Source organism: Pristiophorus japonicus, unplaced genomic scaffold (assembly GCF_044704955.1).
Source record: "Pristiophorus japonicus isolate sPriJap1 unplaced genomic scaffold, sPriJap1.hap1 HAP1_SCAFFOLD_1086, whole genome shotgun sequence".
In the NCBI taxonomy this organism is placed as follows: domain Eukaryota; kingdom Metazoa; phylum Chordata; class Chondrichthyes; family Pristiophoridae; genus Pristiophorus; species Pristiophorus japonicus.
Window position 1 is genome coordinate 1 of NW_027250741.1, and position 112,939 is coordinate 112,939.

Sequence of the window (112,939 nt, forward strand, 5' to 3'; positions counted from 1 at the left end):
GGAGGGAGGGAGAGGAGAGGGGAAGGAGGGAGAGGAGGGGGAGGAAGAGGAGGGGGAGGGAGGGAGGGAGGGGAGGGGGGAGGAGAGAGAGAGGAGGAGGAGGAGGGAGAGGAGGAGGAGGGAGAGGAGGAGGAAGGGAGGGAGTAAGAGGAGGGGGGAAGGAGGGAGAAAGGGAGGGAGGGAGAGGAGAGAGGGAGGGAGAGGAGAGAGGGAGGTAGAAGAGAGAGGGAGGGAGAAGAGAGAGGGAGGGAGAAGAGAGAGGGAGGGAGAAGAGGGGAGAGAGGGCGGAGGGAGGGAGGAAGGAGGAGGGGGAGGGAGAGGAGGGCGGGGGGAGGGAGAGGAGGGCGGAGGGAGGGAGGGGGGGGGAGGGAGAGGCTGAACGGGCTGGGCTGGGCCGCCGCCGACACTTTGGGCGGGGCCCACCACTAGCGAGATGCCGGGCGGGCCCCGCCAACAACGGGGGGGGAGGGTGAAGGCTGAACGGGAGGGAGGGAAGGAGCTGAATGGGAGGGAGGTCCAAATCCTGATCTTCGCCCAGGGAGCCCATTCAGGCAGTGCTAGGGTCGGGCCCCTCCCACGCAGCATCGGGAGCCTGGAGCTACTGCACATGCGCGCACACTCTAGCAGGATGTGCAGAGGTCCCGGCACTGTTTTCAGCGCCGGGACCTGGCTCCGCCCCCGACCTCTTGTGCTGCGCCACGCCGAGCACAAAGACGTCCTGAGGAGACGGGAGAATCACAAGGAAAGTTTCCGGCACCCTTTTTATTCCAGAAAATAGTCATACCTTATGCAGTTGCGCCGTTTTTCCAGAGGGCAGAAACCTGGGCCCTAAATGTCTTCTGGAAATCCAAATACACCACATCCACTGGTTCCCCCATATCCATCCTGCTCGTTACATCCTCAAAGATCTCCAGCAAATTTGTCAAACATGATTTCCTTTTCACAAAACCATGTTGACTCTGCTTGATTGAATCATGCTTTTCCAAATGTCCTGCTACTGCTTCCTTAATAATGAACTCCAGCATTTTCCAACAACAGATGTTAGGCTAACTGGTCTATAGTTTCCTCCTTTCTGTCTGCCTCCTTTTTTTAAATAGGGGCATTACATTTGCAATTTTCCAATCCGCTGGGACCTCCCCAAAATCCAGGGAATTTTGGTAGATTACAACCAATGGATCCACTATCTCTGCAGCCACTTTTTTTAAGACCCTGGGATGCAAGCCATCAGGTCCAGTGGATTTGTCTGCCTTTAGTTCCATTATTTTACCAAGTACTACTTCTTTAGTGATAGTGATTGTTCCTCCCTTCCTATAAGCCCCTTGATTATCCACTATTGGGACGTTTTTAGTGTCTGCTACCGTGAAAACTAATACAAAATATTTATTCAAAGTCTCTGCCATTTCCCTGTTCCCCATTATTAATTCCCCAGTCTCATCCTTTAAGGGACCAACATTTACTTTAGCCACTCTTTTCCTTTTTATGTACATGCAGAAATTCTTACTATCTGTTTTTATATTTTGTGCTAGTTTGCTTTCATAATTTATCTTCCCTATTATTTTTATAGTCGTTCTTTGGTGGCTTTTAAAAGTTTCCCAATCCTCTGGCCTCTCACTAATGTTGGCCACATTGTATGCCTTTGTTTTCAATTTGATACCATCCCTTATTTGCTTAGTTAGCCACGGATGGTTATCCCTTCGCTTGCAGTCTTTCCTTCTCATTGGGATATATTTTTGTTGAGAGTTATGAAATAACTCCTTAAATGTCTGCACTGCTCATCAACCGTCCCGCACTTCAATCTATTTTTCCAATCCACTTTAGCCAACTCTGTTTTCATACCTTTGTAGTCTCCTTTATTTAAGCTTAGGATACTGGTTTGAGATCCAACTTTCTCACCCTCCAACTGAATTTGAAATTCAACCATGTATGATCACTCATTCCTGGAGGAACCTTTACTTGGAGATTATTTATTACACAGCACCAGATTTAAGATAGCTTGCTCCCTGGTTGGTTCTGCAACGTACTGTTCAAGGAAACTATTCCGGATACACTCTATGAACTCTTCCTCAAGGCCACCTTGGCCAATTTGCTTTGTCCAATCGATATGAAAGTTAAAATCACCCATGATTATTGCCGTTCCTTTTTTTACAAGCCTCCATTATTTCTTGATTTATACTCCGTTCAACAGTGTAGCTACTGTTAGGGGACCTATAGGCTATGCCCACCAGCGACTTTTTCCCACCAGGACTTTTAAAGCCCTTAAAGGGCTTTAAAAATAAATTTTTACCATTTATTCCTACTTTGACCCCACTTTCTGATATACTTCTATGTTTATACATTCTGTCCCTTCCTGTCACGCTCTGGTTTTCATTTCCCCCTGCTTGACAGCCTTCTCCTTATTCTTTGACTTTTAAAATTTCTGCTCACCTGAACCCCCCTGCCCCACTATTTAGTTTAAAACCCTCTCTACAGCCCTAGTTATTCGATTTGCCAGGACCCTAATCCCAGAACGGTCTAAGTGAAGCCTGTCCCAATGGAACAGCTCCCTCTTACCCCAGTACTGGTGCCAGTGTCCCAACCCATTTCTCCCACACCAGTCTTTGAGCCACGTGTTTAACTCTCTGATCTTATTTACCCTATGCAAATTTGCTCGTGGCTCAGGAAGTAATCCAGAGATTATTACCTTTGTGGTTCTGCTTTTTAATTTGGCCCCTAGCTGCTCATAATCCCTCAACAGAACCTTTTTGTTTGTCCTACTTATGAGGAAAGGTTTAGTAGGTTGGGCTTATACTCATTGGAGTTAAGAAGAATAAAAGGTGATTTGATTGAAACGTATAAGATTCTGAGGGGACTGGACAGGGTAGATGCAGAGAGGATGTTTCCCCTCCTGGGGGAATCTAGAACTAGGGGGCATAGTTTCAGACTAAGGGGTCGTCCATTTAAGACGGAGATGGGGAGGAGTTTCTTCTCTCAGAGGGTCATGAATCTGTGGAATTCTCTACCCCAGAGAGCTGTGGAAGCTGAGTCATTTGAATATACTCAAGGTGGAGATAGACAGATTTTTGAACTACAGGGGAGTCAAGGGTTATGGGGAACAGGCAGGAAAATGGAGTTGAGGCCAAGATCAGATCAGCCATGATCTTATTGAATGGTGGAACAGGCTCGAGGGGCCGAATGGCCTACTCCTGCTTCTATTTCTTGTGTTCTTATGTAAAGTCTACTTCTCTTGCTGTTGAATGTGAAGGCTCTACAATATAATGAATTTGGTTAGTTTAATCCCCATTCCGTAAAACTTCTGAGTGTGTGGCACAAAATAATAACTTCCATCAGATAGCTTACAAGAACAGCTGGTGAGCAAAATGGAAGCAAGAAACCAGTCATTGGTTCAGTTGGGGGAAGTCCCCTGAAATTGGAGTTAAAACACGTGAACGGGGGGGGGGATGAGCAATAGGATCTTTGCTCTGTATCTAGCCTATTTTACAACTGAACTGAGAATGCTTGCTGCTCAAAACTGGAGGCAAAACTGAGGGGGAAAATAATCCTAAACGGACATCCTTGCTGCAGCGAGCATAGACATTAAATTGAGTTTACCTGGACAGAAAATGTGCTTGATTAATTTTGTCACCCAATTAGTCATTGTTGAGGCCACTGATTTATTGTTTTAAAAAGTGGATTGAATTGTGCATTGCGATCTGAAGTTTTAATTTTGTGCCGTAATTTTGCAGACGTCTGGAGATAGCCGAGCTCAGCTGCGGGCATTCTGCCTACTGCCCCAGTTCATGCTAAGGATATCCTGGTTATTCCATTTGGTCACTGTAATGTATGCACCTATGAGTATGCGCACAGGTTTGTAGAGCTGTTGAACTGCCTGCCTCTCTTCCGCGGTTACATCCGAGCCAGGGTGTCCCTGGAGATGGAGCATCCGGTACGCTCGTGGCCTTCCGCGAGAGGTGGGCGCCGGAGGGACTGAAGTGCATCATCACCCCCGGCAACCAAATTTTAATTTGAACCACAATGTTAAAAGTATATTTGTTTAATTTGTCGGTTTTAATGCCCCTTTAATAAGGGGGCACTTGATTTAACTTTAAAGTTGATTTACAGCTACAACAAAATAGTTGTTGAGTTGGGAGTGGCTTAGCCAGTCACGTGATGTTGACAAGACTCAATAAATCCCAGCCAATTGGGTTCGGGGGATCCACAATGAGGCAGGTGGTTGAGAGCTTGGTGGATGAACTGGTAATGTGTAGTGTGATTGTTAAACCTTTGTGATACACTCATAGTAAATGGTCAGACAGAGTACTACTGTGTGTAATGAGCAAGTGTGACCTTAGCTCCTTTATTGTAGTTCCAGAGTGCAGTTACCTCGTGGGTGCCTGCTTATATACTGTACTCCCAAGGGATGCTGGGATCCCTTGGGACTCCAACAGGTCAGTCCTCTGGTGGTGATGTGATGTAGGTTACAAGGGGTTAAATACATAACACTTTGCTAATAAACCAACTGGTTCTTAATAGCAATGTGTTGCTATGAATTCTTAAGCAAAGAACCCATGAAGCAAATACATTACAGCCACCCTTTTATAGAAAAATATTAAGTCTTTATTGTCCCACCCCCATTTTAGAACAAGTGCTGAGTGAATTAATTTTCTGTTTGTTAGATGGTACTTAATTCATGTTATGAGATTGGTGATGGTATGAGGGGCTGGAATTTAATCTCTTTAAACCAAGGCTAATCCTTCGTCTTAACTGTTCTCAGCCATAAGGAAATACTTTAACTTGGGGCCTTTAGCCTTAAAAGGAGGTTTCTGAGAGGTAATCTTCTGAAGGGCTCCAAGATACTGCATGGTATGGAAAAAGAAAATCCCTTCAAATTAAGTTGTAATAACAGGTCAGGGGGCAACAGGTTGAAGGTAAATGGAGGATTGATATCAGCACGTTCCTTACAAAGGAGTGATCCTACACATGCAGTGGTCTGATAAGAATAGTGGAGGTGAAAACCCTGGATTCACTTAAGTATCAATTGGATGCCGAAATAGACACTTCAGTGTCGCTCTGGATAGGTGAACTAAGATGTGCTGAATGGCCGTCCTCATCCGTAATTATCTTGTGAATCCCAGTCACGGACACTCTGACCCCTTTGTTCTGAACACTGACTTGAGCAATTTCACTCCAATTTCAGAACCGTTTCTCCTTCTGTGCTGTACTATTCTGTGATTCTATCTACTTTTCAATTTTATTCCTTCCGATTTTGGAGCTTTAAAAATATCCTCTGCCTTTTCACCGTCTTACTGAGCTATTGGTTTGCTCCTTTTTGGTCTTTTGATACTTTTCCAATGCCTCACGGAGATCATCTTTGCACATCATCCAACTGTTTTTTATTTCTTCCCAGTTTCAAAATAAATAATGGGTGAAAAATTGCGGCCTCACTGGGTGTGTACAACGTGCCAGTTCTCTGTGAGCAATGCGCATGCGCCGAGAACCGGCTTTTGCGATCTGTCAAAATTTCTTTTGACTAATCGCGCACATCCCCGGGGGATATTTGCCCAACTCTTGCCCAGCAAATATCCTTCAAACTCTTACGCCTGGTAAAAGCAAGCGTATAGCTTAGTTTTATCAGCTTAAGAGTTTTAAAACATGGAAAAATTAAATGTAATCACTCTTTTTTAATATGATAAACCTTGTCCATTAAGGTAAGTTTATTTTTAACCCTAAAGCACAGCAAAATAAAAATCCCCCCCAAAAATATTTTTTTCGAAAACATTTCATTTCAATTAATTTTAAATAGATGAGGTGTTTTTTTTTAAATTAATTGTGCTGGGTTTCTTGTTTTGGGAGTATTCTCATTGAAAGTAATGGGAACTCGTACAAATGGAGCTCCCATTATTATCAATGGGAATACTAGTGATTGGTGGTCCAGGCCCACGTGGTTCCAGAATGCGCATACGTACCTGGGATGCGTGAGCCCGTACGATGGCATGCAAAACTAGGCCTCCGACCGTAATCCTATGTTCCTCTGGGACCACCAGGTATTTTCGTTAAAAATTTTCCAGTCGGAGGCGTTCGCCCCAAGGAAGCCTCTGACCCAATTTGCTCATCATTTGAAGCAGCTAATGGCAGCCGACATAAGGAACTGAACAGCATCCAGGCTTGGGCTGACAAGTGGCAGATAACATTCCTGCCCCACAAGTGTCAGGTAATGACCTTCTCGAACAAGAAATAGCCCAACCCACCTTCCTCTGACCTTCAATGGTGCCGCAATCACCCGACACCCCATCCCATCAATATCCTCGCGGATCACCATTAACTAAAAGCTCAACTGGACCAGCTACTACATCGACATTTTGGCTACAAGAGTAGGGCGGAGGCCGAGCACATTACAATGAGTGGCTCACATCTGCAACCCACACTTCGCGACCATCTACAATGGTAAACTCAGGACTGTGATGGAATACTCTCCATTCACTTTGGTTGGTGCAATTGCAACAACAGTCAAGACATTCAACACAATGCAAGACAAAGCACTTTGCTTGATCGGTGCTCCTTCCACAGGACTCAATATTCACCCCCTCAGCCATGTCTGCACTGTGACTGCAGGCTTTTCTGTCCACTGGATTCTCTGCAGCAACCCACCAGGCTTATTTCAACAGCACCTTCCAGCTCTGTCACCTCCACCAAGATTGGCAAGAGCAACGAGATCATGGGAACACCATTAGATCCAAGTGCCTCTGCATGTCACACACCATCCTGAGTTGAACACATACTATGTTCCTTCATTGTCACTCGGCCATAAACCTGACATTCTCCACCTACCACCAGCTTGGAAGCAATTTCAGCACAAGATCTACAACAGTTCACGAAAGCCCACCATTACCTCTTGGCCATTCCCAGCATCGAAGCACTGACCACACTTGACCAGCTCCGTTGGGCGGGCCACATTGTTCGCATGCCCGACACAAGACTCCAAAAGCAAGCGCTCTACTCGGAACTCCTACACGGCAAGCGAGCCCCAGGTGGGCAGAGGAAACATTTCAAGGACACCCTCAAAGTCTCCTTGATAAAATGCAACATCGCCATCGACACTTGGGAGTCCCTGGCCAAAGATAGCCCTAAGTGGAGGAAGAACATCTCGAAGGGCGCTGAGCAGCTCGAGTCTCTCACCGAGAGCGTGCAGAAATCAAGTGCAGGCAGTCCCGGAAGGAGTGTGCGACAAACCAGACTCCCCACACACCCTTTCCTCCAACAACTTGCAAAATTTGGTCAGGCAGGGTCAGTATGGATTTTTGAAGGGGAATGCATGTTTGACAAATTTGTTGGAATTCTTTGAGGATGTAATGAACAGGGTGAATAAAGGGGAACCAGTGGATGTAGTGTATTTGGACTTCCAGAAGGCATTAGACAAGGTGCCACATAAAAGGTTACTGCACAAGATAAAAGTTCACGGGGTTGGGGGTAATATATTAGCATGGATAGAGGATTGGCTAACGAACAGAAAACAGAGAGTAGGGATAAATAATTCATTCTCGGGTTGGCAATTGGTAACCAGTGGGGTGCCGCAGGGATCAGTGCTGGGACACTGACTATTTACAATCTATATTAATGACTTGGAGGAAGGGACTGAGTGTAACGTAGCCAAGTTTGCCGACGATATAAAGATGGGAGGAAAAGCAATGTGTGAGGCGAATACACAAAATCTGCAAAAGGACATAGACAAGCTAAAATTTGGCAGATGGAATATAATGTTGGAAAGTGTAAGGTCATGCACTTAGGCAGAAAAAAAAATCAAAGAGCAAGTTATTATTTAAATGGAGAAAGATTGCAAAGTGCTGCAGTACAGCGGGACCTGGGGTACTTGTGCACGAAACACAAAAGGTTAGTATGCAGGTACAGCAAGTGATCAGGAAGACCAATGGAATCTTGGCCTTTATTGCAAAGGGGATATGGAGTATAAATGCAGGGAAGTCTTGCTACAGTTGTAAAGGGTATTGGTGAGGCCACACCTGGAACACTGCGTGCAGTTTTGGTTTCCATATTTACAAAAGGATATACTTGCTTTGGAGGCAGTTCAGAGAAGGTTCACAAGGTTAATTCCGGAGACGAGAGGATTGACTTATGAGGAAAGGTTGAGTAGGTTGGGCCTCTACTCATTGGAATTCAGAAGAATGAGAGGTGATCTTATCGAAACATATAAGATTATGAGGGGGCTTGACAAGGTGGATGCAGAAAGGGTGTTTCCACTGATAGGGGAGACTAGAACTAGAGGGCATAATCTTATAATAAGGGGCCGCCCATTTAAAACTGAGATGAGGAGAAATTTCTTCTCTGAGGGTTGTGGATCTGTGGAATTCGCTGCCCCAGAGAGCTGTGGAAGCTGGGACATTGAATAAATTTAAGACAGAAATAGACAGTTTCTTAAACGATAAGGGAATAAGGGGTTATGGGGAGCGGGCAGGGAAATGGACCCGAGTCCATGATCGGATCAGTCATGATCGTATTAAATGGCGGAGCAGGCTCGAGGGGCCGTATGGCCTACTCCTGCACCTATTTCTTATGTTCTTATGACTGTCTGTCCCACCTGTGACAGAGACTGTAATTCCCTTATTGGACTGTTCAGTCACCTGAGAACTCACTTAGAGTGGAAGCAAGTCTTCCTTGATTTCGAGGATGATGATGATTACCTCTTCAGGGCAACTAGGGGTGGGCATTAAATGTGGCCTTGCCAACATTACCCACATCCCAAGAACAAATATTTAAAAAAAATCATGAACAGAACTTTGATCGAAGACCATATGATGCTAAGTTTTCTAGAAGTGCGTATGGAAATATAATCAAAAATTCCTATGAGTTACAAAAATACAATTAGGAAGTTTGTTGACCAATCACCATCCGATGACATTTCAGATAAAAACATTTTAAAGAAAAAAGCTTCCTTTACCTCTTCTAGGAGATGCGGGTCCAAGCAATCTCCATCATCATTAAAAAGGGCATCCCAAGAATCATCCTCGGGATCTTCGGGAATAGGTCTTTCGACGCATTCAGGTTCTTCTGCGCCAGTGGTTAGTTGGGCCGAATCCAGTGAGATTTGGTCGACACTTTGCAAAACGGCACCAATTTCAGCATCTGCCTCCGTGTCGACTGGTTCACTGCCCGTCAAGTCCATGGTAATGTTGCTGTTGTCTTTTAAGGGCCTGACCTCTTCTGTTCCTTGCTGCAGTCCTTGCATGACCGAAAGGGCAACGAAGTTGGAACTCAGGGAATCCAAGCAAACTGCACTTCCAGATGAAGTGGTGGGCAGAGTAACATTGTTCTCTTTTAGAGACGCACTCTCGGTTCTGTGTGAAAGGGAGTCATTATCTATCCTAGTTTCATGCTCTGTCGCATCATTCACTTCAGTGAAGGTCTTGTAAGAACTATTTACTTCAGATGCTTCAGTGTGTGCATCTTGTCCACTGCTTCCTTCCATCTGTTGTGCCTCATTTACACCTTCTGAGCAGTCGGATACAGTATGTCTCACAGCATCTGAGCGTTCACAGCTGGCTAATTTAAAGGATACCAGTTCATTTAGCTTAGGAAAATTTTCAGAACCACAACTTCTGTTCAACAGAGAGGTAGCATCTGGAGGAAGAGACTTGTTTACATCAATCTCATGTTCTCTTGCTATTGAATCTACATTATTGAGTCTGCCATTATTTCTGTGTTCTGACTGTTCATTAGATGTATCTGGTAAAATCTGTTGTGCGTGAGCTTGGATTTCTGTGTAACTGGATTTCGTAGCTTCTCCATTACTCTCAGCTATCGAACTGGTAAATTCAAGTAAACAGTTTTTTGCTACATCAATATTATTAAATTTTTCTGACATTGCCTCTTTATGCACTGGTTCCTTCTCTCTACTGTGCAATTTGCTACTATTCAATCCTGCCCTACATTTTTGCTGGCTCGTCTTCCTTTCTTTTAAGTGCTTCGATTCCAATCGGTTTCCTTCACCTGACCTCCTCTCTCGTACAGAGGTCACGGCTTGCTTCCGTTTATCCAAATTCAACCTTCTTTCCGAATCTTGGTTGCCGGGCTCTTCTTTACTTTCTTCTGGTTGAGGCACATTGGCTTCTGCGTGCATCTGCTCATGCGGCACTCCCAAGTCATTGCAAGAAAAGACCTTGAGAGCAGCGCTCGCCTCGTTCTTCTCTGCTGCACCCGCTGTGTTGGCGAGGGCCTTTCGGTCCACAGGGGTGTTTCCTCCCTCTTGTCTGGGGCCACTATCAGTCTGCTGCTCCACTCTCGCATGTCGACGAGCTCTGGGAATGTAGAGAGCTTTGTCTGGCCTCTTTGACCGCAGCTTGCTCTTGTCATGTTCCTGCTCCATAGAGGTTTTCTTCTCTTATCTGAAACATAATCAGATAAGAGTCAAAAGCTCAATCCACTTTGCTGCTGTCCATTAACAACAATATACTGCAATCGTTATCAAAAATAAGAGTGTTGCCAGTGCAAATTAATTATCTGTTCTGTCAAGTTGAATAAATCATCATTACTCTTGAAGTGGTTAATATGGCAACCTTCGCCTTAATCGAAGAAGTGCTTTTCAGCAGTGCTGCCCATTTTCTTCCTATGTTTTCATGCTGATCTCCCTCAAGGACCATCTGAACATCTTCCATTTGAAAGGCAGGTGTTGTTAAAATTAAATTAAATTCACGGACAGAGTTGGAAAAAAAAATGATTAAAAGAATGAGAGAAAATAGCCATGTCTACCTTTCTCACTGAAAGTCAGACAATCTACCACAAAGACATATCTTAGTGCAGCCATTGGGAGGTTCAGTAAGGTGCAATGACAAGAAATTTTCTGTATGCACCTGTGAGCATGCTCACAGGTTTGTAGAGCTATTAATTTGAAGAGGATGCTCTTCAAATTTTGGTTGCACTTCAGCCCCATGCTCCTGATCTTTGGGCACCCTGTGTGGAGGGGAGCGGGCAGGTTGGAGGGCCTCCTTGTAGTACAAGGGGGCACTTGTTTGAAAGTTTTGGTTTTAGTGCCACCTCCCCCTTTAATCAGAGGGCACTTGATTAAAGTATTACAACAAAATAGTTGTAGAGGTGTTGATTTGAAGGGGCTGCTCCTCAATTTTTGGCTGCAATTCAGTCCCACGCTCCTGATCTTTGGGAACCTGGTGCGGAGGGGAGCGGGCAGGTCGGAGGGGCTCCTCATAGGACTGATCCTGGCCTGGCCAAAATGGCCATTAACCGGTCCAGGCAACAGGAGGTCAAGGGGGACGTTCAGCCCGACTGCCTGCCTCTCTTCCGCGGTTACGTTCGCGTCAGGGTGTTCCTGGAGATGGAGCAAGCGGTGTCCACCGGTACGCTCGCGGCCTTCCGCAAGAGGTGGACACCGGAGGGACTGGAGTGCTCCCCCGGGAACAAAATTTTTATTTAATTTGGCAAAGTTCCCAGTTAATTTGCAATTTTGAGGGTTCTAGTGCCCTTACCAAAAGGGGGCACTTGATTTAAAGTTATTTTAAAATAGTTGTAGAGCTGTTGAGTTGCGAGTGGCTTAGCCAGTCATGTGATTTTCACAAGACTCAATAAAACCCCAGCCAGTTGGGTTCTGGGGATCCACAATGAGGCAGGTGGTTGTGAGCCTGGTGGATCAACTGTAATGTGAAGTGTGATTGCTAATCCTTTTGCTAATAAACCAACTAGTTCTTAATAGCAATGTGTTGCTATGAAATCTTAAGCAAAAAACCCAAGAAACAAATACATGAGAGCGCGCAACGCCATTTGAACTGTTTAAAAAAAAACAGTAGAACAATGACAATGGCCAAACTCTGGAGGGAGAATTTTCAGGGTGAAGGAATAGTGGGTGCAGGTCTGTCACTGGTAATTGCTGTGCTTCAGGGAGCAGCGCGAGCTGGTGCAGGAGGGCGACGGCAGCGAAGAGTAACATCATCAAAGTCCAGGTCGGTGATTGGAGCGTGGGTAGATACAGTAGGAGCAGCGAGGTCGGGGCGAAGGAGCGGCAAGAGATTGTAGAGGGATGTGATCGGGACCCGGAAGAGGTGTGAGTTCGGGGCCAGAAGAGGCGTGGGCCCAGGGGCAACACGGGCCAGCCCACACTGCAATATGTGTGCGCACTAGGCCCGTGCAGCAAAGCAGGTCTCCATTCGTCCTGGTTAACCCTTGTCACTGGACCAAGACCTAGCTCTGTCAAGCCCATGCAACGGCCACCACACGTTTAAAAAATCCAAGCACAGGCATCTTCCACCCTTCAAGATGTAGTTCGGGATCTGGAATATTAGGTCCTTCATTGAAACACCTGTGAACTCATCCTGTTTGGCGTGGAAGCAAGTCAGCCTCGTTTCGAGGGACTGCCTATGATGGTGAGGTGGTAAGAATTGAGATGGTGAATTAAGAGCATCACAGAAAATTAAAAAGTGTGTTTCAATACAGGTCACATAGGAATTGAGACTGTGAGGCTCGAGTAGTGGAGAAGGCTCTTCTGAGGTAAATTGTTGGGCAGCATGGAGTCGACTTCATCCTGCATCAAATGCTGAATGATTACCAGAACAAGATGTTTCTACAATCTTGTGGGGAGTCCAAATCTATATGGCATCAATGTAAGATAGTCGCTATCCAATTGAGAATTCAGGAGAAACTTCTTTACCCAGAGAGAGGCTAGAATGTGGAACTCGCTACCACAGGGAGTGATTGAGGCGAATAGTATAGATGCCTTTAAGGGGAAATTAGACAAATACATGAGGGAGAAGGGAATAGAAGGAAATGCTGATAGGGTGAGATGAAGTAGGGTGGGAGGAGGCTCGTGTGGAAGGTAAATGCTGGCATAGACCAGTTGGGCTGAATGGCCTCTTTCTGTGCTGTAAACTCTATGTAAGATGTAAATATGTGCTTGTACTCCAGTATTATTGAAAACCAGACTTCACAATCCTTTTCACCATCCTTAAGTCCCTCCAGGGCCTCGCTCCTCCCTTCCTTTGCAATCTCCTTGAGCCACAAGTCCCTGTCCGCATCCTATGCTCTTCCCTCCATTCATCGCATTTTGGAACTCCCTCCCCAAGGCCTGTTGACACTGTATCTTTCCAAACTTTCAAAACCCTCCTTAAATCCTACCTTTTTAACAGTGCCTTCAGCGCCCTCTATTGCTCAAGTCCAACCCCGATCTATAAAGTGCCATAGGACATTTTGCTACATTAACAACTTGCATTTATATAGCGCCTGTAACGTAGTGAAACATTCCAAGGCGCTTCATAGGAGTATTATGAGATAAAATCAATTTGACACCGAGCCGCATAAGTAGAAATTAGTGCAGGTGACCAAAAGCTTGGTCAAAGAGATGGGTTTTCAGGAGCGTCTTGAAGGAGGAAAGAGAGGTAGAGAGGCGGAGAGGTTAGGTAAGGAGTTCCGGAGCTTTGACCTTGGTAATAGAAGGCACGGCCACCAATGGTTGAGCGATTATAATCAAGGATGCTCAAGAGGGCAGAACTGGAGGAGCGCATATATCTCGGGCGGGGTTATGGGGCTGAAGGGGATTACAGAGATAGGGAGGGGCGAGGGCCATGGAGGGATTTGAAAATAAGGATGAGAATTTTGAAACTGAGGTGTTGCTTAACTGGAAGCCAATGTAGGTCACAAGCACAGGGGTGATGGATGAGCAGGACTTGGTGCGAATTAGGATACGGGCAGCTGAGTTTTGGATCACTTCTAGTTTACGTTGGGTAGAATATAGGAGGTCAGCCACAAGTGCATTGGAATAGTCACGTCTAGAGGTAACAAAGGCATGGATGTGGGCTTCAGCAGCGGATGAGCTGAGGCAAGGGCGGAGACGGGCGAGGTTACGGAGGTGGAAATAGGCGGTCTTAGTTATGCTGCGGATATGTGGTCGGAAGCTCATTTCGGGGTCAAATATGACAAAAACGCTGTATAAATAAATGCAAGGTAGCGTTGCTGAAGCTACCCAACCCCGGTTTCAAATCGAGACCCTTAAAAACCCATTATGGGGAACGAAGCAGAGAAGAGTGAGGAAGGTTGCAACATAGCACTCCTGTTCCCCAGTTTATCTCCAGATCGCCACTGGCTACAATTGCTTCACGGGGATTTACAAACACCTGTTGCACTCTTCAATGCATCTTTCCACTGTGCAGAACTCGCAATCTGCTCTGAAATATGTGGCAACTTCCTTGCAGGAAAGCATGGTGTTTCTAGACCCCTCTTTATGTACACTCCAAAAAGATTTAAGCACATTCCTCAGGACCTCAACATCAGCTCATATTTCATACTGTATCACACTTGTTGGAGAAATAAGTAAATACCATACAAATTTTTAAATTATTGATAGAATCAAATACTTGAACACTGTTTTCAATTCTGGGGAAAGTTCATCTAGCACCTCTCTCGCACTCCTGCACTGGATATTAAAATGTCTGTTGTCTCTTACTTCAAAGTCCTCTCTCTCTCACAATGGCCAGAATTTTCCCTACCTTGGCAGGTCCTGATCCCGTTGCCCAAAATGAACTTAAGCCCAACCAGCATGCTACCCAGCCCTTTTAGATGTAGTGGATCTGGTGATGTTACTCATGACACGTTTTAAGCCGGGATCCTGAAAGGGACCCAAGCCACATTACATTTTACGTTTAATCTAACATAGTGGGTCTTGAATCTTTACTGTACAATAATATAAAAGTTATATATGAGTGACAAATAAATATTTAAGCAATATCATAGAATCGTATAGCACAGGCAGCCATTCGGCCCATCGACTCTGCGCCAGCTCTTTCGAAGAGTAATCCAGTCAGTCCCACTCCCCTACTCTTTCCCCAAATCCCTGCAATTTTTTCTCTTTCAAGTATTTATCCAATTTCCTTTTGAAGGCTACTATAGAATCTGTTTCCACCACGCTATCAGGCAGTGCATTCCAAATCCTAACCACTCGTTGCGTAAAAAAAGATTTTCCCTCATGTCGCCTCTGGTTCTTTTTTCAATCACCTTGAATCTGTGCCCTCTGGTTATTGACCCTTCAGCCATTGGAAACAGTTTCTCTTTATTTACTCTCTCTAAACCCTTCATGACTTTGAACACCTCTACCAAATCGCCTCTTCGCCTTCTCTACTCCAAGGAAAACAACCCCGGCTTCACTAGTCTCTCCACGTGACTGTATTCCATCATCCCTGGAACATTTCTGGTAAATACACACACGGCATGCTCATCCCTGTCTGATCCATGTCAACGTGTTTGTGCCCAGGCGCTCCAATACACAGGACCAGTAAAATGTACCCCATGCTATCTAATCCTGTTAATACAAAGTTGTTTTTTTTTTGTGTTCCGACTATTTCAGTTATGCAGTAGTTTGAACGAGACAATTTAATAAACCAGCAGAGAAGGCGTTCTATTTATACAATTCCAATTCAAATTAACAGATAATTCGAGTTAAACAAGTTAAACAACTTTCAAACAAGATGAGCAGACTGTATTTGTAGAGCACTTGTAAAAATAATGACTTGTTGCCCTTAACGCAAAGGAAAAAGCCAAATACCAAGCTGGAAAGGGAATAAATACGAGAGGCACGGTCCCATTAAGTAATATGACTCCATCTACAAAGATGATCAAGAACATAATTTAAAAAGTACATTAATTGTGAATTTATCAGTGCTTTAGTCACAAATCTGTAGACTTTTGTATCAGTAACTGGTACAAATAAAAGGTGTGTGTGCATAGGTAATACATAAAATTAAGCAGACTTTAGATGTAATTTTAAAGGGGTGGATTTACAATCTTATGCAAGTTCAGCGGAAGAGCTGCGGAATCCCTGACAAACAGTGTAAGTGGTGCTCACAGTGTGTTTCTGAGATTTCTGTAGTTCTTCCGTTGAAGGTAACAATGGGCAAGTGAGAAATTCACCCTAAGGTCTCAGGCTGAAAAGATAAATTAGTCATATTCAGGGAATGAAAACAAACTGAACCAATGGAATGAGTGATGAGAATTAAATTGGTATAGTTGATGTCTTGATTTAATATGTAACTGGACAATCACATTATACGGAGAAAAACCTGACCAGAAACAATATAAACATTTATTTAAATAGTACGTGTCATTTTTTTATAGTGCAGATCAATTCACTGCAATTACTGTTCAGTTGGAAGGCAACAGCAGAGAATGGTCTTGAAAAATTAACATTTACCAGTAGCTTTTCAAGTAGAACAGAATCTCCATCAGTCTGTTAGCTGATGTAATTAACATGTTTTCATTTTGGTTTGTTTTTCATGCTGTCAAGTAATCAGCTGGAGCAATGGCCACTGAACTCACGCCTCAAGTTGACAAGACGTAGTTCCGGAGCTGTGTGAATCCTGTGGCCTCGCAGGGAAATTTTAAAAGCAGGGAGGGAAAAAGGCTATTGAGTGCCTGTAAAGTCGCTCAAATCAGGTCCCCCGCCGTTGCAGGTTGGGTCGGCTCCACGCTGACAGATGCGCCTGTGGGAAAGGTGCGTGGGAGCGAGTTGACAGCGGGTTCCCGACCCGCTGTCAAAAAAGACGACTTTCTCGCCCGACCCATCACCAATCGCACCCGCTACCACCACGGAAAATTCAGCCCAATCTTTATAGTCATTCTCTACTTTTTCACGACCACCCGACGTCACAAAGCGCTTTGCAGCCAATGAAGTACTTTTGGAGTGTAGTCACTGTTGCAATGTGGGAAACGTGGCAGCCAATTTGTGCACACGCAAGCTCCCAGTAATAGCAATGTGATAATGACCAGATAATGTGTTTCATTGATTGAGGGATAGATATTGGTCAGGACACCGGGGATAACTCCTCTGCTCTTTGAAATAGTGCAGTGGGATCTTTTATGTCCACCTGAGAGCACAGGGAGGGCCTCGGTTTAACGTCTCATCCGAAAGACGGCACCTCCGACAGTGCAGCACTCCCTCAGCACTGCACTGGAGCATCAGCCTAGATTTTTGTGCTCAAGTCCCTGAAGTGGGACTTGAACCCACAACCTTCTGACTCAGAGGCAAGTGTGCTACCTACTGAGCCACAGTTGATACCATGGGTAGTGCCCCCCGCCCCCTTTGCTCCCCTCAAACTTCAAATGCATTGCTGTTCATATTTTTCCCCCTCTAATTCCTCACGTTATGCTGAAATTAAGATTTAAAGCAACATGCTGCTCAGTATACATGCCTGCCAGGATTTCAGTGTGAGCTGGGGTGAAATTTTCCTCAATATGCTCACTTGAGCAGTGAGTATGATTTGACTAGCACATTAAGGAGTGTCACCCCATAAGTAGAACTCCCCACAAAAGCGAAGTATACTGGCACTATGACTTAGCCCTGGCTGGCCTGTAGCAGTTAGTTTCCAGCTTGGTATTCGTCACAGATGGGAGGTAATAATCAGATCAACGCACGGGTTGACTGCAGTATGGTCCTCCTTTGGCCCACTGGAGTCATGGTTTAAGTTCAATTGCGTTTGTTTTGCTATTACATTTTTTTTCCCCCTAAACAAAGTAAAATTCAATTAAATTGCATCTGTTTCATGTGTTTTTTTATTTAGAATTTCACATCGATGGGAAAAGTTATTGATTTCTCAAAAACAGAAAACAGTACTGTGGAGCCAAATACTGGTTTAGAATGCTATTTTGAAAGTGCTCTGTTTAACTTGTGCACAGGTTTAGCTTAGTGAAGGATGTAATGGAGTGATGCGAATTCAATTCCTTAACTGGTTTCCACACACTGGCTTCTTAATTAATTTACCATTTATCTAAGTCACAGCCCTGATGGATCGCTTAATTTAGGCTTTGCATGACTTTCCTTCCTCAAAACGCCAGTTAATGTACTATCAAGGGTCGCCTCCCTGCACCAGCACTTGCTTCGTATATATTTGTGTCATATTTGACCCAGAAATTAGCTTTCTACCACATATCCGTAGCATAACTAAGACCGCCTATTTCCACCTCTGTAACATCGCCCGTTCTTGCCTCAGCTCATCCGCTGCTGAAGCCCTCATCCATGCCTTTGTTACCTCCAGACTTGACTATTCCAACGCACTCCTAGCTGACGTCCCACATTCTACCCTACATAAACTAGAGCTGATCCAAACCTCGACTACCCATGTCCTAACTCGCACCAAGTCCTGCCCACCCATCATCCCCTATGCTCGCTGACCTACATTGGCTTCTTGTTAAGCAATGCCTCAATTTCAAAATTCTCATCCTTATTTTCAAATCACTCCATGGCCTCGCCCCTCCCTCTCTCTGTAATCTCCTCCAGCCCCACAATCCCCTTCGAGATGTCTACATTCCTCTAATTCTGCCCTCTTGAGCATCCCTGATTATATTCGCTCAACCATCGGTGGCCGTGCCTTCAGCTGCCTAGGCCCCAAGCTCTGGAACTCCTTACCTAACCCTCTCCACCTCGCTACCTCCTTCAAGACGCTCCTCAAAACCTACCTCTTTGACCACGCTTTTGGTCACCTGTGCTAATTTCTACTTATGCGGCTCGGTGTCAAATTTTTAAATCTCATATTACTCCTGTGAAGCGCCTTGGGACGTTTCACTAAGTTAAAGGCGCTATATAAATACAAGATGTAGTTGTACATTTTTCTCTGATTTTAAAAGATTTTTGAAGTGTCAGCTTGGTTCAGTGTAACACTCGTCTCTCGAGTCAGAGGGTTATGGGTTCAAAACCCATTCCAGGAGAGGAAATATATTAAATCAGACATTTCAGTGCAGTACTGAGGGAGTGCTACATTGCCAGAGGTGCATTCTTTCTGATGAGACCTTAAACCGAGGACCTGTCCGCCTGTTCAAGAGCAAGTCAAATATTCCATGTTACTTTTTCAACAAGCCGGGGCCACTTCCGGGATCATGGACAAAAATCCGTCCTTCAGTTAATACCACCAAAACAGACCAACAGGTCATGAATCACATTTGCTGTTGATGGGTCTTTGCTATGTGAAAAACGGTTGCCGCCTTTACCTTACAGAAACAGTAGCTTTAACTCGAAAAGTAATTCACTGGCTATGAATTGTTTTGGGACTTGCGGAGAACACAAAAGCTCTTGCATTTATAAAGCGCTTTACACAAGCTCAGGACATCCAAAAGCGCTATACATCCAATCATGGAGCAATGTGATCGGGGGCCCAGGAGAGGCGTGAGTTCGGGGCCCAGAAGAGCCGAGGGCCCAGGGGCAGCACAGACCAGCCCACACTGCGATATCGTGCGCGCTAGGTCCATGTAGCAGAGCTGGTCTCCACTCGTCTTGGTTAATCCTTGCCACTGGACCAAGACCTAGCTGTCAAGTGTGGTGGCTGGTGTGCAACGGTCACCACATGTTAAAAAAATCCACGCACAGGCATCTTCCACCCTTCAAGATACAGTTCAGGACCTGGGATATTAGGTCCTTCATTGAAACACCTGTGAACTCATCCCTTTGTGGCGTGGAAGCAATTCATCCTCGATACGAGGGACTGCCTATGATGATGACGACATCCAATCAAGTACTTCTGCATTTTAGTCACTGTTGTAATATAGGAAACGCGACAGGCAATTTGAGCATAGCATGTTCCACAAACAGAAATATGCTAACGACCAGATAATCTGTTTTTTTGTTACATTGATTGAGGGATAAATATTGGCCAGGACAGCGGGGATAACTCCATTGGTCTTTTTCGAAATGGTGCCATGGGATCTTTTAGGTCCACTGGAAAGGGCAGACGGAGCCTCGGTTTAACGTCTCATCCAAAAGACGGCACCTCCAATAGTGCAGCGAAGGCTCCCTCAGTACTGGCACTAGTGTGTCAGCCTGGATTTTGTGCTCAAGTCCCTGGAGTGGGACTTGAACCCACGACTTTCTAACTGAGTTCTGCCACTGACCCAAATTTGGCACCTGATCACTTAAGATAAGAACATAAGAATTTGGAGCAGAAGGAGGCCATTTGATCCCTCGAGCCTGCTTAGTCATTCAATAAAATCATGGCTGATCAACCTCAACTCTACTTTACTGCACTATCCTCATATCGCATAATTCCCTTAATATCCACATAAAGCTGAAAGGTATATATATCCCTCCAATAAATCCACTTGCATTTATCATTCTCTATAAGATATCACACTCTGCAAGTGACAGCTAGGTGCACAAGAATAATCCTGATGGAAATAGCCCACCCAAAACTCCTGTGTCACAGAGTATGGGGATGGGGAGTGGCAGAGAAAATAAGAGAAGCAGGAGCATCTTATTTTAATTCCCCCCTGTCTTCTGAAGGGCCTCAGTTATTCTTCACGTGCAAGGTTCACCATCATCATAGGCAGTCCCTCGAAGTCGAGGATGTCTTGCTTCCACTCTAAAAGTGAGTTCTTAGGGGACTGTACAGTCCAATATGGGAATTACAGTCTCTGTCACAAGTGGGGCAAGACAGTGGTTGAAGGAAAGGGTGGGTGGGGAGTCTGGGTTGACACATGCTCTTTCCGCTGTCTACGCTTGGTTTCTGCTTGTTCTTGGCGATGGGACTCGAGGTGCTCAGTGCCCTCCTGGATGCTCTTCCTCCACTTTGGGATCTTTGGGCCCTGGGATTTCCAGGAGTCGGTGGGGACGTTGCACTTTATCAAGGAGGTTTTTAGGGTGTCCTTGAAGCGTTTTCTCTGCCCACCTCAGGCTCGCTTGCCATGTCGAAGCTCCGTGTAGAGCACTTGCTTTGGGAGTCTCGTGTTGAGCAGGCAGACGATGGGCCCGCCCAACGGAGCTGGTCGAGTGTGGTCAGTGCTTCGATGCTGGGGATGTTGGCCTGAGTGAGAACACTGACGGTGCATCTGTCCTCCCAGGGGATTTGCAGGATTTTGCGGAGGCAGTGTTGGTGGTACTTCTCCAGCGCTTTGAAATGTCTACTGTATATAGTCCAAGTCTCTGAGCCATATAGGAGGGTGGGTATCACTACAGTCCTGTAGCTTGGTGTCAGATTTGAGGTCCTGGTCTTCAAACACTCTCTTTCTCAGCCAACCAAAGGCTGCACTGGTGCACTGAAGGCAGTGTTGGACCACGTCGTCAATGTCTGCTCTTGCTGACAGTAGGCTCCCGAGGTGTGGAAAATGGTCCACGTTGTCCAAAGCCTCGTCATTGATTTTGCTAATCGGGGGGCTGTGCTGTGTGGCGGGGGCAGGTTCGTAGAGGAGCTTTGTCTTACGGATGTTTAGTGTAAAGCCCATACTCTCGTACGTCTTGGTGAAGGTGTTGACAAGGGCTTGGAGTTCGGCCTCCGAGTACGCGCAGACGCAAGCGTCATCTGCGTACTGTAGTTCAATGACAGAGGATGGGACGACTTTGGATCTGGCCTGGAGGCAGCGGAGATTCCTGGCCTAGACAGCAAACGGCAGGCTAACCAACTACAAGAAGCAGTGCCACAGGCGACCCGGAGCCCAACCCCGACTTTGCCTGAAATACACAAACACGATAGTGGTCAGGGCAGGCACCGTGGCTGAAATTTACCCCCCCCCCCACCAACACAGCATGGACAGGGAATCAAATCTGTGCGTTTCAGTGACACAGCAGATTGGGCAATTGGTGCCAGCGTGTCTGAAGCTCAATTTCTCTCTCACCTGCTCCAAGCTCACTATAAACTTGTCACACGTATCAACATGACAGTGAAGCCAGTCTCTCACCATTCGTGCTGCAGTGTTTGGGACTGTTAATTTAATGAACCAGGAACCACGCAACCTTTGAACATCTATGTCAACTGGAAGATTTACGTTCCCAATCGCAGACTGCGTGTTTTAACGAGGAGTCCCAAAGAGTCAGCGCCACAGTGGCTGCTGAGGTACCGTGCTCACAAAACAGTTAAATCACACCACCTCAGATCAAGCTAAGTTAGTTGAGCAAAGTTTGGCTTTTAAACTTTGCCTCTGCAATTTAGAACAGTTGCAATTTAGTACTGACATATGGTCCTGCCTCCTCATTCTGCTGAACAGAGCAATACGTTTCCTTTTGTAAATGACTTAGCTGCTGTTCATCTTCCTAGCCGCCTGCTGTATGGATTCACTTGTTTCATTACAGACGCTACAGATTGCTTCCTTTCGCCACTCCTGAATTTAGTTTGTTTTAAGTGCTTCTCTTGTCATCACCAGTTCTTTGCCATTTTGTTGACACAAGTAAAATACACACCCATCTCTGCTATAATGTTTTCACCCATTTTTTGCTGTTCGCTGTAATAAATAAAAAAGCAAGAAAGACTTGCATTTATGTAGCTCCTTTCACGACCACCAGACGTCTCAAAAGCACTTTACAGCCAATGAAGTACTTTTGGCGTGTGGTTCACTGTTGTAATGGATAGAGTTCGCTTGGTGGTCAACAGGGCATCACCAATAATCCATCTGGTGGCTGGTTTTGTGCTCATCGAAGTAATTAAAGATAGTAAACCCAGCTCCTACAACATTAAATGCAGTGTCGACTGAAGCATTAACAACTTGTATTTATATAGCGCCTTTAACACAGTGAAACATCCCAAAGCGCTTCACAGGAGTGATCATCAACAGAATTTGCCACCGAGCCATGTAAGGAGATATTAGGACAGGTGATCAAAAGCTTGGCCAGAGAGGTAGGTCTTCAGGAGCGTCTTATATGAGAAGGTAGAGATGCGGAGAGGTTTAGGGAGGGAACTCCAGAGCTTGGGGTCTTGGTAGCTGAAGGCACTGCCACCGATGGTTGAGTGATGAAAATCGGGACGCGCAAAAGGTCAGAATTAAAGCCATAACAAGTTAACAGGTGTGCCAGAATAACAGTTGGAGAACTAAAATTGGTCTCAGCATCCAAAGGGATATAGACAGGTTAAGTGAGTGGGCAAAAATTTGGCAGATGGAGTTTTATGTGAGAAAATCTGAGATTATCCATGCTGGCAGATAAAGTAGAAGAGCAAATTATAATTTAAATGGAGAAAATTTGCAAAGTGCTGCAGTACAGAGGGACCTGGGGGTCCTTGTGCATGAAACACAAAGTTAGTATGCAGGTTCTGCAAGTAATCAGGAAGGCAAGTTGAATGTTGGCCTTCATTGCAAGGGGGATAGAGTATAAAAGCAGAGAAGTCCTGCTACAACTGTACAGGGTATTGGTGAGGCCACACCTAGAGTACTGCGTACAGTTTTGGTCTCCGTATTTAAGGAAGGATATACTTGCATTGGAGGCTGTTCAGAAAAGGTTCACTCGGTTGATTCCAGAGATGAGGGGGTTGAGTTATGAAGAAGACAGGTTGAGTAGGTTGGGCCTATACACATTGGAGTTCAGAAGAATGAGAGGTGATCTTATTGAAACTTATAAGATAATGAGGGGGCTTGACAAGGTGGATGCAGAGAGGATATTTCTACTCATAGGGGAAACTAAAACTAGGGGATATTGTCTCAGAATAAGGGGCCGCCCATTTAAAACTGAGATGAGGAGGAATTTCTTCTTTCAGAGGGTTGTAAATCGATGGAATTCTCTGCCCCAGAGAGCTGTGGAGGCTGGGTCATTGAATATATTTAAGATTTTTGAGCGATAAGGGAATAAAGGGTTATGGGGAGCGTGCAGGGAAGTGGAGCTGAGTCCATGATCAGATCAGCCATGATCTTATTAAATGGTGGTGCAGGCTCGAGAGGCCAAATGGCCTACTCCTGCTCCCATTATGTTCTTATCCCTGGGCTGGGAAGAGAAAGGAAACCAAACTAAACCAACCAGTCTCTTTCCCCGCTGATCTGCTTGCCGCTGTGCCCACCACAATCTTATGCTCCTTTTGCAGTTTTCTGTCTGAAGATGGCATTTCCTCTGCTGGCCTGTCCGCTGTCCTGGCTGATCCATTAACTCTGCTGTGTGGACAGTAGATCAGACCAGACCAGGACAGTATGGGCAGTAAATCAGACCAGACCAGGACAGTGTGAGCAGTGACCACACAGACTAGACCAAACCAGGGGACTGGGGACAGTGACCACACGGACTAGACCAGACCAGACCAGGACAGTGACCACACGGACTAGACCAGACCAGGACAGTGACCACACGGACTAGACCAGACCAGGACAGTGACCACACGGACTAGACCAAACCAGGGGACTGGGGACAGTGACCACACGGACTAGACCAGATCAGGACAGTGACCACACGGACTAGACCAGACCAGGACCGTGACCACACAGACTAGACCAGACCAGGGGACTGTGGGTGTGACCACACGGACTAGACCAGACCCTTCTTTTTCTCCTTTGTAGGCAACCCCCGGAGTCGAGGATGACTTGCTTCCACACTAATATGAGTTCTAAGGTGACTGATAAGTCCTTTGTGAGTCTACAGGCTCTGTCACAGATGGAGGGTCGTGTGCATGGGACGCTTAGTTTGTCGAATGCTCCTACTACTGTTTGCGCTTGGCTTCCGCGTGCGCCCGGCGAAGTGATTCGAAGTGTTCGGTGCCTTATCGGATGCTTCCCTTCCACTTTGAGCAGTCTTGGGCCAGGCATTCCCAAGAGTCGGTGGGGATGTTACATTTTTTACAAGGAGTCTTTGAGGAGTGTCCTTGAACTGTTTTCTCTGCCTGCCTGGGACTCGCTTGCCATGACGGAGCTCGGAGTGGAGTGCCTGTTTCGGGAGTCTTGTATCAGGCATACAGACAATGTGGCTGTCCATCGGAGCTGATTGAATGTGATCAATGCCTCGATGCTGACTTGTTGGCTTGAGAGAGAACACCGACGTTGGTACGCCTCATCCTGCCAATGGATTTGCAGGATTTTGCGGAGGCAGCGTTGGTGGTACAGGTGCATCCCGAATCCGGAACTCCGAAAACCGGAATAGTCCAAAAACCGGACATTTTGCGCATAGCTGATGGAGTCGTCCAGAATCTGGAATTATTGTATGAAAACCGGACATTTGTGAGGCAAAATCCAAAATTTGGTACAGATTCGGTCAACGATTCCAGACTTCAGGCAAGAAAATCAAGTCTGAAATCCGGAATCCTTGACCTAATCTGTGCCGGATTTCGGACCTTGCCGCTCAAAACCCGGCATGGATTCATTCGAGGATTCCGGATTTCAGACTATTGATTTTCTTGTCTGAAATCCGGAAAAACCCAAAAACTAGAACGGATTCCGTCCCAAGGATTCCGGATTTCGGATGTTGTACCTGTACTTCTCCAGTGCTGTGAGATGCCGACTGTACGTTGTCCAGGTCTCTGAAGCATATAGGAGGGCGGATATCAGTGCTGCTCTGTAGACCAGGAGCTTGGTACCGGGTTTGAGATCTTGGTCTTCAAACACTCTTTTCCTCAAGCGGTTCAGGAAGTAGAGAGCAGCAGCTAAAGTGTGGGGGACACCAACAAACTGGAGGTCCCAGGCGAAAAGAGACAGATTTTTGAGCGATAAGGGAATAAAGGGTTATGGGGAACGGGTGGGGAAGTGGAGCTGAGTCCATGATCAGATGAGCCATGATCAAATGGCGGAGCAATCTGGAGGGGCCAGGTGGCCGACTCCTGCTCCTATTTCTTATGTTCTTATGTTCTAAGCGAGGAGACAGCCAGCCAATTTTTGCATATGGTTGCTGGAATTTTTTTTAAAAAAACAGATGGGTGTTGAATATATTTTTTTTTTACATGAGTGTCAATGGGAAACAGTGCATAAGGTGTTGCCAACACTCAATCCTGTGATACTATTGTGAGCATTTTGTTTAAATGCTAGGTGAGTCATATGGAAAATGTAAATTGTAGTGAGAGTGTGAGTGCGCGAGAGTGCGCAAATGTGTGAGTGTATGTGCTCGGTGGGGGACATGAATCTGCTTCCCTGGCCTAAAACATTGACCAACCCTTCACCTTGTAAAATCTCACTATGCACCTCGCTAGAACAGGAATAAATCAGCAGTCACAGGTTTACTAAGGCAGTATCAAGCATTTAAAAAAACCATGTTATTTAAGAAAATCAGTAATTTATTGGTTACAAGGGCATTTGGCAGCTTTGGGGAACTGGTAATTAAGGCTTTTCCTATATATTCAAGTAATCTAATTCAACAGCAAGTTGTATTTATATAGCGCCTTTAACGTAGTAAAACATCCCAAGGTGCTTCACAGGAGTGTTATAAGAGAAAAAGATAAATTTGACACCGAGCTAAATAAAAAGAAATTACAGATGACCAAAAGCTTTGTCACAGAGGTAGGTTTTAAGGAGTGTCTTGAAGGAGGAAAGAGAGGTAGAGAGGCGGAGAGGTTTAGGGAGGCAGTTCCAGAGCTCAGAGCCTCGGCAGCTGAAGGCACGGCCACCAATGGTTGAGCGATTATAATCAGGGATGCTCAAGAGGGCAGAATTAGAGGAGCGCAGACATCTTGGGGGGTGGGAGCTGTGGGGCTGGAGGAGATTACAGAGATAGGGAGGGATTTGCAAACAAGAATGAGAATTTTGAATATCGAGGTGTTGCTTAACCAGGAGCTAATGTAGGTCAGTGAGCACAGGGGCGATGTGTGAGCGGGACTTGGTGCGAGTTAGGACTCTGTTGATAATCTGCTCCTGCGAAGTAGAAGTGGGAATAGAAAGTACGATGTCACAAATCTACATCTTTATTACACCTTCACCAATAACAACAGCAGTTCCATCATACCTGCTGTTTAAAACAGTTAAATTTGTGACTGAAAGGTAACTGTATATTATAGGCAACAAGCATTTGGCAGAAAACTTGAGGCCATTAAAGCTTCACTATTAGTTATGACTCCACTAAGATCGGACTGAATTACTACCGTATATCTCCATGCCGGCTATCAGTTATCCTCAATTGCCCTATATTTACTAATGACTGCTGTGAAGGACAGGTTGAAATTCAGTCTTATTCTCTCGACTTCTTCTGGGTGATTTTAACAAATCTATTCCAACAACTATCTCTGATCCCCACCCCCTACATGCACACATCAAAAATAAGAGTTAGCAACAACTGCTTTTAAAAATTCAGTATTTCATTACTTAATTGCATGAAATTTGGCTTGTATTATTTTGAGTATATGATCTGACTGAAGTGTTTAAACCGTTAAAAGGATTCGTAAGGGTAGATTATAGAGAAACTATTTCCTCTGATGCTACGTAAACTAGAGGTGATCCAAAACTTGGCTGCCCGTGTCCTAACTCGCACCAAGTCCCGCTCCCCCTGTGCTCGCTGACCTACACTGGTTCCCGGTTAAGCAATGCCTCGATTTCAAAATTCTCATCCTTGTTTTCAAATCCCTCCATGGCGTCGCCTACCCCACCCCCCCGCCCCAATCTGTGTAATCTCCTCCAGCCCCCCACCCCCGAGATGTCTGCGCTCCTCTAATTCTGCCCTCTTGAGCATCCCTGATTATAATCGCTCAACCATTGGTGACCGTGCCGTCTGTTGCCTGGGCCCCAAGCTCTGGAACTCCCTCCCTAAACCTCTCCACTTCCCTTTCCTTCTTCATGATGCTCCTTAAAATATACCTCTTTGACTAAGCTTTTGGAGACCTGCGCTAATTTCTACTTATGCCACTCGGCGTCAAATTTTAAAATCTCATAATACTCCTGTGAAGCGTCTTGGGACGTTTCACTGTGTTAATGATGCTATTTTAACACAAGTTGCTGTTGCTGATGGGGGAATCCAGAACGAGGAGAGATAATCTTAACATTAGAGCTACCACACAAAAGGGTAGAGAAAATCTAGAATTCTCTGCCCCAAAAGGCTGTGGATGCTGTGACAGTTGGAGCTTTCCAGGCTGAGTTGAGTAGATTTTTATTAAGGCATATGGTGCTAAGAAGTTGAGGCATGGATCAGCCAGGATCTAATTAATGGCGGAGCAGGCTCAAGGGGCTGAATGACCTACTCCTGTTCCTAATATTCAATATTTAATATTTGCAGCAAATGATACAGCATTGAACTAATCCCTGGTTAATATACATATCTGGTACCTGCACACTACCAAACTTCAGAACTCTGATGAAAGGACTTGCCTAAAGCATTAACCTGTCTTTTTTTCTTTCGGACACTGATGCAGTTTTCCAATTTCAGATTTCCAGCTTTGCGTTTGTTCTTGTTCATTCTCTCTCTCATCAATACTTTGTTATTTGTAGGAATATGACAGCACAGCGCAGGAGAGGCCGAGCTGTGATTCAGGGCGTCGAGGCTGGGGGCTTGAGAGGCAGGGCGCCGAATTTTGAAATCAAGGCATTGCTTAATCGGTAGCCAATGTAGGTCAGTGAGCACAGGAGGTGATGGGGGAGCGGGACTTGGTGCGAGTTAGGACACGGAGGCAGCCGAGTTTTGAATCACCTCTAGTTTATGTAGGGTATAATGTTGGAGGCCTGCCAGGAGTGCGTTGGAATAGTCAAGTCTAGAGGTGACAAAGGCACGGATGAGGGCTTCAGCAGTGGAAGAGCTGAGGCAAGGGCGGAGATATTACGAAGGTTGAAATAGGCAGTCTTAGTTATGTTGCAGATACATGGTCGAAAGCTCATTTCAGGGTCAAATATGAGACCAAGGATGCAAACAATCTGGTTCAGCCTCAGACAGGAGATGGAGTGAGGGATGGTATCAGTGGCTAGGGAACACAGTTTGTGGCGGGGACCGAAAACAACGGCTTTGGTCTTCCCAATATTCAAATAGAGAACATTTCTGCTCATCCAGAACTGGATGTCGGGCAAGCAGTCTTACAATTTAGAGACCGTGGAGGGGGTCAGAGAAGTGGTAGTAAGGTAGAACTGGGTGACGGGGAAAAGCATGGGCTGGTGCAGTGATGGCAAACCAAACGGCAGCGATTAAGCACAGAGAGATTTTCAACAGGATGGAGGCGCGAGGGATGAAATTGCACTTATCTCCGCGGTACATCACCAGAAGGAGACTGCACTGTTTCGTAGTTTTCTTAAATTGGGAAAAGGAAAACTACAACACAGTATTTATCTTCACCGTACTTTAAAAAAAATAGAATCGTGATCAGTGTTGTCACTAGATGTTCAACAAAGCCAAACACTGGGCTTGTGAAATTTTCATACCGTGCGCACTTGAAAAGCACCCAGGAGTACAACTATACTTCAGCTGTGTCGGGAGACAGTGTTCCGAGCTAAGACTGGGGAGAAGTACTGGCACTGGTAGGTCTGGCACATGCGGTGGCAGCAATTGAAGCAATTAGAGACAATGAACTAAAAGCATCACAACAGAAATGCATTGCACTTTAGTGTGTACTGGCTTAGGATTTTCTATATAGGATATTGGTAGTAATATCGGTAGCTAGGCACAAGTCAGGAGTGTGATGGAATACTCTCCACTTGCCTAGATGAGTGCAGCTCCAACAACACTCAAGAAGCTCGACACCATCCAGGACAAAGCAGCCCGATTGATCGGCACCCCATCCACCACCTTAAAGATTCACTCCCTCCACCATCGACGCACCATGGCTGCAGTGTGTACCATCTACAAGATGCACTGCAGCAACTCGCCAAGGCTTCTTTGGCAGCACCTCCCAAACCTGCAATCTCTACCACTGAGAAGGACAAGGGCAGCGGGTGCATGGGAACACCATCACCTCCACATCACAGGTTCGATGCAGGAAGAATGTTCCCGATGTTGGGGAAGTCCAGAACCAGGGGTCACAGTCTAAGGATAAGGGGTATGCCATTTAGGACTGAGATGAGGAGAAACTTCTTCACTCAGAGAATTGTGAACCTGTGGAATTCTCTACCACAGAGAGTTGTTGATGCCAGTTCGTTAGATATATTGAAGAGGGAGTTAGATATGGCACTTAAGGGTCAAGGGATCAAAGGGTATGGAGAGAAAGCAGGAAAGTGGTACTGAGGTGAATGATCAACCATGATCTTATTGAATGGTGGTGCAGGCTCGAAGGGCCAAATCGCTTACTCATGCACCTATTTTCTATGTTTCTATGTAAGTCACACACCATCCTGAATTGGAAATATATCGGCCGTTCCTTCAACGTCGCTGGGTTAAAATCCGGGAACTCCTTCCCTAACAGCACTGTGGGAGCACCTTCACCACACGGACTGCAGCGGTTCAAGAAGGCAGCTCACCACCACCTTCCCAAGGGTAATTAGGGATGGGCAATAAATGCCGGCCTTGCCAGCGACGCCCACTACCCAGAACAAAAAAAATACACTGATCAAAGCTAGTGACAGCACTGATGACGACACTTGCCCTCTATCTAAATGAGCCTTTCATATTTCACACTGCTACATTTGCACACATTTTCCTGCTGCTATTCTGCCTGTCCTCACCTACATTTCTCCAATATAGAAACTATAACAGAGGTATTCTTGTTCTTCAAACCCCCTCTGCATCCCCTTTCCTTTTGGGCAACCGAGGGCAACAAAATCTGCTACCAGGGCACTGGTGAGGCCACACCTGGAGTACTGCGTACCGCTTTGGTCTCCGTATTTAAGGAAGGATATACATGCATTGGAGGCTGTACAGAGAAGGTACACTAGGTTGATTCCAGAGATGAGGGGGTTGACTTATGAGGATCGATTGAGTAGGTTGAGCCCATACACATTGGAGTTTAGAAGAATAAGAGATGATCTTATTGAAATTTATAAGATAATGAGAGGCTCGACAAGATGGATGGAGAGAGGATATTTTCACTCATTGGGTTGTAAATCTATGTAATTCTCTGCCCCAGAGCACTGTGGAGACTGGGTCATTGAATATATTTAAGATGACGATGGACAGATTTTTGGGCGATAAGGGAATAAAGGGTTAGGGGAGTGGGCAGGGAAGTGGAGCTGAGTCCATGATCAGATCAGCCATGATATTAAATGGCGGAGCAGACTCGAGGGGCCAGGTTGCCTACTCCTGCTCCTATTTCTTATGTAAAAGGGCAATAGCAGAGAAAATGGTGGATAGGTGTGGTGGCGACGGCAAGATCTTTTTCAGCTATGCTGAGGTCCAGAGAGGTTATTAAGGAACATATTGGGCCGTTGAACCAGGTTTGGGCAGAGTGCTCAGATATGACTGACATTTTCAACAGCTACTTTTCATTAGCCTTCACAACTGAAGTCTAATGAAAACGATTATTGTGTGTTATTGGGAACAGCATCATGTTCATACTGAAACTAAACATGTGAAAGTGGGTGTGTAAATAGTCCTTGATAGAGTTAGAGCTCCAAGCAGATCATGCTACTAGCCCTGTGAAGTTATTCAACCTTAAGGGCTAATATATTTAATCGCTCAGTGATGGCCTGGGATTGTTCCACTGGATTGGAGAGAGCCCCATGTGGTGCCTATATATTCAGCTGTGGCTCAATGCATAGCACTCTCGCCTCTGAGTCACAAGGTTGTGGGTTCAAGGCCCACTCCAGGAACTTGAGCACTTAAAAAAAAAAATCTAGGCTGACACTCCAGTGCTGTACTGGGGGTGCACTGTACTTTCGGATGCAATGTTAAACCGAGGCCCTGACTGCTCTCTCAAGTGGACATAAAAGATCGCATGGCACTATTGCGAGGAGGAGCAGGGGAGTTATCTCCGGTGTCCTGGCCAATATTTATCCCTCAAACAACATAAGAAAAGAAAACTGATTATTGCTGTTTGTGGGAGCTTGCTGTGCGCAAATTGGCTGCCGCATTTCCTCCATGACAACACTCCAAAAGTACTTCATTGGCTGTAAAGCGCTTTGAAACATCCAGTGGTCGTGAAAGGCGCTATATAAATGCAAGTTTTTCCAAGGGCAATAACTCAGAATTAGAAAACGGTAGGCCAGTTACCTTAGCAGTTATAGGTAGGTTGCGAGAAGGGATTCGTGGAGATAAGTTGTATGATCATCTTGCAAGAGCAGGGGCTATTCGGGACTCACGGCATGGCTTCTGGGAAAGACGGTCCGCTCGCACAAACTTGGCCGGATCTTGTGAGGAAGCTCCAAAGTTGGTGGATGATGGAAGCACAGTTGATTCATGTATCTCGACTTTCAAAAAACTTTTCACAAAGTGCTGCACAGAAGCCTCAGTCTTGTGGGACTGGTTACATTGGGGTAGACAGAAGGTAATTACTATTGGTAGCAGCTCTCCCGAGCGCATGGTCACAACTGGAGTCCCGCAGGGATCGGTGGCATGCTCTTTGCTGCTCTTCACCACCTTTATTAACAGCGTGGATGAAGGCGTTGGAGGAATGATCTGCAGGTTTGCAGCTGACACAAATATGTACGGATATAAAGGCCTCGATAAACAGGAGTAGGCCATTCAGCTCCTCGGGTCTGCTCAGCCACTCAATTAGATCACGGCGGATTTCCACCTTATGATGTTTGCAACACCTTGTAACCAGCATTCTACCACCACCAGAGGGTGCATCTGTTGGAGTCCCAAGGGATCCCAGCATCCCTTGGGAGCACTGCATATAAGCAGGCCTCCCATGCTGTGCCAGCACTCTGGAGTCAGAATAAAGAGACTGAGGTCACACTTACTCAAGTCTACAGTACTCAGTCACATTGCTTTATTTGAGACATAACAACTGGCGACGAGTAATACATAACGAACCATCACGCAAAAATGCAGAGAACTGTTTGTATCCTGAGGAAATTCTCAGATGACAACGATTGGGAAGCCTTCGTGGAATGACTCGACCAATACTTCGTGGCCAACGAGCTGGAAGGGAATGAGAACGCTGCCAAATGAAGGGCGATCCTCCTCACTGTCTGTGGGGCAACAACCTATGGCCTCATGAAGAATCTTCTTGCTCTGGTGAAACCAACAACCAAATCGCAAGAAGAACTGTGTACGCTGTCCGGGAACAGCTAAATCCGAATGAGAGCGTTCTGATGGCAATGTTTTGATTTTATACATGTCAACAGTCTGAAGGCCAGGAAGTGGCGAACTAAGGCGCCTTGCAGTACATTGCAAATTCAGTGGATTCCTGGAGCAAATGCTAAGAGATATTTTTGTGCTTGGCATTGGCCATGAGGTTATCCTTCGCAAACTATTTTTCAAAGGAACATGGAGGGTCTGCTAAAGTTGGTTCCGCGCACCGTGGTTTTCCAGGATGACATATTGATCACAGGTCGGGACACCATCGAACACTTGCAGAACCTGGAAGAGGTTCTAAGTCGGCTAGATCATGTGGGACTCAGGTTGAAGCGCTCGAAGTGTGTTTTCCTGGCGCAAGCGGTCGAGTTGTTAGAAAGAAGAATCGCGGCAGATGGCATGAGACCCACCGACGCCAAGATGGAGGCCATCAAGAATGCGCCGAGATCACAGAACATGACGGAGCTGCGGTCGTTCCTGCGACTGCTCAATTATTTTGGTAATTTCCTGCCCGGGTTAAGCACCTTGCTAGAACCCCTACATATGTTGCTACGCAAGGAGAGATGACTGAGTATGGGGGAAATCACAAGAGACTGCTTTTGAGAAAGCCAGAAATCTGTTATGTTGCAACAAACTGCTTGTTCTGTATGACCCATGCAAATGTTTAGTGCTAGCTCGCGATGCGTCTTCGTACAGAATCGGGTGTGTGTTACAACAAGCAAACGAATCGGGAACATTGCAACCGGTCGCTTATGCGTCCAGGAGCTTGTTCAAGGCCGAGAAGGCCGACAGCATGATTGAAAAAGCAGCTCTGGCATGCGTTTACGGGGTGAAAAAAATGCACCAGTATCTGTTTGGGCTTAAGTCGAGTTAGAAACTGACCATAAGCCGTTCATATCGCTATTCTCAGAGAGCAAAGGCATTAACAACAATACCTCTGCTCGCATCCAAAGATGGGCGCTCACGCTGTCTGTATACAACGATATAATTTGCCACAGGCCAGCACAGAGAATTGCGCTGATGCTCTCAGTCAGCTACCATTGCCCACCAATGGAAATGGCACAGCCTGCAGACTTGCTCTTGGTGATGGATGTATTTGAAAACGAAAAGTCACCCGTTACGGCCTGCCAGATCAGGACCTGGGCCAGCCAGGATCCTTTACTGTCCCTTGTAAAAAAAACTGTGTCCTCCATGGGAGCTGGTCCAGCATTCCAGCGGCGATGCATGAAGAGATCAAGCCGTTCCAGCGGCGCAAAGACGAAATGTCCATACAGGCAGACTATCTTTTGTGGTGTAATCGCGTGGTTTTGCATAAGAAAGGCAGGGAAACGTTCATACGCGACCTACACAGTACCCACCCAGGCATAGTAATGATGAAAGCTATAGCCAAATCCCATGTGTGGTGGCCCGGCATCGATGCAGATTTGGAGTCTTGCGTGCGCCAATGCAACACTTGCTCTCAACTGAGCAATGCACCCAGGAAGGCACCGCAAAGTTTGTGGTCATGGAACACCAAACCGTGGTCTCGGATCCATGTTGACTTCGCTGGCCCGTTTCTAGACAAAATGTTTTTGGTTGTTGTTTGTTCAAAATCGATTGAGTGTGTAATAATGTCTGTAAGCACGTCCACTGTCACCATCGAAAGCCTACGAGCCATGTTTGCCATGCACGGCCTGCCTGATGTCCTTGTCAGCGACAATGGGCCGTGCTTCACCAGCGCTGAATTCAAGGAATTTATGACCCGCAATGGAATCAAGCACGTCACATCTGCCCTGTTCAAGCCTGCATCTAATGGCCAGGCAGAACGGGCAGTCCAGACCATCAAGCAAAGCTTGAAACATGTGTCGGAAGGCTCCCTGCAGACCCGCCTGTCCTGAATCCTGCTCAGCTACCGCACAAAACCCCACTCGCTCACCGGGGTTCCCCCTGCCGAACTGCTCATGAAAACGGCACTCAAAACAAGGCTCTCTCTAGTCCACCCTGATCTCCATGATCATGTCGAAGGCAGGTGGCATCAACAAAGCATGTACCATGATCGCGCAAATTTGTCACACGATATTGAAGTCAATGACCTGTATTTGTACTCAACTATGGAATGGTCCCAAGTGGCTTGCTGGCACTGTCGTAGCCAAAGAAGGGAGAAGGGTGTTTGAGGTCAAACTTGCAAATGGACTAACTTTCAGAAAGCATTTGGACCAAGCCAAACTGCGATTCACAGACAGCCACGAGCAACCTGAAGAGGACACCACCAACTTCGATCCTCCGATACGCACATAAGTGACGACCGACATCACGGTTGACCACGAAGCTGAACTCATCATCCCCAGCAGCCCAGCGAAGGCCCAACCAACTCACCTGCACCTGCACCTGTGTTTGTACCGAGACAATCAACTAGGGAGCGGAAAGCCCCAGATCATCTCACCCTGTAAATAAGTGTACTATTGACTTTGGGGGGGGGGCGGGGGGGAGTGATGTTATGTATGTAACCAGCACTCTACCGCCACCAGAGGGCGCATCTGTTACTGCATATAAGCAGGTCTCCCATGCTGTGCCAGCACTCTGGAGTCAGAATAAAGAGACTAAGTTCACACTTACTCAAGTCTACAGTACTCAGTTACATTGCCTTATTTGAGACATAACACACCTCAACTCCATTTTCTGGCCTTGACTCCATATGCCTTGATGCCCTTATTGAAGAAAAAATATTTAAAAAGGGGCTTGACAAGTTCCCGTGAGTGGATGATATCTCAAGTTATAACAACAATTTGTATTTATATAACATCTTTAATATAGTAAAGCGTCCCAAGGCGCTTCACAGCAGTGTTATAAGACACAACAAATAAATCGGACACCGAGCCGCACAAAAATAAATTACGGCAGATGACCAAAAGCTTGAGGTAGGTTTTAAGTAGCATCTTCAAGCAGGAAAGAGATGTAGATAGGTTTAGGGAGGGAGTTCCAGAGCTTGGGGCCTCGGCAGCTGAAGGCACAGCCACCGATGGTTGAGCGATTATAATTAGAGATGCTTAAGAGGGCAGAATTTGAGGAGCACAGACATCTCGAGGGGGCGGTGGGGGATTGTGAGACTGGAGGAGATTACAGAGATGGGAAGGGGCGAGGCCATGGAGGGTTGAGAGATGTAAACATGGATGCGAATTTTGAAATTGAGGAGTATATCATGGCAGGTGGGTGGGTTAATGGGGACTGAGGTACAGTCACCGTGATCTCCTGATACTTGCTTGATTGCCTGGTTGGGAGGAAGGTTGTCGAGATTAACTTTGTAGAATTTTTTTTCTAAATTGGCCAAGGATTTTGTTTTTCTCTTTGATTGCCACTCACTCCGAAGAGATTGCATGACTGTGGGATGCAATGGGCTTCGTGGTGTGTGTGTGTGTGTGTGCGCAGGCTACATCATGTTGGGACAGCACAGCCTTGATTGTCGAGATGGTCTTTTCCTGTCCTTTTTGCAAATGTATCCCATTTTAATTCTGTCCTTCTCTCTGCAATTAACGTTCCAAGTTTGAGGGCTCGAAAACTCGTAAAATAATTTCCCCAGTTTTGTATCATGAACTGGAGTGCCTCAGTACATGAAGATTTTTTTTAAAATATATATATTTTTTTTTAAAAATCGCATAACTTTTTGAAACAGATCACAGTCGTAATAGGGCTAATCAACCTGGGCAGTGATAGCTTCTGCTAAAAATCTATTGCAACGGCTGAGATATATACACTTTGAGAGGTAGCAGGTTTTTTTTAAGATTTAATTAAATGTGACAGGAAGGACCTGGGGACTTGAAAATATGAAGCAGTTACGGGACCTTTAATCAGATAATCGCTATTACTACCCTCCAGAGCTGCTGATATGGGCAATGTTGTGGTGCCCCAACATACTACCTCAGAGTGGTCGGAAATGAGTTTGTGCTTTTAATTTAGAAAGAGAGAAAGGTTTACCATATTAAGGGAAGGACGACCGGATGTCAGAAAAGCACACAGAATCGCCGAATGCAATTCCCAAATCAAACATTACAACAAGCTGGAATCCTACACAATGAAAACCTCACTTGCTCACCAAAAATCAGTGGCCCTGGTTACGCGGATAAGCAGCCCGCTGCACAGCACTGACGCCGGTTGTGCTGTGGGAAAGGGAATAAAAGATGGATAGATCGATAAGCTAGCCAGATGGATTAAAGAAAAAGTGATCAATGGAGTACGAGCTGTCCCAGCAGCTCTCACACACGTCCAACAGTATAATCAATGGAAGCCTGCAGACATGTTGCCTGGCCTCAGCCAAGAAACGGGAGAAGGAAGATTGGGAGATGGTGGCATAGATTTAAAGTGATTGGGTGGGGGGTGGAGGTTTAGAGGAGGAGATATATGTGGAAATTTCTTCACCCAGAGGGTGGTGGGGGTCTGGAACTCACTGCCGGAAAGGGTGGTAGAGGCAGAAACCTTCACCACATTAAAAAAAATACTTGGATGTGCACTTGAAGTACCGTAACTTATAGGGCTACGGACCTACAGCTGGAAAGTGGGATTAGGCTGGATGGCTCTTTGTCGGCTGGCGCAGACACGATGGGCTGAAATGGCCTCCTTCCGTGCTGTAATTTTCTATGATTCTATGAACTATGAGGAGTAACAATATAACACAGGTTTGGGCCCGGAATTCCCGACATTACAACAGTGACTGCACTTCAAAAAGTACTTAATTGGCTGTAAAGCGTTTGGGATGTCCGGTGGTCGTGAAAGGCGCTGTTATAAATGCAGGTCTTTCTTTCTTTTTACAATCAAGTTTCCAATGGAGCTATTTCGGGATGGCATGCTTCGAGCAGCGACCATGACTCCCCTGCATGAAAGAATGGAAAGGTGGCCACTTTCTATGCTGTAAATTCGATATCATTCTCAAGAGTGACCTTCACTGCTCCCATTCAACGTCCAAGAGCAGATATTGCGAGCAGTCATGGAATTGACAACGCCTGAAAAGTGCCTTATCACATCAAAACTTCTCAATTCCTTCATGGGGGCTGGGGAGGGGGGGTGGGGGGTGGTGAAGAGGGGATGGAGAGACAATTTTAGAATCACAGAATGGTTACACAGCACAGTAGGAGGCCATTCGGCACGTCCAGCCCGTGCCAGCTCTCTGCAAGAACACTTCAGCTAGTCCCACTCTCCCACTCTTTCCTCATAGCTCCTGCAATTTTTTTTCCTTCAGGTACTTATCCAATTCCCCGATTGAGTCTGCCTCCACCATACTTCCAGGCAGTGCATTCCAGATTCTAACCACTTGCTGCGCAAGAAAAGTTTTTCCTATGTTGCCTTTGGTTCTTCTGCCAATCAACTTACTCTCGCTGCAGGCTCATGTCCAATACTTTCATTATTTTAAAGACCTGTACCATGACTCCTCTGTCCTTTCTCCAGCGAAAGTACATTTAATCACTTGAATCTTTCTTCATAACTAGTCTTCAAGGCCTAGAAGCATCCCGATCACTCTTAAAAAGAACTCTTGACTTTTAGGAGGAGGCCATTTAGCCCATCGCACATGATTATTCTCCAAAGGGCTCTTCGTAACCTTTTACGTTTTTCTTATCCAACTGCCTTTTAAAAGCTATTATGGATTCTTTTGGTGATTATCTTTAACTTATGCCTTCTAATTACTGAGTCACTGTCCAGCGAAAATAGTTTTTTTCCTATTTCCCACAGATCTCCTCTTAACTGTCTCTATTCTCGTGAGCAGAGCCCAGTTTCCCTCGTTTATCCCCATAACCGAATCCTTTCATCATTCGTATCACAGTATTAAATCTCTCTGTATCCTCTCAATAGCCTTGACATTATTCTTAAAATAGGGCGTTCAAAGCTGGCATATTACTCTCACTGTGGCCTGATCAATGATTTGCATAGGTTTAGCATTACCACTTTGCTTTTGCATTCAATATCTGTAAAACTTATTTTTGGTCCTCGGCGTCAAATTTTATCCCGTGAGGCGCTTTGGGACATTTTACTACGTTAAATGTGCGATATGAATGCAAGTTGTTATGATTCCGTACGCGTTCTCTCTAAAACCCACGGTGTTCCAACATGCCCCCCTCCCCACTTTAAAGATTTGTACAACTCTGCTGTTTTATCTTTTAATGTTTTATTGTTAGCATAAAATATACTTACTAACACCTAGGTGTCCTTGTACACGAATCACTGAAAGTTAACATGCAGGTACAGCAAGCAATTAAGAAAACAAATGGTATAGAAACATAGAAATCTACAGTGCAGAAAGAAGCCATTTTGGCCCATCGTGTCCGCGCCGACCGACAAAGAGCAGCACGAACCTCGGTCAGCAGCCCTAAAGGTTACATATAAACCTATGAACAATGGCGGAAAGGTATCCTGCCCAACCAGTCGGCCCCACACAACTGTGATACCCCTTACACTGAAACATTCTACACTCTACCCTTTACTACACTCCATACTTTAAGAGTATGTTGGCCTTTATCATCATCATAGGCAGTCCCTCGGAATCGAGGAAGATTTGCTTCCACTCTTAAAATGAGTCCTTAGGTGGCTGAACAGTCTAATACAAGAACACGGTCCCTTTCACAGGTGGGACAGATAGTCATTGAGGGAAAGGGTGGGTGGGACAGGTTTGCCGCACGCTCTTTCCGCTGCCTGCGCTTGATTTCTGCATGCTCTCGGCGATGAGACTCGAGGTGCTCAGTGCCCTCCCGGAGCACTTCCTCCACTTAGGGCGGTCTTTGGCCAGGGACTCCCAGGTGTCGGTGGGGCTGTTGCATTTTATCAAGGCCCATGCTTTCGTACGCCTCAGCAAATACGTTAATTATGTCCTGGAGTTCAGCCCCTGTCTGTGCGCAGACGCAGGCGTCGTCCGTGTACTGTAGCTCGACGACAGAAGTTGGGATGGTCTTGGGCTTGGCCTGGAGATGGCGAAGGTTGAACAGGTTCCCACTGGTTCTGTAGTTTAGTTCCACTCCAGCGGGGAGCTTGTTGACTGTGAGATGGAGCATAGCGGTGAGAAAGATTGAGAAGAGGGTTGGGGCGATGACACAGCCCCGTTTGACCCCGGTCTGGACATGAATTGGGTCTGTGATGAATCCGTTGGTAAGGATCACGGCCTGCATGTCGTCATGAAGCAGGCGGAGGATGGTGACGAACTTTTGGGGGCATCCGAAACGGAGGACACTCCATAGACCCTCGCGGTTGACAGTGGCAAAGGCCTTTGTAAGGTCGAAGAAGGCCGTGTATAAGGGCTGGCGCTGTTTCCTGCATTTTTCCTGCAGCTGTCGCGCTGCAAAAATCATGTCCGTTGTGCCCCGTGGGGACGAAATCCGCACTGTGACTCCGGGAGGAACTCCTCAGCCACGGGAAGAAGATGGTTGAGGAGGACTCTAACGACGACTTTCCCAGTAGCTGATAGCAGGGAGATTCCTCTGTAGTTGCCGCAGTTGGACTTTTAAAGATGGTCACGATCACTGCATCTCTGAGATCTCCGGGCATGCTCTCCTCCCTCCAGATGAGAGAGATGAGGTTGTGTATTCGAGCCAGCAGTGCCTCTCCGCCATACTTCAAATGCCTCAGCAGGGATTCCGTCCTCACCCGTAGCCTTGTTGTTTTTAAGCTGCCTTATGGCTTTTTCTACCTCGTGCAATGTTGGTGTCTCACTGAGGTGGTGGCGGGTAGCATGCTGCGGGATGGAGTCAAGAACACTCGAGTCAAAGGCAGAGTCTCGATTGAGGAGATCTTCGAAGTGCTCCTTCAAGCAGGCCCTGACTGCCTCGGTGTCCTTAATGAGTGTTTCCCTGTTCTTGGCCAGCACTGGGGTGGGGCCTTGGGTGTTTGGCCCGTAGGTGGCCTTGACTGCGATGAAGAATCCTCGCACATCATGGTCATCAGCCAGCTGCTGTATCTCCTGTTCTTTCTCCATCCACCACCTATTCTTTAGGTCTTGGGTTTTTTGTTGGACCTCAGCGGTGGTCTGTAATGCTGCTCCGGAGTTGGATTGTTGCTTCAGGCTCAGAAATGCCCTGTGTTTGCAATCTATTCGCTCTTGGATCTTCTGATCATTCTCATCAAACAATCCTGGTGTTTCCTGGTCGAGTGACCGAGCGTCTCTTTGCAGGCACTGGTTATGGAGGCCTGGAGGGCAGACCAAACGCTGTGGGCATTCTGCATCTCAGAGTTATCAAGGCATGCCAGGTTAGCTGTGAGGCACTGGCTGTATCGGGCTCTCTTAGCTGGGTCCTTAAGTGCCCAGGCATTGACTTTTTTGTGGCGCTGCTTCTACTGCCCCCTCCATTTTGGGGCTATGTTGATGTCAATGATGGATCGGATTAGGCGGTGGTCCGTCCAGCAGTCGTCGGCTCCTGTCATGGATTATATCGGGCCCTAGTGAGACCGCACCTGGAGTATTGTGTGCAGTTTTGGTCTCCTTACCTAAGGAAGGATATACTTGCCATAGAGGGAGTGCAACGAAGGTGCACCAGACTGATTCCTGGGATGGAGGGATTATCCTCCGAGGAGAGATTCTCTATATTCTCTAGAGTTTAGAAGACTGAGAGGTGATCTCATTGAAACATACAACATTCTTACAGGGCTTGACAGGGTAGATGCAGGGAGTATGTTTCCTCTGGCTGGGGAGTCTAGAACAAAGGGTCACAGTCTCAGGATAAGGGGTCGGCCATTTAGGACTGAGATGAGGAGAAGTTTCTTCACTCAGAGGGTGGTAAGTCTTTGGGATTCTCTGCCCCAGAGGGCCGTGAATGCTGAGTCGTTGAGCATATTCAAAACAGAGATCGATAGATTGTTGAATATTAAGGGAATCAATGGATATGGGGATAGTATGGGAAAGTGGAGTTGAGGTAGATCAGCCATGATCTCATTGATTGGCGGAGCAGGCTCGAGGGGCCGAATGGCCTACTCCTGCTCCTAATTCTTATGTTCTTATGTATACATTTCCTCTCCTTAGTCTTTTTCCCCAAATCTATCACCTCACAATTTTTCCACAATCAAAAATTGTGGTCAGAGCTTCAGCCATCATCTTTTTGAATCCCTTTGGCATTCTAGGATGCGAGCCATCAGAGCCTGGTGACATTTCTGCTGCGTCCAGCATTTTATTTTCAGTACTATCTCCTTGGCGATAGTTAACTCGCCTAACCACTTCAGCTCCGCCTTTTACACCTTTTCATTCCCACTATCGCACTCCTGCGAAACCTGACGGAAACTACTCCTTTAATATGCTCCATGATAAGATTTCCTTTTCAATCCCGAATCAGTCTTATCCTTTCCTTGACGATTAACATCTCTGGATTCAACCGAGCAATGATTTACTGCTGCGATTGTGAGCGCTTGTGGGACTGCACTGCCCGTTTCATTTTATTTTTCTTTACCTATGATAACCACTCAGTTTCTCTCTCCCCACTCTTACTCTCACTAACGAGGAGTCGATGGTTGGGGGTAATTCTACTGACAGCTATGTTTTCTTACATTTAGAGAGCTAGGTGAAGGGCCATGGCCCATAAAGAAAAGAAAGACTTGCATTTATAAGAACATAAGAAATAGGAACATGAGTAGGCCATATGGTCCCTCGAGCCTGCTCCGTCATTTAATATGATCATGGCTGATCTGATCATGGATTCAGGTCCACTTCTCTGCCTGCTCCCCATAACCCCTTATTCCCTTATCGTTTTAAAAAACTGTCTATTTCTGTCTTAAATTTATTCAATGTCCCAGCTTCCACACTCTCTGAGGCAGCGAATTCCACAGATTTACAACCCTCAGTGAAGAAATTTCTCCTCATCTCAGTTTTAAATGGGCGGCCGTTTATTCTAAGATTATGCCCTTTAGCGCCTTTCACAACCACCAGACGTCTCAAAGCGCTTTACAGCCAATGAAGTACTTTTGAAGTGTAGTCACTGTTGTAATGTGGGAAACGCGACAACCAATTTGCGCACAGCAAGCTCCTACAAACAGCAATGTGATAATGACCAGATAATTAGTTTTTTTATGTTAATTGAGGGATAAATATTGGCCCAGGACACCGGGGATAATTCCCCCTGCTCTTCTTCGAAATAGTGCACGGCATCTTTTATGTCCACCTGAGAGAGCAGGCATCTTAGGTTTAACATCGTATCTGAAAGACGGCACCTCCGACAGTGCAGTGCTCCCTCAGCACTACGGTGGGAGTGTCAGCCTAGATTACTTGAACCCACAACCTGCTGACTCAGAGGCGAGTGTGCCACCCACTAAGCCATGGCTGACACTAGTGTAAGACACAATCAAGGCTGAAACGAGCAAGAGAGAAGAGGAGGGGAATCCCAAGGTGGTAATTAGCTTTTGCAAACCGTGGGTTTCTAATAGCTGTAGAAGGTAGCAGGACAGAAAGGAGGGAAGCAGAACAAAATGAAAGTTTTCCATATTACAACAGGGACTACACTCCAAAAGTACTTCATTGGCTGTAAGGTGCTTTGAGACATCCGGTGATCGTGAAAGGCGCTATATAAATCCAAGTCTTTCTTTAGAAAGGAGGGAAACACAATAGTTTTGAGGTTCTGGGAAAGAATGAGTTATGAGTAGAAGTCAGTGAGATTTTAAAATGGAAATTAAAACAAATTTGCACAATCTTTCACAACGCTATCAAAACTAAGATCATACCAATTAAAACATGAATAAATTCCATTCCGCGCTTATCTATTTGGGCATTGTTTTTGGACTGCATATTGCATTTTCTGACAATTGGCACCAATTAATTGTTGCCAGACGATACATTCTACAAACAAATGAATGCACTGAAGGGCTAAAATAACTTTCTTTCTTTCATTGCGTCTCTTCTAGTTTATGCTATTTTGACTTGCTGATTTCAACACGCAGGAGATGCAGGGAGGAGCATCATCATCATCATAGGCAATCCTTCAGAATCGAAGACGACTTGTTTCCACTCTTAAAATGAGTCCAAAGGTGGCTGAACAGTCCAATATGAGAACAACAGCCCCTGTCATAGGTGGGACAGATAGTCGTTGAGGGAAGGGGTGAGTGGGACTGGTTTGCCGCACGCTCTTCCCGCTGCCTGCGCTTGATTTCTGCATGCTCTCGGCGATGAGATTCAAGGTGTTCAGTGCCCTCCCGGATGCACTTCCTCCACTTAGGGCGGTCTTTGGCCAGGGACTCCCAGGTGTCAGTGGGGATGTTGCACTTTATCAGGGAGGCTTTGAGGGTGTCCTTGTAACGTTTCCTCTGCCCATCTTTGGCTCGTTTGCTGTGAAGGAATTCTGAGTAGAGTGCTTGCTTTGGGAGTCTCGTGTCTGGCATGCGGACAATGTGGCCCGCCCAGCGGAGCTGATCAAGTGTGGTCAGTGCTTGAATGCTGGGGATGTTGGCCTGGTCGCGGACACTAATGTTGGTGCGCCTGTCCTCCCAGGGGATTTGTAGGATCCTGCGGAGACATCGTTGGTGATATTTCTCCAGCAACTTGAGGTGTCTACTGTACATGGTCCATGTCTTTGAGCCATACAGGAGGGCGGGTATTACTACAGCCCTGTAGACTATGAGTTTGGTGGCAGATTTGAGAGCAACTGCATAATGTCCTTACAGCTTACCCGCATCAGCTGCTTCCCAATATCAACGCAGTGCAAAAGGAAACTGTTTAATTTTGTTTTTGAATTATATGAAACTTGAATCCATCCTGCCCCATCAGGGAGGACATATTGAAAGTAATTGAACAGAAATGAATGACCCGGCCTGCAATCAGTCACCGATTCCATCACTCGGCAACTTTGGGTGTGGAAGTTGAGCGGAGTGAAATGGTTTTCGATCAATAGGACTGGATTAAAAGAAAAAAATACATATAAAATGGAAGAAAAAAGTAAAGCGTTTTGTCCTTGCAGATAATAAATCATCAATAATGTTGCCTTTGCTTTCTGAGGAGATTAATTACTTACAACTGCAAGAACAAACAAGTCCAGGGCAAGTCAATTATTCTGCCTCAGAGATGCGGGTCCTGTGTGCCGAGGAATTCACAGCAACATACCACAACCAATGTCATCTTGTACAAACTCAGATAAATCGACATCAGAACCATCAACATCATGGAAACGTTAAAAGCAAGATTTATCATAAATAGCGAGTCCGATAGTAAACCTATTTGAGCAGACGGAGTTCTATGTAGAGAGTGAAATACACCAAGACTCATTTGAACCAAAATAGTGTGAGTTTGATAGGCAGAACATTTTATGACAGAGAGAGAAGACCTTGCATTTATATAGCACCATACACGACCACCAGATGTCTCAAAGCGCTTTCCAGCCAATGAAATAATTTTTGAAGTGTAGTCACTGTTGTCTGCGGCAACCAATTTGCACACAGCAAGCTCCCACAATCAGCTTGTGATAATGACCAGATAATCTGTTTTAGTGATACTGACTGACAGCACAATTTAGAGTTCCAGCCAAGAGGGGGAATCTATCAAAAAGGGATGTTCTTATTGGATGGAACAACCTTTTTTCCATTCCTAAAAATTCTTATCTTCCTTTCATGATAGGGGAGGGGGACCTGATTTCTCCTGATCCCTTTTGCCCAGTTCACTATGATGCAGAAAAATCAAGGTTATACAACAGTCAACACCCCGGCATGCTCAATAATCTTCAGACTGCTGTGTGAATTTATCGTTATCCTGTGCTGCGATTTTTCTCTGCCCAATTTTATTACTGTCAGGTGAAGATAAAAAGTGCTCTTATTTACTCCTAACCCTTTCTATCCCTGGCTTGCTTTTATGCTATCCACCCTTATTAGCTACTCGGTTTACCCTCCCGATCTGTACAGCACTCGATGGTTATCAGTGTGCTTTGGCATGCTGTAGCTTGCTAGCAAAACTCGAAAATTCAAAAGGAGGACACAAAGTGAAATACTAAAGAATAAAATTAATTTGATCAGCTTTCCGCATTTATAAAAGGCCCATGTTGCCATGTCGACCAGTTTATGATTGCAGTAGAATTCAGTTGTACTTATTAATTGGCCCAGTATATCAAAAGGTGCTCGGGGACACAGGTAGTGTGTCAGCCATAGACCCTTTAAGCCATCTTTACACTGGTCCCATTTGAGTTCAGACTCTGGGAGATTGGCAAGGTGAACCAGCTTCCAGTGCTCACACTGCTAAATCTGGCTTCCTTATCCCGATAGCAGATTAGCTTGGCGTATGAACCCACTAAGGGAGCCAGGCTCAGTAGAGTCACATCTGAGGATGAGAGCAAACTTAAATTGATTTATAAAATCTCTAAAACTCCCAAGATATGAAATTGAGAGAGGAAGCAAAATCAATGGAGAGATTTCTAGCATGTCAATATGCAAAATACACAAGAGTACACATCAGCAGAGAGCAGCTTCGAAGTGTTAGCACCAAGGTGTTCAGAGGACATTAGACCATTGGGGCTCCAACAGTGTGTCACACACTGAATATTCTCTATACCTGTAGCTTAGTTATGAGTCAGCTGTGGCTCAGTGGACAGCACCCTCACCTCTGAGTCAGAAGGTTGTGGATTCAAGTTCCACTCTCGAGACTTGAGCACAAAAATCTAGGCTGACACTCTCAATGCAGTGCTGAGGGGGTGCTGTACTGTCGGAGGTGCCGTCTTTCAGATGAGACGTAAAACCGAGGCCCCGTCTGCCCTCTCAGGTGGATATAAAAGATTCCACGGCACGATTTCGATGAAGAGCAGGGGAGTTTTCACCAACCCACCCTCTGGCATGGATCTCAGGCTAATCTCAGTTTGAAGTGTCTGTGGCTCAGTGGGTAACACATTTATCTCTGAGTCAAAAGGTTATGGGTTCAAGTCCCACTCCAAGAACTTGAGCACATAAATCCAGGCTGACACTTCCTCAGTGCTGCACTGTCGGGGGTGTCATCTATCAGATGAGACGTTAGACCGAGGCCCTATCTGCTCTCAGGTGGACGTAAAAGATCCCATGGCACTATTTGTAAGAAGAGCAGGGAGTTATCCCCGGTGTACTGGCCAATATTTATCCCTCAATCAGCATTAGAAAAAAAACAACCCACATTGCTGTTTGTGGGAGCTTGCTGTGCACAAATTGGCTGCTGCGTTTCCCACATTACAACAGTGACTACACTTCAAAAAGTGCTTAATTGGCTGTAAAGCGTTTGAGACGTCCAGTGGTCGTGAAAGGTGCTATAGAAATGTAAGTCTTTCTTCCTTTCTTATTTTCATTTAAATCTTTTGATGCATAGTGGGAACTGCACAAGTATTGTTACCAGATATATTTCCAGTCACAGAATTTTGCAGTTGATAATTTGCCAGTGGAATTTATGCATTCCATCAGCAAAGACAGTTTTATTTCCCTACCACCACTAATCACCAGTTATTTAGCTGTTCACCTTCATATGCAAAAGGAAGAGAGGGTTTATTTGTGTAGGTTTACGGCACCAGAGAAAGGCAAGTCAAGTCAACACGTGAAGAATTTTACTGGAAGCTTAATTTTTTTAAACTAATCAATATAATTGCTACACCATTTTATGAGCCTCGAGGCCAATTTCCAATTGATTTCCTGTGGCATTTTAGATATTAGAGTAAAACAAGGTTACAATGTATTTACAGTTTACTCTGAAAACATCGACTAAAACATCCTGAGACTCGATAAATCCTTCCCGGTCTAAAATCTTCCAGCCTGGTCTAGACTGAACTGAGCCAAGTCAAACTCAAACTGCATCTAGTGAAGTAAGGGGTTAATAAAAAGGTGTGGAACATTGTTCCAGTCCTACTAGGGTCCACTTCCTCACGTCTTTTTCCAGTACATTGATGACTATCGGTGCCTTTTCCTGCTCTCGCCCTGAACTTGAAAATTTCATTCACTTTGCATCCAATTTCCACCCTTCACTCACCTTCACATGGTCCATCTCCAACTCTTCCCTTCCCTTCCTCGACTTCTCCGTCTCCATTTCTGGGGATAGGCTTTCGACCAGTATCCACTCTAAGTCCACTGACTCCCACAGATACCTGGACTACACCTCCACCCACCCACCCCGCATCCTGTAAGGACTCTATTTCATTCTCCCAGTTTCTCCATCTATGTCGCATCTGCTCTGACGGCGCCACCTTTCATACTAGTGCTTCCGACATGTCTTCCTTTTTCCTCAACTGAGGAATCCCCTTCGCCGTGGTTAACATGGCCCTTTAACCATGTCCATTCTATTTCCCGCACCTCTACTTTCAACCATTCCCCTCCCTCTCAGAACTACAACAGGGTTCCCCTTGTTCTCACCTTTCACCCCACCAGCCTCCATGTTCAACGGATCATCCTCCGCCATTTCTGCCACCTCCAGTGTGATCCCACCACCAATCACATCTTCCCCTCCCCTCTCAGCATTCCAAAGGGACCGCTCCCTCTGCGACACCCTGGTCCATTCCAGTCACCCCCAGCACTCCCTCCCCTTCCCATGCAAGCGTAGGAGATGCAATACCTGCCTTTTTACCTCCACCCTTCCCACTATCCAGGGCCCCAAATACTTCTTCCAGGTGAAACAGCAATTTACTTGTACTTCTTTCAATTTAGTATACTGTATTCGCTGCTCACGATGTGGTTTCCTCTACATTGATGAGACCAAGCGCAGATTGGGTGACCGCTTTGCGGAACACCTCCGTTCTGTCTGTAAGTGTGACCCTGAGCTTCCGGTCGAATTCTCTGCTCCATTCCCACTCTGCTGTCCCCGTCCTCGGCCTCCTGCACTATTCCAATGAAGCTCAATGCAAACTTGAGGAACAGCACCTCATCTTTTGTATAGGCACTTTACAGTCTTCTGGACTCCCAACATTGAGTTCAACAATTTCAGAGCATAACCTCTGGCCACCTTTGCCTCCCTTTTCCTCTCCCCCATCCCCGCCACCCGCCATCTTATGTTTATTTTCTTCTCTCTCCTTTTTGCCTATAATGGCAGCTGGTCATTAATACGCTAGTCACACCCGATCCAGATTAACCTTTTTCTAACTTCTGCCATTACCATTTCGATTCAGCCCATCATCCCTTTTGTCTCTCTAATCTCTCCTCCTTCCACCCTATCACAGACCTTCCCTTTTGTTCTTTCTTCCCCTCCCCCTTTCAGTGCTTAAGAATATGCTCTTTTCGAATATTCGCCAGTTCTGACGAAGGGTCATCGACCCAAAACGTTAACTCTGTTTTTCTCTCCACAGATGCTGCCTGGCCCACTGAGATTTCCAGCATTCTCTGTTTTTATTATAGTTAATAAAAGATGGTCTTAATGTCCACCTTTTCTGCGTGAGGATAGAATAGAACAGAAGGAGGCCGTTCGGCCCATTGAGACAGCGCCGGCTCTTTCGAAGAGCAATGCAGTTAGTCCCACTCTCTACATCTTTAGTCAGCCAGGGGACACTAGCTTTAGATGCCCTTCCTTTCCCACTCGTGCTTCACCTGTACACAAACTATCTCCACTTTGAAGCCATCCGATCTTTGATTCCAATCCACCTGGGCCAGATCCCCTTTTCAACTCACTGAAATTAGCCCTCCTGCAGTTGAATAGTTGCACAGTTGATTACTCCTTGTCCTTTTCCATAACTACTCTAAGCCTAATGATAAGACCCCTTGCAAATATTGATGCTTACAATGCAGAGAGGAGCAAAGCCCTACAGAGTCTTATCAATGTCTCATCAATATCAATACTTTGATCGCAGCTTTTCCCACTGGATTACAAGAGATTCCTGGGATGTTCACAAGGTCACCAGAGTTTCATTCATCTGCGGTTGGGTGCACCACGCGCTCAAGTGTTCTGCATTGCATAGTTTTCCTGTTTTATTCATGTTTATTAACTTACTAACAGTTACTTCTGTTGCTGAATTCTAATAATAAAGCCTTATTGTTGCAATACCACCACTATTTTCCTTGGAGTAGCTGACAATTAGGTCCTTGGGAACGTGTAGGCATTTTCAAGGGTCTCAGAAGCATCAATATTTGCAGTGGGTCCCTGGGCCTGTGTCAATATCTGGAGAGGGTCCCTGGGAGTATGTCACTATCTGGAGAAGATCCCTGGGCCTGTGTCAATATCTGGAGAAGGTCCCTGGGAGTGTATCACTATCTGGAGAGGGTCCCTGGGCCTGTGTCAATATCTGGAGACGGTCCCTTGGGCGTGTGTCAATATCAGGAGAGGGACCCTGGGAGTATGTCACTATCTGGAGAGGGTTCCTGGGAATGTGTCAATATCTGGAGAGGGTCCCTGGGAGTGTGTCACTATCTGGAGAGGGTCCCTGGGAATGCGTCAATATCTGGAGAGTATCCCTGGGAGTGTGTCACTATCTGGAGAGGGTCCCTGGGAGTGTGTCACTATCTGGAGGGGGTCCCTGGGAATGCGTCAATATCTGGAGAGGGTCCCTGGGAATGCGTCAATATCTGGAGAGTGTCCCTGGGAGTGTGTCACTATCTGGAGAAGGTCCCTGGGCGATGTGTATCAAAATTTGCAGGACTTTCCTCAGAATGTGCCAATATTTGCAGTGAGTTCCCCCTCACAGGCAAGTTTGATACCACTTTAATATATCACTGACTGAAACAGCAGATGTACATTACGAGTGACTCCTGCATACCATTTCAACTGAAAATGCAAGAGTGTGCAAAATAAAAGAAAAAAAATGAACAAAAAGAGTTAAAGTAAATTAAAGTGAATGTGCATACTTAGGAATTGTTTCAATTAATAATCAGATACATACATTAAAGTGTAGTCGACTGCACAAGGAAGTGAAATGGATTAGAAAGGAGGTGAGGCATGGAATCAGTCAGAATCCTGCTCCTAATCACCATCTCGTGTTGCTTGCTGGAAAGTGTACGCTAGTTTAGATGTCGAGTGGACATGGGATGGATTTGGCTACAATGTCCGTCTTCTCCCTCCCCCCGCCCCCACAATGACCACCACCCCATGGTCGAATATCTGCCAACAGTTTCACATGAAGAACGGTCACTGGGATGAAGTACTGTAGGACCTCATCCAATGTGGAATCCTATCCCTTTCAGGAAAGAATAAAAAAAAAATCTAACAATATTTACCTCAAATTTGCTGTGGCAGGATGCAGTACAATTGGTACTTTTGATTTATTTAAAAGCACAAGAAATGAAACTAGTATCACAGTTAACCACAGACATAGCCTGACAGCCATATTTATATACCACAAAACAATAATGATTATTGATTAAATGAGCAATGGATTCACTTTATGTCGCTCACAACAAAACCTCATTTCATTTTTTTTCTGAAGCATTGTTTCTTGTCAGAGTACCGGAATTACATGGCTATAATTGGGCAACAGTCAGACTGTGTAACACAAGGAGCGATGATCAGACTTGATGCATTGGCTGCCATAACCTTGCTCAAACCAGCTATTGATCCAAGTTTCATTACCGTGCTCAATAAAGGGGGGAAAATATTAAAGAAGAAGAAAATCTTCCCAATGCATACAGTCTCAGATACCCGAATCCACAAAAAACTATTTCTCACTGACATGCTGCTGACAAAATATATTTCAGCTCTCCTCTAAGTAATACGTCACTTCAGCAGTATGAAAAGAGCTTTGATCAAGTTCTTTTTTGTGTGTATTAGTGAAGGGAACTGCAAACTAGGGATGGATTACTGAGGAAAGTTGATTCAATCACACAATTAAAAACAAATTTTAAAAATCACTTGGAGGAAGAGTTCATCATCTTCGCTATCATCATGTATTAAAAAATTCTTCAGTTAATTTTCTTCACTTGTTCAATTCAGTTATTCAAGTTTTTAAAATTCATTCGCAGGGTGTGGGCATCGTTGGCAAGGCCAGCATTTATTGCCCATCCTTAATTGCCCTTGAGAAGGTGGTGGTGAGCCACCTTCTTGAACCGCTGCAGTTCGTGTGGTTAAGGTGCTCCCACAGTGCTGTTAGGGAGGGAGTTCCGGGATTTTGACCCAGCGACGATGAAGGAACAGCCAATATATTTCCAAGTCAGGCTGACCTTTCCAGTGCATTGGTTTGCAATGCATACAGCAGCATTTGAGCTGACAGGTTTTAATGTTGTGCTGTGTAGTTAGTGTTCTTAATTCATCAGCTGAAGTTTCTTCTGCCAAGAGTGAGCAACCTGTAACTTCAACCAAGTGCTTTGCAGCTCAAAATGCTCTCCAGACTCCACCCAAGTTTGGAAAGGAGGGGTGGGGGGGTGGGGGAGGGATGTATGACTGCACTGCTGGGTGCTTATGATACAAGGATACGTTACAAGGACACCCTCAAAGCCTCCCTGATAAAATACAACATCCCCACTGACACCTGGGAGTCCCTGGCCAAAAACCACCCTAAGTGAAGGAAGTGCATCCGGGAGAGCGCTGAGCACCTCGAGTCTCATCGCCGAGAGCATGCAGAAATCAAGCGCAGGCAGTGGAAAGAGCATGCGGCAAACCAGTCTCACCCTCCCTTACCCTCAACGACTATCTGTCCCACCTGTGACAGGGACTGTGGCTCTCATATTGGACTGTTCAGCCACCTAAGGACTCATTTTAAAAGTGGAAGCAAGTCTTCCTTGATTCTGAGGGACTGCCTATGATGATGATTATGATAGTTTAAAATGACATGGTAGGAACATTTTACATATAACCTATTGCGCTTTACTGAAACCGCAAGACAATATTGTGATGAATGAAGAGAGCAAATGTTAGATAAATACAAGATAGTCGCTAATAAATCCAATGGGAAATTCAGGAGAAACTTCTTTACTCAGAGAGTGATGAGAATGTGGAACTCGCTGCCACAGGGAGTGGTTGAGGCTAATAGCATAGATGCATTTAAGGAAAAGCTAGATGTGCAGAAGAACCAGAGGCGACTTGAGGAAAAATGTTTTTATGCAACCAGCGATTAGGATTTGGAATGCACTGCCTGAAACGGCAGTGGCAACAGATTCATTATTGGCCTTCAAAAAGGAATTGGATAAATGCTTGAAGGAGAAATAATTACAGGGATATGGGGAAAGAGAGGGGGGCAGGCGGGGGAAGAGAGTGGGACAAACTGGATGGCTCTTCAAAAGAGCCGGCGCAGACTTGATGGGCCGAATGGCCTCCTTCTGTGCTGTATTATTCTATGATTCTATACGTAAGGGAGAAAGGAGTGGAAGGTTACGTTGATAGGGTGAAATGAAGTAGGGTGGGAGGAGGCGCGTGTGCACCATAAATACCGGCACGGACCCGTTGGGCCCAACGGCCTGTTTCTGTGTTGTAAAATTCTACGTAAGGCAGCTCTTCCATATTTTGCTGCTGTGTCGAGGCATAGGGTGAAACGATCGAACGCAGCAGTGATTCAAAGCAGTGACTGTCGTATGAGGAGAGATTGGTTCGACTAGGCCTCTGTTCACTAGAGTTTAGAAGAATGAGAGGGGATCTCATTGAAACATATAAAATTCTGACTGGGTTGGATAGACTGGATGCGGGGAGGATGTTTCCCCTGGCTGGGAAGTCCAGAACAAGGGGTCACAGTCTCAGAATGCAGGGTAGGAAATTTAGGACCGAGATGAGGAGAAATATTTTCACTCAGAGGGTGGTGAACCTGTGGAATTCTCTACACAGAAGGCTGGAGGCCAAGTCACTGAATATATTTAAGCGGGAGATAGATAGATTTCTAGACACAAAAGACATCAAGGGGTATGGGGAAAAAGCGGGAATATGGGGCCCAAGTTTCGGCCTCAGTTGCTCCTGATTTTTTGGAGCAACTGGTATGGAACAGAGTATCTTAGAAATTCAAATTCTCGGCATTTAGTTTGTTCCAGTCAGTTGGAACAGTTTCACTTTGGAACAGAATTTTTTTTTCAAAAGGGGGTGGGTCCGGCCACTTACGCCTGTTTTCAAAGTTTCGGCAGTGAAAGCTTACTCCAAACTAACTTAGAATGGAGTAAGTGAAGATTTTTGTACGTTCGAAAAAACCTTGTCTACACTTCAGAAAATCAGGCGTAGTTTACAAATTAGGCGTAGGGAAAGGGGGGGCAAACATTAAACACTTCAGTTTTACAAATAAAGAGCCATCATCAATAATAAATGATAAATACATCAATAAATCAACCAATAAATCAATCAAAAAAAATTAATAAAAAATAAAAACATTTTTTTAAAAATCAATAAATAAAACATTTTCTACTTACCAACTGCAGCACCGGGAGTCCTCCAACAGCGTGCTGGGACGGCCCCCCCAGTGTGTCTCTGTCAGTGTCTCTATCTCTCTGTCTGTGTGTGTGTCTCTCTCTCTCTCTGTCAGTGTCTGTGTTTCTGACAGCGAGGGGAGGGGGAGAAGGGGGAGGGGGGAGGGGGAGAAGGGGAAGAAGGAAGGTGGGGGGGGAGAAGAAGGGAGGTGGGGGGGGAGAAGAAGGGAGGTGGGGGGGAGAAGAAGGGAGGTGGGGGGGAGAAGAAGGGAGGTGGGGGGGGGGAAGAAGGGAGGTGGGGGGGGGAGAAGGGAGGTGGGGGGGGGGAGAAGGGAGGTGGGGGGGGAGAAGGGAGGTGGGGGGGAAAGAAGGGAGGTGGGGGGGGAAAGAAGGGAGGTGGGGGAGAAGGGGGGAGAAGGGAGGGGAGGGGAGGGGGGGAGGGGGAGAAGGAGAGAGGATGTAGGGAGGGAGGGAGGGAGGAAAGGAGAGAGGATGTAGGGAGGGAGGGAAGGAGAGAGGATGTAGGGAGGGAGGGAAGGAGAGAGGAGAGAGGGAGGGAGGGAGAGAAGGAGAGAGGAGAGAGGAGGGAGGGAGGGAAGGAGAGAGGAGAGAGGAGAGAGGAGAGAGGAGGGAGGGAGGGGAGGAGAGAGGAGGGAGGGAGGGAAGGAGAGGGAGGGAGGGAGGGAAGGAGAGGGGGGAGGGAGGGAAGGAGAGGGGGGGAGGGAGGGAAGGAGAGGGGAGGGAGGGGAGAGGGGGGGGGAGGGAGGGAAGGAGAGGGGGGGGTGAGGGAGAGAAGGAGGCTGAACGGCCGGGCCCAAAATTTCGGACTAGATTTACAGGTAGGTGGCGTTGGGTCTCGGGGTGGGGGGGGGGGGGCGGTGTCGTGAAGGTCTGGGGGCGGGAAAAGAGAGTTGCGGAGGTCCGTGGGGGGGGGGGGGAGCTAGAGAGTCGCGGAGGTCGGGTCACCGGGGGGAGGGGGGGGGGGCGGGGCGGGGCGGGAGGAAGCAGGAACTGGCCGTGGGAGGCAGCCTTATGCACGCAACCCCAGTGAGGCCATTCGGCCAGGGCTAGGGGCTGCGTGCTTCGGGCCCCTCCCACACAGTTTTGGGCGCCTGCAGCTACTGCACATGCGCGCCCACTGTAGCGCGCATGTGCAGAGGTCCCGGCACTGTTTTCAGCGCAGGGACCTGGCTCCGCCCCCTACAGCTCATGCTGCGCTGCGCCCGGCTGCAGAAGACCTGCAGGAGCCGGAGAATAGGGAAGTTTTTTTTAGGCGCACTTTCTGGCGCGAAAAACGGGCGTCCAGGTCCGGGCTGCGCCAATTTAGGCGCGTCTCAAAACTTGGGCCCATGGTGTTGAGATAGAAGATCAGCCATGATCATATTGAATGGCAGTGCTGACTCGAAGGGCAGAATGGCCTACTACTGCTCCTATTTTCTATGTTTCTAAACCTCAACCTGCTGTACCATCAGGAGCTTCTCAGGCCAAATGGTTAATTCATTCAGATTTTACAGGTGCAGATTACACAGGATTCAAACAATAATCCTCAATGCATACATCACGCACCCTCGACGGTGTAATCAAGCGCTTAGCTGCGAGAGTCCGTGGGGCTTGAAATCACAGCTGCAGAGGCACCAAACAGCGGGGCCAACAGCTGGAAAAACCTACTAATCTCCAATAAAAAAAACCCTGGACCACCAGCATCAGAGCAGCTTAAAATACAGCTACTATACCTAATATGCACGTAGAATTGCTGAAGATAGTTTGTAAAAAAAAAAATCTTCTAAGGGAAATTCCTGTGTGTAGGGGGAAATGAGCGCGCGTTGTGATGAGATAATTCACTGGGTCACAGATAAATCTTCTGGTCCACAAAGGTGAATGGTGAGGTCATGCAGTACTACAGCAAATAATTTGCCCAGGGTAATGTCGACACAAGAGCATCAAATCTTGGAAGACTGTGGTGGTCGGGATGAATTCTAATTACTGAACAACATCATAGGCAGTCCCTTGAACGCGGATGACTTGCTTCCACAAGAGTTCACAGATGTTTCAATGAAGGACCCGATGTTCCAGGGCCCGGCGCTCCAGCTCTATTTATAGCCCCGATCTGCGGTGGTGTTCTCACACAGGTCGGGGCGGCCATCGATGTTGCCCTACTGAGCAACATTGAGCAGTGGTCAGAGGAATGGGCCATTTAGCCCCTTGAGCCTGTTCCATCATTCAATGAGATTGTGGCTGATCTGCGACCTAACTTCACATACCTGAGTATTTGAGATGAGTTCTGTACATATCTGTCCAGGTCCTATCCTCGAGGTGTTAACTCACGCTGAGGTATAACTCCACAAGGTGAGTCTTTGGAGTTCTCTACCCCAAAAGGCTGTGGACGCTCAGTCGTTGAGTATATTCAAAGCAAAGATTGATAGATTTCTGGACTCTAAGGGAATGCCGGAATGAGCTCGAGGGGCCATATGGTCATTCTACATGTGTGAGCCCGGAGAGTGAATGGCAGTCAGCTTATTCCCCATAAGAGACACCTGATTGGGAGAGGTGAAGGGGGGGGGGGGGGGGGTGAGAGCGTGCATCGCAGCTAAGCTCGACTCTTGACCTTATCCTATATCTACAAATGCTTACTTTCCAGCAGAATCACTGAAAAGTGATCAGAACTGGGACCCTGGCTAATTTTTTTCTGATCTTTCGTCCAGGAATATTGAGGGCAATTCAGGACCTTCTTCGGGTCAGTGTGACAATGTGTGAAAACATATAGCAATGGAGACAGTGAAGTGAACAAAGGAATCATGGAAGGATAACCAAAAGAATGTCAGACTGCAAATGTTACAACATTGGCACAAATAGCAGACTTGCTCAAGGTCTTGGTTACTAGTCACGCCAGTAAAATTGTAACAATAACAAGGGTGAAAAGCTCTTTGTGTAAAAACAATTGCTGTTACACATAACCACTTGCCCGTACCTAATTGGGCAAGGAAGGCCAGGTGTCGGCTCATGAGTGGACAGAGGGAAGGAGGGATCACAAAAGGATAGGGTGAACTGAATGTCACTCAATTGTATTACGTACCGAAAGTGTATAACCGTTGCGCCCCTACATTGTAACGGGGCTTGTCCAAGGGAAGTGAGCGCACTCTGAGGGAGGGCGTTCCTTTGTTCTGTTAAGTCCCGGCCGGTGAAACAATTAATAAAGTCTGCTTTGTTATAAGCTGCTTCGGTGTTCGAGTCAGTGTATTCGCTGAACCAGATTGAGGGAAAAAGAATCCGTATTAACAAGTGTATTTACCAGCTGAGCCCTTGGAAAAGCTCCACTGCACAATTTTCTGAGATCACTGCGCTCCTTCATTAAGAACATAAGAATTAGCAGTAGGCCATATGGCCCCTTGAGCCTGCTCCACCGTTCAATAAGATCATGGCTGATCTTCGATCTCAACTCCACTTTCCTGCCCGATCTCCATATCCCTGGATTCCCTTAGACTCCAAAAATCTACCTATCTCAGCCTTGAATATATTCAACAACTGAGTAGCCACAGCCTTCTGGGCCAGAGAATTCCAAAGATTCTCAATGCTCAAAGTGAAGAAATTCCTCCTCATCTTGGTCTTAAATGGCCAAGCCCTTATCCTGAGACTACCCCCCCCTAGTTCTAAACTCTCCAGCCAGGGGAAACAACCTGTCAGCATCTACCGTGTCGATCCACCTCGGAATCCTTTATGAGATCACCTAATCTGGCCTCTTGCACATCCCCAATTTTCATTGCTACACCATTGGCGGCCGTGCCTTCAGCTGCTGAACCCCAAGTTCTGGAATTCCCTCCCTAAACCTCTCTGCCTCTCTACATCTTTCTCTCCTCATTTAAGAAGTCCTTTAAAACCTACCCCTCTGACCAAGCTTTTGATCACCTGTACTAATATCTCATGTGGCTTGGTGTTTCAATTTTGTTTGATATTACACTTTGGGACGTTTTACTACGTTAAAGGCGCTATACAAGTTAATGTTGGTCAAGCTACACTATCAACACTGGGACAGGCTTTTGCTTTTTGTATTAAGCCTCCCCAGTGAGCGTAATGCAAGGCAGACACAGGGAAATGTGCCAACTAAACTGTCCCAACAATGCGCCATAACTATAGTCTCGTCACAAGCGTCAGTTGTTGCTCTTGCATGACATTTCCATTTCCTACACCCGTCATCTTAATGACTGCCTCGGAGTGAGATTGTCAATTTAATGTCAATTAACTCTGAGTTATGAGCAGTGTTGTGCTGTGGACACGTGCTTAGTAGGAAGTGGGCTGAGACTGCCCAGACTCATTTCACTTAGCATCTTTACAGCTATCAAAGAGAGGAGACAGTCATCTCATCAGTCTGGGTTGGATTCAAACCAAAATCCCCAAGGTGAAAGGACAGCAAGCTGTACACTCCTACAAATCGATTGAGATAAGAGATGAACAACATTACTGGGAAACTGGATGTTTTTTGCACTTTGCATCCACCACATGTAGCAACAGCATTAGGAAGAGAGAGGGGATCAGAATGTCCCAAGCAATAGCCTAACTGCAAGAAACTAGTGCACATATCGATAAAGACATAGCATTCGGACCACATGATAATGCATTCACACAGAGTATGTATTACTGGACGCTCCTCCCCCCCACCCACTCAGTGAGACCATCAATTTATAGGACAACGGTCATCAATTACTTTCAGCCTCATTTATTGGGTAGGGGTGGTATTTGCTTCATGGGTTCTTTGCTTAAGAATTCATAGCAACACATTGCTATTAAGAACCAGTTGGTTATTAGCAAAAGGTTTAATAATCACACTACACATTACCAGTTCATCCACCAGGCTCACAACCACCTGCCTCATCGTGGATCCCCCGAACCCAACGGGCTGGGGTTTTCTTGAGACTTGTGAACATCACGTGACTGGAGCCGCTCCCAACTCAACAGCTCTACCAACCTGTGAGCATCCTCATAGGTGCATACATTACAGGAGGGGGGCACAATGAATTCTTCAAAATAAACCTCCCCTGAATCTTCTATTACTCCCATTAATCTGTACCCAATTATGTTTCTTGAACTACTTCATTATCTCACCTATTGTTTTCCATGTTGCTCGTGCCCTGCACTGTGGGCCTTGTCCCTTTCACCTGGGTTTCTATACATGGCCGCAGTTGCCTCGTGCCAGTTTCCTCATTGCAGTTGCTGCCTTGTTGCAGATGTGTGCACATGTGTGCAGGCCATCTCATCAGGCAACGAATGCATTTGTCACGCGGGATTTGCACTATCGGGTATCGTTCAATTAGTCTCAGTCTGAATTCCGTTGGTGTGTCTGGGTCAGTCTGGGTAGGTCCTGCTTAAGTGTTTGTTGTAGAATCATAGAATGACACAGCACAAGAGGAGGCATCGTGTCTGCCGGCTCTTTGAAAGAACTGTCCAAATAATGCCACTCCTTTCGCTCTTTCCCCATTGCCCTGCACATTTTTCAACTTCAAGTTTTTATCCAATTCCCTTTTGAAAGTCACTACTGAATCTACTTCCACCGCCCTTTCAGGCAGCATGTTCCAGATCGCAACAACTCACGGCTTAAATAATGTTTCTTTGTGTCGCTTCTGGTTCTTTTGCCAATGACTTTAAGTTTGTGTTCTCCGGTTACTGACCCTTCAGCCACTAGAAACAACTCTATCAAATCTCCCCTTAAATCTCTGCTCTAAGGAAAATAACCACTGCTTCTCCATGGAACTGAAGTCCCTCATCACTAGTACCATTCTAGTAAATCTCCCCTGCACCCTCCCTAACATATGGTGCCCACAATTGGATACAGTGCTGGGGCTTAACCACGATTCTATAAAAGTTTAGCATAACTTCTTTGCTCTTCTACTCTGTCTATTTATAAAGCTAAGCATGCCTTTTTAACAAGCTTTTCCACTTGATAAAAATGGGATTGGGAGCCATTGGGAGCATTAAAAGTGGTGTTCATTATAATCAAGGTTTGTTACAGTGACGTTGTACTTTTTTGGATTTTTAAAAAAAAGTTAAATAAATGCACTAATAGCAGATTTGCACTATGATAGATTCCACATACATTGCAACACATACTTACATAGTAATAACTTGCATTTATAGCGGCTTTACATATTGAAGCATCTCAAGCACTTTATACAATGAATTACTTTTTTTACAGTAGAGAGACTGTTACGTAGACAATGGCCTTGGTCACCCACCCACGTGGCAACTGGACAGCAGTGTTTACAATTCAAACTATTCCAGGAAGTAAGCCTGGGACGAGGAAAAGAAATTCCTCTAAAGGCGATCATACACTTTTTCTTTGAAACAAAAGGATTTGAATTTTGGGTTTAATCAAGGGGAGGAATGTTATTGCTAGAGAACACTTTGATACTCAGGCTCCCAGCATCAGCATCAAACACTCCCAAGTCAGGTATAACATAATAGGTGGAATGGAGAGCTCCCGCCACTCTGCCCCTGAATCTTACACCTCAGCCCTAAATTAGCAGCCAATGAAGTACTCTTGAAGTGCAGTCACTGTTGTAATGTAGGAAATGATGCCCACAGCAACCTCCCACAAACAGCATTGCGACAATGACCAGATCATCTGTTTTTGTTATGATGATTGAGAGATAAATATTGGGTCCAGGACACCAGAGATAACTCGTCTGCTCTTCTTCGAAATAGTGCCACAGGATCTTTTACGTCCACCTGAGGGAGCAGAGGGGCCTCAGTTTAACGTCTCATCTGAATGACAGCATCTCCGACAGTGCGGCACTCCACTGGAGTGTCAGCCTGTATTTTTGTGCTCAAGTCCCTGGAGTGGGACCTGAACCCACAACTTTCTGACTCAGAGGCGAGAGTGCTGCCCACTGAGCCCTACTGCACCGTCTATTTTGCCATTTCCTACACCGGCCATCCCGTGACTTCCTCGGATTGAGATTGTCAATTTAGCACCTGTTTTGTGCAAAGGACCGATGCTCACCAGGAACTGGATATCATCGTCCTACTGAAAAGTAGATAAATTGCTCCAATAGAGAAATTCAGATTTCTACTTTCCTGTACTTGCAAATCAGTCCATTTTTTTTGTCTGCCACATTTAACACTACATTCTACAGCTATTGGTCCAGGAAGAATTGTGACTGTGCTTTATTATATCGTGGCTTCAAATGCAGAGCCTTATTGTTGCTGTCAAGCCTGTTATCCTACACTTTGCTTACCTCTACAGATTCAAGTTAGTCTTGGCACAGTATGTCACAATATACTGCTGTGTTTGCAGATTAATTTTTGTGGTGTGAAGAGTAAATTGTATCCTTGGACAAACACCACAGAGAACTTTTTGTGAACGTATTGTACTGGTTGACAATTAAATGGAGTGTACGTTATTTTTAGACAGGAAAACATATTTGTAAACGATAATTGGCATGTATCCGACATGGTTACTGCTTGTACTATTACAAGATGTGCCACCAGGGGGCACCTCAGTGGGAGACTTGTAGGTTACCTGTACAGGTGTGCCAGGCCTAGTATAAAAGGCAGGTCACCAGGTGTGATCCTCACTCTGGAGTTATCAATAAAGGACTAAGGTCACTACAGTTCAAGTACAACACATTGCCTCGTGGAGTCATTATCAGAGCATCCAAAGTCATAACAATTGTCAACAAGATTACAAACCTTCACGCGAAAACGGCTACCCTTGGTACGTTGCAGCAGTCCGCCGACGGTGATGACTGGGATGCCTTTGTGCAGAGACTCGACCATTTCTTCACAGCAAACGATCTGGCAAGCGACAATCCGGCCACACTGGCTGATAAGTGCAGAGCTATCCCGCTCACCAGTTGTGGACCCACCGTCTATGGCCTTGTCAGGGACTTGCTGGCACCAACGAAGACAATGACCAAGACATACGAGGAGCTTGTAACGCTGATCCAAGAGCAACTCAAGCCCAAAGAGAGCATCCTCACAGCCAGACACCGTTTTACATCCACTGACGGCCCGAAGGCCAGGAAATCGCGAAATATGCTGCAAACCTCAGGAGGCTGGCGGCACCGTGTGATTTCGGCGACCACCTCACCGAAGCTCCGCGGGATATCTTTGTCATTGGAATCAGCCATGAGGGCCTTCTTCATAAGCTACTGTCTGCGATACCACAGTCACACTGCAAAAGGCCATCTCCAGGCATTCATGACCTCGACTTGTGGCTCTAGGCAGATGACTCATCCTCAGGACTCAAACCCGACAAGTACTGTGCACAGAGTGGCACCTTTTAGAGGCTGGACTGTAGAACGTGAACCTTCTCAGGAAAGAGTGAAAAGGCCCCCCGAGTCCCTTAACTCAGAGTCCGCCGAGGGGGGCTAACTGAGTAGCTCCATGCTGGCGTTGTGGAGGGAATCACAGGGCTCACCAGTGCCGCTTTAAAGACAATGTGTGTAAAGGCTGCAGCAGAAAGGGTCACCTCCAGCGAATGTGTAAAAGAAATATGACTCAGTGTGTTGATGAAGAGTCTGCAGATGGCCATGAATCCAGCGAGGATTATGAAGCAATAGTCAGAGAGGCAGCTCAAGCCCACGATGAGGTATATGGCATGTTTACCTGCACCACCAAGCATTCCCCGTTGAGGATAGAAGTCGAGATAAATGGCGTTCCAGTCTTCATGGAAGTGGACACGGGGGCGAGCCATTCAGTGATGAATCAAGAAGCTTTTGAGAGGCTATGGGACAATCAAGCTGAACGACCCAAGTTGGTCCCGGTTCAGGCAAAGCTGCGCACCTACACCGATAAACTTATCTCACTCGTTGGTAGTGCGGATGTAAAGGTACTCCATGATGGCGCACAGGTTACCTCTGTGGATTGTTGCAGGTGATGGACCAACGCTACTCGGAAAAAGGTGGATGGAGAAGATCCATTGGAGTTGGGAAGATTTCATCCCTCCAGCGATCGACGTCCTCCGCGCTCAGAGGCAAAGCAAGCCCTCACCTGAGGTTGGATCCGGCACCAGAGAGCAGACCAGCACAGCACCCAAGGCACAGACCGCTCAGCACGACTGCGTGGAGATGATCCAGCTGAGACGACCCGAACGCATCTTCCAGGCTCCAGTGGCAGAACTCAGGAGGAAGAAAATCGGATCCAAAGACGACTTCCCAGCTTCGGTGGCATAACCCGGGGAGAGGAGGATCACAGCAGTCGACATCGTGGATGGAGGAAAGATGGCGCCCAAACCACGAGGTGATGCGCTGAAGAAAAAGATGGCGGCAGCCAGACCACGAGGTGCAGCGCTGATGGAGCAACACATGGCACCAAACAAAGAAGAGGATTGGGGTAAAGATTGAAAGACTCTTTTAAAGACGGCCTGCAACCCACCACACTTAAAGGGACAGTTCCACATTCTCAATCAATGTAATAGCAACTGTGAGTTAGATGTAAAATGCGCAATTGATGATCAGAATTGTGTACATGCAATAAGCAAAGAAAAGTGCCGTGATCGCGATCGGACTTACAGGTTATTTACCATGATTAATGAGTTATTTAATATGAGTAATGAAATATTGTGCGATGTAGGATTTCAACTGCATACAGTCACAGTGCAGCGGGCAGACACCCACCGGGAGCACACAGGTCCAGCGAGCTACCCAATGTAGTAGCCTGCGTCCCTGACCAGAGTTATGCACCATGGAGTGTGGCCACAAGCAGCCAATACATACAAGCCGCAGAGCAAGCGATCTCAGCAGGGCAACGGCACCGGTATCGATACCCTGCCCCCGATCAGCTCCATCTCTCAGGCACCTGATGGCACCAACCGCCACGAGCCTGAAAGAGCAAACTGCGCTAAGGCACGGCCCCCAGATCCTATTGCCACCAACGCTACACCCGGGAACGAAGGGTCACCCGCAACGGTTCTCCCAAATGGGACCGGGACCAGCCAGGATCCCAAACCAAATAACGCCCAGGCAAGCGAGTCAGCAGTTCCCTGTGCACTGGTAGGTGACTGCTCCTCAGGGAGCAGCAGTGACCCGGGGCACAAGGAAAGGACAGGGAGGTCACAGGCATCTGTGAACCTGCCCGACACTAGGAGCAATGGCAAAGGCCCAGAGAGCAGGCAACTTGAGCCAACTGGGTTCCCACTGCCAGCACTGGGCACTGCGCCGCCACCAGACTACCTGGGCACCATCCAGCAGTTCTGGAACTAGTCTTCACACACCAGTACTGATTCCAAGTATATACCCCACCAGTCAAATGTACTTGCCTCACAACTGTACCACAAATGTAATGAGGTAAATGCAAATTTTATTTTCTGGACTTGAATGTATATGAATGTAATGAGCCACCGGCATAATCTATAGGTGGGGCGGGGGGGGGTGGAGAATGGAGTGGTCATGGACGCACAAACAGAAACCACCAGCACCTCCACTGCCAACGAAACACCATCGACTCACCCAAGATGGAAACGACCCTCAAAGGGTCAACCAGATAGAGCTAAGCCCAGAGCACAGTCAATGCATGAAGGCGATTTGCACTAAAGGCTTGGGGGAGAGTGATGTCATGTATCCTACATGGTTACTGCTTGGATTATTATAAGGTGTGCCACTAGGGGGCACCTCAGTGGGAAACTTGTAGGTTACCTGTACAGGTGTGCCAGGCCTAGTATAAAAGGCAGGCCACCAGGTGTGATCCTCACTCTGGAGTTATCAATAAAGGACTATGGTCACTATAGTTCAAGTACAACACATTGCCTCGTGGAGTCATTATCAGAGCATCCAAAGATATAACAATAATAATCACCTGTTGAGAAATTAATGTTTGCTCTTCCCCTACGCCATTCCCTAACTCAATAATGACAGCAGACCCAATTCCAGATGTTCCAGAACTGGTCACAAAGAGCTGTGAGAAAACGCTCTGAATTGAAAGAATTAAGAAAAGAAAGAATTGCATTTCTATAGCACCTTTCACAACATCAGGATGTCCCAAAGTGCTTGACAGGCAATACTTCTGAAGTGTAGTCACCGTCATGATGTAGGTCCCACAAACAGCAATATGACAATGACCAGATAATCTGCTTTGGTGATGTTGGTTGAAGGATAAATATTGGCCAGGACACCGGGAGAACTCCCCCACTGCTCCTCTTCGAAATAGTGCCAGGGAATCTTTTACATCCACCTGAGGGGGCAGCCAGGGTCTCGGTTTAACGTCTCATCCGAAAGACGCGTGCCCTCGGTGCTACACTAGAGCGTCAGCGCGGATTTTGTGCTCAGGTCTCTGGAGTGGGACTTGAACCCACAGCTTTGTGGGTCAGAGGCAAGAGTGCGACCAACTAAGCCATGGTTGACAAGCCGATCATTTTAACCTAACACACTGGGCAGGAAACAGGAGGGGTTGGGTTGGCTGATGGTTTTATACCCTGCCCCATTTATTCTGAGCTGATATCATAGAATGGTTACAACACAAAGGGAGGCTATTTGGCCCGTCTAGCTCATGCCAGCTCTCTGCAACAGAAGTTCAGCTAGTACCACTCACCCGTCCTTTCCCCGTAGCCCTGCATTTTTTTTTCTGCAGGTACTTATCCAACTCCCTTTTGAAAGCCAAGATTGAATCCACCTCCACCACCCTATCAGGCAGTGCATTCAGTGGAGAATAAAATCAGGCATGGTAGAAATGCTGAAATGTGTTAATGCACAGGTTGGAATGTGTTATAGGGCCAGAGGTCAGAAGACATGAAAGTACAAGAGTGCCCCATTAGTCTGTTATCTGTGTTTTCTAAATGTGGAGATGTTCTCTAGCCACTGACTCCATCCCTCTCCCCAACTTCTGTCCGAGGCTGAACCAGCAGTTCGCAACCTTGTTGTCGTATTTGATCCTGAAATGAGCTTCTACCCACATAACATCGCCTGTCTCCGCCCTGCCTCAGCTCATCCACTGCTGAAACCCTCAGCCGTGCCTTTGCTACCTCTATACTTGACTATTCCAACGCACTCCTGACTGGCCTCCCACTCTCTACCCTATGTAAACTTGTTATCCCAAACTCTGCTGCCTGTGTCCTAACTCGCACCAAGTCCCACTCACCCATCACCCCCTGTGCTCGCTGACCTACACTGGCTTCCGGTTAAGCAGCGCCTCGATTTCAAATTTCTTATCCATGTTTTCAAATCCTCCGTGGCTTCACCCCTCCTTATCTCTGTAATCTCCTCCAGCGTCACAAACCCTTGAGATCTCCGAGCTCCTCTAATTCTGCATTCTTGAGCATCCCTGATTATAATCATTCAACCATTGGTGGTCGTGCCTTCAGCTGCCTGAGCCCTAAGCTCTGGAACTCCCTCCCTAAACCTCTCCACCTCTCTTTCCTCCTTTAAGACGCTCCTTAAAACCTACCTCTCATCTGCCCTAATTTCTTCTTATGCGGCTCGGTGTCAAATTTTTGTGTTATTACGTTCCCGTGAAGCGTCTTGGCATGTTTTACTTTGTTAAGGGTGCTGTATAAATACATGTTGTTGTTGTTGCGGCACAATTGTCTTCAGCAATCTAGGCCCTAAGCTCTGGAACTCCCTCCCTAAACCTCTTGGCCTCTTTCCTCCTTTCAGACGCTCCTTAAAACCCACCTCTTTGACAAAGCTTCTAGTTACCTCTCCAAATATCTCCTCCTTTGGCTCGGCATCAACTTTTGCCTGATTACTGTCTGTGAAGCGCCTTCGACCTGTTATCTATGTCAAAATTGCTATATAAATGCAAGTTCCTCAGATTTCCCCACGAGCAGCGCCACGGGAGATCCGCGAATATTTTATTTACATGCATTCTCGGCGGTGGGGCAAGCTATTCGAATTCAAATGGACGGTCGGCTGCCCTGATTCAAACTGCAGCGGCCAGACCAAAGGATTTGCACTTCAAATATGAGAGTTTTATTTACAGTCGATTAGAGATATTGCTCGCACAAAACCGATTGCATATTAGAGATCCAAATCAGTGATACTGTAAAAGAGATGTATTACACAGAAAATACCAAATGGGCAATGTTCCCTCTTAGCCACGCAGTAATGGAAAGGTCCCTCACAGGTCGCTAACCGACTTTGCCAGTGTAAGGACTGCGCATGTGCAGAAATTTCAAGGGACCACACAGTAAAAGAAACAGATGCAGCTCGCAGGGAACATTGCAGATGGGTAGGTGGAATAAAAGGGGTATGTCGGGAAGTTAAATTCAACTACTAAAGAAAGAAAGGAAGACTTGGATTTCTACAGCGTCATTCACGATCAATGGACATCTCAAACCGCTTTACAGCAATCTTCCAGGAAATCACATGGTTTCGGGTGGGGCATAGTGTATATGTTGTGATACACAAGGTATCGCAATTGTGTGGGACAGGATTGATGGACCAGTTGGTCTTTACCTGTCCATCATTTTTTGTATGAAGTACTCTTGGACTGTAGTCACTGTTGTAACGTGAGAAATGCGGCAGCGGCTATTTGCGCACAAGAAAGCTCCCACAAACAGCAATGTGATAATGACCAGATCATCTGGGGTTTTTTTTAATGTTGATTGAGGGATAAATATTGGCCAGGACACCGGGGATAACTTCCCTGCTCTTCTTCGAAATGGTACCATGGGATCTTTTACGTCCACCCGAGAGTGTAGACGGGGCCTCGGTTTAACGCCTCATCCAAAAGACGGCACCTCCGACAGTGCAGCGCTCCCTCAGTACTGCACTGGGAGTGTCAGCCTAGATATTTTTGTTCTTAAGTCTCTGGAGTGGGACTTGAACCCACGACCTTCTGACTCAGAGGCAAGAGTGCTACCCCACTGAGCCACGGCTGACAATAAGACTGAGAATGATATACAGAAATCAAAATGAGTTGGATAACATAATGAGCACTGCTGCGTTCAGTTAGTGGTCATCATCCATCATAGGCAGTCCCTCGAAATCGAGGAAGACTTGCTTCCACTCTAAAAGTGAGTTCTCAGGTGACTAAACAGTCCAATACGAGAATTACAGTCTCTGTCCCAGGTGGGACAGACAGTGGTTGAAGGAAAGAGTAGGTGGGGAGTCTGGTTTGCCACATAGTCCTTCCGCTGCCTGCGCTTGGTTTCTGCATGCTCTCGGCGATGAAACGCAAGGTGCTCAGCTTAGGGCGGTCTTGGGCCAGGGATTCTCAGGTGTCGGTGGGGATGTTGCATTTTATCAGGGAGGCTTTGAGGGTGACCTTGAAACGTTTCCTCTGCCCACCTTGGGCTCGCTTGCCGTGTAGGAGTTCCGAGTAGATCGCTTGCTTTGGAAGTCTTGTGTCAGGCCTGTGAACAATATGGCCCTCCCAACGGAGCTGGTTGAGTGTGGTCAGTGCTTCAATGCTGGCGACGTTGGCCTGATCGAGGACGCTAACGTTGGTGCGTCTGTCCTCCCAGGGGATTTGGAGGATCTTGCGGAGACATCGTTGGCGGTATTTCTGCAGCGATTTGAGGTGTCTACTTAACCGAGACTCTGCCTTTAAACTCGAGTGTCCTCGACTCCATCCCGCAGCATGCTACCCGCCACCATCTCAGCAAAGGTAGAAAAGGCCATCCGCCAGCTCAAGAACAACAAGGCAACGGGAACGGACGGAATCCCCACTGAGGCACTAAAGTATGGCGGAGAGGCATGATTGGCACGGATGGATGACCTCATCTCTCCCATCTGGAAGGAGGAGAGCATGCCTGGAGATCTCAGAGATGCAGTAATCATGAGTTAGCAGTACTGGGAGGACAACAATTAGCTTCCAGCAGCATGTTCAGGAGTGGAAAATTGAACCAGTGTGCTGCCTCCCCACTCTTACCCAGTGATGGGAGTGTGTGCGGGCACTGACAAGGTATGGGGAGAACCCAGCCTGGCTGCGATGAATGGCTCCATTGATCAACACCCTACAGACAATCCCTGCCTATGCTCACACGTAGAAGAATGGCCACTTGGCTAAGGTACCAGAAGGTGGCCAATGCCTGCAGAAGCATACCCACAGCATGGGAGAGAAGAGAGGAGAAAACTGATTGGGGGCAGGGGGGGGGGGGAAAATGTTCTTTTTAATCGTCTTCCAGAAATCCAAATTGATGACTTGTGCACAAGCGTAAGATTAACAAGGTACCCATATATGCAATAATTCGAGATGGCTTGGCATTTGTTTGTGGAAATAAAAGATGGCTGTGGTCACATCAGCAACAGCAACCTGCACAGGTGAGCATCTGAAACATCACAAGGGAGAAGTGTACAGTTACAGCAACACAATCTGCAGGCTCTGATATTAGAATGTGCAGCTTTAAAAAGGATAGAATTTGCAGAATGTATTAACGAGAGGCAAAACTACCTTGCATACAATATGAAAAATCCATACATTTTATTGGATTTCTTATGATGATGATGATAATGCATAATTCAAGGATAATTATCACAAACATGATACTGCCAGAGCAAACTGATTAACAATGATGTCTGTATTTACAATTAGGAAGGTGGGTACATTTTTACGGGAGCAATAATGTTCTGTGATATTTTGCATTATTTCAGCTTAAATAACAAACCTCTGGAGTTATAGACACTCCAGTGTAACAAAAACCATCTTGTATAAGGAGGGCCATGGCTTTTAAACTTTTCATAGGCTCTCACAGTAGTGCACAGTACTGTATGTGTGTACTTGGTGCAGTGTACAGCACTTCGATAAATGTAGTCATTTACTGTACCTAAAAGTATTTTTCTGACAGATAAAATTGTCTTCGACATGCACACCGACACTTCCCTAGTTATGGACAATGTTTTCCCACCAATCCTGTAATGTATGCTCACAGGTTTGTTGAGCTGTTGAGTTGGGAGTGGCTTAGCCAGTCACGTGATGTTCACAAGACTCAATAAAACCCCAGCCAGTTGGGTTCGGGGGGGGATCCACGATGAGGCAGGTGGTTGTGAGCCTGGTGGATGAACGGGTAATGTGTAGTGTGATTGTTAAACCTTTTGCTAATAAACTAACTAATTCTTAATGGCAATGTGTTGCTATGAATTCTTAAGCAAAGAACCTATGAAGCAAATATGTTACAACTCCCAACTCATTCCTTCTTCAATAGTAGATACGGCAAGAGAGACATTGCTAAATGTTTACTGGGACATACATCACAAATTGGACTTTAGGTAGTATTGGCAAAAAACACCTGACTAAAAGCATTATTATCCATGCTCCTGTAGAAATCGCCAGAATATTGGGGTGGGTGGGGGTGGGGAGAAAGTAACAGAGAGGAGAGCTCAAAAATTCAACCACATTTGAGCACACCCAACCATCCTTTGCACGAGATGTTAAACTAAGGTCCGTCCGCCTGATCCCATGGCACGATTTGAAGGGCAAGGAGTTCTTCGAGTGTCCTGCTCAACATTTCCTCCCTCAGCCAACAGTACAAAAACACATATCAACTGAAAAGTAAAGCATTTATATAGCACCTTTCACGACCACTGGACGTCTCAAAGTGCTTTACAGCCAATGAAGTACTTTTGAAGTGTAGTCACTGTTGTATTGTGGGAAACACGGCAGCCAACGTATGCATAGCGAGCTCCCACAAACAACAAGGTGATAACGAGCAGATAATGTGTTTCTGTTATGTTGATTGAAGGATAAATATTGGCCAGGACACCAGGGAGAACTCCCCTGCTCTTCTTTGAAATAGTGCCATGAGATCTTTTACATCCAGCTGAGAGAGCAGACGGGGGCCTCGATTTAACATCTCATCTGAAAGACAGCACCTCCAACAGTCCGGAGCTCCCTCGGCACTGCCCTGGAGTGTCAGCCTAGATTTATGTGCTCAAGTCCCTGGAGTGGGACATGAACCCATGACCTTCTGACTCAGAGGTGAGAGTGCTATCCACTGAGTCATGGCATCCACTGAGTCATGGCTGCCACTGGTCACACATCACCTTGTTCTTTGTGGGATGTTGTTGCCACAGAATGGCCGTGTGCTTGCCTGCGCAATAGTTACTGCACTCCCAACAAATAATTCATCGTGAAGCATTCAGATATTTCAAATGATGTGATAAGGTGCTATATAAATACTAGAATGTATTTAAAAAATAAAAATTATAATAATAACCCTACAACAACTAGTATTCCCTCAAGAAACAAAGAAGTTCTCAACACAAACACTAAGCATAAGCCAGCTAGGTGGACATGGAAGGAAATTGAATAGCATAGAAGGCAAGGATTGAAGAGGCGCTCTGTAGAAAGGACAGGGGTCTTTTACAACAATAGTTCCGACTCAATACCTATTACAAGTATCAGGTTTTTGCAAATTGAAAATTGTTAAACTGCTCAATAGTCTTGCTCCACAAAACCTCTGCTCGTCAGCTGTGGCTCAGTGGGTAGCACTCTCGCCTCGGAGTTCACAAGGCTGTGGGTTCAAGTCCCACTCTAGGAACTTGAGCACATAAATCTAGGTTGACATCCCAGAGCAGTGTTGAGGGAGCGCCGCACTGTTGGAGGTGCCATCTTTCGGATGAGACGTTAAACTGAGGCCCCGTCTGCTCTCTCAGGTGGGCGTAAAAGATCCCGCGGCACTATTTCAAAGAAGAGCAGGGGAGTTCTCCCAGGTGTCCTGGGGCCAATATTTATCCCTGAATCAATAATAACAAAAAATCAGATTAGCTGCTTATCACATTGCTGTTTGTGGGAGCTTGTTGTGCACAAGTTGGTTGCCGAGTTTCCCACATTACAACAGTTACTTCACTGGCTGTAAAGCACTTTGAAACATCTGATGGTCATAAAAGGCGCTATATAAATGCAAGTCTTTCTTTTTTTCCCCTCCCACCTTTCACTCATTTAGTGGAAGAACCTTCAATCTACATCTCGGAAACTCTCTTCTTAACCCCCCTCCGCTATACCCACTCTCTCCACAGCTTCAAAAGTTTCTTCAAATCTTACCCCTTCAAACCTTGCTGCAGTCACCCCCCCTTAACTTCGCTGCCACTTGAGCAGCTGTCGACCTTGGGATGTTTGTCACATGAAAGATACTCTACAAGTGCAAATCATTAAACCGAGCCTTCCGTTAACTATAAGTGACCCTGATCACCCGGGGGTGGTCCCAGGCTGAGGCTAGCCCATTGCACTTGGGATGTGCTGACTCCTGCGATGTCCCCAAATGTGGGATACGCAACTGCAGAATTTGTGGTAGTGGGGGACTGCGTTCGCGCTTTCCCCGGGAAAAAAAATAGGAAGGGCTGCAGGACGCCTATTGTGCAGTGCAAATTGGTTCACACTGGTGAATAAAGGCAATCACTAAACTGCCGTAGATGTGACAGATATTTTGTCCCAAATGTGTTTGGAGAATAAGCTGCAGTTCTGACTGTTCAGCACTTTTCCAATGCACTAAAACTTTCATGAACAATCTGACTCTCTAATGCCCTGATAAATATAATCTACCGAGACAGGATGAACAGAAGCTCAGTAAAGGCCTGCGTTCAGAATTGTACAGAGCAACAGAGAGCCAAAGGAAGATGGTAGAAGAACAAAGAAGAAACAGCCTGTGACAAAGCACTACAAGTACATGGCCAATACTGCTTGCATAGGCATACTGGAGTTTATTAATATCTTCTCTTCTTAGGCAGTCCGACGGAGTGGAGGATGACTTGCTTCCACACTAAAATTAGTTCTCAGGTGACTGATGAGACCAATGCGGGATCTACAGTCTCTGTCACAGGTGGAACAGATGGGTGGGGTGCTTGGTTTGTCGTGCGCTCCTTCCGCGGTTTGCGCTTGGCTTCCGCGTGCTTCCGGCAAAGAGATTCGAAGTGTTCGGCACCTTCGCGGATGCTCCTCTTCCACTTTGAGCGGTCTTGGGCCAGGGATTCCCAAGAGTTGGTGGGGATGTTGCATTTTTTTCAAGGAGGCTTTGAGGGTGTCCTTGAAGAATTTTCTCTGCCCTCCTGGGGCTCACCTGCCGTGACGTAGCTCGGAGTAGAGTGCTTGTTTCGGGAGTCTAGCATCGGGCACGCGGATTCCGAACTCCAAACAATCGTTGACACCTTCACTGAAGTGTGCGAGAGTCTGGACCTCACATTAAACATCAGTAAGACAAAGGTTCTCCACCAACCTGCCCCTGCCACACAGTATCCCTGGTTATCAAGATCTACAATGGGACCTTGGACAATGTGGATCACTTCCCTTACAAATATAGCTAGTCGCCATATATCCATTTGAAAATGAGAAGTGTTGGCCCTCTAACGTCTTGAATACATATAGGCTTGGAGTTATTTTATTTTACAAAGTTTGCTGTGGTTAACCTGATTGGATCAGTGTTACCCACTAACTTTTTGTTGTGACCAAAATCCCAAGCAACAACTTCCAGATTGCCACTATCAGGAACACTCCAACTTGCCGCACCACAGGAGGATGGAATGAGGGTGCACACAAATTATGCCACTTGTATGAATTCTCAATTAAAATCTGTGCCGCAGCGGAAGTTGTTAAATGGTCATTTCATTTTTCATTCATGCTAGGAGATAGCCCCAATCTCTCACAAATGTTCCCTTGCTCAGTCTCTCAGCGAGTTAGCATCGGAATTAAGTCCTAGCTTCAGCAATATCCCACTATAAAGTGGGTTGTAAATTGAACCCCAGAGACACAGCGGAGAAAAGTTTGCTTTGAGTCGCAGGTAATAGAGGAATGAAGTGCAAGTAGTTGTCAGGTCCTACACGAATACCACCATCGTAGATTAAACTGATGGGAGGCTAGTCAAACACCACCAAGGTAGCCCCACGTGAGGAAGGGGAGAAAGTAGTAAAATCAGTGCTTCTTATTTTTTGGGGGTTCATTCAACAACATCATCATCATAGGCAGCCACTCAGAATCAAGGAAAACTTGCTTCCAGTCTTCTTAGGTGGCTGAACATTCCAATACAAGAACCACAGTCCCTGTCACAGGTGGGACAGATAGTCGTTGAGGGAAGGGGTGGGTGGGACAGGTTTGCCGCACGCTCTTTCCGCTGTCTGCGCTTGCTTTCTGCATGCTCTCGGCGATGAGACTCGAGGTGCTCAGCGCCCTCCCGGATGCACTTCCTCCACCTAGGGCGGTCTTTGGCCAGGGACTCCCAGGTGTCAGTGGGGATGTTGCACTTTATCAGAGAGGCTTTGAGGGTGTCCTTGAAATGTTTTCGCTGCCCACCTTTGGCTCGTTTGCCGTGAAGGAGTTCCGAGTGGAGAGCTTGCTTTGGGAGTCTCGTGTCTGGCATGCGAACTACAACAACAACAACTTGTATTTGTATAGCGCATTTAACGTAGTGAAACGTCACAAGGCGCTTCACAGGAGTATTATGCGATGAAAATTCGGAGGAAGGCAATGAATTATAGTCTGTTCCATGCAATCCTCGACCCCCAACTGATATCGAACATGTCAGAATTAACTGTTTCTGTAGAACGACATTAACAGTAGATCACATTTATTGTCAGGAGCACTCGGGGTGCGGGGGGCGTATGAAATAGGTGAACGTTCATGCAGTAGTCAGAGAGAACGAGAAAAGTAATTACACTCCTGTTTAAATTCGTCATCCACAGTTTCAATTCTCCATCAGCATTCATCCCTTAAATGAAGACTAAACTGTTCAGTAATAATCAATATAATAATCAGTTGTGGCATTGATTAGACTAATAATCATTGCACACCACTCTGCTTTTTAAAGTCACTTGTAGTGCTGCCGTCAGGCTAATTTATGAGCAGAATGCCTAACTTTTTTTTCTGCTCCTTACTCCACTTTCAGGCAGCAGTGAAAGAAGCAGAGATCCGCTCTTCTGCCCTTCTGTAAACTTACATGCGTGCCAGTGATCGAGGGGCCCGGGAAGGTGGTGCAGGTCTCCTTCTGCTTCCGACACTCGTGCAAAGTCACGTTCCGGACGCCTTTGGAGATGCAGAGTTCAGCTTTATATTGTTGGGCGCAGTCAATGGAGAGAATACTTGCACGTGTCAGTAAGATTAAAGCGCCTTTAAATGAATGGAAGGAACAAATGGAATACACCGCTTGCAGAGTCGATGGAAATGGGGATGGCTATGCTGTGGTGCAGTACAAAGCAGTAACAGATGAAACATTCCATCCTGGTCACCATCTGCAGATTTTGCCCTCAACTGTGGTTTACCCAGATGAGTCAGTATCTGGTGCGATTCTAAACCGTATAGACCAGGATGATTTGGTCCCTTGGCTTGTCCAGTGTTGCACAGCATGATACATGAAGAACGGTCATCCGAGGGAGGCATCAAAAGCCACCTGTCTGTAAGCATGCCCAGCTTACAGAAGAAAGGAGAAAACTGAGGAGGGGAGGAAAACAAGTAGGGGGCTGAATGGCCTACACCTATTCATCGGAGGCCTTTACACTCGTACATTGTTGTGTCAGCTGCAAACCTGCAGATCATTCCTCCAACGCCTTCATCCACGCTGTTAATAAAGGTGGTGAAGAGTAGCAACGAGCCTGCCACCGATCCCTGTGGCACTCCAGTTGTGACCATGCGCTTGGGAGAGCTGCTACCAATAGTAATTACCTTCTGTCTACACCAATGTAACCAGTCCCACAAGACTGAGGCTTCTGTGCAGCACTTTGTGAAAAGTTTTTTGAAAGTCGAGATACATGAATCAACTGTGCTTCCATCATCCACCAACTTTGGAGCTTCCTCACAAGATCCGGCCAAGTTTGTGCGAGCGGACCGTCTTTCCCAGAAGCCATGCCGTGAGTCCCGAATAGCCCCTGCTCTTGCAAGATGATCATACAACTTATCTCCACAAATCCCTTCTCGCAACCTGCCTATAACTGCTAAGGTAACTGGCCTACCGTTTTCTAATTCTGAGTTATTGCCCTTAGAAAGACTTGCATTTATATAGCGCCTTTCACGACCACCGGACGTCTCAACTTGCGCACAGCAAGCTCCCACAAACAGCAATGCGATAATGACCAGATAGTGTGTTTTTGTTATGTTGATTGAGGGATAAATATTGGCCCCAGGACACCGGGGATAACTCCCCTGCTCTTCTTCGAAATAGTGCCATGGGATCGTTTACACCCACCTGAGAGAGCAGACGGGGCCTCGGTTTAACGTCTTATCCAAAAGACAGCACCTCCGACAGTGCAGCACTCCCTCAGCACTGCACTGGGAGTGTCAGCCTAGATTTATAATTAGGCCTAAAGGTTTATGGTGATTGAATAAATCAAATTCTGTTTTTATTACATGGGATGACTGGACTTTTACCAGTATTTTGGGGATTGTTTTCCACTCTTCCATTTTCATGTGAAAATTGTAAATCAGTGAATTTGATTATGTTGGATTAACAATCTTAGATTTTAATTCAATTCCATTTGGAGGCGGAGAGAAAATTCTACCGCAGATAAAAGAACAAGAATCCGTGTAGTGTACCAGTAAACTACCTGTGGCGTTGCCCACAGCCAATTGAAGTAAACAGGTTTTTTTGTTTTACAACATAGTCATGCAAGTTAGGAGATTTCAGAAATTCAGAACCACAGATCTACAGCGTGACAGTTAACATAGCAATGTACAATGGTAAAAGTGGGACCAAAAATGATGACAGCAAGAAATAAGGTTTGCAGACAGAAGTTCATGCCCTACAGAAGATGTTGAATAAACAATGGTCATCTTCTTCTTAGGCAGTCCCTTGGAGTCGAGGATGACTCGCTTTCCAGATTAAAAAGGAGTTCTCAGGTGACTGATGAGGCCAATGCGGGACCTACAGTCTCTGTCACAGGTGGGGCAGGTGGTGGTTGAAGGAATGGGTGGGTGGGGAGCCTGGTTTGCCACACGCTCCTTCCGCATGCTCCCGGCGAAGAGACTGGAGGTGCTCAAAGCCCTCTGGGATGCTTTTCCTCTACTTTGAGCAGTCTTGGGCCAGGGATTCCCAGGTGTCGGTTAGGATGTTGCACTTGCACTTTATCAAGGAGGCTTTGAGGATGTCCTTGAAGCGTTTCCTCTGCCCACCTGGGGCTTGCTTGCCGTGTCGGAGCTCCGAGTAGAGCGCTTGTTTTGGGAGTCTCGTCTCAGGCATGCGAACGATGCGGCCCGTCCAACGGAACTGATCGAGCATGGTCAATGTTTCGATGCTGGGGATGGTGGTGCGCCTATCCTGCCAATGGATTTGCACGACCTTGTGGGGGCAGTGTTGGTGGTACTTCTCCAGTGTTTTGAGATGCCTACTGTACATAGTCCATGTCTCTGAGCCATATAGGAGGGCGGGTATCACTACTGCTCTGTAGACCATGGGTTTGGTGCTGGGTTTGAGGTTCTGGTCTTCAAACACTCTCTTCCTCAGGTGACCGAAGGCTGCACTGGCAAACTGAAGGCCGCACTGGCAAACTGAAGGCCGTGTTGGACCTTGTCGTCGATGTCTGCCTTTGTTGACAATAGGATCCCGAGGTAGGGAAAATGGTCCATGTTGTCCAAGGCCTCGTCGTGGATTTTGATAACTGGAGGGCAGTGCTGTGTGGCAGGGGCAGGTTCGTCGAGGACCTTTGTCTTACAGATGTTAGTGTAAGGCCCATGCTCTCGTACGCTTCGGTGAAGGTATTGACAATGGCTTGGAGTTCAGCCTCTGAGTGTACACAGACGCGAGCGTCATCTGCGTACTGTAGTTCAATGACGGAGAATGGGACAGCCTTGGATCTAGCCTGGAGGTGCTGGAGGTTGAACAGATTCCCGTTTGTTCTGTAATTTAGCTCCACTCCAGCGGGGAGCTTGCCAAGGGCGAGATGGAGCATTGCAGCAAGGAAGATCGAGAAGAGCGTTGGTGCCTTGCTTGACCCTGTACATACATGAATTGGTCCTGTGGTGGATCTGATGGTCAGGATCACGATTTGCATGTCGTTGTGCAGCAGGCGGAGGATGGTGCCAAATTTTTGGGGGGTAGCCGAAACGGAGGAGGACGCTCCATAATCCCTCATGGTTGACAGTGTCGAAGGCCTTTGTGAGATCAAAGGCGGCTATGTACAAGGGTTGGTTCTGTTCCCTGCATTTCTCTTGTATTTGCCGCGTGGTGAAGACCATATCCATTGTGCCCCTTAGTGGGCGGAATCCACATTGCGACTCTGGGAGGAGCTCTTCAGCAACAGGGAGAAGGCGACTGAGGAGGATTCTTGTGATGACTTTTCCCTGTGGCCGACAGCAGGGAGATTCCTCGGTCGTTACCGCAGTTGGACTCATCACCTTTCTTGAAGATGGTCACGATTATGGCATCTCCGAGATCTCCTGTCATGCTCTCCTCCTTGCAGATAAGAGAAATTAGGTCATGAATTCGCGGCAATTGTGCTTCTCCACCATGTTTCAGTGCTTCGGCGAGAATTCCATCTGATCCAGTTGCCTTTTTCTTCAGTTGTCTGATGGGCTTTTCTACCTCATACTGGGCTGGGGTTATGCTGAGATGGTGGTGGGTAGCATGCCGCGGGATGGTGTTGAGGACACTCATGTCGAAGACAGAGTCTCAGTTATGGAGATCTTCGAAGAGCTCCTTCCTGCAGGCACTGACTACTAACAGAAGCAGACTTTATGGGTCAAATGAAACTTCTGACGACCTATGCTCACTTCTACCTCAACCACCAATGGCAAAGAACTCATACAGATTTTTTTTTAAATATGCAGTCTTGGGGAATAAAAGACAATCAGAGTTGCCACTATTGATGACAATTCAGTTACTGCTGGCAAACATGCCAACATGAAGGGGGGTTTGTTGAGGACAGCATCAAGTTGCATGATCAAAAAGCCTGCCAACACCTATTGTCATACAAAGAATGACTACTTGGCAAAGTATGGTGGCCGAGAAGCCATCCTCAGCATCTGTCAGTTCCTTCAGGAGAGGAAGGCACATATGGGGACACAAGAACATAAGAATTAGGAGCAGGAGTAGGCCATTCGGCCCCTCGAGCTCCGCCATTCAATGAGATCATGGCTGATCTTCGACCTCAACTCCACTTTCCTGCTCTATTCCCATATCCCTTGATTGCCTTAATATCCAAAAATCTATTGATTTCTGTCTTGAAATATACTCAAAGACTGAGCATCCACAGCCCTCTGGGGTAGAGAATTCCAAAGATTCACCACCCTCTGAGTGAAGAAATTTCTCCTCATCTCAGTCCTAAATGGCCGATCACTTATCCTGAGACTGTGACCCCCTGGTTCTCGACTCCCCAGCCAGAGGAAACATCCTCCCTGTCTCTACCCTGTCAAGCCCTGTAAGAATTTTGTATGTTTCAATGAAATTACCTCTCATTCATCTAAACTCTAGAGAATATAGGCGTAGTCTGCTCAATTTCTCCTCGTAGGACAATCCCAGGAATCAGTCTGGTGAACCTTCGTTGCACTCCCTCAATGGCAAGTATATCCTTCCTTTGGTAAGGAGACGCAAGGTAACAGTAGTGTAGTGGTTACGTTACTGGATCAGTATTCCTGAAGCCTGGACTAATACACAAGAACATAAGAATTAGGAACAGGAGTAGGCCATCTAGCCCCTCGAGCCTGCTCCGCCATTCAATAAGATCATTGCTGATCTGGCCGTGGACTCAGCTCCACTTACCCGCCCTCTCCCCGTAACCCTCAATTCCCTTATTGGTTAAAAATCTATCTAGCTGTGACTTGAATACATTCAATGAGCTAGCCTCAACTGCTTCCTTGGGCAGAGAATTCCACAGATTCACAACCCTCTGGGAGAAGAAATTCCTTCTCAACTCGGTTTTAAATTGGCTCCCCCGTATTTTGAGGCTGTGCCCCCTAGTTCTAGTCTCCCCGACCAGTGGAAACAACCTCTCTGCCTCTATCTTGTCTATCCCTTTCATGATTTTAAATGTTTCTATAAGATCACCCCTCATCCTTCGGAACTCCAACGAGTAAAGACCCAGTCTACTCAATCTATCATCATAAGGTAACCCCCTCATCTCTGGAATCAGCCTAGTGAATCGTCTCTGTACCCCCTCCAAAGCCAGTATATCCTTCCTTAAGTAAGGTGACCAAAACTGCACGCAGTACTCCAGGTGCGGCCTTATCAATACCCTATACAGTTGCAGCAGGACCTCCCTGCTTTTGTACTCCATCCCTCTCGCAATGAAGGCCAACATTTCATTCGCCTTCCTGATTATCTGCTGCACCTGCAAACTAACTTTTTGGGATTCATGCACAAGGACCCCCAGGTCCCTCTGCATCCTCAGCATGTTGCAATTTCTCCCCATTCAAATAATATTCCCTTTTACTATTTTTTTTTCCCCCAAGGTGGATGACCTCACACTTTCCGACATTGTATTCCATCTGCCAAACCTTAGCCCATTCGCTTAACCTATTCAAATCTCTTTGCAGCCTCTCTGTGTCCTCTACACAACCCGCTTTCCCACTAATCTTAGTGCCATCTGCAAATTTTGTTACACTACACTCTGTCCCCTCTTCCAGGTCATCTATGTACATTGTAAACAGTTGTGGTCCCAGCACCGATCCCTGTGGCACACCACTAACCACCGATTTCCAACCCGAAAAGGACCCATTTATCCCGACTCTCTGCTTTCTGTTCGCCAGCCAATTCTCTATCCATACTAATACATTTCCTCTGACTCTGCGTACCTCTATCTTCTGCAGTAATCTTTTGTGTGGCACCTTATTGAATGCCTTTTGGAAATCTAAATACACCACATCCATCGGTACACCTCTATCCACCATGCTCGTTATATCCTCAAAGAATTCTGGTAAATTAGTTAAACATGATTTCCCCTTCATGAATCCATGCTGCGTCTGCTTGATTGCACTATTCCGATCTAGATGTCCCGCTATTTCTTCCTTAATGATAGCTTCAAGCATTTCCCCCACTACAGATGTTAAACTGCCTTTTGTCTGCCCCCTTTTTTAAACAGAGGCGTTACATTAGCTGCTTTCCAATCCGCTGGTACCTCCCCAGAGTCCAGAGAATTTTGGTAGATTATAACAAATCCAGAGAATGAGTTCAAGTCCCTACCTTGGCAGCTGGAGAACTTGAATTCATTATAAAATCTGGAAATAAAAAGCTGCCCTCAGTAAAAGTGAGCATGAAGTTGTCAAATTGCAAAAACTCAACTGGTTCATTTTTTTAAGGAAGGAAAGCTGCCGTCATTTCCTGGTCTGGCCTATGTGTGACTTCAGTCCCATACCAATTATAGTTGACTCTTAATTGCCCTCCGAAATGGCCTAGCAAGCCACTCAGTTGTATCCAGGGCAACAAATGCCTGACTTGCGAGTAGTGTCCAATGAATTAAAAAATCTTTGTTGACATATTAAATCAGCTAGTATCTTATTATCTGATATCTGAACCCCTCGATAAGATTAGCAGTTTGTAATCAATCCCATCTATTTTTTTTTAACTTAAGGAAGCAGATTAATTCCACTGAATTTTACAGTAAGCACAACATTTAACAGAGGATTTTGTGGCTTCCAGAGATTACACTACTTCTTTAACAACATTACGAATATGTGCTGAGGTTAACATGGCTTACGGCTCTTTACAGCTCTCCAATAGCCTGTCTTCAATTGGCAAGAGAACACTGTCATAAAAGGCTCCCTCTCTGGAATTGATGGGACTCTTACCGATTGTAACTTGATAAATCGTAGGAAAGCAATGTAAGCAAATGCGGACAATCTTAAAAGCTATTCTGATCACAAAGTCAGAATTCTTTGAAACTTGAACATTTTATCTGTATTTATCTAAAAAGTCACAGAATTTTATCCACGTAAGGGAGACATTACGACTGGTATTGGTCTCAGTTACCGCTACAGACATACATTAGATGCTCTCTGGGGAGCCATACACAAAGCACGTTGGTTATACAGCTTCTCTGTTCGACAGGGATCCATAACCAGAGGTGCAGTTCGGAGCCTGTGAAAGGGTTGGGTACACTGTGAACATTGGAGCCCATGCTTTACATTAAACCTCCAGCTCAAAGCTTCACTCGAATGGTGAAAGTGGTCATTTTTGAAGAGGTTCACATTTCAATTGTCTTTGATTTATAATTTTGTTCAAATAGTTATGCAGTGATACATAGAATCATAGAATAGTACAGCACAGAAGGAGGCTATTCGGCCCATCGAATCTGTGCTAGCTCCTTCGAGGAACAATCCAGTCAGTCCCACACCCCTGCTTTTCCCATTTACCCCTGCAATTTTTTCTCCTTCAACTGTTTATCCAATTCCCTTTTGAAGGCTATTGAATCTGTTTCCACCGCCCTATCAGGCAGTGCATTCCAAATCCTGACCACTCCTTGCGTAAAAAAGTTTTTCCTCATGTCGCCTCTGGTTCTTTTGTCAATCACCTTAAATCTGTGCTCTCTGGTTATCGACCCTTCCGACAACGGGAACAGTTTCTCTTTATTTACTCTGTCTAAATCCTTCATGATATCAAATCTCCTCTTAGCCTTCTCTGCTCTAAGGAGAACAACCCCAGCAGCTCTCATCTCTCCACGTGACTGTATTCCCTCATCCCTGGAACCATTCTAGTAAATACACAGAAGGAATGCTATCCTTGTCTGATCTATCGTGGAATCATAGAAAAATAACGACACAGGAGGAGGCCATTAGGCCCATCGTGTCCATGCCGGTTGAACTAATCCCATCTTCCAGCTCTCGGTCCGTAGCCCTGTAAGTCAGGGCACTTCAAGTGCACATCCAAATACTTTTTTTAATGTGGTGAGGGTTTCTGCTTCTACCACCCTTTCAGGCAGTGAGTTCCAGACCCCCGCCCACCCTCTGGGTGAAATTGTTATTCCTCATTTCCCCTCTATTCCTTCTACCAACTATTTTAAATCTATGCCACCTCTCTGCTAAGGGAAATAGGTCCTTCCTGTTATATGTGTAAAACTGTAAATACCTTTGTTTAACCACCAAAGCCTCATCCCCTGGAATCCCAAGGGATCCCGCAATCCCTTGGGAGCACCTGTACATAAGGAAGCTTCACAGGCTGGAGAGGAACTCTGGAGACCTGTAATAAAGGACTATGGTCACACTTTACTTTGAGCTCACAGTATCTGGCCAGAATCTTTATCCAATACTTAATTGGCGATGAGATATACATGACGAACGTCACCGCAACGATGCGGAGAACAGTGGGCATCCTGGAGAAATTTTCGGAGGGAGATGATTGGCAAACCTTCGTGGAGCGACTCGACCAATACTTCGTAGCCAACGAGCTAGATGGAAGAGAGCGCTGCCAAACGAAGGGTGATCCTCCTCACCGTTTGCGGCGCACCAACATATGGCCTCATGAAAAATCTGCTTGCTCCAGCGAAACCCACAGAGATGATTTGTGCACACTGGTCGGGAGCATCTAAATCTGAAGGAAAGCATTCTGATGGCGAGGTACCGGTTCTACACGTACAAGAGGTCTGAAAGCCAGGAAGTAGCGAGCTACGTTGCCAAGCTAAGATGCCTTGCAGGACATTGCGAATTTGAAGGACACTTGGAGCACATGCTCAGAGACTTTTTTGTACTTGGCATTGGCCATGAAGTAATACTTCGCAAACTTTTGACTGTAGAGACCCCAACCTTGAGTAAAGCCATAGCGATAGCCCAGGCGTTCATCGCCACCAGTGACAATACCAAACAAATCTCTCAGCACATGAGTGCTGCTACAAGTACTGTGAACAAAGTAATGTTGTTTTCGAATCGTAACGTATAGGGCAGGCCTCACATGCCTGCAGCTGCACGTCCGCAGATGTCTCAGAGTCCAGCATCAAGGGTGATGAATGCAAGGCAATTAACACCTTGTTGGCGCTGCGATGATCATCGTTTCCATTCATGCCGCTTCAAAGGATACATTTGCAAGGGCTGTGGAACAATAGGACATCTCCAACGAATGTGCAGGCGAGCTGCAAACCCTACTAATCCTGCAAACCACCATGTTGCCGAGGAGGACAGATCCACGGTGGATCACGATGAACCAGAGCCTCAGACCGAGGAGGCAGAGGTATATGGGGTGCACACATTTACCACAAAGTGTCCCCGATAATGCTGAAGGTTGAATTAAATGGACTCCCGGTGTCAATGGAGCTGGACACGGGCACGAGCCGTCCATTATGAGCAAAAAGACTTTTGATAAATTGTGGTGCAGCAAGACTTCAAAGGCCAGTCCTGACACCCATTCGCACTAAACTAAAACATACACAAAGGAACTGATTCCTGTAATCGGCAGTGCTATCGTAAAGGTCTCCTACGATGGAGCGGTGCACAAGTTACCACTCTGGGTGTTGAGGGCGATGGCCCCACGCTGCTCGGCAGGAGCTGGCTGGGGAAGATATGCTGGAACTGGGACGACATCCGAGCGTTCTCATCCGTCGACGACACTTCATGTGCCCAGGTCCTAAACAAGTTCCCCGCGCTGTTCGAACCAGGCATCGGGAAGTTCCAAGGAGCAAACGTGCAGATCCACCTGATTCCGGGGGCGCGACCCATCCATCACAAGGCGAGAGCAGTACCGTACATGATGAGAGGGTGGAGATCGAGCTGGACCGGCTGCAACGAGAGGGCATCATTTCGCCGATCGAATTCAACGAGTGGGCCAGTCCATTTGTTCCAGTCCTCAAGGGAGACGCCACCGTCAGAATCTGTGATGATTACAAAGTAACTATCAATCGTTTCTTGCTGCAGGATCAATACCCGCTACCAAAGGCAGACGACCTTTTTGCAATGCTAGCGGGAGGAAAGATGTTCACGAAGCTGGATTTGACCTCGGTCTACATGTCGCAGGAGCTGGAGGAATCATCGAAGGGCCTCAACTGCATCAACACGCACAAAGGTCTCTTCATTTACAACAGCTGAACATTTGGGATTCGATCAGCTGCGGCGATATTCCAGAGAAACATGGAAAACTTGCTGAAGTCAGTTCCGCGCACCGTGGTTTTCCAGGACGACATCTTGGTCACAGGTCGGGATACAATCGAGCATCTGCAGAACCTGGAGGAGGTTCTTAGTCGGCTCAATCGCATGGGGCTCAGGTTAAAATGCTCGAAGTGCGTTTTCTTGGCGCCTGAAGTGGAGTTCCTGGGGAGAAGAATCTCGTCGGATGGCATCAGGCCCATCGATTCGAAGACGGAGGCAATCAAGAATGCACCGAGACCACAGAACGTGACGGAGCTGCAGTCGTTTCTGAGACTCCTGAACTACTTTGGTAACTTTTTACCGAGTCTTAGCACACTGTTAGAACCACTACATGCTTTACTGCGTAAGGGAGACGAATGGGTATGGGGTTAAAAACCAAGAATATGCCTTTGTAAAAGCTAGAAAACTGTTATGCTCAAACAAATTGCTTGTGCTGTATGATCCATGTAAGCGTTGGGACTAGCATGTGATGCGTCGTCATACGGTGTCGGGTGTGTATTGCAACAAGCTCATGAATCTGGGAAATTGCAACCGGTTGCTTATGCATCCAGAAGTCTGTCTAAGGCCGAGAGGGGTCTACAGCATGATCGAAAAAGAAGCGTTAGCATGTGTTTATGGGGTAAAGAAAATGCACCAATATCTGTTCGGGCTCAAATTTGAATTGGAAACCGACCATAAGCCACTGATATCCCTTTTTTCTGAAAGGGGATAAATACGAATGCATCAGTCTGCATCCAGAGATGGGCGCTCACATTGTTCGCATACAATTACGCCATCCGCCACAGGCTAGGCACAGAAAACTGTGCCAATGCTCTCAGTAGGCTGCCATTGCCCACCACGGGGGGTGGAGATGGCACAGCCCACAGATTTAGTCATGGTAATGGAAGCATTCGAGAGTGAGCAATCACCTGTTACCGCCCAACAGATTAGAACCTGGACGAACCAGGACCCCTTACTGTCCTTCGTAAAAAAACTGTGTGCTCGACGGGAGTTGGTCCAGTGTCCCGTTAGAAATGCAGGAAGAAATAAAGCCGTACCAGCGGCGCAAAGATGAAATGTCTATACAGGCAGACTGCCTTCTGTGGAGTAATTGGATAGTCGTACCCAAAAAGGGCAGGGAAACTTTTATTTGTGATCTCCACAATACCCACCCAGGCATTGTAATGATGAAAGCGATAGCCAGATCCATGTGTGGTGACCCGGTACTGATGCAGACTTAGAGTCCTGCGTGCACAAATGTAATACATGTTCACAGTTAAGCAATGCACCCAGGGAGGCATCACTAAGTTTATGGTCTTAGCCCTCCAAACCGTGGTCTAGGGTCCATGTCGACTATGCAGGCCCGTTCTTGGGAGAAATGTTCCTAGTGGTTGTGGATGCGTACTCCAAATGGATTGAATGTGAGATAATGTCAGCAAGCACGTCCGCTGCCACCACTGAAAGCCTGCGGGCCATGTTTGCCATGCACGGCTACCCGATGTCCTGGTGAGCGACAACGGGCCATGTTTTACCAGTGCCGAGTTCAAAGAGTTCATGACCCGTAATGGGATCAAACATGTCACATCTGCCCCGTTTAAACCAGCATCCAATGGTCAGGCAGAGAGAGCAGTGCAAACAGTCAAGCAGAGCTTGAAGAGGGTAACTGAAGGCTCACTGCAGACTCGCCTATCCCGAGTCCTGCTCAGTTACCGCACAAGACCCCACTCGCTCACTGGGATCCCACCTGCTGAACTGCTCATGAAAAGGGCACTTAAGACAAGGCTCTTGTTAGTCCACCCTGATCTACACGAACAGGTAGAGAGCAGGCAGCTTCAACAAACTACGTATCATGATCACGCAAATGTGTCACGTGAAATTGAGATTAATGATCCTGTATTTGTGTTGAACTATGGACAAGGTCCCAAGTGGCTCCCCGGCACTGTCGTGGTCAAAGAGGGGAGTAGCGTGTTTGTGGTCAAACTTTCAAACGTACTCACCTACAGGAAACATTTGGACCAAACCAAACTCAGATTTACGGACTATCCAGAACAACCCACAATAGACTCTACCTTTTTTGACCCTCCAATGCACACACCAGTGGCAACCGACCCAGCGGTTAACCACGAAGCAGAACCCATCATCCACAGCAGCCCAGCAGGACTCACCATGCCAAGCAGCCCAGCATGGCTAGCTGCACAGCAGCCCATTGAGGGCCCAACAAATGACTCACCAAAACCAGCATTTGCACCGAGACGATCAACCAGGGAAAGCCCCAGATCGACTCACATTGTAAATAGTTACACTACTGACTTTGGGCGGGCGAGGGGGGCGCGGAGTGTTGTTATATATGTAAATCTGTAAATACCTTGTTTAACCACCAGAGGGCTCATCCCCTGGAGTCTCAAGGGATCCCACAATCCCTTGGGAGCACCTGTACATGAGGAAGCCTCACAGGCTGGAGAGGGACTCTGAAGACCTGTAATAAAAGACTACGATCACACTTTACTTTGAGCTCACAGTATCTGGCCAGACTCTTTATTCAATACTTAACACTTCCTATCCACTCTATCTAGGCCTCTCATCCATGTCTATGTGCTGTGCCCAGGCGCTCCAATACACAGGACCAGTAAAATCTACCCGAGGCTATCTGCTCCTGTTAACACAAAGTTGTTTTTTTTTTGTGCTCCGAATAATTCTAGTTATGCAGTAGTTTGAACTAGACAATTTAATGAACCAACAGAGAAGGTGTTCTATTTGCACAATTCCAATTTGAATTAATAGATAATTCAAGTTAAACAACTTTCAAACAAGATGAGTAGACTGTATTTGTAGAGCATTCGTAAAAATAATGACTTGTTGCGCTTAACACAAAGGAATAAGCCAAACACCAAGTAGGAAAAGGAAGGAATCCAAGAGGCACAGTCCAAGAGGAGAGATTCTAAGGATAAACAGTATACACTCTAGTAGACATGCTTTGATCTTGTCCTCAGTTCCAGTCATGCCAGTCAGAGAGCACTTGCTTTGGGAGTCTTGTGTCAGGCGTGCAACGGAGCTGGTCGAGTGTGGTCAGTGCTTCGATGCTCCTACATGGCAAGCGGAGCACCAGGTGGGCAGAGGAAACGTTTCAAGGACACCCTCAAAGCCTGCTTGATAAAAATGCAACATCCCCACTGACACCTGGGAACCCCTGGCCAAAGATCGCCCTAAGTGGAGGAAGTGCATCCGGGAGGGCGCTGAGCACCTCGAATCTCGTCACCGAAAGCATGCAGAAAGCAAGCGCAGGCAGCGGAAGAAGGATGCGGCAAACCAGACTCTCACCCACCCTTTCCTTCAACCACTGTCTGTCCCACCTATGACAGAGACTGTAATTCCCATATTGGACTGTACCTGAGAACTCACTTTTAGAGTGGAAGCAAGTCTTCCTCGATTTCAAGGGACTGCCTATGATGATGATAGTCAGAGAGCCAGTGGGTAGAAGGCAGATGTGTTGAGAGTCAGGTCGGGCACAACAACTAATACAAAGGCAAAATACTGCGAAGGTTGGAAATCTGAACCACAAACAGAAAATGCTGGAAACGTTAACTCTGTTTCTCTCTCTGCAGTTGCTGCCTGGCCTGCTGAGTGTTTCCATGATTTTGTGTGTTGTATTATAGGCAGCAAGCCCAACACTGATTAAGAAAAAAAGAGGAGTCGGCCAGAGACAAAGAAGGTTTACCTGACACTAAGGTAGGAGAATGGGAGTCTGACAGGTGGGACAAACCTGTGGGTGGGCTGCCAGAACAAATTCCGTTTGGGTTGGGATCGATTTTAAAAAAATGAGATGGGCATTTCAGTTTATTAATGAAGGGTAATAATGAGATGGAGTGATAAATAATAACATAAGAATTAGGAGTAGGTCATTCAGCCCCTCGAGCCTGCTCCGCCATTCAATAAGATCATGGCTGACCTCAACTCCACTTTCCTGCACTATCCCCATATCCCTTGATTCCCTTAATATCCAAAAATCTATCGATCTCGGTCTTGAATATACTCAACAACTGAGCCTCCACAGCCCTCTGGGGTAGAGAATTCCAAAGATTCAACACCTTCTGAGTGAAGAAATTTCTCCTCATCTCAGTCCTAAATGGCCGACCCCTTATCCTGAGACTGACCTCTGGTTCTAGACTACCCAGCCCAGGGGAAACATCCTCCCTGCATCTACCCTGTCAAGCTCTGCATATTTCAATGAGATCACCTCTCATTCTTCTAAAATCTAGAGAATTTAGGCCTAGTCTATTCAATCTCTTCTCATAATATTCTACCCTTTCAAATTTAATGGTGATCAGGAAGTGGGGGAACTCTGACTGTGGCAGAACATTCGGAAGATGATAACCACTTAGACATAACTCTATAGACATCAATCACAATTTTCTACATTACATCAGTGAGAACACCTTTTAAAAAAGTGCTTAACTGCCTATAAAGTGCTTTGCGACATCCAGAGTTCGTGAAAAGTGCTATAGAAATGTAAGTTCTTCCTTTCTTTGACAAACAGTAGAATTACTGAACCGAACAAAGTTCTGTATGAGAATTCAGAAAGACAAGACCTATCTTATGTCACATACACACACGTCATACATAAAAAAAAGATTCTCAACAAATTCTTGCAAAACATTTACAGACCAGACATTTCTGTGTGGGCAGTCTGTTTCAGAGCCTATGTACCTGTATTGGTCTACAGATAGTTCAGATTTCTGCGCTAAAACAAAATGGACTCATCAGAACTTGAATGGAGCGACCTTGAATTAAGAGCAGCCTGTACTCCTTTGGTTTGGCGGCCAGCACTTCCCACAGCTGTGGGCCGAGGCAATCGCAGTTTGGGCAGAGTTTGAATCTCCAAACCTTGTGCTGAAAATGACAGAAAACTGAAAATAGGCAGCTTTCAGCTCGTGTCGGAACCCCTGGAAGGTGCAGCCTGTGCGCTTTTTAATTGAACAGGAGGTTATCAGGTTTTGATAGTGGAACTACAAGGATTCTGTACAAACTTTAAAAAAAAATACAATTATAACGCTTAATAGCAAACGAAAGGTGTCGCCACAGAGCAGTGGGACAAGAGCTAGCTCCTCAAATTCCCACATGATTGAGACGTGGATCTTGCGTGGCCAACAACGGAGCAGTGCCTCCTGCAGGGCAGGGAATTCACCACAGGGCGTGACGGAAGGAATCCACTTTGTTCAGTAATTCCCAGGCTGCCCATGTCTACTTCCTAATTCAGAGCAAAACTGGTGGAAGCTTGGGGCACAGCTGATGCATAGGCCAGAGAGAAAGCACGAGCAAGTCCGTAGTCAATGCACAGCATGACTTTGCACGTGTGAAATTAAAAATGCTTGCCAGGCACTTTATACCACGCTCCTTTGGATCAAAACAGCTAATCCCAAAATACCACAATTTCATCAATATGACTCTGGTTATTGCTCTTGTGAAATCTCCTCCTCTGCCCTAACCTTCAAACACACTCTTCCCTCTATCTGTCTCCCACCTGTGCTGCAGTCGAGATTCATCATGCCATTTCCTACTCTTAACTCCTTCTTTACCAGGATCTCAAAACTGTGGAATGATTTCCCTCTCGGCCGATGGTCCCTTTAAGCTGCGTGGCCGAGCAGCGCTTTGGAGATCCCGGGCAGCCTGCTCTTAAAGGGGAACAACTGCACAGAGCGCGGTATTCTGAATGGGCCGCGTAGCCCCTTAAAAGGAGCCTGCGCACCCCAAAAAAAGATTAATGGGAACATTGCTCTTCGCCTCCCCCCACCTACAGTCTTACAAGAGAGACTGAACAGACTAGGCCTATATTCTCTAGAGTTCAGAAGTTAAATGAGAGATGATCACCTACAAAATTCTTACAGGGCTTGACAGGATAGATGCAGGGAGGATGTTTCCCCTGACTGCGGAGTCTAGAACCAAGGGTCACAGTCTCAGAATAAGAGGTCAGCTGTTTAGGACTGAGATGAGGCAAAATTCCTTCATTAAGAGGGTGGTGAATCTTTGGAATACTCTGCCCCAGAGGGCTGTGGATGCTCAGTCGTTGAGCATATTCAAGACAGAGATTGACAGAGTTTTTGATATTAAGGGAATCAAGTGCAGGAAAGTGGAGTTGAGGTAGAAGATCAGCTGTGATCTTACTGAATAGTGGAGCAGGCTCGATGGGCCGAATGGCCGACTCCTGCTCCTAATTCTTATGCTTTTATGCAAGTTTTGAGAGCAGGATTTTTACTGCACTCTGAGAATTTAGTCCAGTGTGAGAGAGCCTACTGAAAGATAGTTTCACATCTCAGGGTTTTAGTAAACATTTGATTGCGACAATACAAAAAAAAGTGATGATGAATGTAGCCTAAAACCCAAGCACTCTAACTTCTGGAGTTAGCTCACCTTTTCTATTTTTTGTTACCTTGCTCGTGTCCTGCACTGTGAGCCTTGACTTAAGTGCATGCAAAATTTTTTTAAAGCTGCATGGTCAATAATTATTACAAACATTTAAATTAATTCCTCTGAAATTTGATTATTAGTTGCCAAGAAAATGAAACGCCATTTAACTTTCTGTTGCGGACCAACTGTATGGTATCAAAACGACTGCGGGTGCCTAGAAAACTGGAATATAACTTAAAAGGGAGGATTCAATAAGATGCAAAACCTTCCAAGCAGGAGGATTTGCATTATTGGGTTTGCAGTTTATAGAAAAAGAATCATAAAAATCCTATCACATTAAGGTCCTGAGTGATTAGATAATTAAAACCATTCAGCTCTAAAAAGTGCAGCGATTTGGTATTCCTTTCAGCTTTTCCATCCTCGCTGTTGGAGGATTTGTTACTATATCACCTGACATCACCACAGAAACCTCCAACCCAGCTCTCCGCTAGTACACTCAAAAACTGCAGCAGGTCTGACAATAGCGCATCCCCCTCGAGAGGCAGGCAGTACGTCACGTTGTTCCATATGTCCCGATTATTTATCTAACAATTAGTGTCTAAAGTATATACGACATGAAGGACCCTGCCAGTAACCTTCTTTGATGCCAAGCCATTTCTCCAACTAAGGTCCTGCTAACTTCAGGAGAACTGGTTCAATAGCTAAGATACTGGCTTTGAAAATCATTAATCATCATCATAGGTAGTCCCTCGGAATCGAGGAAGACTTGCTTCCACTCTAAACATGAGTCCTTAGGTGACTGAACAGTCCAACACGGGAATTACAGTCTCTGTCACAGGTGGGTCAGATAGTCGTTGAGGGAAAGGATGGGTGGAACAGGTTTGCTGCCTGCGCTTGATTTCTGCATGCTCTCGGCGACGAGACTCGAGCTGTTCAGCGCCCTCCCGGATGAACTTCCTCCACTTAGGGCGGTCTTTGGCCAGGGATTTCCAGGTGTCGGTGGGGATGTTGCATTTTATCAGGGAGGCTTTGAGGGTGTCCTTGAAATGTTTCCTTTGGCTTGTTTGCGTGAAGGAGTTCCGAGTAGAGCGCTTGCTCTGGGACTCTCGTGTCTGGCATGCGAACAATGTGGCCTGCCCAACGGGGCTGATCAAGTGTGGTCAGTGCTTCAATGCTGTGGATGTTGGCCTGGTCGAGGACGCTAACATTGGTGCGTCTGTCCTCACAAGGGATTTGAAAAATACTCCCAAAGACGGAGCTCATTCCACCAAAGAATAATACGCCAGCTTGTTTCAGAGATGACGATATGGACAGTGCAAACCAATGTCTTTCTGGTGTTACTTTATTCATATTTCCCCCTCTTGTTAGAAGAAATTTCTCCTCATCTCAGTTCTAAATGGGCAGCCCCTTATTCTAAGATCATGCCCTCTAGTTCTAGTCTCCCCCACCAGTGGAAACAGCCTCTCTGCATCCACCTTGTCAAGCCCCCTCATAATCTTATATATTTACATACCTCTCATTCTTCTGAATTCCAATAAGTAAAGGCCCAACCTACTCAACCTTTCCTCATAACTCAACCCCCTCATCCCCGGGATCAACCTAGTGAACCTTCTCTGAACTGCCTCCACAGCAAGTAAATATGGAAGCCAAAACTGCATGCAATATTCCAGGTGTGGCCTCACCAATACCCTGTATAACTGTAGTAAAACTTCCCTGCTTTTATACTCCATCCCCTTTGCAATAAAGGCCAAGATTCCATTGGCCTTCCTGATCACTTGCTGTACCTGCATACTAACCTTTTATGTTTCATGCTCAAGTACCCCCAGGTCCCGCTGTACTGCAGCACAATGCAATCTTTCTCCATTTAAATAATAACTTGCTCTTTGATTTTTTTCTGCCAAAGTGCATGACCTCACACTTTCCAACATCATCTTGCCAAATTCTTGCCCATTCACTTAGCCTATCTATGTCCTCCTGCAGCCTCTTTATGTCCTCCTCACACATTGCCCTTCCTCCCATCTTTGTATCATCAGCAAACTTGGCTAGGTTACACTCAGTCCCCACTTCCAAGTTGTTAATATAGATTGTAAATGGTTGGGGTCCCAGCACTGAGCCCTGTGGCACCCTGCTTGTTACTGATTGCCAACCAGAGAATGAACCATTTATCTCGATTCTGTTTGTCAGCCAATCTTCTATCCATGCTAATATATTACCCCTAACCTTGTGAACTTTTATCTTGAGCAGTACCCTTTTGTGTGGCACCTTGTCAAATGCTTTCTGGAAGACCAAATACACCACATCCACTGGTTCCCCTTTATCCACCCTGTTCGTTACATCCTCAAAGAATTCCAACAAATTTGTCAAACATGACTTCCCCTTCATAAATCCATGCTGACTTTGCCTGACCAAATTTTGCTTTTCCAACTGTCATGTTATTGCTTCTTTAATAATGGATTCCAACATTTTCCCAACCACAGATGTTAAGCTAACTGGTCTATAGTTTCCTGCTTTTTGTCTGCCTCCTTTTTTGAATATGATGTCTGCGCTCCTCCAATTCTGGTCTCTTGTGCATCCTCGATTTCAATCGCACCACCACTGGCGGCCGTGCCTTCAACTGCCTGGGCCCCAAGCTCTTGAATTCCCTTGCTAAACCTCTCCGCCTCACTCTCCTCTTTTAAGGCGTTCCTTAAAACCTACCTCTTTGACCAAGCTTTTGGTTATCTGTCCTAATTTCTCTTTGTGGCTTCATGTCAAATTTTGTTTTGTAACGCTTCTGCGAAGTGCCTAAATATAACCCAAACACAAGCTGTTGATGATCTCAGGTGGGCTGCTTTAATTGGCCTCGGTGCCCTCAAATTGAGGGGACAATCAGGCAGGATTCCTGCTGCTGATCACCAGCAGTGAGCCCTCCTTAAGCAGTTCCACATAGCCATCAGTTGAGGACAGCGTACCGCTCTGCCGTGAAGCCTCCCACAGTCAAACAGCATAGTAACGCTCACCGCCACAGCTCGCACAGGAACAATGTCAACGGGTTATGGTACCAGTTGCTTACGCAATTAGGAAGGTTGGGGAAAAATTGGCCCCAAAAAAAAGGGGGGGGGGGGATTTTGCAGTGTCCAGATAGTGCTTTATTCATGGTTTGCTCCTGTTAAAAAAGGTCACCGCATTCCCACTTTTGCATAATGCTTCACCTACATCAGTTTCATGACAAATTTCATTTAATGTTGCAATACAATTTTTATGGGCTCATAAATAATTCCGACAGCCATGTACTGCAGTCCTGCTGCAGTTACCTTCCTCCAGCAAGTTTGCAGGAAATGTGAAAAAGCTGAATGAATAACATTAGAGTGAGTGTAGATTCAAAATAGCTTGTCTTTTGCACCCCATTCCTTTCAAATTCTGGCAATAATTAAGGGATTTAAAAACACACAAAACCTTTGCATGGTACTTGCAGCGTTTTAGTACAATGCCAGTAAAATAAATTCCCACAAATAACTAGCTTCCTAGCAATACGGAATAATTTTAGTCTCAAATGTTTCCTTAAATTACAACTAATCTATAGTTTTATCGATAAAAATGAATTAACCTTGCACCTCGAAAGTACATCAGCAGCAGGTCAAGGCAAAACACTTTCAACCTCCACTTACTGCATTGCTGGGACATGGCCTCAGTCCTTGAATGAGTGAATGTCTAACACATCCTACAACAAACGCTGTGGCTTCCCATTAAATAGAGACTTTTGCAAGAAGGATCTATTGGTGCAAAGTCTGCAGACGACCGCTGAAACAATCTTAAGCAGGGTTGCCACTCGGCATAGTTGGCATATCGGTAATACACCTCAAGGCAAAAAATAAACAGCACCACACTTAGGCAAGTGCACTATAATGGCGGGATCGTCATGGTAAATGTCTACCATCCCTCAGCAGCCAGTGTTCAGAGTTTTATTTTTAACACTATTTTATTCTCTGTTTGAATGTCATGGTTTGATTATACTGCTGACCTTACAAAGGCCTTTGACACTGTTAACTGCGAGGGACTATGGAGCGTCCTCCTCCATTTCGGCTGGCCCCAAAAGTTTGTCGCCATCCTCCGCCTGCTCCACGACGACAAGCAAGCCGTGATCCTGACCAACGGATCCACCACAGACCCAATCAACGTCCGGACCGGAGTCAAGCAGGGCTGCATCATCGCGCCAACCCTCTTCTCGATCTACCCCGCTGCAATGCTCCATCTCACTCTCAACAAGCTCCATGCTGGAGTGGAACTAAACTATAGAACCAGTGGGAACCTGTTCAACCTTCGTTACCTCCAGGCCAGAGTCAAGACCATCCGGTCCTTTGTTGTCAAATTACAGTACACGGATGGCGCCTGCATCTGCGCGTATTCAGAGGCTGAACTCCAAGTCATCGTCAGCATCTTCATCGAGGAATACGAAAGCATGGGCCTTACACTAAACATCCGTAAGACAAAGATCCTTCACCAACCTGACCCCGCCACATAGCACTGCCCCCCAGTCATCAAGATCCACGGCGCGGCCCTAGACAACTTGGACCACTTTCTATACCTCGGGAGCCTATTATCAGCAAGGGCAGACACTGGCGACGAGGTTCAACACCGCCTCCAGTACACCAGCACAGCCTTCGGCCACCTGAGGAAGAGAGTGCTCGAAGATCAGGCCCTCAAATCTGGCACCAAGCTTATGGTCTACAGGGCTGTAGTGATACCCACCCTCTTGTATGACTCAGAGACATGGACCATATGCAGTAGACACCTCAAATCACTGGAGAAATATCACCAACGATGTCTCCGCAAGATCCTGCAAATTCCCTGGGAGGACAGACGCACAAACGTTAGTGTTCTCGATCAGGCCAACATCCCCAGCATCGAAGCACTGACCACACTCGACCAGCTCTGTTGGGCGGGCCACTTGGTTCGCATGCCTCACACAAGACTACCAAAGCAAGCGCTCTACTCGGATCTCCTACACAGCAAGCAAGCCCCAGGTGGGCAGAGGAAACGTTTCAAAGACACCCTCAAAGCCTCCTTGATAAAGTGCAACATCCCCACCGACACCCGGGAGTTCCTGGCCAAAGACCGCCTTAAGTGGAGGAAGAGCATCCGGGAGGGCGCTGAGCACCTCGAATCTCGTTGCCGAGAGCATGCAGAAATGAAGCATAGGCAATGGAAGAAGCATGCGGCAAACCAGACTCCCCACCTACCCTTTCCTTCAAACACTGTCTGTCCCACCTGTGACAGAGACTGTAATTCCTGTATTGGACTGTACAATCACCTGAGAACTCATTTTTACGTGGAAGCAAGTCTTCTTCGATTTCGAGGGACTGCCTATGATGATGATGATACTGCTGTCTTAGTGCAGCCAAGTCTCAACACAGGGCCCTTGCACAACTCATAGAAACATCAGAGTAAACTTAATATAAAAGACAAAATACTGCGGATGTTAGAAATCTGAAATAAAAGCAGAAAATGCTGGAGACACTCAGCGGGTCAGGCAGCATCTGTGGAGAGAGAAACAGAGTTAACGTTTCAGGTCGATGACCTGTCGTCAGATCTGAAAATAGTTTGCGATGCAACAGGTTTTCGAAGTGTTCGAAGACCATGCCCTCAAATCTACCAACAAGTTCATGGTCTGCAGGGCTGTAGTAATACCCGCCCTCCTGTATGGATGAGAGGCATGGACGATGTAGAGAAGACACCTCAAGTCGCTGGAGATATATCACCAACGATGTCTCCGCAAGATCCTGCAAATCCCCTGGGAGGACAGGTGCACCAACATCAGTGTCCTCGTCCAGGCTAACATCCCCAGCATTGAAGCACTGACCACACTTGATCAGCTCTGCTGGGCAGGCCACATAGTTCGCATGCCAGACAAGAGACTCCCAAAGCAAGCGCTCTACTTGGAACTCCTCCATGGCAAACGAGCCAAAGGTGGGCAGAGGAAACGTTACAAGGACACCCTCAAAGCCTCCCTGATAAAGTGCGACATCCCCACTAACACCTGGGAGTCTCTGGCCAAAGACCGCCCTAAGTAGAGGAAGTGCATCCGGGAGGGCGCTGAGCACCTCGAGTCTCAACACCAAGAGCGTGCAGAGGTCAAGCGCAGGCAGCGGAAAGAGCGTGCGGCAAACCAGCCCTACTGACCCCTTCCCTCGGCGAATGTCTGTCCCACCTGTGACAGCTTCTGTGGCTCTCATATTGGACTGTTCAGCCACCAAAGAATCACTTCAGGAGTGGAAGCAAGTCTTCCTAGATTTCGAGAGACTGCCAATGATGATGATGATTTAAGCAAGTAGAGGCGTGGGAAGGGGAGGAAAGAACAAAAGGGAAGGTCTGTGATAGAATGGAAGGCAGGAGAGATTAAATGACAAGATGGAAGATGGTGCGAGGCGAAAGGAGATTGTAATGGAACAAGTAAAGACCAACCTTTTTGTTCTTTTCTCCCCACCCTCCTTTCCCTGCCTCTGCACTTGCTTAAAACCTGTTACATCTCTAACTTTTTCCCAGTTCCGACGAAAGGTCATCGACCTGAAACGTTAACTATTTCTCTCTCTCTCCACAGATGCTGCCTGATTCCTGCTGAGTATTTCCAGCATTTTCTGTTTTTATATCGGAGTAAACTTGCCAGATTCTCCAAGGCCGTGGATCGTGCTGGTTGCCAGCCTTCGCAAATCTGTCAGGCTTGCTTTGACGCTGCCAAAGGTAGCGTGAGACGCCCGCACCTCGCAAGCCGACGGCAGCACAACAGGATGAAAGCAGCTCTTGCACGACCAATGGGATCTCTTAATTCACCCCCTCCAGCCACTACCAGCAATAGTGACAAGACCAGTCCATCACATCAAAGCTTCCCCCTTTGTGTTTGGAGCTCAAAATGTTCTCTCACTAGGCACAACTCAAATTTGGAAAGACAAAAACTCGAATTGTGCTGCTGGGTATTCTGCCTCCCTCTCCCCCGGTCATCATCATCATTATAGGCAGTCCCTCAGAATCAACAAAGACTTGCTTCCACTCTTAAAATGAGTCCTTAGGTGGCTGAACAGTCCAATACAAGAGCCACAGTCCCTGTCACAGATGGGACAGATAGTCGTTGAGGGTAAGGGAGGGTGGGACAGATGTGCTGCACGCTCCTTCCGGTGTCTGCACTTGATTTCTGCATGCTCTTGACGATGAGACTCGAGGTGCTCAGCGCCCTCCAGGATGCACTTCCTCCACTTAGGGTGGTCTTTGGCCAGGGACTCCCAGGTGTCGGTGGGGTTGTTGCACTTTACCAAGGAGGCTTGAGGGTGTCCTTGTAACGTTTCCTCTGCTGTGAAGGAGTTCCGAGTAGAGCGCTTGCTTTGAGAGTCTCGTGTCTGCCCAGCGGAGCCGATTAAGTGTGGTCAGTGCTTCAATGCTGAGGATGTTGGCCTGGTTGAGGTATAGTTCAACTGAATATTGTATGAACATTTTACATGCAAACTATTCCTGAAGTCCTAGGGACAATACTGATAGAACACAAGAACATAAGAAATAGGAACAGGTGTAGGCTATTTGGCCCCTCGAGCCTGCTGCGCCATTTAATAAGATCATGGCTGATCTAATCATGGGCTCAGTCCACTTCCCTGCCTGCTCCCATAACCCTTTACGAGACTGGTTAATGGTCAGTCACTGAAAAAGACTTACATTTATATAGCACCTTTCATGAACAACGGACGTCTCAAATCGCTTTACAGTCAATGAAGTACTTTTTAGACTGTAGTCACTGTTGTAATGTGGGAAACGCGGCAGCCAATTTGCGCACAGCAAACTCCCACAAACAGCAACGTGATAATGACCAGATAATCTGTTTTTGTTATGTTGATTTTGGGATAAATATTGGCCCCAGGACACAGGGGATAACTCCCCTGCTCTTTTTCGAAATAGGGCCATGGGATCTTTTACATCCACCTGAGAGGACAGACGGGGCCTCGGTTTAACATCTCCTGCGAAAGATGGCACCTCCGACAGTGCAGCACTCCCTCAGCACCGTACTGGGAGAGTCAGCTTAGATTTATGTGCTCAAGTCTCTGGAGTGGGACTTGAACCCACAACCTTCTGACTCAGAGACGAGTGTGCTACCCACTGAGCCACGGCTGACAATCGCACGAACAACAGCCATTTAACACAATTTGCAGGCGTGCACAGTACCAACTGTTGGTGTAAGAGATGGCTACGAGGAGGGGTCCAGCCAAGACAGTTGGTTTGCAGACATGTTCAGTGAACACATCACTGACATGGTTTTACCATGAAATTCCTTCTCCCCATATTTCTGCTGGCAGTTGGCTCTCCTGGAGTAATGGTACCTTTTACTGGCCATGGCCACACAAAGCTCTTTACAAGGAAACCCCAGGAGTTAGTGAGAGATGGCAAAACAAAGTGCAATTTGCTCTCTGCTCAGAGCTCCTAAAATTCTCTCTTTGCAGAACTAGATTGGTGCTTTTACTTTGCACGTCTCAATTCGGGAATGAGTTGTTCTACTGAACTTCCCACAGCCTCTTTCCTTGTTTGCATTCCCACCGGGCACCATTTTTCAGACACCGGCAGAGGCACAGCCAATGAATCCAGCAACAGTTCAAAAAGCAGGTCTCTGCTGCCTTCAGCCCAAGTCTGCCAGACAAGGATGTAAAAGGATGTGGTGCCAGGGCAAGGTGGATGAGCCATGATCCAACTGAATGACTAACAGGCCTGAGGTGCTGAATGGCCTCCTCATGCTCCGATATTCTTACGTTCCCACGTCGCCCCTATAGACGGCAGGTGAGCCCGTATGTGGAGTTGGCTGCACGTGTATAATGCAAAAGCCTCTTTAATTTAGTTGCTGGCCAAACCTACATCAGAATTTATACCCTGCAATAATCTAACACTATTCACCTGCCACATCCTGTGTAATCCTGGGAGCGGAACTCAGAATGTTTCTAAATTTTCACGCCAGGCTTGCTCCAGAACCTGAGGAGCAATTTTAAGCTCATACGAATTAGGAGCAGGAGTAGGCCATTCGGCCCCTCGAGCCTGCACCTCCATTCAATAAGATCATGGCTGATCTTCTACCTCAACTCCATCTTCCTGCACTAAACATAGAAACATAGAAAGTAGGTGCAGGAGTAGGCCATTAAGCCTTTCGAGCCTGCACCGCCATTCAGTATGATCATGGCTGATCAAGCAACTTCAGTACTCCATTCCTGCTTTTTCTCCATACCCCTTGATCCCTTTAGCTGTAATGGCCACATCTAACTCCCTTCTGAATATATCTAACGAACTGGCCTCAACAACTTTCTGAGGGAGAGAATTACACAGGTTCACAATTCTCTGAGTGAAGAAGTTTCTCCTCATCTCAGTCCTAAATGGCTTACCCTTTATCCTTAGACTGTAACCCCTGGTTCTGGACTTCCCCAACATCAGGAACATTCTTCCTGCATCTAACCTATCCAATCCCATCAGAATTTTTTATGTTTCTATGAGATCCCCTCTCATTCTTCTAAATTCCAGTGAATATAAGCCGAGTCGATCCAGCCTTTCTTCATATGTCAGTCCTGCCATCCCGGGAATCAGTTTGGTGAACCTTCGCTGCACTCCCTCAATGGCAAGAATGTCCTTTCTCAGATTAGGAGACCAAAGCTGCACACAATACTCAAGGTGTGGTCTCACCAAGGCCCTGCACAACTGCAGTAAGACATCTCTGCTCATATACTCAAATCCACTCGCTATGAAGGCCAGTATGCCAATTGCTTTCTTTACTGCCTGCTGTACCTGCATGTCTACCTTCAATGACTGATGTACCATGACACCCAGGTATCGTTGCACCTCCCCTTTTACTAATCTGTCACCATTCAGATAATAATCTGCCTTTGTGTTTTTGCCACCAAAGTGGATAACCTCACACTTATCCACATTATACTGCATCTGCCATGCATTTGCCCATTCACCTAACCTGTTCAAGTCCCCCTGCAGCCTCCTAGCATCCTCCTCGCAGCTCACACTGCCACCCAGCTTAGTGTCATCTGCAAACTTGGAGATATTACATTCAATTCCTTCGTCCAAATCATTAATGTATATTGTAAATAGCTGGGGTCCCAGCACAGAACCTTGCGGTACCCCACTAGTCACTGCCTGCCATTCTGAAAAGGACCCATTTATTCCCACTCATTGCTTCCTGTCTGCCAACCAGTTCTCTATCTACATCAATACATTACCTCCAATACCATGTGCTTTAATTTTGCACACTAATCTTTTGTGTGGGACCTTGTCAAAAACCTTTTGAAAGTCCAAATACACAACATTCACCGGTTCTCCCTTGTCCACTCTACTAGTCACATCCTCAAAAAACTCCAGATGTTTCAAACATGATTTCCCTTTCATAAATCCACGCTGACTTGGACCAATCCTGTCACTGCTTTCCAAATGCGCTGCTATTTCATCTTTAATAATTGATTCCAGCATTTTTCCCACCACCGATGTCAGGCTAACCAGTCCATAATTCCCTGTTTTCTCTCCCTCCTTTTTTAAAAAGTGGGGTTACATTAGCTATCCTCCAATCTATAGGAACTGAACCAGAATCCACGGAATGTTGGGAAATGATCACCAATGCATCTACTATTTCTAGGGCCACTTCCTTAAGTACTTTGGGATGCAGACTATCAGGCCCTGGGGATTTAGCGGCCTTCAGTCTCTTCAATTTCCCTAACACCATTTCCTGACTAATAAGGATTTCCCTCAGTTCTCCCGTCTCACTAGACTCTCGGTCCCCTAGTATTTTCGGGAGGTTATTCGTGTCTTCCTTAGTGAAGACAGAACCAAAGTATTTGTTCAATTGGTCTGACATTTCTTTGTTCCCCATTATGAATTCCCAGATTCTGACTGCAAGGGACCTACATTAGTCTTCACTAATCTTTTTCTCTTCACATATCTATAAAAGCTTTTGCGGTCAGTTTTTATGTTTCCTGCAAGCTTCCTCTCAAACTCTATTTTCCCCCTCCTAATTAAACCCTTAGTCCTCCTCTGCTGAATTCTAAATTCCTCCCAGTCCTCAGGTTTGCTGCTTTTTCTGGCCAATTTATGTGCCTCTTCCTTGGATTTAACACTATCCCTAATTTCCCTCGTTAGCCACGGTTGAACCACCTTCCCTTTTTTATTCTTATGCCACACAGGGATGTAAAATTGTTGTAGCTCATCCATGTGATATTTAAATGACTGCCATTGGCTATCCACCGTCAACCCTTTAAGTATCATTTTCCAGTCTATCCTAGCCAATTCACCTCTCATACCGTCGAAGTTTCCGTTCTTTAAGTTTAGGACCCTAGTCTCTGAATTAACTGTGTCACTCTCCATCTTAATGAAGAGTTCTACCATATTATGGTCACTCTTCCCGAAGAGGCCCCCGCACAACCAGATTGCTAATTAATCCTCTCTCTTTACACAAGACCCAGTTTAGGATGGCGGGTTCCTCGACATATTCGTCTAGAAAACCATCCCTAATACACTCCAGGAAATCCTCCTCCACCACATTGCTACCAGTTTGGTTGGTCCAAACAGTATGCAGATTAAAGTCACCCATGATAACTGCTGTACCCTTATTGCATGCGTCCCTAATTTCCTGATTGATGCCATCCCCAACCTCCCTCCTACTGTTTGGTAGTCTGTACACAACTCCCACTAACATTTTCTGTCCTTTGGTGTTTTGCAGCTCTACCCCTATTTGGCTCAAGTTTCAGCCTGAGTTGCTCCTATTTTTATGGAGCAATTAGTTGAGAATGGAACGTCTTAGAAATTGCAATTCTCGGCATTTAGTTTGTTCCAGCTCTAGTGAGTAAGAAGAGTTCCATTTTAGAACAGATTTTTTTTTCAAAGGGGGCGTGTCCAGCCACTTATGCCTGTTTTGCAAGTTTAAGCAGCGAAATCTTACTCCAAACTAACTTAGAATGGAGTAAGTGTAGATTTTTGTACACTCAGAAAAACCTTGCCGACACTGATAAATCAGGCGTAGGGAACGAGAGATTGGGGGGGGGGGGGGGCGGAGTTTACAAACAATAAACACTTCACTTTTACAAATAAAGAGCCATCATCAATAATAAATGATAAATAAATCAATAAACCAACCAATAAATAATCCAAAAAAATTGAAAAAATAAAAAATTTTAAAAAATTATCAATCAATAAATAAAAAATGATTTCTACTCACCGACTGCAGCAGCGGGAGCCCTCCAACAGCATGCTGGGATGCCCCCCCCAAAGTGTCTCGCTCTCTGCCGCGGTCAGTGCCTCGCTCTCTGCCGCGGTCAGTGCCTCGCTCTCTGCCTAGGTCAGTGCCTCGCTCTCTGCCTAGGTCAGTGCCTCGCTCTCTGCCGCGGTCAGTGCCTCGGTCAGTGCCTCGCTCTCTGCCTCGGTCAGTGCCTCGCTCTCTGCCTCGGTCAGTGCCTCTCTGTGTTGCTGACAGCGAGGGATGATGGGAGAGAGGCGGGACGGGAGAGTGGGGATGAGGAGAGAGGAGGTGGGGGCGAGAGGAGGTGGGGGCGAGAGGAGGTGGGGGCGAGAGGAGGTGGGGGCGAGAGGAGGTGGGGGCGAGAGGAGGTGGGGGCGAGAGGAGGTGGGGGCGAGAGGAGGTGGGGGCGAGAGGAGGTGGGGGCGAGAGGAGGTGGGGGCGAGAGGAGGTGGGGGCGAGAGGAGGTGGGGGCGAGAGGAGGTGGGGGCGAGAGGAGGTGGGGGCGAGAGGAGGTGGGGGCGAGAGGAGGTGGGGGCGAGAGGAGGTGGGGGCGAGAGGAGGTGGGGGCGAGAGGAGGTGGGGGCGAGAGGAGGTGGGGGCGAGAGGAGGTGGGGGCGAGAGGAGGTGGGGGCGAGAGGAGGTGGGGGCGAGAGGAGGTGGGGGCGAGAGGAGGTGGGGGCGAGAGGAGGTGGGGGCGAGAGGAGGTGGGGGCGAGAGGAGGTGGGGGCGAGAGGAGGTGGGGGCGAGAGGAGGTGGGGGCGAGAGGAGGTGGGGGCGAGAGGAGGTGGGGGCGAGAGGAGGTGGGGGCGAGAGGAGGTGGGGGCGAGAGGAGGTGGGGGCGAGAGGAGGTGGGGGCGAGAGGAGGTGGGGGCGAGAGGAGGTGGGGGCGAGAGGAGGTGGGGGCGAGAGGAGGTGGGGGCGAGAGGAGGTGGGGGCGAGAGGAGGTGGGGGCGAGAGGAGGTGGGGGCGAGAGGAGGTGGGGGCGAGAGGAGGTGGGGGCGAGAGGAGGTGGGGGCGAGAGGAGGTGGGGGCGAGAGGAGGTGGGGGCGAGAGGAGGTGGGGGCGAGAGGAGGTGGGGGCGAGAGGAGGTGGGGGCGAGAGGAGGTGGGGGCGAGAGGAGGTGGGGGCGAGAGGAGGTGGGGGCGAGAGGAGGTGGGGGCGAGAGGAGGTGGGGGAGAAGGTGGGGGAGAAAGGAGGTGGGGGGGGGAGGAGGTGGGGAGGGGAGGAGGTGGGGGGGGAGAGAGAGGAGAGGGGGGGAGAGAGGAGAGGAGGTGGAGAGAGAGGAGAGGAGGTGGAGAGAGAGGAGAGGGGGGAGAGAGAGGAACGGGGGGGGGGGGGGAAGAGGACGGGGGGGGGGGAAAGAGGACGGGGGGGGGGAAAGAGGACGGGGGGGGGGGAAGAGGACGGGGGGGGGGGGGGAAGAGGACGGGGGGGGGGAGAAAGAGGACGGGGGGGGGAAAAGAGGACGGTGGGGGGGGGGGAAGAGGACGAGGGGGGGAAAGAGGGAGGGGGAAAGAGGGGGGGGAAGAGGATGGGGGGGGAGGGGACGGGGGGGGGGGAAGAGGACGGGGGGGGGGGGGAAGAGAGGACGGGGGGGGGGAGAAGAGAGGACGGGGGGGGGAGAAGAGAGGACGGGGGGGGGAGAAGAGAGGACGGGGGGGGGGAGAAGAGAGGACGGGGGGGGGGGAGAAGAGAGGACGGGGGGGGGGGAGAAGAGAGGACGGGGGGGGGGGGAGAAGAGAGGACGGGGGGGGGGAAAGAGAGGACGGGGGGGGGGGAAAGAGAGGACGGGGGGGGGGGAAAGAGAGGACGGGGGGGGGGAAAGAGAGGACGGGGGGGGGGGAAAGAGAGGACGGGGGGGGGGGGAAAGAGAGGACGGGGACGGGGGGGGGAGAAGAGAGGACGGGGGGGAGAAGAGAGGACGGGGGGGGGGGGAAAAGAGGACGGGGGGGGGGGGGAAGAGGACGGGGGGGGGGGAAGAGGACGGGGGGGGGGGAAGAGGACGGGGGGGGGGGGGAAGAGGACGGGGGGGGGGGAAGAGGACGGGGGGGGGGGGGAAGAGGACGGGGGGGGGGGGGAAGAGGACGGGGGGGGGGGGGGAAGAGGACGGGGGGGGGGGAAGAGGACGGGGGGGGGGGAAGAGGACGGGGGGGGGGGGGGGAAGAGGACGGGGGGGGGGGAAAGAGGACGGGGGGGGGGGAAGAGGACGGGGGGGGGGAAAGAGGACGGGGGGGGGGGGGGGAAGAGGACGGGGGGGGGGGGGGAAGAGGACGGGGGGGGGGGGAAGAGGACGGGGGGGGGGGGGGGGGGGGGGGAAAGAGAGGACGGGGGGGGAAGAGAGGACGGAGGGGGGGAGAAGAGAGGACGGGGGGGGGGAGAAGAGAGGACGGGGGGGGAGAAGAGAGGACGGGGGGGGGGGAGAAGAGAGGACGGGGGGGGGGGGAAAAGAGAGGACGGGGGGGTAGAAGAGAGGACGGGGGGGGGAGAAGAGAGGACGGGGGGGGGAGAAGAGAGGACGGGGGGGGGGAGAAGAGAGGACGGGGGGGGGGGAGAAGAGAGGACGGGGGGGGGGAGAAGAGAGGACGGGGGGGGGGGGAAAGAGAGGACGGGGGGGGGGGGAAAGAGAGGACGGGGGGGGGGGGAAAGAGAGGACGGGGGGGGGGGGAAGAGAGGACGGGGGGGGGAGAAGAGAGGAAGGGGGGGAGAAGAGAGGACGGGGGGGCGAGAAGAGAGGACGGGGGGGGGGGAAAGAGAGGACGGGGGGGGGGGGGGAGGAGAAGAGGATGGGGGGAGGGAAGAGGACGGGGGGGGGGGGAAGAGGGGGGGGGGGGGAAAAGAGGACGGGGGGGGTGGAAGAGGACGGGGGAGGGGGGAAAGAGGACGGGGGGGGAGAAAGAGGACGGGGGGGGGGAAAGAGGACGGGGGGGGGGGGAAGAGGACGGGGGGGGGGGGGAAGAGGACGGGGGGGGGGGGGAAGAGGACGGGGGGGGGGGGGGAAGAGGACGGGGGGGGGGGGAAGAGGACGGGGGGGAGGGAAGAGGACGGGGGGGGGGGAAGAGGAGGGTGGGGGGGGAAGAGGACGGGGGGGGGGAAAGAGGACGGGGGGGGGAAAGAGGACGGGGGGGGGGAAAGAGGACGGGGGGGGGGGGGGAAGAGGACGGGGGGGGGGGGAAGAGGACGGGGGGGGGGGGAAGAGGACGGGGGGGGGGGGGGGGGGGAAGAGGACGGGGGGGGGGGGGGAAGAGGACGGGGGGGGGGGAAGAGGACGGGGGGGGGGGAAGAGGACGGGGGGGGGGAAAGAGGACGGGGGGGGGGGGAAGAGGACGGGGGGGGGGGGGAAGAGGACGGGGGGGGGGGAAGAGGACGGGGGGGGGGAAGAGGACGGGGGGGGGGGGAAGAGGACGGGGGGGGGGGAAGAGGACGGGGGGGGGGAAGAGGACGGGGGGGGGGAAGAGGACGGGGGGGGGCGGAAAGAGGACGCGGGGGGGGGGAAAGAGGACGGGGGGGGGGGAAAGAGAGGACGGGGGGGGGAAAGAGAGGACGGGGGGGGGGAAAGAGAGGACGGGGGGGGGGAAAGAGAGGACGGGGGGGGGGGAAAGAGAGGACGGGGGGGGGGGGGAAAGAGGACGGGGGGGGGGGAAAGAGAGGACGGGGGGGGGGGAAAGAGAGGACGGGGGGGGGGGGAAAGAGAGGACGGGGGGGGGGGAAAGAGAGGACGGGGGGGGGGGGGGGAAGAGGACGGGGGGGGGGGGGGAAGAGGACGGGGGGGGAAGAGGACGGGGGGGGGGGGAAGAGGCGGGGGGGGGGGGAAGAGGACGGGGGGGGGGGGGAAGAGGACGGGGGGGGGGGGAAGAGGACGGGGGGGGGGAAGAGGACGGGTGGGGGGGGAAGAGGACGGGGGGGGGAAGAGGACGGGGGGGGGGGGGGGGAGAGGACGGGGGGGGGGGGAAGAGGACGGGGGGGGGGGAAGAGGACGGGGGGGGGGGGAAGAGGACGGGGGGGGGGGGGGAAGAGGACGGGGGGGGGGAAGAGGACGGGGGGGGGGAAGAGGACGGGGGGGGGGGGAAGAGGACGGGGGGGGGGGAAGAGGACGGGGGGGGGGGGGGAGAGAGGACGGGGGGGGGGGGGGGGGGAGAGGACGGGGGGGAAAGAGAGGACGGGGGGGGGGGGGGAAAGAGAGGACGGGGGGGGGGGGAGAAGAGAGGACGGGGGGGGGGGAGAAGAGAGGACGGGGGGGGGGGAGAAGAGAGGACGGGGGGGGGGGGAGAAGAGGACGGGGGGGGGGGGAGAAGAGAGGACGGGGGGGGGGAAGAGAGGACGGGGGGGGGGAAAGAGAGGACGGGGGGGGGGGGAAGAGAGGACGGGGGGGGAGAAGAGAGGAAGGGGGGGGGGAGAAGAGAGGACGGGGGGGCGAGAAGAGAGGACGGGGGGGGGGGGGGAAAGAGAGGACGGGGGGGGGGAGGAGAAGAGGATGGGGGGAGGGAAGAGGACGGGGGGGAGGGGGGAAGAGGGGGGGGGGGGAAGAGGACGGGGGGGGGTGGAAGAGGACGGGGGAGGGGGGAAAGAGGACGGGGGGGGAGAAAGAGGACGGGGGGGGGGGGAAAGAGGACGGGGGGGGGGGAAAGAGGACGGGGGGGGGGGGAGAGGACGGGGGGGGGGGAAGAGGACGGGGGGGGGGAAGAGGACGGGGGGGGGGGGAAGAGGACGGGGGGGGGGGAAGAGGACGGGGGGGGGGGGAAAGAGGACGGGGGGGGGGAAGAGGACGGGGGGGGGGAAGAGGACGGGGGGGGGGAGAAGAGGACGGGGGGGGGAAGAGGACGGGGGGGGGGGGAAGAGGACGGGGGGGGGAAGAGGACGGGGGGGGGAAGAGGACGGGGGGGGAAGAGGACGGGGGGGGGGAAGAGGACGGGGGGGGGAAGAGGACGGGGGGGGGGGGAAAGAGGACGCGGGGGGGGGGAAAGAGGACGCGGGGGGGGGAAAGAGGACGGGGGGGGGAAAGAGGACGGGGGGGGAAAGAGGACGGGGGGGGGGAAAGAGGACGGGGGGGGGGAAAGAGGACGGGGGGGGGGAAAGAGGACGGGGGGGGGGGAAAGAGGACGGGGGGGGGGAAAGAGGACGGGGGGGGGGGGAAAGAGGACGGGGGGGGGGGGGGAAAGAGGACGGGGGGGGGGAAAGAGGACGGGGGGGGGAAAAGAGGACGGGGGGGGGGAAAGAGGACGGGGGGGGGGAAAGAGGACGGGGGGGGGGGGGAAAGAGGACGGGGGGGGGGGGAGAAGAGAGGACGGGGGGGGGGGAGAAGAGAGGACGGGGGGGGGGAGAAGAGAGGACGGGGGGGGGGAGAAAGAGAGGACGGGGGGGGGGGGAAGAGAGGACGGGGGGGGGGGGAAAGAGAGGACGGGGGGGGGGGGGAAGAGGGGACGGGGGGGGGGGGAAAGAGAGGACGGGGGGGAGAAGAGAGGACGGGGGGGCGAGAAGAGAGGACGGGGGGGGGGGGGAAAGAGAGGACGGGGGGGGGGGAGGAGAAGAGGATGGGGGGAGGGAAGAGGACGGGGGGGGAGGGGGGGAAGAGGGGGGGGGGGAAAAGAGGACGGGGGGGTGGAAGAGGACGGGGGGGGGAGAAAGAGGACGGGGGGGGGAAGAGGACGGGGGGGGGGGGGAAAGAGGACGGGGGGGGGGGAAAGAGGACGGGGGGGGGGAAAGAGGACGGGGGGGGGGGAAGAGGACGGGGGGGGGGGGGGAAGAGGACGGGGGGGGGGGAAGAGGACGGGGGGGGGGGGAAAGAGGACGGGGGGGGGGGAAAGAGGACGGGGGGGGGGGGAAAGAGGACGGGGGGGGGGGGAAAGAGGACGGGGGGGGGGGAAGAGGACGGGGGGGGGGAAAGAGAACGGGGGGGGGAAGAGGACGGGGGGGGGGAAGAGGACGGGGGGGGGGGAAAGAGGACGCGGGGGGGGGGAAAGAGGACGCGGGGGGGGGAAAGAGGACGCGGGGGGGGGAAAGAGGACGCGGGGGGGGAAAGAGGACGCGGGGGGGGGAAAGAGGACGCGGGGGGGGAAAGAGGACGCGGGGGGGGAAAGAGGACGCGGGGGGGGGAAAGAGGACGCGGGGGGGGAAAGAGGACGCGGGGGGGGGAAAGAGGACGCGGGGGGGGGAAAGAGGACGGGGGGGGGAAGAGGGGGGGGAAAGAGGACGGGGGGGGGGAAAGAGGACGGGGGGGGGGGGGAAAGAGGACGGGGGGGGGAAGAAAGAGGACGGGGGGGGGGGGAAAGAGGACGGGGGGGGGAAAGAGGACGGGGGGGGGAAAGAGGACGGGGGGGGAAAGAGGACGGGGGGGGAAAGAGGACGGGGGGGAAAGAGGACGGGGGGGGAAAGAGGACGGGGGGGGAAAGAGGACGGGGGGGGAAAGAGGACGGGGTGGAGAAAGAGGACGGGGGGGGGAAAGAGGACGGGGGGGGGGAAAGAGGACGGGGGGGGGGGAAAAGAGGACGGGGGGGGGGAAAGAGGACGGGGGGGGGAAAGAGGACGGGGGGGGGAAAGAGGACGGGGGGGGAAAGAGGACGGGGGGGGGGAAGAGGACGGGGGGGGAAAGAGGACGGGGGGGGGAAAGAGGACGGGGGGGGGGGGAAAGAGGACGGGGGGGGGGGGAAAGAGGACGGGGGGGGGGAAAGAGGACGGGGGGGGGAAAGAGGACGGGGGGGGGGGGAAAGAGGACGGGGGGGGGAAGAGGACGGGGGGGGGGAAGAGGACGGGGGGGGGGGGGAAAGAGGACGGGGGGGGGGAAAGAGGACGGGGGGGGGAAGAGGACGGGGGGGGGGGGGGGGGGAAGAGGACGGGGGGGGGGAAAGAGGACGGGGGGGGGAAAGAGGACGGGGGGGGGGGGAAAGAGGACGGGGGGGGGGGAAAGAGGACGGGGGGGGGGGGAAAGAGGACGGGGGGGGGGGAAGAGGACGGGGGGGGGAAAAGAGGACGGGGGGGGAAAAGAGAGACGGGGGGGGAAAAGAGGACGGGGGGGGGAAAAGAGGACGGGGGGGGAAAAGAGGACGGGGGGGGGGAAAAGAGGACGGGGGGGGGGAAAGAGGACGGGGGGGGGGGAAAGAGGACGGGGGGGGGGAAGAGGACGGGGGGGGGGAAGAGGACGGGGGGGGGAAGAGGACGGGGGGGGGGGAAGAGGACGGGGGGGGGGGGAAGAGGACGGGGGGGGGGGGGAAGAGGACGGGGGGGGGGGAAAGAGGACGGGGGGGGGAAGAGGACGGGGGGGGGAAGAGGACGGGGGGGGAAGAGGACGGGGGGGGGGAAGAGGACGGGGGGGGAAGAGGACGGGGGGGGAAGAGGACGGGGGGGGGGGAAGAGGACGCGGGGGGGGGGAAAGAGGACGCGGGGGGGGGGAAAGAGGACGCGGGGGGGAAAGAGACGGGGGGGGGGAAGAGGACGGGGGGGGGGAAGAGGGGGGGGGGAAAGAGGACGGGGGGGGGGAAAGAGGACGGGGGGGGGGAAAGAGGACGGGGGGGGGGGAAAGAGGACGGGGGGGGGGGGAAAGAGGACGGGGGGGGGGGGGGAAAGAGGACGCGGGGGGGGGAAAGAGGACGCGGGGGGGGGAAAGAGGACGCGGGGGGGGGAAAGAGGACGCGGGGGGGGGAAAGAGGACGCGGGGGGGGGAAAGAGGACGCGGGGGGGGGAAAGAGGACGGGGGGGGGGGAAAGAGGACGCGGGGGGGGGAAAGAGGACGCGGGGGGGGGAAAGAGGACGCGGGGGGGGAAAGAGGACGCGGGGGGGGAAAGAGGACGCGGGGGGGGGAAAGAGGACGCGGGGGGGGGAAAGAGGACGCGGGGGGGGGAAAGAGGACGGGGGGGGGGGAAAGAGGACGCGGGGGGGGGAAAGAGGACGCGGGGGGGGGAAAGAGGACGGGGGGGGAAGAGGGGGGGGGGGAAAGAGGACGGGGGGGGGGAAAGAGGACGGGGGGGGGGGAAAGAGGACGGGGGGGGGGGAAAGAGGACGGGGGGGGGGGGGGAAAGAGGACGGGGGGGGGAAAAAGGACGGGGGGGGGAAAGAGGACGGGGGGGGAAAGAGGACGGGGGGGGGAAAGAGGACGGGGGGGGGAAAGAGGACGGGGGGGGAAAGAGGACGGGGGGGGAAAGAGGACGGGGGGGGAAAGAGGACGGGGGGGGAAAGAGGACGGGGGGGAAAGAGGACGGGGGGGGGAAAGAGGACGGGGTGGGGAAAGAGGACGGGGGGGGGGAAAGAGGACGGGGGGGGGGAAAGAGGACGGGGGGGGGGGAAAGAGGACGGGGGGGGGGAAAGAGGACGGGGGGGGGGGAAAAGAGGACGGGGGGGGGGAAAGAGGACGGGGGGGGGGAAAGAGGACGGGGGGGGAAAGAGGACGGTGGGGGGGGAAAGAGGACGGGGGGGGGGGGGAAAGAGGACGGGGGGGGGAAAGAGGACGGGGGGGGGGAAAGAGGACGGGGGGGGGAAAGAGGACGGGGGGGGGGAAAGAGGACGGGGGGGGGGGAAAGAGGACGGGGGGGGGAAGAGGACGGGGGGGGGGGGAAAGAGGACGGGGGGGGGGGAAAGAGGACGGGGGGGGGGGGAAAGAGGACGGGGGGGGGGGAAAGAGGACGGGGGGGGGGGAAAGAGACGGGGGGGGGGGAAAGAGGACGGGGGGGGGGGAAAAGAGGACGGGGGGGGAAAAGAGGACGGGGGGGGAAAAGAGGACGGGGGGGGGGAAAGAGGACGGGGGGGGGGGGGAAAAGAGGACGGGGGGGGGGAAAAGAAGACGGGGGGGGGGGGAAAGAGGACGGGGGGGGGGGGGGAAGAGGACGGGGGGGGGTGGAAAGAGGACGGAGAGGGGGGGGAGCGGATGGGGGGGGGGGGGAGAGGACGGGGGGGGGGAAAGAGGACGGGGGGGGGGGAAGAGGACTGGGGGGGGGGGAGAGGACGGGGGGGGGAGGGAGTACGGGGGAGGGGGAAGAGGACGGGGAGGGGGGGGAAGAGGACGGGGAGGGGGGGGAAGAGGACGGGGAGGGGGGGGAAGAGGACGGGGAGGGGGGAAGAGGACGGGGGGAGGAGGAGGGGGTGGAGGTGGAGGGGGGTGGGAGGTGGAGGGGGTGGGAGGTGGAGGGGGTGGGAGTGGAGGGGGTGGGAGTTGGAGGGGGTGGGAGGTGGAGGGGGTGGGAGGTGGAGGGGGTGGGAGGTGGGGGAGAGGGAGGTGGGGGAGAGGGAGGTGGGGGAGAGGGAGGGGGGGAGAGGGAGGTGGGGGAGAGGGAGGTGGGGGAGAGGGAGGTGGGGAGAGGGAGGTGGGGGAGAGGGAGGTGGGGGAGAGGGAGGGGGGGAGAGGGAGGTGGGGGAGAGGGAGGTGGGAGGGAGGGGGTGGGAGAGGGAGGTGGGGGAGGGAGGGGGGAGAGGGAGGAGGGGGAGAGGGAGGGGGGGAGAGGAGGTGGGGGAGAGGGAGGTGGGGGAGAGGGAGGGGGGGGAGTGGGTGTGGGGGGAGGGAGGGGGGGAGAGGGAGGTGGGGGAGAGGGAGGTGGGGAGAGGGAGGTGGGGGGAGAGGGTGGTGGGGGAGAGGGGAGGTGGGGTGAGGAGGTGGGGGAGGGAGGAGGGGGGGAGAGGGAGGGTGGGGGGGGGGAGTGGGTGGTGGGGGA

At 48.7% G+C, this 112,939-nt stretch overlaps 1 protein-coding gene and 1 pseudogene across 1 annotated transcript; one reads left to right on the forward strand and one right to left on the reverse strand.

The window, feature by feature from the left end:
* Window positions 1-8,926: 8,926 nt before the first annotated feature.
* Window positions 8,927-103,365, reverse strand: LOC139241455 (coiled-coil domain-containing protein R3HCC1L-like; the record flags this gene model as incomplete). Its single annotated transcript, XM_070870015.1, has 2 exons — window positions 103,287-103,365; window positions 8,927-10,370 (listed from the first exon to the last, which is right to left on the reverse strand). A coding segment is annotated over exon 2 (1,425 nt), but the record flags the coding sequence as incomplete, so codon positions are not given.
* On the forward strand, window positions 71,905-72,042 carry LOC139241456 (U1 spliceosomal RNA; annotated as a pseudogene).
* Window positions 103,366-112,939: the final 9,574 nt, after the last annotated feature.